General features: G+C 57.1%; 4 protein-coding genes across 7 annotated transcripts; 2 read left to right on the forward strand and 2 right to left on the reverse strand.

Annotated features, from left to right (window-relative positions):
- The first annotated feature begins 13,786 nt into the window (after nucleotides 1–13,786).
- Nucleotides 13,787–32,960, forward strand: CASQ1 (calsequestrin 1). The gene is made up of 11 exons (XM_090056397.1): nucleotides 13,787–14,360; nucleotides 20,463–20,547; nucleotides 21,282–21,382; nucleotides 22,216–22,327; nucleotides 24,659–24,732; nucleotides 25,032–25,162; nucleotides 27,748–27,793; nucleotides 30,021–30,075; nucleotides 30,489–30,589; nucleotides 31,188–31,262; nucleotides 32,073–32,960. Exons 1-11 carry the CDS (start codon nucleotides 14,118–14,120, stop codon nucleotides 32,214–32,216), a joined length of 1,167 nt encoding a protein of 388 aa, XP_089912523.1. The 5' UTR covers nucleotides 13,787–14,117; the 3' UTR covers nucleotides 32,217–32,960.
- Nucleotides 32,961–35,197: 2,237 nt separating this feature from the next.
- PEA15 (proliferation and apoptosis adaptor protein 15) lies at nucleotides 35,198–58,074 on the forward strand. 2 transcript variants are annotated; one of them, XM_090056447.1, is made up of 5 exons: nucleotides 35,198–35,336; nucleotides 49,837–49,982; nucleotides 51,847–52,020; nucleotides 53,735–53,890; nucleotides 54,879–58,074. In XM_090056447.1, the coding sequence occupies exons 3-5, from the start codon at nucleotides 51,849–51,851 to the stop codon at nucleotides 54,941–54,943; spliced, it is 393 nt and encodes a 130-aa protein (XP_089912573.1). In that variant the 5' UTR covers nucleotides 35,198–35,336; nucleotides 49,837–49,982; nucleotides 51,847–51,848; the 3' UTR covers nucleotides 54,944–58,074. The 2 variants fall into 2 exon arrangements, with proteins under 2 accessions (XP_089912573.1, XP_089912571.1); XM_090056445.1 differs by lacking the exon at nucleotides 49,837–49,982 and having other exon boundaries at nucleotides 35,240–35,336.
- Nucleotides 58,075–61,300: 3,226 nt separating this feature from the next.
- DCAF8 (DDB1 and CUL4 associated factor 8) lies at nucleotides 61,301–103,022 on the reverse strand. 2 transcript variants are annotated; one of them, XM_090056385.1, is made up of 14 exons: nucleotides 99,496–103,022; nucleotides 98,432–98,506; nucleotides 84,577–84,648; nucleotides 82,066–82,736; nucleotides 81,270–81,410; nucleotides 79,520–79,614; nucleotides 77,670–77,780; nucleotides 76,080–76,152; nucleotides 75,227–75,284; nucleotides 74,566–74,673; nucleotides 73,761–73,891; nucleotides 64,047–64,166; nucleotides 63,049–63,165; nucleotides 61,301–62,471 (listed from the first exon to the last, which is right to left on the reverse strand). In XM_090056385.1, exons 3-14 carry the CDS (start codon nucleotides 84,623–84,625, stop codon nucleotides 62,358–62,360), a joined length of 1,788 nt encoding a protein of 595 aa, XP_089912511.1. In that variant the 5' UTR covers nucleotides 84,626–84,648; nucleotides 98,432–98,506; nucleotides 99,496–103,022; the 3' UTR covers nucleotides 61,301–62,357. The 2 variants fall into 2 exon arrangements, with proteins under 2 accessions (XP_089912511.1, XP_089912510.1); XM_090056384.1 differs by lacking the exon at nucleotides 99,496–103,022 and adding an exon at nucleotides 98,847–99,040.
- A 152-nt stretch (nucleotides 103,023–103,174) lies between these two features.
- On the reverse strand, nucleotides 103,175–117,117 carry PEX19 (peroxisomal biogenesis factor 19). 2 transcript variants are annotated; one of them, XM_090056427.1, is made up of 8 exons: nucleotides 116,992–117,117; nucleotides 115,463–115,569; nucleotides 114,333–114,477; nucleotides 107,519–107,604; nucleotides 107,011–107,172; nucleotides 106,743–106,919; nucleotides 106,413–106,457; nucleotides 103,175–104,433 (listed from the first exon to the last, which is right to left on the reverse strand). In XM_090056427.1, exons 1-8 carry the CDS (start codon nucleotides 117,035–117,037, stop codon nucleotides 104,350–104,352), a joined length of 852 nt encoding a protein of 283 aa, XP_089912553.1. In that variant the 5' UTR covers nucleotides 117,038–117,117; the 3' UTR covers nucleotides 103,175–104,349. The 2 variants fall into 2 exon arrangements, with proteins under 2 accessions (XP_089912553.1, XP_089912552.1); XM_090056426.1 differs by having other exon boundaries at nucleotides 114,333–114,498.
- Nucleotides 117,118–138,450: the final 21,333 nt, after the last annotated feature.

Consider the following 138,450-nt stretch of genomic DNA (forward strand, 5'->3'; position numbering starts at 1 on the left):
TGACCAACCCCCTTCCTAGAGCACGCCCACAAGCCTGGGGTAACTGCTGCCACCACCCAGGGTCTGGTCATTGCTTGGGGCTGTGGCCCCTGGGCTGTACAAGCCCTGTAGACCTTGAGGGTGCTTAACCCACTGCAAGATCTTGGGGTGCTTTCCTTTGACCTGAAGCACAGAAAGTAGCTTCCCTTAGTCAGCCGAGCCAAGGGCATAAAAAGGCGTGCCCCGTCCCTCTCAAGCCTGTACCCCAAAGCTGATTATAACAGATAGCTTTATTGGGTGGAGAGGGAAGGCTTGGGGAGGGGTACGAGTCCGAGAAGCCTCAGAAGAAAATCCCAGAGCAAACAGAAATGGCTTGCTAGCCTTCTGACAAGCGACTGAAACGCTAGATTGTAAATGCCCCACGACATTTCATGTACGTTGCTCACAGTTCTGTCCGGGGCTGACTGAGCCGGCTCTACAGGCCGCACGGCTTGCTGGCTGTGTCCCCAAAGCATGGCTTCCCCCACCTTCCAGGAAGAAGAGACCTTATATATCCCTGACATGACCTCATCACTAAGTTCCCACTACGAACCAGTATCCTCAGACCACGGCTGATGCCGGCTGGTCAGTGTGAAAAACGTCACCCACCTCAGGTGAGGTTTTAGGGTTACGCAGGACACCGGGGACAGCGAGCTCCCACCTCCCTCAGGGACGTCTCCAGCCAAGGTCACAGCTCGGTGGTAACCGAAACGGCTGCCTGATTGCAGCAGTGGGGCAAACTGGGGAGGGGGCTCCTTCCCAGTCTTGAGTGGCCCGATGGTGGGGTGGACTGTGTGCTATGGGGCAAGTCCCAGTGCCCCCAACCCCAGGGCCATGTGCCAGCCCTGCCAGCAAGGGGGACGTAGCGTGCCCAGCCCCCTCACACACAGGAAGGGCAGGGGTGGGTCTGCTGGGCAGGGGGCAGCGAGGAGGGGGCTGGGAGGAAGCAGAGACCTGGAGGAGCATGGGATCAAGGGGTAGACTTTGGGGCATGGACCTTTTTAAAAAAAAATTTTTTAAAGAAATGTTTTGTGTCCCAAGCCAAATCAGCCAAATCCCTGAGTCAGTCCAGAACCGAAAGTGGCCCTACAACCGGCAAACGTCCTCCACCCCCACCCAGGGCTTCAGACGTTTCCAAATCCTTGGGTAGGCATCCTACATGTGGGCACAAACCTGGAGGCTTTGGGCTTGGATGCCCCCAAGTTTCTCCCGCCCTCAGCCATACGGCCATAGAAGCAACCTAGGGAGGAGCCTCCCATTTCCATAAAATGGGCTTTAAGCCCCAACACCTCAGCGGGTACTAAACCACGCCAGAAGAACAATTTTCCCCGGGAATGCTTAAGAACGGCCTTCCTGGACACAGTTACATGGCTTGTACACCTGCCAGGTAAGTATTTGGGGCATGGACCTGCAGAAGACTCATGGAGCCATCACCAGCATCTTGCCTGCTGGGCCAATCCAGCACCTGCCCAGTGGTGTGTACCCCACCCCGGGCATGGGGTGCCCACCGGCAGCCACAGGGAGAGGAGTCTCAGCCCGCATGGGCAGCAGCCAGAAGAGTCCAGCTCAGGGTCAGCAAAAGGGGCTGGAGCCCGGGGGTGGGCTGGGGCGCAGCGGGCCAGGGCCCTGGCATTTCACACCCATCAAAATAACGGCAGCTGCCTGGCCCCAGCCACCCACTATAAATAGCACGGGTCACAGCTTGCCTTAAAGATGGAGGCTTCCCCCTGCAGGCGGCTCGTGGCTGGCCCATGCCACCTGTGCACAGGCAGCACCTCTGGGGGCACCTGGAGCCCCCTTCCCACCTGCCCTGCTGGCCTCTGAGTCACCTGGGCAAGATTAGGCCCCTTCACTCTTCACACCCCTGCTGGCCACAGCACTGTCCAGCTCCTCTCAAGCATCACAGACCTCCACCATGCTGGGCACGCTCCATCACTGCTACAATGCAGCTACTTCTGGGGTGGAGCACCTCCGCCATGCCACACAAAGCAGGGCAGGAAGCAGCTGTCCCTGTGGTCCAGGGTTGGAGATACTGCTTTGTTCTGAGATCAGCGCCACACACGGGGATAAATCAGGTAAGAGCTGGGATGCATGAACATGGGGCTATCACAAGAGGCGATGCTGCTGCTGCAGGGGACAGGCTGAGCTGGCCCCTGGGAAGGGGCTTTGCAGCCACCATCCACACTGGCTGCTTGGAACGGGCCAGTGCGGCTGGAGCCAGGATCTGCTCTTGCCAAAGGATCAGGAGCAGGGCTGCCCCATGCCACCCGGGATCTGAGAGCACAGACAGCAGGGCCTTGCTTTGGGGAACGTCCCGCCAGCCAGCTGTGAGGGGCCAGGGGCCAAGTCTCCTGCCTCGTGCAGAAGAAGAGGGGTCACAGCCCTTGGTCTCTGTGGGGCATTCAGGGGGAGCTCTGGGGTCCTGCCAGAGGGCAGCAGCCCACCGTAGCCACCCAGCCCCTGCACCCTGTGCAGCCCGAGCCTCAGCTGTGCGCCCCAAGTGATGCATCACCTCTCACCAGGAGGCAATCATGGCCCCTTTCTCCAGCCCTGAGCCCTGTATGACTGACTGCACTTCCAGGGTGCCCCTCATGATGGTCTCTGGGAGTCTCCCCGGAAGTGAACAGAAGACCCCTGTGACTGCAAGCTCCTTTCGTATCCAAGTCCCCCAGCTTGGTGCCCCCAGCCCTTGTGGCTCAGAGCAGATGTGTCTCTTCCCAGAGGCCCCTGTCCAGCGCGCGTTCGGCTGCCCCCCGTGAGGCTCCGTCGGAGCCCGGTGCACTCCCAGGCATGACATGACGGCAGGCTTCAGGCTCAGCCATATCAGATGCCAAACTCACCTGGGAATCTGTGGACATGAGGCAGTGAGGGATTTGCAAGGATCTCAGGTGCCTGTTGCACCAGCAGGTGCCTAAACCCCTTTGGAAGCTCAGCCCGGGGTTACTGGGGGAGCAGGACCCACAGCATAGAGCCCTTTGTCACCCTGGCACCCCCACCCAGTGTGGCCACTGACTCTGAAGGCTCAGGGCACTACCTCTGTGCCGTGGCCAGTCCTGCTCCCAGTGCCTGGCCTCAGCTGCCATGTGGGTTTGCAATGAGAGCAGTGCCATGTCCCCTGCACTGGGCCTGGAAAAAGCCAAGGGGTAATTCTCTGCTGCTGGAAAACTGATGGGCCGGAGAGCATCTGCACATCCTGGGGCATGGTGAGGAACGGAGGGAAACATGGGGAATCCTGGGGCCCTGAGTCTCTGCATCTCTGAGCAAGAAGGGCTGCAGATGGTGCCCAATTGCTGGCCCCCACCAACTGAGGGGCAGAGGCACCAGGGCAGCGTGGCTGTTTAGGACAGGAAGTGAAGCAGAGTGCACGTCCTGAACTGCCCATGGATCAAGAGACAGCGACTGGCATCGTCCCAGGCAGCGAGTACCTCATGCCACGGGGCAAGGGACTGAAAGACTGGAGCTGTGACTCTGGAAGCCCTCCGGGGTGCCTGCTCAGCACCCCAGGGACCTCAACTCCTCCAGCTCCCCGCCGTACTCCCCAACACCCATACAGCAGCACAGTACATGGGGCAGACGCAGGGAGCAAAGCATCCCCTATGGGTCCCTGCCCTTCGCCATGCTGCCCCCCAACCAGCTGCGCCACTGGCTCCCCCTCTTGCAGCAGAGCACCCCAAGGTGCCAAGGTGGGGAATGGGATCCCCCCTCGACCCTGGGCTGGGGGGAAGCTCTCCAGGCCTGCAGCCAGCCAGTGGCCCCAAGCCCGGGACACGGCAGTGGGCTTAGAGCTGCTGTAAAGGGCTGGAGCCTTCGATGGTGCTGGATTCAGGCAGAGGCAGCCACCAGGCAGAGCGGGGGGAGCATAGCTGGCTGGAGCCACCTGCCCTGCGGGAGGAGGTGGGGGAGAGTGCAAGGGCGTTGCGGGGCTGCCAGGACCCGTGGATTCACCCCATGCCCCAGCCCAGGGCATTACACCGGTCCTGCCCTGCAGCGCATGTGTGTGTGGTCAGAGCGACCGCAGAATAACCAGCTGTCCTGGGGGCAAGCCGCTCTCCCTAGTGGTTATTGCAGGGGCTAGAAGCCAGGATGCCTGGGTTGCATCCCTGGCTCAGGGCGGGGCTGATGTCTAGTGGTTAGAGCAGGACAACTGGGCTCTATCCCTGGATCTGGGAGGAGCACCGTGGTTAGAATAAGGGGGCCTGGGAGCCAGGACGCCTGGGTTCAAGTTCCCAGCTCCCAGGGGGCCAGCAGTCTGAGGCCAGCTGGGGGAGCGAATTCTCCTCGGCTGGGGAGAGTGACGCAGCCCTGAGCCTGCGCCCGGGCCTGTGCTATCTGGGGCACCAGGACCGGCTCCATCCCCCGCGCTGACAGGCAGCATTCCCGGGGCGGGTGCAGCCATGGGAGCTGCTGAGTCTGCAAACCCAAAATAGAGGGGGGGGGGAGGGAAGGAGGTGGAGGAAGAGGAGGAGGCCAGAGGCAGGCAGGAGGCAAGAGGCCTCCCAAGGAGCCAGAGCTCCTAAGTGCTACTCAGGTTTCGCTCCAAGGTTTCAATATCCAGCACAGTTTAAAAATAAGGAGCCCCAGACTCAGGGTCATTCGAAACCAGGACCGGCACCAGGGGACAGGGCAGGGCGGGTGTCCAGGATGGGAAGAGGTGAAAGGGGCCTGCCCCCAGGGCTGGACAGAGCCTGGGCTCGGACATAGCCAGGGCCCCGAGCCCCCATACCTCACATCCCATCCCACTGCCTCCCCCGTCTCCCCTAGGCACCCCTATCAACCTGCCGTTAACGTCACGTGTGTATTCGGTGCCCTCACTGTGGCTCCCATGTGCTCTGGACAGCTTTCAGGACAAGCCATGTCCTTGCCAGGTGCCACAAGTGACATGCTGAAGTCACACATGTTGCAACAGCATGTGAGCAAGAGCCACATGTGATGCTCATGGGAGCCACACACATCCCCGCCACGATAAGCTGACTCGGAGGATGTCACGGCTGCAGGTGTCACACTACAGCCACATTTCCCATGAGGCACGGCAATGGCAAGAGCAGGGGTGGGCAATTATTTTGGGTGGAGGGCCGCCTACTGAGTTCTGGCAAGCCATGGAGGGCCGCATGACAGGCAGCCAGGGGCAGATAAATATTGATTTTCTAAATTTTTTAGGAGCCCCGCGGGCCGCACAGAATGGCCTGGTGGGCTGCATCTGGCCCACGGGCCACATTTGGCCCGCCTCTAGGCAAGAGGGTTACCTGTGCCAGGTGACCCACAGGGGAGCTACACATGAATCCTCATGATGCACACCAGGGCCCAGCCGTCACTCAGGGCCCAGGTCACATCCCATAAGGTGGCCACAAAGCACTTGTAAGCAGCGCTGACATGTCGGCCTCATCACGGCTGAGAGTCTCATACCATTAGAGCCCCCTCCCTTCCTTTCTGGCTCCCAGTTCCTCCTCCTCCAACCTGATAGACCCCACTCCCCTTCTGCAGCCAAGACTAGACCCAGGTGTCCCCACTCCCCATCCTGTGCCCTAATACCCAGCCTCAGTGAGCCATGGCATGCCCTGATCCAGGTGGCAAAGCACCCAGCAAACCCAGAGCCTGGAGGGGCCAGAGTGACGATAGGAAGGGCCTGGGTCACCACATGGCCTTGGGTGAAAGGGCAGAGACTGGGGGTCCCAGCACCTGTGCCTTGTGAACCAGTGACAAGGGGGAGAACGTGGCCCTCGGGGAGCGGCCATGGGGCATAGATGCTACAGCCGGGACACCCCGCACTCCCTGGCTCATCCTGGGGTAGAGCCGCCGCAGGAAGACAGACCTTGTCCACATGGGGACACTTGTAAATTGGAACAACTCTCGGAAGTGACTTAAACCATGTTCACCTCCCGTGAAGGCACTTGTACTTCAAGTCCAAGTGACCTCCCTTCTGTTTATTTCCCTCTCTTCCAAAGTGAATGAAGGGCTGTCAAAGTAAGGCCACTTAATTGCTCAATATGAGTGTCTACACAAGAGACTAATGCGGTTCAGCTAATCCACTTTAAACTCCCACCTTTAATTCAGGTTACCTTCCCTATCTCTCTGCATGGACAAGCCCAAAGATGTGCATGGAGCCCAGGTGTTAGGGTGGTAGAGCGAAGTGTTAGGATGGAGGGAGGGAGGCAGGGAGGGAGGCAGGGAGGGACAGGTAGGTGGAGGGATGAAAGGGTGGTTCCTGCAGCTGGCTGGAGAGAACATGCCCCCAGTACATGGCCAGCGGCTGACGCCCCATCATGACACCCCCCAGATGGCCACAGAGGAGCCCAATAGGGGGTGTCTGGGAGCCAGTCCCACCTCCCAGTAGCGGATCAGCTCACGGGAAAAGAGCAGGGCCCTGATCCTGGCTATTGGGATTCTCTAGTCTAACGTGACATAGGCAGGGGCACAGCCAGGCGTCCTCACAGTGCTTGCTACAGGCCTCTCCATGCCAACCAGCTGGGCTCAGCTCAGGGGCAGGCTCTGGTGCTGCTTGCCAGCTAAGGACATGGCCCTGGGGTCAGTGCCAGGGCTGAGACTGGAAACTCCTCTTTGCAGGGCCCTTGGGTGCTTGCAGTGCGGGGTTTGTTCCAGTTCCTGGAAGTTTAGGAGGAAGGGAAAGGCTGGGCCACCTCACGGGCTGGCGGCCTGGCTAGCTGCCATGGAGCCTGGCGGCCCGTGTTCAGCTTGCCCCACGGCCACTGCCACGCAGGACAGGTGGGCTGGTGGGAAGCCTGGTAGCAGCCGCCTCGCAATGAGCATCCCCCAAAAGGCGTGACAGCCTCTGCTGGCAGCTGGTTCTCGCTCTAGCTGTCCCATGCAGCCCCAGCTGGGAGCCCTGCACTCGCCTCTGTTGGGCTCTGCATGCACTCCCCCAGCGAGGATGGGCGAAGGAGCCCCCACCCTTGGAGCTGCCCACGTGTCACTACCTTGCAGGAGGTGGTGGAGTGGGATCAGCCCCATCCAGCACCACGAGAGGTGACAGGCCTTGGTCCCACCACCGGGGAGGCTAGACCTGGGGACTGAACCCGGGCATCCGGGTTGGCAGCCCGTTCTCCCACCTCACTCCGGCTACTAGACCTTGCAAGAGAAGCCCCAGGAGTCCTGACACCCAATCGCTCCCCAGCCACTGGCTCCCACTCCCTCCCTAGAGCTGGAAAAAGAAGCCAGGAGCCCTGCCACCTAGTGCCTGTTGTAACCACTGGCCCCTACTGCCATCCACATGACATGACGGGGTGGGTGCTGCCCATGCCGGGGGCAGGCTGGTGGCTGCCTGGGTCTTGTGTGCCCCACGGCTGCGCATTTGACTCTGCAGGAGTCACTCCCTGGCTGGCCCAGGAGCCAGACAGCCCCGCATCTCACATAGCGGGACGGGGGCAGCCCCCACTTCTTGCATTAGGCCTATGATTTATAGGGCTCCTTGGTTCTCAGCCTCTCGGGTTGCTCCGGCTGTGGCGCTGCTGCAGCTGCTGTGGTGGGGACAGAGGTGCTGGGTGTGATGCATGCCTGGCCGACATGCCAGGGCCCTGCCCAGCCTGCTCCTGCCTGCCTTGCAGCAACACAGGCCCCGATTTGCGGGTGGGAGGGCAACCGCTTTCACTCTGGACCCAGCCCAAGCCCGTGCATCTGCCAGGGGGGGCCAGGGAGGAGACAGGGCCAGGGAGGCTTCCCCTGGGAGAGTGTAACCAAAGCCCTGCGTAGCCCCATGACAAAAAGCAGCCACTTCTGGGGTGAAACACACCCTTGCACAAGAGAGGAAGAGACTACCAAGCTCACTGCAGAGGCTGTGGATCAGGCTGATCTAGGTAGTTTACAAGGTGCAAATCTACCCTGCCTTCTGCCTGACTTCAGACTAACATGGCAAATGCCCTCTCATTTTTATTCTGGCCACCTTTGAGAAGATACATGCCAGGCTGGTGCAGCCTGAGCCTTGCAGGGCCCTTCATTAATCTGCCTCTGCCCTCATAGCCACAACAGTCTTCCTAATCTCCAGCCTCACTTCCCCTCGCTGCTATTTCGGGCCGTGGCTCCTTGTCCCCTGTGGTCACTGAGAAGTCTATTTCCATCCTCTTGATGGTTCTCTTTCAGGGATTTGAAGATGGCGAACAAAGTCCCGAGGCAGGGTTGTTTTTTGGGGGCTGGGGGTGTCTTTTTTCGGACCAACCATAGAGTTGGGAGAGATGCTACACAAGCATTTGGGCACAGAGCTGTCCAATAAAAGCTACCACATCCCCATGCTCCTTGTGTCTCCCTTGACTCAACGTGGCTTCAGCGGGGCTCCAGTCCTGATACCAAATCTCTGCAGGCTTCTCTTCTCCAGGCTAAATATTCCCAGTACTTTGCCGTGTCTGTCCTGTTTGGCAGCCTCAAAGCAGCATCGTTACTCTCCGCTGGACCCTCTCTCATCTGCCCATGCCTTTCCTGAAGGACAGGGACCAGACCGGGATGCAGGGCTCCCTGGGGAGGTCTCCTCAATGCTGAACAGAGTGGGGCTGGCAGAGCAGGCTCCCACCCCTGTGGCGGTTTGGGGGTCACAATCAGGGACACATCGGGGACCCTCCCATACATGGCCTGAGCCCCAGCCCTGCCCCATGTTTGGCTGCCCTGATCTATGACCTCAACACCCAAGCTGGATATCAAAGTCCTGGTACAAAGCCAATGCAGCCGTCATCCCCCAACCTGCACTGATCCCCCCTCCCTTTGCCTTCCCCGAAGCTGCCTTGAAAGGGTCTGTCTGCAGGCCCTGAATTCCCAGCGCTGGAGACTGGACTCCTGCGCCCATCAACCAGAGGACGGCACAGGTAGCAAAACCTGCCCTGACCCAGAGCGGCCTCGGCGGGGCTGAGCCAGCAGTTAGGACACGTGGCCCACTCAGCCCTGCCCTCTCCACCCTCAAGGACTCTGAGACCCTTGGAAAGGCCTCAGCCCTACTGAGCTCAGGCCATTCGCCCATCAGAGGGCAAGGATGCCGGGGGCCGGACCCAGGCATCCTGAGACCTCATCCATGACTAATCCTTCTGCGCCGCTATGCCAGTCCCCTCGCACCCCCACTCCGGCCCAGTTGGATTCAGGTCACCGGTGCTGCCTCTGACCCCGATCAGGTTTTTTTGTCAGCAGCTCCAGCTGCTATATGACATGATGGAAGACGCATGTGTCAAAATATTCCAGCCCTCCCGTGCCAGCACCTCCCGCCAGCTCGCCCGGCGTCCTTCCTGCCAGCCGTGCAGAGCGCCTCCCAGCAGCTGGGGCCGAGCAGAGGGTCTGCTGCGCCCCTCCAGGACAAACTGTCTGTAGTGAAGAGAAGGGTGTGGGCCCTGCAGCCCTACCTGGGATGCTCACGCAGGTGCCCGAGGCGGTTTGATTGCATTTGCCATGTCAAGTCTGGAGATCAGTGGCCAGACCCACTGGGGAGGAGCCCTGCTCTGGGCACAGGACCATCTTGGAAGCTAGCAGATTAACTCATGAGCACTGTTTTGGTTTGGTTTTTTTTTTTAAATATATTTCATATTCCAGGTCAAATTAGCCAAATCAGTTCCAAATCATATCAGTTAAGCAGAGCTCAATTATTCCAAAAACTATATTGATTGAACAGGTAAAAACTTAGTTGTTCCAAACACCACGTATGACAGCCAGCATCCTCCATCCCAGACCTATCACCCTGGGACTTCAGGCACTCCCAAATCCATTGGCAGGCATCTTACTTGCAGGCCCAAGCCCAGTGGTCTTGGGGTTTGGATGTCCCCAGGTACTATAGGCAATCATCCTCCACCCCAGACTCTTTAGTCCAGGACTTCAGATACTCCCCTTGATCTTAGCCAAAAGGCCGAGAAGCGCATGAGCACTGTTAGCCAAGGGTGCAGCCACTGACTGCAGTAGGGCAGGGCCAAATTCTAACTCCATGACTTGGTGTCAGGCTGGAGTCACCCCAGATATACCATGGACAGCAGTGGGCCTGGAAAATGCAGTAGATGTGACCCCAGCCCCACCTGCCCACTGCTCCATTCACCATCTCCGCTCCACCCCACTGCAGCCCCCCTCCCCAAGCAGTTGGCACTTTGGGTATGGGGCTGCTTTCCCCCCACCCCGCTGCAGGCTCAGGGTTGGCTGCAACTTTTGGATCGGATGAGGAACATTCCTGGAGTCAAATTAGAGCCTGAAATTGCTGACGACCGTCCCTTGAACAGTGCAGCTGCCTGACAAACACGCTGTGCTGGCTGGGGGTTAGCAGTGCTGCTTATTCTCTACAAAGATGACAACTTGTGAATGTGACACCCAAGGATCAATGGTGCAGAGACCAGTTCCCCCTCCCCATCCCCACCCTGCATGCTGCTCTCTGGGAAGGGACCTGTGCTGTGCTGGGGGCTGAGCCCCTGCTGAAGGGCCATGCGGGGACACATCCACATCACCTACGAGGGTGAGGTGCATCATCATATATAAAACACTTATTTTTTTCTGGTTGAAAAGAAACTAGAAGCTGCACTAATATGCCAGGGGCCAGGAGCTGGATTATTCAGTTTAGGTTTGAAGCAAAAATTAATAAAAGTTTATTGGAATGAGTTTGAAGCAGTCCGCAGGGCTGTGAAATGGGAACTTCATGCTCAGGAGCAGCAAACTGCATACGAGTCAACTGTGTGCCCTTGTTGTCAAGAAGGCTACCAGCATCCTGGGCTGCATTAGCAGGAGTGTTGCCGGAAGATCGAGGGCAGTGATTCTTCCCCTCTGTTTGGCACTGGTGAGGCCACATCTGGAGTCCTGTGTCCAGTTTTGGGTTCCCCACTAGAGAAAGGATGTGGACAAGTTGGAGAGAGTCCAGTGGAGAGCAATGAAAATGGTTCGGGGGCTGGAGCACATGACTTGTGAGGAGAGGCTGAGGGAGCTGGGCTTATTTAGTCTGCAGAAGAGAAGACCCAGGGGGATTTGATAGTAGCCTTCAGCTCCCTGCAGGGTGGTTGCAAAGAAGATGGAGCTGGGCTGGTCTCAGCGGTGACAGATGACAGGACAAGGAGCAATGGGCTCCAGTTGCAGCAAGGGAAGTTTAGGTTGGATATTAGGAAAAACTTTCTCATCAGGAGGGTGGTGAAGCACTGGAACAGGTTACCCAGACAGGTGGTGGAGTCTCCATCCCTGGAGGTGTTTAAGGTCTGGTTTGACAGTCTTGGCTGGGATGATGTAGTTGGGGCTGGTCCTGCTTTGAGCAGAGGCTTGGACTAGATGTGACCTCCTGAGGTCCCTTCCACATTCCTTGTCTATGATTTTATGAAGCAGACAGCAGCCCGGCAAAGCAAAGCCTGGCTTGACTGGTGGAACATGGAAAGCTTTAAAAAGAAGAGTGGGTTGTTTAGCCCTGTGGAGTGAAGAGTTTAGCAGGGAGCAGGTGGATGAAAATGAGTCAAGTGACCCCTCAGCACTGCTGGACTAGAGCTGCCAGGCAGTTGACTTTAACTTTTTGGTAGAGCAGGAATCAAAGTGCACCCCTTTGGATCCCCCCGGGGTGAAGCTATTCTATGATCCCCATCTCACACATGCCCAAACTGCTGATTTGTGTTCAAAGCCCAGCTCACGTGAATGCCAGCTCGGCTTTTCTGTGCAGCCCAGGTCCCAGGGGCTCTGCAGGGCTCTGATTGCAAAGTTCGGCCCAGCATTGCACAGGCTGGGGTAGAAGCCAGTCCTTCAGGATGCCACTGACCTGAGATATCCTCACTCTTGCAAGCCCTTGCCTCATCCATCTTCTGACTTCTGAGTGAGGCATGATAATGGCCCTGCCTTCATCCCTACCTGGCCACTCAAGCCTGGTTGTACCAGCCTCTCCCCACAAACCTCTTAGTGCTCGTGTAAACTGGTTAAGTTGGCAGCTGCTGAAGGATCTCAGTTTGCACATGCTTAGCAGAGACTTGGTAGAGCTCAGCTTTCTGCACAGCCCATCCTCTCTGGCGTACTTGGGACCTGCCAGCTCCCCCTGCCCACCAGGTCTCCACCATGAATGAGCGTGCTCCATCCCAGGGTGCTGGGTCTGAGCTAGACTTTCCCTATGGCAATTGCTGCCCCTGGATCTTGGGAGCTGAGAGCAGGGACACGGCCTCTCCTGGTCTCTGTGCTCCTTCTGCTGCCACGAAGGAGGGAGGAACCAGGATGTGAGACAGGAACAGGCCATAAAGATTTGCAGCTACAACACCCTGAGCATGTCCCAAGGTCTTGGAGCCGCCCCAGTCTTCAGCTGTCAGCAAATATCTGTGCAGCCCACTGGTAAAGTGTGGGGCAGGAGCCATGTGGGCAGGCAGGGGAGGAAGTACTTCATCCCCCTCCTCTTGTTCCAGCCTCCCTGTCCCTGATGGAGGATAACAGCCTACCACTGCTAGCTGTTGCTCTGCTCTGAGCGGTGGATTGAAAGCCCCCATCCTTACTGAGTCCCTGTATCAGGCTCTGTACAGACCGGACTTCAGCTTTTTCAGGTGCTTTTGGAAAAAGGAAGAAATGACACCTTGGGACCCCCAGGTCTCCATGGAAATCCTGAGAACACGGCAAAACCAAGCGGTTGCCAGCGCTGGGCAGCCGATGGCTTGTTAGTCTTGAAAGAAACCTCTTGTGATGCTGAACCCAATCTCAAGATCTCGTGGTTGCCGAGGCCTGACAGCTGGTGGCATTGGAGGCACCCAGAGATGGGCAAGGGCCACCTGCTGCCTGAGGTTTGTCCGGCCCACAGGGAATGGGCACCACAAGGAGAGGAGTTTGCAGCCAGGAGGCCGATGGTTTCTGGGAGCCGACAGGCAGCAGAAAACACCAACCTGGTCTTGCCCCCATGCCAATCCTGTGCCTGTGCTTTCAGGACTGCTGGGCAGGCTTAGGTCTTTCCAGATAAGCCAGCTTTTCCCCTGTGCCAAATGGCATCTATGCCAGCGTTAGAAGGACAGCCTGGACCATGCAGCCAGCGCTGGGGGAGGCCAACCTCGTCACATCCTGCCCACCTGGCCCCGAGGAGCTGAGCCGCGCGGGCGGGCGGCCGTCAGGAGCTCCCCACCTGAGCGCCGCCTGTACAGTAACTCCATGGGCACGGCTGGAAAGACCTTGTGCTCCTGAATGGGCAGGATGCCGTCCCGGCACTGCTTGCGATTGGCACCGAGGGCACGATGTCTCCGGTGTCTCTGCTGCTGCTGGCCAGCAGCAGGTTACAGTGGCCGCACGTGGCCCGGTGCGAGGGGGCCAAGCAGGCACCGGCAACAAGGAACTGGGACAGCTGGGCTTGACCCCCACCTCCCCCTGCCCCCAGGCAGCGCCAGCACCCCACGATCCTCAGCCTGGCCACGCAGCACTTTCCTCCCTCTCTCTAATTACCCCCCGCCCCCGCCAACCCGGCTTCATTTACCTCCGACTCATCTCATCTTATTTTTAGCATCCCTCCTTCCCCAGTGCCCCCCTCCTTGTACCCGCCCGTATCTTGTCTCCCTTCTTCCTTAATATGGTGATCGAGATGCCGTCAAGTCGGACCGGCCCAGGCGCGGGGGGATGGGAGGAAGAAGAAGAGAAAGGGAGTGAGAGAATGGAAGAGGGAGAAACCCAATCCCCCAATGTGGGAATCTTTCCCCCCTGCATCAAGGAGGGCCTGACGGGGGGTCGGCCAGGAGGGGTGGGGTAGCCACTGGCTGGCATGGAGGCATGAGGCCGGAGCCTGTATATAAGGCTATACATCTGCCATATACATATATAGTCAGGGAGTGTGGGGGTGGGTGTGGGAAGGGGGTGCCAAATTTCTCAGGATAAGACAGGCCTCCGCCCCCCGCAGCCCTCCCCTCCCCGAGGCTCTTTTATGGTCTGCCTCACACTTTTCCTCTTCGCTTTGGAGGCTTCGCGCCCCTTGAAGCAGTCAGCACCGCCCCAGGGCTGCCCCCTCGGCCACTGCCTGCGCCAGCCAAGTGCCCAGTGCAACCCGGGTCCGTGGCCCCCGGCCCCCCACTGCCATAAAGAGCACCGGACAGCGGGCAGGAAGGGGCAAGTGAGCCAGACAGAGGCACAGGAGGGGTCTGTTTCCCCCTGTGGGCCAGGCAGGAGGTGAGCCTTCGCTCGGCATCCCCAGTTCGGCGTCGGACCTGCTGCGGCTCAGGATGCAGTGGCTCGGGCTGGCGCTGGCAGCGCTGTTGCTGGCCGTGGGCAGCCCCGGGGCGTGGGGCGAGGAGGGCCTGGATTTCCCCGAGTACGACGGTGTGGATCGGGTCATCGATGTCAACGCCAAGAACTACAAGGCGGTGCTGAAGAAGTACGAGATCCTGGCTCTGCTCTACCATGATCCTGTGGGGGACGACAAGGCATCACAGAGACAGTTTGAGATGGAGGAGCTCATCCTGGAGGTAAGGGCGGAGGGTTGGGGCGGGCAGGAAAGAGGAGGAAGGGCTGGTGCTTTCTAAGCCCTCAGCTCCCTGAAATGTGCCTAGCCCTTCTGATCCACAGCAGCCCCCAGGAGCCTGCTCTGGGGGCCCCAGTCCTTCCCTGGCCCATTACATAGCACCCGTGGGGTGTTTTCTGTTGATGGGCCTCCCTGCCTGCCACGGAGATGCAGCTGCATCTGGGGTGGAGCATGGCTGCTGGAAAGAGGGGAGGGGAGTCCAGCTGCGGGCAGCGGGTCTGGAGTTCAAGCTGCCTGAAAAATGGGACGTGATCAGGGAGCATTTGGGGTCAGAGATGTGGGGAGGGGAGATGCACACACATGCACACACATGGCAGGCTGTGTGCACGTTACCTACTTACCGACATGTCGCGTGCCGAGGCCTGGGGAGAGTGACACCTGCCAATCACCAGAGCTTGTAACGAAGGCAGCTGTGAGTGGGCCTGTGACGAGGTCCCCGTCATGGTGCGAGATTCACATGCCCACAGTGGCCTCTTGTGGGAGCATAGCCTCACATCCCTCTGCGGCCCCTCTATACAGTTCCTCCGCCCTGGGTTTCTGCCGCTGGACACGTGTCCTCCCAGGGGCAGAGGTGTGAGAACAAACCTGCTGCTTACTTCCCCTCCAACTCGCCTGATGCAGCCAGGGCGAGGGGCATGGGGAGGGACCCCCACTAGGAACCATCCCTGGTTCTGGGCTAAGTGCTCAGCGTGGTGCAGGCAAGATGAGGTCCCTGGGACAGCCAGGAAGCACCAGCATTGGAGAGCCTGATGGTACCTCCATCCAGCACTGAGAGCTGCTCCTGCATGGCTCTCGTGACACCAGACTACAGGGTCATTGCAGTGTTGTTATGGTCTCCCTACAACATCATTCCTCTGTTGCTACAGCTTTACTACGCTGTCGTGGCAGTGTTACAGCAGTGCTGGGGTGCAGCATCCTAGTCAGGTGCATGGGGCACCGGGAGCTCCTTGCATTCACTGAAGCCGCTGGAAGTGGCCAGGGCAGTACCAGGAGGCGATGCTTTCACAGGGCACTTGGGTTTTGCTGGCCGCAGCTTCTGTGCTGCCGCAAGCTGTGGGCACCTCGCCGGGTCTGTGGAGCAGTCCCAGGAGAAGGGTCTAAATTTGCCGCCTCCATAATTGGAATGGGCAGTGCGGTGCGTGGGAGCACACACCCTCTTCCTCTAGCCTGGCGGCAAGCAGCCAGGGGACAGGCAGGACGCTTGGCCCCATCCCCCCGGCCAGCTGCCAACCCTGGAGCTGAATCAGCAGCGCCCAAGGGGGCAGCGCTGGCTGCGATCCAGTGTGCGGTTCTGCGCTTCGTCCGGTGTCGGCTGGGGTGATGGGCAAGGGCGGGGGGTGGGACAGCCCCACCCAGGTGGGCACGGGCCAGTGGGGCACTAGGCTGCAGGGGAGGCACCAACTATATGATGATCCTGGGGGAAGGCAACCTTGGCAACCCCCTGGGTGCCAGGCAGGATCAGGGGAGCAGGCTTCTCCCCACTCCAGTGCTGGGAATCTCTCATACCCAGGCATGCCAGGACCTCAAGTCCCGGTTTCTTTACAGCGTGGCCAATGTATGGGCAGCTTCAGTGAAGAGGTGTAGAAGGGTTCAGTGCTCGGACAGACGGACTCATTAAGGGAGAGCCACAGGACGGGTGTTTTGGCTTGGCTGGATGTTCAGTCCCAATGCTCCTGGAGGTTGGCATAGCCTGGCCCTGTAGGGCTGAGCCCGAGCCCGAGCCCAAGCCCAAGCCTGGCATTATCGCGCTCCTGCCTGCTAAGGGGTTGGAGTGCAACCCCCCCGTCTCCAGCCCTCACTTCTGCCTAGCCCTGTTCAGGGAGCTCAGGCCAGTCCCTGTGGCTCAGCCCCACGGCAGAGGTCCCGGGAGGGTGGAAAGGTGCCGTGTGGAGCTGGTAGGCAGTGTGACATGGGCTGGATGTGCCTCAGTTCATCTCCAAATTGCTCTCCCAGGCTGGGAGGAGGGTGCTCGGGGTGAGGAGCACACATCTGGGCACGTGAAGCCAGTCCCCGATGAGCTGGATGGGGCTCACCTTGCCCTGCTGCCCTTGGCCTGGTCTCCTGGAGCCCTTTAGTGGGGGAGCTGTCTCACAGCCTCTCCGGGCCCCCCCTGGTCCGCTGGGGTCTGCAGACGCCACCGCCATCCAGTGGCGAGCTCGCGACAGAGGGGCCCCGAGTCAGGGCGAAGTCACGGGCAGGGAAGGCGGAGGTGCTGCTGCTCTCCCATTTCTGCAGGGACATAGAAAACCCGACAGCCCCGGGCTGTCAATCCAGCACCTTTCATCAGCTCCGGCGCCTGCATAGCTTTGCCTCCACCACGCCGGGTATTTATATCCCTGAACTTACCCCAGGGCTAATTATATCCTGCTCTTTAGCTGCGGGAGTCAGTGCTGCTAACGCTGTACAGCACATCTGGCTGGCCGGCCCCCCAGGTTTGCAGCAGGTGCTGGAGCCCTTGGCTTCCTCCGCAGCTGGGAGAGCCGGAGCGGGCAGGGGGCAGGGGCTGTGTGTGTCACGGGCTCGTGCTGGGGCTAGGACATGTCATAAGGAGACATGTTTGGAGGCATCGAAATGGGGGTGAGCTTCTGCTGAGGTGTCGTGGCATCAGGCTCTGCTTTGAGGCTGGCAAGCATCTGATGCTGCGGTCCCAGCTCCAGCCAGTCCCCAGGCAGCAATATTGTGCCAGGAGCACACTCTGGGCCCCTTCAGGCCTGCCTGCCCCATCGGGCCTCTGCGGAAAATTAATTTCCTGTGGCAACAAGCAACTGCAAAGGGTCTTGTGGGCAATGTGACCCAGGGCTGGGGGCACAGCTGGTTCAGTGTGTGGGAAAGGGCTGGTCCAAAGGAGCCGTCCCCCAGAAAGTGGGGACCCTGGTGCAGTTTGTGCAGATGCATGGAGGGGTCTCTGTGCTAGGATGGCTGTGGCAGGAGGGGAAGCCTGAGCTGGGAGGACAGGTAGCCTTTCCCAGGGCAGATTGGCTCCATCCTGCACAGCCACCCCGGGAATGAAGCTGACCTGGGGCCCGTTCTGCTGGCCTGGCTGGCTCTGTGGTGCTCACCCTCCTGGACAAACATGACCGTAGCTATGAAGGAGCACCAAGGAGGCCCAAATTCTGGGCAGACCAGTGGGCTTGAGTGCTCTGGTGCCCCTGAGGCCGCCCAACACCTCCTGCTGCTGGCAGAGATCGTCGCTGTGCAGTGCGTCCAGCCTGCAATGGGATGCCAGAGATGCTGGGGGTGGGGGCACCTGGCCAGGCTGGTCACCCTTGGCTTCACTCAGCTGCCCCAAGGTCAAAGCTTGGTGGTGGTGGTGGAGGTGGTGGGCACAGGGGCAGGCTGAGGCAGTGGGAAAGGGCAGACCGTTGCTGTTGGTTTCGGGAGGGCTGGCAATGCCAACAGCATGAGTGCAATGGGTACCAACGGCAAGGGCTTCTGGCTGTCCTGCCTGCAGCTGGTCACACATGTGATGCCAGGGCCCCTGCACAGGGGGCCGAGAGCCCCTGCCTGATGTGACAGGAGCAACCTCAAACCCTGGCTCTGACTTCTTCCCCACCACCCCAGCCCAGCTCAGGCTGGCCCCATTGGGAGGCTGCCCTCTGCTCCCACCTCACGCTGTCACCCCTCAGACAGAAGCCCTGCTGGCCCCGGGGCAGAGCCGCGGGCACTCTTGCAGCACAGGCCAAACCCAAAGCCTGCTGCGGTCAGCAGGACGCTGCCAGCTCCACGGCCTTTGTCCAGCTGCAAAGTGACGGGGAGGCATACAAAATGCCTTTGTGTAAATGCTGCCGGAGCCCTTGCCCACGGAGCGGGTTGGGCTGAATGCATGGCCCTTCCCTCTGGAGAGCCCCATGGGCCTGGCCACTGGCCCCATCCACTATGTTGTCCCTGGCACACCGGGCGCCAGCAGGGCACGGGGAACAGGCACGGCACAGGTGACATTCACACATTGCACGCATCACATCACACATTGCACGAGTTTCCCCACCACAGCTGCTTCCGCTTCCAAGCCCGGGTGGGAGGCAGATTGGGGGGACGAGCCTTGTCCCAATCTGAGCCACCCTTGTTTCCAAAACCTCTGTAACTGCAGGACTTGGAGCTGAGGGGAACGTTTGCTTTGTGCATGCATGTGTGTGTCAGGGGGTCTTACGTCTGCCTGAGGGTGAGCGAGTGTGCAAGCGGAGATTCTTCTGTGTCCGTGAATGCGTGAGACTGCCAGATGTTCATGTGTGGGCATGAGCTGTGTGTCGTGTCTGTGTCGGCTGTGTTTCTGTGCGTGTATGTGATGCGTCTCTATGTGTTTCTGAATGAAAGGGTGCATCACGTACTGCTGCATTTCTAGGTATGCAAGTGTGTTGTGTGTGTTGTGTCTCTGTATTCATTGTGTCCGTGTACATGAGTGTGCGTTTTGCCGGCGTGTTGTTTTGTGTAAGGACATTGTGTGTTTTGGCACAGGTGTTGTGTGTGCCTGTGTCATGGTTTTTTGTGCATATGCTTTGTGTTTCTGTATGCACGTTATGCATGCAGCGTCTTGTGCAATGCGTGTGCGAGTGCCATGTGCATGTGTGTGTGGGTGCCTGTGTGTTGGCTGTGCACTGAGAACAAGTTAGTCCCCACTCCGTGCCCAGGGCAGATCCAGTTTCCTTTGTGCCCCCGTGCTGCGATGCACTGTACTGTACGGCGCTCTCCCCTGCCCCGCTGCCTCGCCCGGCGTGATACTGTCACTGGCGCTGGCAGCTTGGGCTCCGCCACCCTGATTGACAGGCAGGGTGTTTCAGCTGCTGGCTGGCAGTGCCTGAGGCCAGGCTGGCAGCAGTGGGATGGCGTCTTTGACCCCTCCGCCTGCCGCCGGACGTCTGTGGGGCAGGGTGCCAGCTAGTCACTGCCCCGGCATAGCCGGGAGGCACTCTCCTCTGGTCACTGTAGACCCCGCTGCCCTTAGCAGCAGCAGTCCCATCCACTTCCAGTCCCCCTGTCAGCATATCTGGACACAGCCTGATGGCATGCTGATACCTTCCTCCCCAGAGGTGGCTGCATTACACTGAGAGCGGTGTGCTACAGGCCTTGCGAGTTTGCCTCCCCCTAGAAGCGAAACCAGGTTAGCGATGGCAGCTTTGCCTTGTGCCCTGCGAGCACCCCGTGACTGTGACTCATGAGCCTGGTGCAGTTCTGGGCAGGCCCCAGCTCAGAGCCTGGGCTGGTGCTTGGTGGTTTGCAGTCGGGGGAAGATCAGCGAGCTGAGGGTCTGTCTCCCCATGAAGGTTTGGGGGGCTCTGAGGCTCAGCCTTGGGATTTCTAGGCCAGAGTTTTGGGCTCTGGGGGTAGGTTGCTGCGGTGGTGTGAAGAGGCTGGGACCAGGCAGTTACTGGAGGTGCAGGGGTCCCAGCAACACAAGACTGGCAGGGACGTCGTGGGCCAGCGAGTCCAGGCTGCTGTTGACCCAAGGATGGCTCTGGGCCTGGGCGGCGGTGACGGTTCTGGCCTGGGCTCTGGACCTGGCTCTCTGTGATGCCCCGGGGGCCTGAGGAGCAGTTCGGGGTGGGGGGTGCCCAAGAGGGCTCTGATGGGTCAGAGAGATGGTTGTGGGCAGGGGGCACTGGCGCCGGCGCTGCGGCTGAGCTGTCGGTGAAGGCTCGGCTGGTTCTGGGTGACTCGGACACTGTTTGAGCCAGGGCTGTACTTGTGGCATGACCCCCAGGGCGGTGCGGGCATCTGGGTGAGGTCTGCCCCCTCCCCTGAGTCTGGCATAGGACCCCCCAGGGAGTTGTCCTGTCAGCAAAGGGGAGGCTGGGGACAGCTTTCCCTGGACCTGAGGGCGGCACCCCCCAGCTCTCTTTGACCTTGCTAGGAGCTGCCTGGTCAGAAATGACCTCCTCCCTATCTGTCCTCTGGGCAGAGAAAATTTAACACAGCCCCCATCCCAGTGCCAGCCCCTGCCCCTCTGGGACCTGCCCCTGCCCCACAGGGACCCACTCCCCACCCAGCCCCTCTCTCAAGCTCTTTCCTGTCTCTCCTCTCTCTCGTCCTCCCCCTCGGCTCTTCCTCCCAGTTAGCAGCCCAAGTCCTGGAGGACAAAGGCATTGGGTTTGGCCTGGTGGACTCGGAGAAGGATGCAGCTGTGGCCAAGAAGCTGGGTAAGCACCAAGCCGGGCTCCTCGGTGCCGCCCCGAGCCCTGGGAGGGACCCATGGGCCCTGGGGTCAGTGTGGGAGTCCAGCCCTGCCAGCAGATAGGGTCAGCTTGTGAGTCCCCTGCCTCCGCCTGGCAGCAGTAGGAGGCTGTTGTGCATCCCGTGCACTGTCCTGTGGGCAGGGCGCCTGCCGGCCTGCCTGGGGTCTCGGAGGGGCTGGTCCTGCCCCAGACGTGAGCTGGCTCTGAAGGGCTGAGCTGCGGCACTGCCGGGGCCCAGACAGAGCAGGAGCTGCCTCTGCCCCCGGTTCCACCCTGACAGCGCGGGCACGGAGCCAGCCTCTCCCGGGATTGCCTCGGCACCAGGCAAAGGGTCCAGCCCAGGGCAGCCCCATGGCCTGCTCCAGAGTCACACGTGCCCACAGGCTGAGCCCAAGGGAGGAGATGGAGCTGGATGGCGCTCGGCTGAGCCCCCAGCAGAGGGCGTGGGGAGCCCGTGCCAGGCATGGAGACTGCCCCCCGACGCCCAGCATCCCTTGCCCCGCTCGGGTTGTACCCCCTCGGTCCCCAAGCCGCACACTCTGGCATCACGGACCCCGTCTCCCCAGCTCCCCAGAAGCACAGGAGCCCCCTGCTCCCTTTGGGGCCAGAACCAGAGCCCCCAAACCCCCAGACCTGGACCCCCCCGAGACCTCATCCCGCTGGATGCTGCTCTCACCGTTGCACCTCGCTCCTGGCAGGGTTGACAGAGGAGGATAGCGTGTACGTGTTCAAGGAGGATGAGATAATCGAGTATGATGGGGAGCTGTCCGCTGACACCCTGGTCGAGTTTCTTCTGGATGTGAGTACTGGCCCTACCTGGTGCTCTGGGTGGGTGGCTGCCTGCCCCCCAGATGCACCCCCAAGCTCTGGGCCCTGGCCCCCCACCATGGGGACAGCCCAGCCCCTTCCCACAGGGCAGGGGGAAATACATGGTGGGCTAGAACCCAGGAGTTGTGACCCCAAGGCCCCTGCTCTAGCCACTGGACTGCACTCTTCTCCCAGAGCTGGTCCTGCACCCTCTGCTCCAGCTGATGGATCCTGCAGCACAGCAGACGGGATCCAGAAGTCCTGGCTCCCATGCCAAGGCCTTGCCCTGACCCCCTCAAGCCTGCCCTGGGTGGCAGGTGAACCCAGGCTGGCTGTACCCTGCCCCGAGGTGGAGCCCTTGGGGTATCCCCATGATCAGGTCCGTGGGGACAAGCTGGCATGTGCCATGAGGCTGCCATGGCAGGAGCAGGGACATGCAGGAGGGATGTGGGAGAGACCAGTGGTGGTCCCAGAGCCCTCCTGCTCCCTACGCCTATGCCCAACCCTTTTCCTCTGGTCTCTCCTGCCCCATCTCTCCCCAGTAGCCCTGCTCCCCTCTCATGCGCTGGCCAGGCACTGCGGGGGAAAACATGGAGCCCTGTCCTCCTGCACCCTACATCTCACAGCTGGGCACCAAGAGGGGAGGCCCACTTGAGTGGAGGTGCCAGGCCTGAGACTGCAGCCTTGCTCCCTGCACCAGGCAGTCTTGCCCCCTCCTGTGCAGCTCATATGCTGTGAGGGTATTAGCTGCCTGCCCCCAGATGGGGGTACAGAGGGGTCTGTGGCTCCAGGCTGAGCCACCACCCCATGCCCTCCCTGCCCCAGGTGCTGGAGGACCCGGTGGAGTTCATCGAGGGAGACCACGAGCTCCAGGCCTTCGAGAACATCGATGAGGAGCCCAAGCTCATCGGCTACTTCAAGAGCGAGGACTCAGAGCGTAAGTGCCCCCCCGCCCCCAGCCCAGCCTGGCCTCCAGTGTCTGTCCTGTGCCTTCAGGGCTGGGAGCTTCCTCCCAGCAGTGTTGGGCAGCTACAGGGGGCTGGGTCAAAGCATAGGGATGTGTGAACACACAGTGAAGCCCCCAGATGCCTGCCCCCAGTAAACCCTGGGGAAGGGGCTCCTTTTCTCTCTGCCCTTCTTCCTGCAGTGGGGAGCTAGGGCGAAGGCCTGGCCCATGCCTGTGCGCACTGCAGGGGCTGTGCTGGGGGAGGCTCTGTCCCTTGGATGCCAAACCATCGCTGAGGCCCAGCCTGTTCGCAGCCCTGGCTGGAGCTGAAGGAGGAAGAGCTGAAGTGCCCCTGGGGTCCGGGCCACACCAGCTCACATGATTGCACACGCTGGCCACCCCACAGCCCTTGCCGGCTCTGCTTCCTGAGCCCCTGGTTCTGTGTGGGTGTTATGCAGCTCTCATGCCCACCCCAAAGGTGGCTGCATTTCAGTGCTGGGTGAGTGCTTGCTGGTCTCAGTTGCTGCCCTGCCCACCCCCAGCAAAAATCCATCCCTCTGCATCGGCTCCTCGTCCATAGCCCCCCAGGCCGCGCCAGCAGACCTGACCCCGCCTCATCGAACCACCGGCCTGGCTGGGGCTGCAAGCACATCCTCCAGCTGCCATTTCCCATCCAACTGCATCAGGAGCTAACAAGACCGAACAGCCCAGCAGCCTCTCTCTAGCCCTGATTATGGCCTCCCGCCTCACCCGCATTAAGGGAGCTTAACTTGTCGGTGCCGAAGCCATCAGCGCTCCATTCACCCGGCACCGCACCCCAGCTATTGTGGCAGGAGCATTGCTGGGCACTGTTTCCTCCCGGCTCAGCGGGCTATGCTGTATCCCCTGGCGAAGCTGGAATCTGCCTGCGTCCTGCACATTCAGGATTATCTCTCTCCAGACGGCCCCCCGCCACCCCTAGCGCACAGACACAGGTGGCTTTGGCATTCTCCGACTCTGCACTGAAATGCAGCCTCCTCTGGGGTGGGCTCTGACAGCTGCTTACTGTCAGAGGTTTCCCCTCTCAGGCCTGTCCCCCGTGGTCCTGCTGTCATTCCCATAAGGATCTATAGGATCTGTAGAAACACGGCAGCCCACTCAAAGCAGAAGGGAGCAGCTCAGGGTGGCAAATGCACATTTACCTGCGGGGCACCCTGCTGCTGGGTCCAAGGTGCGTGGGCCCCTGGGAAGGAGACATGTGTCCCAAGGATGAAGCTGCTATCCCCAACCCTACTTGAGAAAGAGGGTCCCGTTGGGTGGGATTGGGCTGTTTGCAGCTGTGCCATGCAGTCTCCAGTGCCACCCAAGGGTCCCTGCCCTGTCTGAGCCACAGTTCCCACTGGGGTTGGCCCTGCATGGGCAGGGAGCTGAAAGTACCCTCAGCTGCACCCTGGACTGACCCCAGTCTGGCTGCCTTTGCCCTCACTCCCCCAGGCAGTGCCACCAGCAGTGCTGCAAGGGTGGAGGAACAGGGTGAGCTAGCAGCAGCCCCCCAGGAGCCTCTGGGACAGGCAGTGCCAGGGCTGGGTCACTGCCGCTGAGTCCTGCCAGGGGCTGAGCCCCCAGCACACTGGGGTGTCTGGCTGGTGCCTGGATGCTGTGTTTCCCACCCCAGGATGCAGGCAGCTCTGACTGGGGGCCAGGAGGGTGCTCCCAAGGCGAGTATAGGGCCAGCAGAGCCGTGTCTCAGGGGTGAGGCGTGGTGGGCAAGGCCCTGGAGAGCAGAGCTCTGTCCAGAGCAAGGACGTCACAGGGCCATGCTGGGATGACATGGGGCTGGGGACTCCAGGCGCTCACAGACCAGCCGGCAGCCCAGAGCCAGGCCCACCCGGGAAGGGGAGGACGAGGGCCCAGGGTCCAGGATGCTGGAGCCACCTGTGCACTGGGAAAAGAAAGGGCAGCAGGAGCCCTGGGAGCAGGGCGCCGGACTCCTGGGTTCCCAGCAGAGCGTGCCCACAGCGGGGGCTCTCCACCTGCGTCCCCACCTACATGCCCAGGGAAGGAGCAGCCTTTCTTGCCCCTCAGTTTCCCCGTGGGTTATGTGCAAGTCCGCTGTAGGGCACACTGCTGTGACACCTCAGTGGCTTGCGGGGGGCAGTGCAGGTCCTGGCGTCGCCCTGAGAGGGCTGGGGGGCTGCACATTGGGGTCCCCCGCCATGGGAGGGAGCGGCTAGCCTGGCCGCGGGGTACAAGCCTACTACAGCCGCTGCCCCTGAGTCCAGGGGCGCTGTGCTCTGCCCAGGCCTGGCTGTGCTGGCTGTGACCCTGCTCCATCTCTTCCAGACTTCAAAGCCTTTGAGGATGCAGCGGAGGAGTTTCACCCCTACATCCCCTTCTTTGCAACCTTTGACAGCAAGGTACTGGCGGGACTGGGGTTGAGAGCTGCACTAGGGGCAGGGGCCTGGGTGGGGGGCACTGGCCCCTGCTCTGCTCCTTGCTGGCTCCATTGGCGATGCCTGGTTCTCTCCTGGTGGCACCAGCATTCATGGGAGTGCATGAAGCAACCTAAAGCAACTCCTGCTGGGGGGTCGTGGGAAGCAGCGCTGTGCCCCCCACTCCCCGGCTGGCTTCAGGATTGAGCCCATGCTTCCCTACAGTCGGGACTGTGGCGATAGGGATGGCCAGACCGGTGACCCCCCCCCCCCCCCCACCACAGGTGGCCAAGAAGCTGACGCTGAAGCTGAACGAGATCGATTTCTATGAGCCCTTCATGGAGGAGCCCATCACCATCCCTGACAAGCCCAACAGCGAGGAGGAAATTGTGAAGTTCGTCGAGGAGCACAAGAGGTAGGGGGGCTGCCGGCAGGGGCTGTGTGGGCCCTGGACGCCTGGCTTCAGCATTGATCCCCAAGGCAGAGCTCTGACTGTCCAGTGTGAGCAGTGGCTGGGGAGGCCCCAGATGCTCAAGAGGGTGTGTGGGCAAAGCTGGCATCCCACGACGCCAGGCCCGTGCACACTGCCCCCGTTCATCCTTCCGTGCCTCAGTTTCCACCCCCCTCCCCATAATATTCCCACCCATATGTCAGGGGTGGGGTCATTCATGACTGGCAGGTGCTCCATGCTGTGCGGGTGAGAGGGAAGCTACGGCCAGATGGCAAAGCAGCCAGAGCCCCTGCTCCACATCTGGGCTGCGGTGCTGCAGGGAGGGCAGGGGCTGTAGCGTACCCCCGCTGAATAGGAGCATTGCTGCAGCCTCCAGGCTGCATTCACTGGGGGGGGGCATGCAAGCCATAGGAAGCAAGTGTCTGGCTGGGCTGGGCCTGGAGCAAGCGTCCCCAGGACAAGCCAGTCCAACTGGAGAGCCTGCACTGGAGGGAAGGTCCTGCGAGGAGCAGGGAAGGGCTGAGGAAATGGCAGGAACTGAGGCCGAGGCAGGGGTCAGGCTTTGAATCCCTGGAGGGCGGCTATGCAGGGTCCCTGGAGACAGACTCTTGGCTGCGGCCACAGAGGACAAGGCACGGAGCAGTGCCCTGGAGCGGCTGGTGGGGGCAGCAGCCACGTCACTGGGTCACTGGGTAGTTAGAGCAGCGATTCACAGCCGGGAGAAGTGAGACCCTCTTCAGGGTGCCATGGGCATGGGGTGATATTAGGGGTGCGCCTGGTTCATGAGATAAACCCAGAGGTTGCCCTCTAACCCGGGGCGCCTGCCCTCTCCCTGCCGGGGCCGGCTGAGCTCTTTGCACCACGAGAACGTCGCGGGGTGTTGATCATAACCGTGTCGGTCGGCAGACAAGGGTCTCTGGGCAGATCTGATATCTGTTATTAGACCAACTAAAGTAGCTGAATGGCTCTAGTATTTGCCCATAGCCAAGCCACGAGTGACTGTGAAGTTTCCCGGGGGGCTGGCGGCGTTGGGCTGAGCTGGGCCCTGAGCTGCCGGGGCCCGTCCGGAGGATTCCCGCTGGCCCCGCGGGGCGAGCCAGCTGTCACCCGGGCGGCCGCGGGAGCTGGCGCGCGCTCCCGGCTCCCCATTGGTCGCCCATGTCTACGGCTGGGATAAACTTTTGCCCAGCCTGACAACAGCTCTGTTTCTATGGCAGCCGCAGAGCGAGGATATTCTCCTGCTGCCATAGAAACGTGACATCCGGTCGGTCGACCCAGCCTTGGCCCCGGTGGGGCTCAGCTCCTGGTTGTCTTGCAGCACGAGTCGCCACCACCCAGTCGCTCTCCCTGCCGCGCCATGTGGAGTTGCCCTGCATGGGGTGGGGGCCGGGGCATGAATCTGCAGTGAGAAACAGCCGTGGGTCAGTGCTGCTGTGAAGTGGCCGCGATGCGCCACCCCAGAGGTGGCTGCATGTCCGTGCGGGGTGAGGGCTCCCTGCGTGCACTTGCTGGGGGACTGTTAAGTAGTTGTGAGGTTTCACCCCAGAGGTGGCTGCATTACATTGGGCTCCTTCCTATTGACATGGAGCCCAACCCCCCTGAGAGTCCCAGGCACGAAGCTGTAACCCCCAGGTAGCTTGGATGCGAGTAGCTGAGCCGCGTGCTGCCAGGGGAAGACAGGCTGGTCCCACTGCTCAGGCCGATGGAGCTGGGCGGGGGTGGCAGAAGTCCCGTGAGTTTGCTGGGGCTCAGCCCAGGCCATAGGGTGAACAGCTCAGCGAGGAGCATCGCATGTTGAAGGCTTTGTGGGGAGCTGCTGACATGGTCTGGGAGCTCAGGCTTCAGGCTGGAGCATGGTGCCCTGTTCCCCCCTCTGCCACTGAGCTGCCACATGCCCTTGGCCCTGTCCCTTGCTGCTCCCCAACCTCTACCCTGGGGGCCCGAGCACCTCTCCCTCCCTGCTGTGGGCCCCTTGTCCAATGCCAGGCTCTATTAGGCACCACTGATTAAGGACTCCAGTTGCCATGGCAGCTGCTCTTTCTTCCCTGAGACGCCTTGTGCCTCCGTGCTGTCGCGGCTCTGGCGCCCCGGCCTCCCTCCCCCTCCCCGTGCCCTATTTCCACGCTGGGATGTGGCATCACACCTGCACAGCCCAGTGCACTGTGACCCCCGTGGCACTGCTGCCAACCCCTGCACAGGGCGACAGAACCCAGGAGTCCTGATCCCCAGCCCCGCTTGCTACCTACTATGCCTTGCTCCCAGCCAGGAGTCCTGCCTCGTCCTCCCCTCCCGTCACCGTGACACTGCATCAATGGCTCCAGAGAGAGCACAGGCATCCCCACTCCCTTCCTCTGCTCTGACCATTACAGCCTGCTCCTCTCCCAGCCAAAACACAGCCCCGGAGTCCTGCCCTCTGGCCCTTGCTCAGAGCCTGGTCTCAGGCAGGGCCAGACCTGACTGCTCAGGGCACACCAGGGGGGTGTGGGTCATGGCAGGACCCATGCCATCTGCCCCACGGCCGCTCTCATCGCTCTCATCCTGTCTTGCAGGTCAACACTGAGGAAGCTGCAGCCGGACAGCATGTACGAGACCTGGGTGAGTGCGGAGCTGGGCCTGGATCAGCCCAGCTAGCCTAGGCATAGCCATCACCATGGGGCCCAGGACATCTCCCACGTCCCCCAGCACCATCCTGCTACTACCAGTTGCCAAAGCCAGAAAGGACCGGCCGTAGTGAAGGCAGGAGGCTGTGCCCACAGTGGGAGGGAGTCAGACCAAGCCAGCCTGCTCGGCCTCCCAGATCCCTGGGGCATGATTTAGAGCCAGATAGTGGAACTCAGGACTGCCTGGCCCCTGACGTGCAGGGCCCTGCACTCAGGGCCTGGCCTATGAGCGGGTGCAGGCACATGGCACGTTCACACAGGAGCCACTTACTCTGCAGTAAATTTACTCTGGAGTAAGGAACAGATGTGTGACAGTCACGGGCTGCCTGCAGTAGGCGCTGTGGCAGCCCCAGGCCACGGTGAGGAGCTGGCATGCTCCAAACTGAGTTACTTACACAGAGGGAACTTGGCAGCCGTAGTGGGTGCAGACACACACCCCAGGGCAACTGTCTCAGTTGCTGCCCTTCTCCCCCAGAGCTTCCTTTGCCTGTGGGGTAACTCCAAAATACCCTAAAATCAGGCCATGGAGTGTCAGTCTCAGGAGCTTTTCCCTCTCACCTGTGCAGGAATCTCTGTGACAACCTAGGGGAGTCTCCCTGGGGTCTCCCATGGCACTGGGCCACATGTACCTCTTTCAAACACTCACCCTGGCTCCTGTCAGCCAGGGAGGATCCGGCCGGGCAGGTCCAAGGTCTTCATTTGTTCTCAGGTGTCGCCTTGAAGGGTTTTACCAACCCGGAGCATGTGAAGGTGGCTCCCTGGAGCTGCTTTTTTATTTCAGTGAAAACGCTTTCCCCATTTGGGTTCCCTTGCTCTGCAAGGAAAAGGCGATGTGTGCGAGTGCCAGGGAAGAAGGACATGACATTGAGTAAATGCTGGCTGGCATGTGAAATGGGCTAGAAGTGAAGGTGCCCAGCAAGGGAGGGCATAAATGGGAGGTTGCATCTGCTTGTATTTTTAATGTCATCAGTAGGGGAAAGGGAGTCCGTCTTAGTGCAGAGTGCCCTGGCCGCCTTGTTTCATTTCCAGCTAAAATGTGGCACCAAACTTTGCACTTGGATAAACAGCATCCCACGTGCCCAGAGCCAGCATGGGACAGAAGCCAGCACTGGGCCCCCCGTTAGCGCCCTGCCGGCAGCCCCTGCCGGTGGCGTAGGACCCTGTCTGATGTTCCCAGCCTGAGGGCTGCGACCTTTTGCACCCACAGAAAAACCCAAGCTCCCAAAACTGAAAGCACAGGCCCCATGTTTGAGCCCAGCAATGCCCCACGGGGTGTTTGACTTCCAACTGAAACTATATCATCTCCTTCCCCGTTTTAAAATTGCAAAGGCAGGGATCATTGTTTCAGGATATTTCTCTCCGCTGCTGCTGGGTTTTTGAGCTACGAGATGGTAGCTGTAGGCTTCTTGCATGTGACAGCATCTGGTAATGAGCACTGCTCTTAAAATACGACCGGTCTTGTTCCTTTCTGAGCTACGTGCTTCTCTGGGTGTGTGGGTGTCTTGTGTGTGCATCGCTGAGGACGGGTCTGGCGTTACGGGCGTGTGTGTCTGTGTGATCTAGCCAGCATGCACGTTTGTGCACATGCAATTGTGGGGAGCCTCATACACTGTGCACACGGCATGTGGATGTGGGGTATGAGCACACACAGGGTGTGCCTGTGTGACGGGTTTGCCCGTCCACGGCTGCATCCCTAGTGTATTGCTTCATTTCTCTGCCTTCCTGTGGAAGCTGTTCCCATATTCATGTGCATTTCTGCATGCCTCGCACACGTGCGCATGCAGAGAAAGGCGTGCATCCTCAGGGGTGCACGTGTGCTGGGCATGAAGTGTGTTACCTGCCATGGCAGAGCGGGTCTGTGAAGACACATCTCTGGACACGTGTGTGTGTCAGGGTGTGAATGGATCTCCAGGGGCTGTGAACACCCATGTGTTTCTACAGGGGCTGTGTGGATCCATGTGCATGTTCTCATCCCCTGTAGAGGAGAGTGCATGAGGGTGCCCGGGGGCTCATGCCTGCACGTGGGTAGCGAACAGGCATGTGAGCATTTCCTACCCCCCACCTCCACCTTCCTTCGCACAGGTCCCGTCGGTGCCACCCTGACCCCTGCCCACAGTGGGTGCAGGGCTGACCCGCCAACCACTCTGCTCTTCTCTCCCCAGGAGGATGACCTGGACGGGATCCACATCGTGGCCTTTGCAGAGGAGGATGACCCTGGTAAGAGCAGCCAGGAGCTGCCGTGTTGCGGGGCTGGGAGCAGTGTGTCCTCCAGGGGCCAGGGGGCTGGGCCAAGACCCAGGCACAGGCATAGCTGGCTGGTGCAGGGGCAGAGAAGGGGGCTCAGGGGAGGGAGTGGCAGGGGCTGGTACCCCTGAGTGGCTCCAGTGCCAGGATGGGGCAGGCCCAGTTCACCGCAGGGTGGCCACAGCTCCTCCCACCCACTGCTCCCTGCCTCTGAGCGGGGCACCTGCTACGGGGCCAGGTACTTGGGAGGGATCTCCGGTCACATTGTGGGGGCAGAGGCGGCCTGGGCCAGGTGCTCGCCCAGCAGTGGGGCAGGGGCCTGCAGGGTTGGAAAGGGGGTGCTCCCAGTGCCTCTGCTGGCCTCACCAGCCTGCTCCCCAATGCAGATGGCTATGAGTTCCTGGAGATCCTGAAGGAAGTGGCCAGAGAGAACACGGACAACCCCGACCTGAGCATCATCTGGGTGGACCCTGAGGACTTCCCACTGGTGAGTGGGGCCCGTGCCCCGAGCCAGGACCCTGGTGACCAGCCACAGGCTAAACCACCCCCCCCCCGCCTTTCCATGGGGCCTGTGTGCCCTGCGCAAACCACCCCCCACAACCGCCTGCAGGCCTCTGAGGAAGTGCAGGGGCAGACAGTGGGCAGCCGGGGGTATGTGGGGCTAGACAGAGGCATGGTTGGGTGGGTGGGGGGAGAAGGGGGCAGGTGGAGGAGCCTGTCCGGGGCAGGTAGATCCCATGCACCCTGTGAGAAAGCCCAGTGCACTGCACCAGGTGCAAGGAGCCCGTCATTGCTGGGAGGGCAGCAGATGCCTGTGGATAGAGCAGGGTCCCCCGCCATACCCCACCCCACGGGGGTAGGGAGGGCTTAGCTGGGGGTGCCTGTGAGCACCCAGCCTGCTCCCAAGCTCCCTCAGCTACCCTGGCAGGCGGCACAGGGCCTGTGCGGGGGTCTCTGCTCCTTCAACTGCTGGTGCCAACCTGCTGAGCTGTGTATCGGAGACCCTCCAGTGCTGTCCCTGGCAGCCCCATGACCCTGAGCAGCGATGCGGGCAGCACTAATGGGCTCTTGCTCTCCCCCCCCAGCTCATCCCCTACTGGGAAAAGACCTTTGGGATTGACCTGAATCAGCCCCAGATCGGCGTGGTCAACGTCACCGACGTGAGTGCCCCAGCCACCGCCCCTGCCCCAGCTGCAGCTCGGTGTTGGCCTCCCTGGGGGTTCCTGCCACTCTCCACTGCTGCCCGCTGGCAGGAGGTGTTGAGACAGCCCCTGGACACGGGGGGTGGGCACATGGCTGCTCTGGGCCCTGGCGCAGACACGTTCTATGCCCCGGAATAGCTATAATAGCTATAATAGCGCCAGAGGGCAGCGGCTCCTTGCTGCAGGGGTAACTGCTCCAGTGCACCAGCTGCACCCCAGAAGCAGGGACCACGTATGTTTGCTTCACGCCACTCAGACCCTGACCTTTGACTCCAGATGGGCCACGTGTCTGCTCCTGGAAGCGGGTGTGGGGCTGCCCTGGGCTTTACACGCATGCTGGAGTGCAGACTGGGAACACGCTTCCAACACACTTTGGTGCCAGGCGTGATGCGCGGCCAGCCGGAGCGCCCTGTATCTGAACCATCCTGCCACAGGCTCCCTGGCCTCTCCCAGCTGCCTCTGCCCCCTGTGCTGATCTCTGTGCCCCGGGCCTGGTGCTGGCTGCCCCCTCCCCATGGATTGGCAAGGCCCCTGCCCTGCCTGGACCCATCGCAGGGTCAGTGGCTCTGCAGGCCAGGCAGCTGGTTCCCAGCCTCACCCCACATGGGACCAGGGGAGCTCTGTCCCTGGGCTAGTGATGGGACTGGCTCCGTGGCTCGTTCTGCAGCTAAGACCTGCCCTCTCATGACCTTCTGGGAGTAGCCATGCCAGATCCACCAGCCCCCTGTGCCCTCCCCACCTTACCCCTGTGCCCCTCCCCTCACACAGGCTGACAGCATCTGGATGGAGATGGAGGACGAGGACGACCTGCCCTCGGCAGACGAGCTGGAGGACTGGATCGAGGATGTGCTGGAGGGCGAGATCAACACAGAGGATGACGACGACGACGATGACGACGATGATGACGACTAGATGTCGTCACCTCCCTGTTGGGTCTCACCCGGGGCCACACTCTGCCCGGGCCCACCCAGGGCACCCACGGGGTCTCAGGGGTGGGGTGACGGCAGTGTGTGGCCACGGCCACGTGGCCAGACTCTAGCCATGGCACATTTTTGTATGGATCCTATTTAAGCCGTCGGCCCCCCAGGAACCACATGCTGCCTCCGACAGGTGCGGCTTCCTTGTGGGGAGGACCCCCCCAACGCAGCCTGTGCCCCCATCCCCTCCTCCTTCCCAACTCACAAGGCACGAAACAGGGCTTAGCTGAGCTTTATCTTGGCCTCACTGCCCTGACACCCCTCCTCGAACAGCCGGGGGGAGTCAGGTCATGGCACAGCCCTGACCCCACCAACCCTCAAACTAGAGGGAAATCCTCATCCTCTCTCAGCTCTATAGGGCTTGTGACACATGACTGAGTGGCTCCTGTTGCCACCAGCTGAGGCAACAGTGTCCCATGCACTCAGAGCCAGCTCATGCCAATGTGGGACAGAAGCCGGCCCTGAGCCCCCCTTCGTGCCCTGCCGGCAGCGTGAGCCCTGCAGCCTGCGGGAAGCAGAGCAGGGCCCTGCTGCGGGCAAACCCCGGCTAGAGCCTGTCCCCTTCCCCCCCCACCCCCCCACCCCGGGGAGCAACCAATGTGCAATTTGTATATTTATAACCAACTTTGTACAGAGCAACATTGCAAACAGCAAGGCAATAAAACCTGGCGGTACAGCGCCCGGCTGGTGAGAGCTGTGTCGGGCCAGACCCACGGGAGGGGAACACGGAGCAGGTTTCCACGTCTCATCAGAGCTCCTGTGGACTCCAACAGGGCCGGGTTTTGGGGCCCTGGGACTCTTCCCTTCTCCTGGTCCTGGTTTGCAGCTGAACTGAATGGACCATGCTTGTTGGGCTTTGTTTTGCGGGGTTCACACCATCTCAGTGCTTCCTGCTACAGGGCGCCCCCAGCCCCATCCCCGGACCTGCTCATGGAGGAGCTGTGAAGACAAGGTCTGCTGGGATAGGGGGCTGCATTTGGGAGCTAGTGCACAGACTGCTTTCGGGGGGGGAAGGGGGGGCAGAGGAGTTGCAGCCCACAGTGCTGGGGGTGGGGGAGCAGGGGCAGTTCTCTGTGTGCATGGAGGGGCAGTTGGCTGCCAGCTGGGGGCAGCTGCAGAGACCCTGAGGCACATGCTGTAGCTGGGAGGATGTCAGGGGATCACGATGGGCCCTCTGCACTGGGGCACTGAAGCCTGGTGGGGTCCCAGCCTGCAGGGCCCTTTCCCTGGGCTGCAGCATGGCAGGTCCCTGGGGTGCTGCGGGCTCTGTGCAGGGCATTGCTCACCCCAGTGCCCCGTGGCAGGGCACTCGACTGCACAGAGCAGACATGGCAGGGCCAGGGGTAGGGGAGCCCAGCTCCCGCCACGTAGCAGTAGGGGCTGCCCGGGGGCCATGAAGTGGGTGCCACGGTGCTGGACCCACTACTCCTGGATGTCCCCTGGTTTCATGGGGATGGAGGCAGGAGCCCGGTGCTCTGGTCTTGCCCAATCCTGGGTAGTTTCTTTCCGCTACAGTAAAATCCCCCAGAGGTTTCAGCTGGCAATGAGATTCTCTTTTCACTTCCTGCCCAAGAGAAACAGAAAGAGACCTCAGTGCCCCGATCACCCACTGGTGTAAGGGGGAGCTAGCAGGCCAGCCTGCTCCCTCCTTGCCCTGGATGGAGCATCTGGGAGCCCCCCCAGTACCCCTACCCCACTGCCACCTCGGGGGGGGAGGCTGGGGCCGTGTATCACAAGCGGCTGGAGCTGCCAGCCCCGAGCAAAGCGGTGGTGGCGGCCATCCAAACAGCTGCAGCTCTGGGTTCGCATCGGCCAGCTGCAGCCGCACGCATGGGAATGGATCTGGCCTCCCCGGGGCAGTGGCCGGCAGGCCTGGGTGCTCCCCCCTCCACGTGAGGCCCAGCACCCTGCCCAACGTGGACCTGGCTGCCAGGCTGAGGGCACCTGCCAGCCCGGATCTCTGGCCCCGGGGAAGTGAAAGCCCCGTCCTCGCCTGCTTCCCCCTTTCAGTCTCGCTTTTGCGTGGCACAAAGGACGAGGGAGCTGTGGGGGGTGGGAGTGCGGCAGCAGTGGGGGGCTCGGGGGAAAGGCCGCTGGGTCCAGGCCCCGCTCTTCAAGGCTGCTTATGCACCGCAGCTGCCAGCCTCCCTGGAGCTGACTCTGCAATACTGGGTGGCGGGCACGTGCCAGCCTGCAAAGCACGCAGTCCTGCCACCCATTGCTGCCGGGCGGCGAGGACAATGTGGGGGGCTACACTAGTGCAGCAGTGAAGCTGAAGCGGACGGCGTGGCTTGGAGCAGCCCCTCTGGGACCCGGGCGGGTGTGGGGGGCCCTGCTGCACGTGTCCTGCGGGGCAGGTGGCTCTGGCCTGCTCAGCACGGGGGCCGGCGAGACCGAGGCAGACGCCTTGGCCTGGTTTGGTCTGGAGCAGAGGAGCAGGGCCCGAGCCTGACCCCTGGCCCCCTTTGCCTGGGCACCGGCTGGCTGTTCAGGCCCCACCCAGCAGGGACGGAGATGCCAGGGGCAGGGGCAGCGCCCCGCCTCCACCCAGCCAGGAAACGCGCACATGCACACACACACGCATTCCCATGCACACACGCACATCTGCCCATGCACACACGTGTGCACATGCATACACGCAAGCACACCCTAATGGCCACACATGCACATGCACATGTACGCCCACACATCTATGTACATCCACGCAGGCACAAAAGCACACACGTGCACACCCACACCCGCACGCACACGCGCACACATACATGAACATCCACGCAGGCACAAATGCACACACGCACGCCCACACAGGTGCACTCACGTAGGCCCACGCGCACACACTTGCACGCGCCCACGAATGCCCACACGCGCTCGCACTCCGCACAAGCACCCGGCGGCAGGCACGCACCCCGACACGCGCACACGCGCGCGCGCACACCCGGGCGGCCCCGCGCGGCCGGAGCACAAAGGCGCCCGGTGACGTCAGCGCCCCGCCCGCCCCGCGCAGGAGCAGCCGCCGCCCCGCGCAGACCGCGAGCCGCGCCGCAGCCGCCGGGCGGTGAGTGCCGGGCCGGGCCGGGCCGGGGCCGGGGCCGGGGCCGGGGTCGGGGTCGCGGTCGCGGTCGCGGGCGGGAGCAGCCGGGCGCGGGGCGGCTCAGGGCAGCTCCCGCCCGCGCCCGCCCGGGGGTGCGGGATGCACCGGGCACGGGCAGGCCCGCAGCCGCTGCCCCCGGCGCCGGCAGCGGACGGGCCCGGGTCCGCCCTGCCCCGCGGCGCTGGCAGCCGGGCGTGGCCGGCGGGGCTGCCCGGGCAGGGGTGCGGGGCGGCGGCGAGCGCTCCCCGCACCCTGCTTTGCGTGCCCGGGTCCCGCTCTCCCGCGCCCAGGCGGGGGGCACCGGGCTGGCGCCCGCGGGGCGGCTCCGTGCGGGGCGCTGGCGCCTCGAGGCGGCCGGGGCCGGGGACCGGCTGGCTGGAGGCTGCGGGGCCGGCCCGGTGGAGCTGCTCCGGACTTGATGCGTGTCCTGGGAGCTGTCCCGCCCCGCGGGGCCGTGCTGGAGGGCGTCCTTCAGCTCGGCCCCAGCCCTTGCCCCCGCGCCGGGGTGTCCGGGGCAGCTCCCCTGGGCCTTGGGGGTCTCCCGATGGGGTCCCCGGCTGGGCCCCTGGCCGTGGGCTGGGCCTGCCCTCCGTCCCCTGCTGTGAGGAGGTCCCCGTTTGCCCTCCGTGCACCCCGCTCGTGTCACGGGTCGGGGTCGGGGCTGGGGCTGCTCCTCCCTTTGTTTCGGGACCGGCCTCTTGAAGGCTTCGTGGCCTGGGCCCCTTCCGCGTGGCCCCGTGCCCCGGCGATGCCAGGGCTGGACGTGCGGCTGGCAGGGCTGGCTTCCCCGCCCCGAGGTCTAGCTCCAGCGCCAGCCCTGGAGCCTGCTCCATCCGCGCCGGGAGCAGCAGGCTGACTTGGGCGGCGGGGCTGGGGCGTCTGGCGGGGGCTGGGGGCTCAGGGCAAGGCCTCGTGATGCCGGCGGCTGGCGGGGCAGAGGGGGGCTGGGAGCGGAGCTGCCCGTCCTGTAATCTGCGCGCGGCTAGACAATCACGGTTAAACAATCACGGCGGAAATTGCCAGCTGTGCTCGTCGCCGCTCCTTCGCACGCCGCCGTGGCGCTGGTCCCCTCCTCCCACGGGGCCGCCTTGTCTGCCCCCCTTGCCAGCCTCCCCAGCTGGCACAGGGTCTGCAATCAGGCACACGCGTGTGCCCAAGCAGCCGCCCCTCCCGACCCATTGCCCCGCTAGGCCAGCTCTGTGCTGTGGCAGCTTGTGGCCCCTGGATGGCAACGCTTGGGGCACTCGTGCCAGGCGCTGCATGGAGAAAGCAGAGACCGTCAGGGCCAGCCAGATGAGGCAGGCAGAGGCTGGGAGGGGGAAACTGAGGCATGGGGTGGCCGCGTCCCCCCGCAGGCCAGGGGCAGAGCCAGGGGGCGCAGGCAGGCAGGGGCCCATTCTGGTGCCGGTGAGGCTGCAGTGGGGGGGATTTGGGGGCCCTGCCAGGCTCCCTGCCCCCTCAGCTGTATTTGCATACATGGGAACTTAACCCTTTCCCATCCTAAACAGAGCCTGCCCACAGGGCTGGATCCCCGGAGCCCGTCATGTTCCCAGCCCGCACACTCACGCGCTCGCAGTCATTTTGCAGCCGCCCCTTGTGTGACACTGGGTGCACACTTCCCCCCAGGCTCAACATGGCTCTCAATTGTGATGCACACCCCAGCATCCTGCCACACAGGGCACGCTCCGTGTGTGCATGCAGTGTGCACTCACCGTCCGCGTGGATGCACGTGCAGGCTCAACGCGCACTTTCACATGTGTGCGCCCACGCTCAAATGAACATGCATGGATGTTCCCATGTGAACACACATAGTCCCCCTACCACAGGTGCCTGGCAGCGATGCTCCCTGGAAGGGTTGAGGGCCCCACAGTAGACGCCCCATGGTACCCGTCTTACCTCTACCCAGCCGGAGGGGCATCGCTGCCAGGCAGCTGAGGCAGGGGGGCTATGCATGTTCACGTGGGAATGCACATGAAAGTTATCCCCCCGCTTCCCCAGGGAGATGAGGCCTCCCCTGTGCCCAGCGTTGCTGCCCCTAGGCTGGGCCATACCTGCCCTGCGAGGAGCTTCCCAGCACTGGAGGAGGCAGCTGCTGTCTCTGCCTTTTCCCTGCAGTCCTTCATCCAGCCAATCCTTGCTGCAGCCCCGGAGCCGCGGCTTGGTACCGCGTCACCCCCGCAGAGACGGCGCGCTGTGATCCTGCCACCCCCAGTCTCTAATTATCTCTCCCAGACGCAGTGCCCAGGTGCCCACACCAGCCACATCCAGGCCCGGTGAGGCCTCTAATTACAGCCATATTCGCCCCAGCCCCAGGCAGGGCAGGGAGTGGCATTGAAACTGCTGCGAGTGGCGTTGGGTCACAGGAGGGAAACTAAGGCACGGGGAGAAAGTGATTGTGCAAGTGAGCTGGGAACAGAGCCCAGGAGTCCTGCCTGGCTCCCCACTTCCAGAGCTGGCAGTAGGGACCCCGGCAGTCCTGGCTCCTGGTCCCTCTTGCCCTAAAACAGTGTCCTCTTGTTCCGGAGTTGGGAAGAGAACCCAAGGGTCCTTGCCGTCCCCGCCAGCCCTTCTCCTCTAACCGCTAGGCCTCCCTCCTCTCTGTGCTGGGAATTGAACCTAGAAGTCCTGAGTCCCCACCCTTTCTGCTCCAGCCATTACTCTGCTCCCTCCCCCTCCATGCACAGACCGGGCTGGGACACAGGTGGCCCCCGGGTGGTGGTGGTGGGGGGGCATATCTCTGCCAGGGATGATGTGAACCCTTCCCCCCCTTATGTCCCAGCCTTGTCCCTGAGCTGTGGGGGGTCCCCAGGGCCTTTGCCTGGGACCCCCCAGCTCAAGTAGGGTGGGGTGTGGACACGCTTCAGTCTCAGTGAGGGAAGTAGGCGTGAGTGGTTAGAGCCGGTGGGATGGGAGGCACGTCATGTCTGGTGGCCTGAGCAGGCAGCCTGGGGGCGAGCTGCACCATGACTCAGTTTCCCCGCCTGTCCCACGTGGGTAACGATGCCCCCAGACTTGGGGCTGGGTCAGGCTGACTGTGGGGGTGGCAGGGAAAATGTCTGATGGACGCAACCGGTGGGCAGCTGCACCCCGCTGCCTTCTCCTGCAGGGACTCAGAGCCGCTCCTCTGTGTGTCGTAGGCCCTGTTGTGCCAAAAGCCGATAGTGATTCCCTGTCATGGGGGCAAGGGGGGTGCTTGCGCCGTGTCCCTCTCCCCCAGCACCGCGTGGGCGCCATCGTCCTCCCGAGACACAGGGGCCGACCTGGGAGCCCCCCGGTCCCCGGCACCAGTTGCAGCTCCGGGCCAGGGCTACATGCCCCCCTTCCCCCAGCCTGTGCCCAGGTGTTGGTGCTGTGGCCGCCGGCCGCTGCGCATTGTCCCAGGCTGCGGGTGCGAGGGGGAGGCACAAAAGGCCCATTGTCCGGGCCTGCCCAGTGCCCCCCTCCGCTCTCGCCTTTTGTTTGTGTCCCTGAGCCGGGCAGTGGCGCGGCCGGACGTTCCAGTCCGTTCCCGGGGGTGGGCGGGGGGGCCAGGCCCCAGGACCCACGAGTCGGATCACGCGTGGTGCGTGTGCCGGGCAGCCGCGGGGGGCCTGGGGCTGAGAAGGGGGCGCTGAGGCCGGGAGTGAAGGAGGCAGAGCGGGAAGTGGGGAGGGAGCCGGCCCCTCGGCCATGTCTGCCTCGATATTGTTTCCATCTGTCTGGAGGAAATCTGAACCTGCCAAGCGGCTCCAGCAGACCTGCCAGGCCCCCCCACCCCGCGGCCAGAAGGGGCCAGGCCCCACCAACGCTCCCAGCACCAGCATCGCCCAGCAAGGGAGATACAGGGGCCCAAATTCCTGGCTTCGCCGTGGGTGTGGAGCATCTCCCCAGGATAGAGCTGCCTATGGGGCAGAGGGGAAGGGAATGGGACTGGGGGCAGTGAGAGTGCCTGGGACAGCATCAGGGGTCTCCTGGCCTCGGGACAGCTGCAGCCCAGCTCTGAACCCTGGGTCTGGGGCACCAATGGGGACCACGGCCTCTGGAGACCCCAGTGCGACTCGGAGGGCAGCTGTGAGGCTCGGGCGCTGGGTGCTGCGCAGACCTGCCAGGCCAGCCACAGCCCCGCCAGCCCTGTGACGCCAGGGGAGCAGGCGTCAGCCCCCCGCGCGGGTGGGGATGGGACGTTGCAGAACAGACACCGCGGCTGCAGCCTGGGGTATTGCCACGCTCCACAGAGCATCCTCCCCGTGGGGCCGCGTGGGCCGTGGTGTGGTGCTCCCGGCACGGGGCTGGCACCTGGGACCTGGCTGGCCTGTCCTGAGCTCCGGTGGCTCTCTGCTTTCTGGAGCCATCCAAGAGGATAGCGCGTGGGTGGAGCAGCCCCAAGGCTGCTGTGGCTGGTCCTTGGGCAGGGCAGGCCTTTGTGCTCCTGCAGCCAGGGACTGTGGGGCTGTTTGGTGGCAGGGTCGGGAGGAGGGGTGGACGGGAATTGGCCCATGCTTGTGGGGGAAGCAAGGGCCCAGAGAGGCGACGGGACTTTCCTGAGGCTACATCAGACTCAGCTGTGCGCTCTGCTTGGGCCAAGCCGTGGCCCCACTTCCCCTCCACCTCCGATGCGCTGAACTCCGGGCTTTCACTTCCCTCTCGTCCCCCCCATGCCCAGCACTTCCCCCTCGCCCCCTCCCTGCCCAGGCTGGCGTTTCCCGCAAGCCTTCGCCAGCATGAAGCAGGCCGTGCAGAGCAGTGGTTCGTGGGCTCCTGGGTTCTGCTGCCAGCTCTGCCCCGTCTGCCTATGTGACCTTGGCGGAGGTGCTGCCCCACCTAATTTATTGCAGAAAATGGGGTGGAAAATGGTGTGTGGCAGTGCTGAGCTGCACCTGGCGCTCACAGGGGGTCAGGGCTGGGTTAGGGGGCTGCAAGCTGGCATGGAGCCTGGGGGCGGGGGATGCTCTGTGCCAGGCTGCGAGGAAACCCCTGTGGGGGCATTCCCAGTTCCCCCATCTCCTTCCCAGTGTGCACAGCGCCGCTGGCACCTGCCACACCACTGTCAGTGCTGGGATGTGGGGATAGGAAGGCCCCGTTTCTGTGCCTGCGTGGGACCTGGGCCTGCCCAGTCTGGTGCCCCTGGGGTGGCACAGACAGGCCTGACACAGTGTCTGACCATGGGACTCGGCGCCGAGCCCGGCTGTCACGGGAATGGGCGAGGCAATGACGTCTGCGCCCCGGAGGCTCATGAAGGCCCCCGTGCTGACAGGCGTGAACGGAGCCATCCCTGGGGCCGGCTTCTGCCCCGGCCCCTGTGGCGCACTCAGCATGGGACCAGTTGAGTGCCCGGCTCCGAGATGGCCCCCAAAGCGGCATGGGGGCAGCTGGGCTCCGACCCCAGTGGCCCTGGCTGCATGGATGGCCCCGCGCCCCTCGCACACCTGCGGCCGGCAGGGGAGCGGACAAAGCCCGGAAGGCGCGTGGGGGGCAGGAAGGAAAGGAGCGAGCGGCGGGCGCTGCCCGTGACTCTTCCTCTGCCCGGCTGTGCTTCCTGCATCCCGGTTCACATCTCTTTTCCCCCCCGCCTCTGGGTCTCACCCCTCCCCTCCTTTGCCTGCTGCTGGATTTAGGGCAGTGCCTCGGTGGGAGACCCAAGAGCCAGGGGATTAGTGCAGCTGCTGCCCGCTAAGCCGATTGGTATTGGGGCTGGGGGGGCGAGATCCACCGGCCCCAGAGGTGGCTCCATCTGGCCTGGGCAGGGCTGAGCCTGAAGCGTCGTGGCCCCGTGTCTCGGTGGGCAGCTCGGGGGCCCGGCTGAGGGCTCTGCCCCCCTCCCCTCCAGCGGTGCCAGGTTGGTCCCGGGAAGGTTCACGTAGTTTCAGACCCGCCTTGGCTGCAGCCTCCCCCCAGTGTCCAGGCCCAGTCGCACTGACTGGCCCGCTCCACCCCACCCAGCACAGAGGCCTTTGCTGTGAGCAGGGGTGCGGGCAGAGCCGGGCGTGCGGGCACCTGTGCCTTAGCACGCTCCCGCTGTGAAGGGCACCCTGGCTGAGCCATAGCCAGCCTGCCTCGCACGCTCGGTCGTCTTCCACTGCAGCCCTCCGGGGGTTAAACGCCTTCCCACCCAGGCTGCTGGATGGAAGTGGAGGTCACAAGTCAAAGGTCGCTTGTCTGCCAACACCAGGTCACTCATTAATGTGCTGACAGGTCATTAACCCTGGACTCCCAGGTCCCTTCCCCGGGCCAGGCTGGTGCAAAGCAGAGGATGAGGGCTAGGGTGATGGCATTGCTTTGAGGCTCTGCCTGGCCCTTGGTGCTTGGTGCTGCACATGCCCTTGCACCAGGGGCTCACGGCTGCCCCTGGCAATGATCCGGGTCCCCAGACTGCACTGTTTGCAAGCACGGGCTGGGTGGGCACTTGGGGCCCTGTGGTCTCATGGTGCCCCTGAGTTGTGCAGGGATGCGTCTGTGCCAGGAGACAACCCTGGGCAGAATAGACCTGACAGGTGCTGGATCTGGCCCCTGTGCCCTATAGAGGGGTCCAGGCAGGGACGTCTTGCAACCAGAGTTCAGGAAGCTACAGAGGAACACGGCAGGCTTCGGAGAGGGGGGCAGTCAGGTAGCACCACTGCATGGGAGAGTAGGATTACGTACCCCCACCCCATTGCTGCCTCCTGTGGGAGCACTGGGACTCCCCCTCCTCTCCCAGCTCCCCCACACCGCATGCATGAGGGCGGGGAGCCTACCCCAGGCATTTCCAGCATGGCCAAGCCATGGCCAGGGCAGGGGCTCTGGCAGGCAGCCCCCCAGCTCTGCTTCTATTCAGGAGCCAGCGCGCTCGTGCATCCCAGTGCCTCGGGAGGGTTCGGGGGCTGCCGTGTCTACCTGCTCTGGCCATGCCTGGCACAGGCCCCGTGACCCGCATTAGGGAAGCACCAGGTGCTTCCTGCAACCTCAGCTGTGCGAGTTTGTGCCCCTCTGGTGTGGCATGCACGGGCACGTGTGCTTGTGTGTGTGCACGCGTGCTCTACCGGGGGTATATCCCAGGCTTCTGGGCTTTGCTGGTTGCCGCATGGGGCTGGGAAATTTTTTTTTTCCTTTCCTGTTGCTACCTGTGTCGAGGTTTGTTTTTTTTACACCTCCCTCCTTGGATGCTGGCTGCAGCCCAGCTGGGGATGGGGACCGGGCTGTGCCAATGCGCCTGCTGGGATTTAAAGGCAAAGGGTCCTGGCCCGAGGGTCTTGCCGGACGCTGCATTGGGGTCAGGGAAGAATTTCCCCAGAAATTCATATTAGGGTCAGATTGGTACGGACTGAGGGTGGCGGGGGGGGGTCTCCCTCTGTAGTGGGGCACAGGCTCAGCTTGGGATCTCTGGAGAGTATTTTAATACCCAGGATGTTGGCCGTGGCCCCCTGCTTTCCCTACGGCAGGTCCAGGTGTGATGTCAGAGGCTTTGCTAAGAGGTTGGGCAATGGATGCCAGGGGTTGGACTAGACAGGACCTCCAGAGCTCCCTCCCAGCCCCGCTCTTCTGCGTGTGCACGTGTGTCTGTGCATGTGGACACGCACACAGGCCCGTGCTCTCTGCGGCCCCCTCCCCCTCGTCCCTCCCGGCGACAGGAGAAGGCGTGGATCCGAGCTCTTCCACGAGATGGGGCAGCGAGGGTTAAGGACTGCGCGCTCAGCTGTTGCCATGGTGATTTCTTTGCGCCTAGAAACCCAAGCACTGATGCCTCCGTCCCCTCGGGCCCCCCAGTCCCGGGCTCAGCCCCTTTCACGTTGCATCTGGGGCAGGAACGCTGATGCGCTCTGTCACTGCCGCCGAGTGCCCAGGGCTCTGTGGGGCAGGGGCAGGCTGGTTCCCGCCACCCCGTGTGGCTCCGGGGCCATCCCGCCACCCCCCCCAAGGCTGCCTCTGGGCCTTGCTGCTTTACGGGGTCCCTGGGCCAGCTGCGTCCCAGGATCCCACCGCTCTTCCCGGCTGAGAGCAGGAAACTGAGTCACCAGGGGGAAAGTGACTGGCCTGAGATCACACCCCGGCAGCCGTGGGCTGGGAACCCAGGCATCCAGGCTGCCCCGACATCTAGCACCAGCACCGTGCTCCTCCAGCCAGAGACGGGGGTCCCAGCTCCACACAGGCCCAGTTATGGCCACGAGCCAGGGCAGGGCCTGAATGGGGAGTGTCTGTCTGTCCTTCTCATCAGCCCGGCCTTCGCCTGCCGGGTGCTGGGAAAGTGCTGGTGGCTGGAGGAGGACAATGGGCATCTCCAGGCAGCCCCCAGCTGGAGCCGGAGCTGTCACTTTGTGAATGGGGCTCCTGATCACACCCCTTCATGCATATTCACGAGGCGCTTTGCATGCAGAGCATGAATGGAGGCGACAGGGGAGTTGTTCTCATCCCACCAGGGTCCCTCCTTGGGGCCAGACGGGGCTGCCCTGGCCCTTGGCTGAGCCTCTGCCCCCAGCTTGGGTTCTGTCCTCCACCGCCTTCCCTGTACTCAGCATGGAGGGCACCTCCCTGCGGTGCAAGTTGCAACCCCAGGTCCATCTGTGCCCAGGTCTGTCTGTGCCCAGCAGCCTGGGTGACGCTCTCCCTGGATGCTGCAGCTCCCCACTGGGCCCCCCCGTACCTCTGGAGCCCTGTTCCTCAGCAGTCAGGAGCAGGTGCCATGCAGGTATCCTAGCGGGGCGTGGAAAGCAGCCCCCTGCCCCCGGGGAGACAGAGCGGGGACAATACTCTGCTTCTCTAAACTCCTAGCAGGAAGCCAAACAGCAGCGGGGCGGAGAAGCTGAGAGGCAGCAGGAAGCCAATTGCTTCGTTCTAAGAGAGCTCCTTGTTCAGGGTTGGAAGAAAGCTGCTCCGTCCTGTCGGCCCCTGGCACCGGCACCTCCTTGCATTTTCTGGCCCCAAAGCAATTCTGACTTAGCTGCTTGGGGCAGCAGCGGTGTCTTATGTCTGCACACCCATGCACGGAGCTGAGCACAGCTGTGCACGCCCGTGCACGGAGCCGACTGAGGGGCCCGGTCCTCACCAAGGTGCTTCTGGGATGCAGGGAGTGCACGGAGAGATCAGTGCTCGATCGGGCTGTGGCCCATGCCGCATATCCGGCAACGCCTCCCCGCACGCGCACACTCCAGCCTGCTGCAGGTGTTGGAGAGGGGAACTGTTGTTTGCCAAATTTTTCCACCTTTTTTTCTTTTTCCCTGGTGGGGTTTCGAAAGCATAACGATGCATCGGGCTGGGAGTTTATCCCGGGACGGTCTGAGCCATGATTCTGTATTGCACACATCCCCTCACTCTGAATGAATAGACCCACTCCGCTGCGTTAGTCACCAGCCTGATGAGTAGCTGTGAGAGAACGTGGCCCTCCAGCCAGGGGAGGGAGCGCCTGGTAGCAATTAGCTCTCCGCGGGTTCGTTGTTGTATATCCAGGCTGTTTATCGCCAGCCTTGCTGACCCGTCTTCCCTGGGGGAACAGGAGTCTTAATTCGCTAATGTGTCTTCAGAGCTTTGGGGCTCTTCAAGGGAGCCAGGGACTCATAGAGCATTAATTGTTAACCCACAGACGATGGATAGAGATGGATGGGAGCTCCCAGTCCCGTGGGGCAGAGCAGGGGTGCAGCCTTGGCAGATGAGGAGACTGAGTCATGGGGCAGGGATGTGGGCGTGTGAGCCAGGCGGGCACAGGGTTTCTGGTTCTAGCCCTGCAGAACCAGGCAGAGTTGCTCGGGTTCAGCCGCAATGCATCGTTGGACCCAGATGGAGAGATCTGGTTCATGACCCGCGGATGTTAAGTTGGGTTCTCATTGGCTGGAATCGGCTGGTGTCTTTTAGATGACATCACAACAGCTCATGCTGGCTTTTCCCAGAGGTTTCTCCCCCTCCCTCCCCCCTTTTCCTTTCCCCTCTCCCGCTTTTTCCAGCCACAGCTGCTCCTCCAGCTCCACCCAGATCCATTGATCGCCTCCAGCAGCTGGATGATGTGTTTGCCATAAAGCTTTGACCCAGCAGAAGACCGGGGTCCCAGTTGCCCCTGCCCCCCCCCCTCCCCTCGAGTGCTTAGGGCACAGCTCTGCTTTGGAGCTGGCAGGAGAACCCAGGTGTCCTGACCCTGGCCTGGGGCTTTATAAGCTAAGGCTGGAGGAGCTTCTCAGCAAGGGCAGGGAGACAACAGTCTGCAACTGGCTCATCCTGGTTCTGGGTTTCTCCTGCCCACCCCAAAGTGGGTGGGGGAGGGGACAAGAAGCAGGGACCCTCATATTTTGGTGTGACCGCCCATGCTGTGGTTCACCAGGGCAGAATGGCTTCATAGAGGAATTATAGGTAATGTGTGATAATGTGGCTGGGCTGGCTAACGCGGGTTCTAGAGCGCTGCGGTGATGCGGCCGGGCTGAGGCGGGTTCTAGAGCACTGCGGTGATGCGGCCGGGCTAAAGGGATCTAGAGCGCTGCAGCGACTGGCTGGCGTGGGTGCTAGATCTGCGTTGTGATGAGGCGGGGGCAGGTCTAGTGCAGCGTGTTCATGTGGCCGGGTGGCGAACGCGGGTTCTAGAGTAGCCTGTGGGCTCAGTCCAGCTGGCAGCGCGGTCACCAGGGCTCAGCCCGAGCCTGGGCTGGTGTGTGGCCTGCACTGTGGCCTCACTCTGCTCTATCAGCTCAGCCCTGGGGGATCCTGGGATGCCCAGGGCACCTCTGGGCAGCGCCAGATGCTTTCCCCATTGCATGCTCAGGACCTCAGAGCCCCATCCCCCATCCCCACCTTAGGCCCAGGCCCCATAGGTTTGATCCCTGCATGATTGTCTGGACCTCGGCAGTCACCCCAGGTCTCCTGGCCTTGCCCTTGGGCCGTGTCCTTCACTGAGCTCCTGCAGCCTCTTCCTCCTACCCGCAGCCAGCTCTTTCCCCAGCCCTGAAATGCAGCCACCTCTGGGGTGGAAAGGGGCAGCCGGCTGACATCTAGCTCGGGGGCTGCCCGGAAGCAACCAATCCCACAGGGCTGTGGAGACTAGACCCCAGGTGTCCTGACACCCAGGCCCTTTTGCTCCAGCTACTAGACCCCACTTCCCTCCCTCCCCCCCGTGCGAGGAACAGAGTCCAAGAGTCCGGGCGCCCTGCCCCCTCCTGCTCTCACCTGCTCGATTGCACCTGCCGATGCGGGACCCTGGCATGCCCACGGTATCATCCACATCCAGGGCCCGCCTGGCAGCTGGGTTCATTGCCTCATGCCACCCAGCGCGCCTGGGAAACGGGCAGGGGGCCAGACTGGGCCGTTTGCTGTCCCCAAGGGGGACAAAAGGGAGAGAAAGGGGGAAAGCGGAGAGGGACAGAGAAGAAAAGCGGACGGGAGAGCGTGGGGGAGGGGGGGTGCGAAGTGAAAGGGGCGGATGGTGGGGGGGGGTGCCCTGCAAGGGGGAGAGTGAGAAAGCTGGGCAGAGAAAGGAGCAGACGCCCCCCCAAACACAGGCGCTCGAGGCGCGGACGCTGCCCGGCATACTGAGTGCGCGGACCCGCCTGCAACAGCAGTGGGGAAAGGAGCCCGGGCGACCGGGCCGGGAGCCCAGCCACTGACTCATTGTTTCAGGAAGACGGGCCAGCTGGGAAACCTCTCCCCTCCAGGCCGCGCCGCGGGCGCTTCCGCCGCGCGGGGAATCACAAGCAGGCCTGGGAAAGAGGGCAGCCGGCGCCGGGGGGCGGCGCAGCGAGGCCGGGGCCAGGACCGCACGTGCGCGCACATGTGCCCGCGCCCCACCCCGATGCCGCTGGGGCAGGGAGACCCTGGGCTGGACCAGCAGCGGGCGGGTGCAGGGGTCCCAGCCCCGCGTCCTGCCTCCCAGCTGGGACTTTCCCAGCCTGGCTCCGGCTCTCCCACGCACGAGGCAGCCGGGCAGGGCGATGGCACGTCCCCGGGGGCAGGCGAGGGGCTGGCGGGACGTCGGGAGCCCCACATGGCTGGGGTGGGGTGGGGTGACAGACGGACACGTGCTGGGTGCGGACAGATGGAGGGGCTGCTCCCCGCAAATGCGCACCTGCCAGGCCGCGATGAAGCCGTGCCCGGCTGGCGCTGCCAGGGCCCGTGTACGGGGATGTGGAGGGGGGAGCTCCCCTGCCGCAGGGAAAAGGATGAAGAAAACAAGAAATGAAGGAAATAGTGGTTGCCACGGCGACCGCCTTTGCCGTCATGGTGGAGGGCAGTGGTTTCCAAGGCAACCAAGAGGAAGCAAGAGATGGCTGAGGGAAAGGGAGTTTGGGCTGGCGCAGGGGCGGGTGTGGGGACAAGCATGACCCTGGCCCTGACCCCGCACGGCCAGCCCCGGCCTCAGCCCGGGGGGTCCCAATGGCCCCTCGGGCGGCGCACGGCTCTGTACACGTGTGTGCACTGGGGGCAGGACGTGGGGCACTGAGGTGTGCCGTGCCACCTGTGCCCTGAGCCTCGGGGCGGGGGTTCACCTGTCCTGGCCCAGTGCTATTCAGTAACGATCTGGATGCTGGCGCAGGCAGCACGAAACGGGGCAGGGCCGCAAACATGTCAGAAGGATTCAACAGATGAGACGGCTGGGCTGGAGCTAACGGGGGAAGTTCAGTGCTGATAAATGCAAGGGGCTGCACTTGGGGAAGGGGGAAAACCCCACATCCCAGCTGGGGGACCCTTGGCTGGGCAGCAGCTGTATGGAGAAGGGCCCAGGAGTCTCGGTAGATCGCGGACCGTGCGAGTCCGCGGTGCCGTGCAGCCGCGCGGAAGGCAGGTGCGGTTTTGGGGTGCATCATAAGTGCAAGACGCGGGCGGTGATCTTGCCTCTGCTCAGCATCTGGATACTGCGTGCGGCTCTGGGCTCTGCATTTTGCAACGGACGTGGAGAAGTCAGAGACGGGCAAGAGTGATGAACAAGGGCTTGGAAAGCAAGTCCTAGGAAGAGGGGCTGAAGGAGCTGGGCACGTTACACAGGGGGTCGCAAAGAGGATGGAGCTGGGCTGGTCTCAGTGGTGGCAGATGACAGGCAAGGAGCAATGGGGTCCAGTTGCAGCAAGGGAAGTTGAGGTTGGATATTAGGAAAAACTTCCTCACGAGGAGGGTAGTAAACCACTGGAGCAGGTTACCCAGAGACGTCGTGGGGGCTCCATCACCTCCTTGGAGGTATTTAAGAACCAGGCAGACAAAAGCCTTGGCGGGTTGATGTAGTTGGGGCTGGTCCTGCTGTGATCAGGGGGTTGGACTAGATGTGACCTCCTGAGATCCCTTCCAGGCCTCTTTTTCTTGGATTTCTGTGATTCTGTATTCAGCCTGTGGGAAAGGGACTTAAGAGAGGACATGACAACAGCGTTCAAATAAAATACCCGAAGGGCTGCCATTACAGGAGAGAAAAAGCACCTGTTTGTCTCTTCCTGGAGAGAGGAGGAGGTGGACCAGTGGCCTGAAGTTGCAGCAGAGTAGGTTTAAATGAAATCAGGAAAATCTCTTCCCTCTTAGAACAGGAGGCAGTGGACTAGGCTCCAGGGAAGGGGTGGACTCTTCATTGCTGGAGGTGTTCGCTGCTGCTGTGCATGTCAGGGCTTTTTTCCACCTCCCTCAGGGGCACGGGGTGTTGGCTCCAGCCCACGCTGGGATTGGGACTGGGGTTTTGCTCTTGCTGGGACTTAAAACCAGGGGTCCTGGCTGGAGGGTCTTGCCTCTCTGCTCAGGGTCAGACCAACACCAGATTTGGGGTCAGGAAGGGATTTAGAGGGGGGTGTGACCTCTGCTTGGGGTCTCTCCAGCACATTATAAAGCTGTTACAGCAGCAGGACAAGTCAGATGAGCACTTGTCTGGGCTGGTTTGGACGGGGACCATCCTGCCTCAAGCAGGGCTGGACTAGACGGGACCTCCGGACTAGACAGGACCTTCTACACAGGCCATCCCCCCTCTTCTCCTGCCAGCCCCGTGGCTGCAGGGTGCTTCCCAACGGCCGTGCTTCAGGAGCCGAGGGGGTCAGCCCATGGTGCGAGAGGCTGGACAGAGCCCATCCAGCATGCTCCTCCCTGCACGTGTGTGCATGCGGGTACGTCTGTGAGCACAAGTGTGCACTGGAGCGTGGCCTGATTGCACAGGCTTTGGACTTCAGCGCTCTGCTCCCTGCGTCTCCTGCCTCTGTCAGAGCGGATGAGTGTCACATACATCACAGTGCAGCATCCAGGCAGCCCCAGCCTGCTCCTTCCCCAGCCCCACAGCTTGTGTGTGTGTGCGTGTGCATCTGCGTGTGTTTGAATTGTGGAGTGGTGCAAGTGTGACCGAGTTTATCGCATGCATCACCGGGGGTGCTGGGGAGCGGCTGTGTGCAGCGGGGGTGCCTGGTTGCGGAGAGGAGTGGGCTTGAGTCTGGCCATGTTGGATGGAGGGTGTGCATCCCGCGTGGCGCTGTGCGCCCGGGCAGGGGGAGTGGGGTTGGGATCTGCGTGCCAGGGTGGCATGGAGGCTGTGTTGCCTGTGGGCCCTTGAGTGCAGCCCCCCGTTTCTCCCCGCTCGCAGGGGACGTGTCAGCAAGCGGTTTGTCTGTTGGAGGACGGGGGCGGCACCATCACATTCAGGTCAGCGCCGTGGGAGCGCACCCTCATCTGCCGAGCGTCGTCTGGGAAGCCCATCGCCTCCCCGGTCCCTGGATAATTCACCGCCGGGTACGAGCAGAATTAACGGGGTTGGCGGCTCTGCGCGAGAGGGGGAAGGGGGCAGGGGGAGTCTCCCTCCACCACTTTGTTCTCTTGGAAAATTAAGGCCCCCGGTTGCCGGCTTGTGTGCACAGCTCGTTTGGGCCCCTGGCCCCGCTCCCTCCCCACCACCCTGCCCAGGCCTCTGGGCTTTGCCCTTGGCTCCAGGACAGTGGAGCTGCTGTCCCCCCGCTGGGGTATGATCCCCTGCGGGGTCTGCGCAGGCTGCGCCAGGAATTCGGAGACAATGGCGGGGTCTTGGGTGAGTCCAGTGGGAGCAGAAGTGAGGACGTGGGTTTGGGGAGGTGGAAACTGGCAGCCTTGGGAGATCCAGCAGCTGCAGAACTTGCCGCTTTGGGACACAGTCCACTTCCCGGCTTGGGCAGGGGCAACCGACTGCAGCAAGCTGATCTCCTACTGCCCCGTGGATTGCACACTCTCACCGCCACCTCTCTGACAAGCCCCAGCCTCAGCCGCACAGACAAGCATGAGCCAGCGGCATCCTTGCATCGCACACCCCCGTGCAAGCCCCTGCCCTGAGCCTGCAGCTCACGCGCCTGCGCCCTGTGATGCTGTTCCCTGGGGCCTGCTGCGTGGGGCAGGTCACAGCCCCGGGGTCTGCGGGCATGCGCCCAGCGGGGCACGGCCTGCGCTGAGTTAACCACAGCACTCCTCCCTCTCCCCCACCATGTACCCCGAGGCCAGAGCTTTCAGTCAGGCCCTTGAACCTCGTGGAGCAGCTGAGCAGAGCTGGCAGGGCTGCCAGGCTGCAGCCATCGGCTTGGAGATCTCCGGGGCCCGGGGGGGCCTGCTGCCCAAAGGAGGGGGTTGCCCCCCAAGGGCTCTTGTGCCCCTAGAGCCTGGCTGTCAGCCAGGCACAGATGCTGTGCTTCAGTGAGGGCTCCCCTGGCTGGTGTCCTCACGTGCTGCACCCTCCACAGTCGCACGGGGAACCGCATGGCGCCCAGAGCCACCTCGGCTACTGGTCCCGAGCTCTGGGAGTCCTGGCGCTGGGCACTGCCTGGACAGCACCTGCGTGCCTATCTGCCCTGTAAGCAGAGCCATGCAGCACATGGGCCACAGATGCCAGTTCCCAGCTCTGCCACTGGTTTGCTAGGTAGCCTTGGGCGACTGCCTTTCCCTGCCATGTGGCTTAGTTTCCCCGTGGGCACAGTGGTGCCGACGCAGTGTGCGCCCAGATCTCGGTGGCAAACAGCCAGGTCAGAGGCAGGGCTGGGCAGGGAACTCGGGCATCCTGGCCTTGTTTGGGGCCTGAGCCACAAACCTACACTAATGCACTCTGCCCTGGGAGGTCCACCTGGCCTCGGGCACGTATCTGTGCCGCCTTGAGCCCAGCCTGGGACGGCTGCATGCTTGGTATCATCCTTGGTGCCAGCTCACTGCATGACCAAGAGCTTGAGACCCAGCAGCCTGATGCGACCATCTGCGTTCAGTGAATGAGGCAGGCCTGGGCTCCAGGACACCTGGGTTTCGTGTCCAGCCTTGTCCTGGCCTGGGGCCTGCTGGGGGCAGGCAGGACGGGGCCCCAGCCATCTGGGCTCTGCGCCTGGCTGTGCGCCCTTGGGCCAGGCAGCTCCCTGCCCACCTGTGTCTGCCTCTGCTGTTCACTGTGTTCAGGGCAAGGCCTGTCTCTCCCAAGGTGTCTGTGCAGCACCTGGCATGCGGCGACTCTGCTGACAGGTCTCAGTGCGCTGTTGCAGAGCCCTGGGAGCAAGGCTGAGGCCCCGCAGACTCATTGCACCATGGGGGCCAGTGGAGGGGGTGGGGGCACGGGACCCGTGAGTGACCCGCCCGGTGCCATGTGCCCCCGCAGAGATGGCCGAGTACTGCAGTCTGCTGGAGGAGCTGGCGGAGAACATCACACGCGAGGACCTGGACCAGCTGAAGTCGGCCTGCAAGGAGGACATCCCCAGTGAGAAGAGCGAGGAGATCGCCACCAGCAAGGACTGGTTCAGTTTCCTGGAGAAGCACAACAAGCTGGACAAGGGTGAGCACGTGGGACGTGGCCCTGCCCCCCGCCCCTGTCCCTTCAACCGGGCACCAAGGACTGCCCCTGCAGCTGCTGCATGAAGATCTGGGTCTGCGGGTGGGATCCACCCTCCACACCAGCAGCTGGCGAGGCCTCTGGGGTTCCCTCCTTGCCAGCTTGTTGTGGTACTTGGCAGGCAGCCCCTACAAACCAATGTATGCTGCCCGTGGCTGTGACCAGGGTGCTGAGAGCAGGGGGCCAGGCAGAGACCTGGGATGGTCCATGTGCCCGGCCCTTGCAAAGCCACATGGTGCATGTGCATGCACACATACATATATCCACATGCACACATGCACATGCACACACACTCTCCCATAAAACCCAGTAAGCAAGAGATATCCACCATGTGCAAATGAGATGCCCTCCCTTTGTCCAATGAGAGCACAAGGGGGGTACAGCCTTGGCGTGAGCACACACACATCCCACTGTGCCTGAGAAGGACACAACAGGTCACAGACCTGGGGAACACACTCATTCCTGCACGCAGCCTGCCACAGACACAGGCCGGGGGGAGGTGGGCACACAGTGGTCTGCCTGAGCAGCACCCAGGGGCCTGGAAACCTGGTGGGCCCCACAACAGTGCTCTGGTAGATGGGGCCCTGCTGGGTCAGGCCCCTGGTGGGGAGGGGGTGTGTGGGGAGCACCCCCTAAGACTGCTGAGCAGATGCATGGCCCCCCCAGTCCAGTGGAGCCTGGTGCATGTTGGGACAGTGGCATGGGGCAGCACTGACATGTAGAGGGATTTGCCCCCTCCCTGTAGGCTCTGCTAAGCAGGGCTGCCCTGGGGCTGTAGTGCTGGGGACTCTCCACGGCCTCCCCCTCCCCAGAGCAAAGCCACCGGGGCCTCGGGGTAGCAGCTGTGCAGTCAGTGCTGCCTCCCTGTGGGGGAGAAAGGCAACTGCCCCTCTTGCGTCCACACTTTCCCCAGCACCCACACCCCCCAGACAGCACCTAGGTTTAGGTTGGATATTAGGAAGAACTACTTCACGGTAAGAGTGGCCAGAGCCTGGAATAGGCTTCTCAGAGAGGGGGTGCTCTCACCTTCCCTGGACATCTTCAAGAGGAGACTGGACAGGCACCTGGCTGTGGTTTTATGACCCCTCCACCCCCAGTGCTCCTTCCTGCCCATGGCAGGGGGTCGGACTCGATGAGCTGTCTAGGTCCCTCCCAACTCATTGATTCTGTGATTCACCTACCCACCAGGTATGACACCCAGACAGCACCCACAACCCCCTGTCAGTACCTACACTCCCCAGCTGGCACCCCCACCCAGCCGGCACCTACATCCAGCTGGCACTTGCATCCAGACAGCACCCACACCCAGATGGCACCTACTTCCTCCAGCTGGCACCCACTCCCAGACAGCACCCACACCCAGATGGCACCTACACCCCCAAGCTGGCACCCATATCCCCAGTTGGCACCCACACCCAGCTGGCACCCGCATCAGCCTGCGCCATGGTGCCTGCTACCAGCACATGCACATGCAGCAGTGCATCTCCCTTCCCCGTGCACTCGCACACTCTTACCCACCCCATCCTAGCGCTGTCCCCTCCTCTCCTCCCTACCCACCCTGAACTCTGTTTTTCACACACCTACATGCTCCCACGCAGGGCCTCATGCCCAGCACACCCGAGGGCCTTCCCCAACTCATGCCCGCTGTTTCCCTCAGACAACCTGTCGTACATCGAGCACATCTTTGAGATCTCCCGGCGCCCAGACCTGCTCACCATGGTGGTGGAGTACCGCACCCAGGTGCTGAAGATCTCCGAGGAGGACGAGGTGGACACTAAGCTGACCCGCATCCCCAGCGCCAAGAAGTACAAAGGTCTGGCTGGGGCTTACCACCCCTCTGGGCTATGCATGCCAGGGTGACCTGTGCCCAGGGGATATTCCCTGCTGTGGGGGTGGGAAGGCCCAGAGGCCAGGGGGATGGGCACTTCCCAACAGTCACGTGTGGGGGTGGCAGGGTGCCTTGGATGCACGAAGAAGCATGTTGGCAGGAGGAGAGAGGTTTCAGGGGCATGTGTGCATGGGGCCACGTGGAAGGGATGTCTGCAAGAGGCCTGGTTGTGTGTCAGACCCATGTGCTGATGGTGGCAGGGGTGTCAGCGTGGGCACGTGTGTACAGGAGAGAAGTACACGCAGGGCATATGGATGACTGTGCAAGGAGGGGAGGGTGCAGACGTGAAGGGGAGGTAGGGGGAGGCGTGTACCTGTGTGTGAAGAGCTGGTGTAGGAGGAGGCTGGCATAGCTGGTGTGTGTGTGTGAGGGGCAGGGGTGGCTGGGAGGTGTCTGCAGGGGTGGGGGGGAGCAGTGTGCGATCAAGGTGTGTGAGCCAAGCTAAGTGGGTGTGACCAGTGTGTGTGTGTCAGGGGAGGTGGCATGGGAGGTCTGAGGGAGGGAGGGAACCAGCGTGTGTGCATGCACATGTGAGGGGGAGGCAGTGAGGGGTCCTGCGGCGGGTGGGTTTGCAGCATCTCTAGCCCCCTGTCCTCTGGGGCTGACCCCGTCTTGGAGCTGCTGCTCAGGCTGGCACGGGGCCCTGGGACCGGCCTGGCGAGGGGCTCTGCCGGCACCCAGCACGAGAGCCGCTCCTGGTGCCCTGCGGCCCCAGGCCGGGCACGGCCCCCTGACACCCCTACCCACTGCAGGCGCTGGGCCCCGGGGTGGGCAGCACTGAGGCCCAGAGGCTCCTCCTGCCTTTGCCCTCTGCAGGGGCCTCGGCAGCCCCCACCTGTCACCCAGGGCTGGGGGGGTTGGGGTAGAAGTGGGCCCTGTCCTGGTCCTGCTCACCACTCCCCTCTCTCCACAGACATCATCCGGCAGCCCTCGGAAGAGGAGATCATCAAATTGGCCCCCCCGCCCAAGAAAGCCTGAGAGGGGAGGTGGAAGGGGCAGGGGGGAGTCCAGGTCACGTTGCCACCCCCAGCCCCCTCTGCCACCATCACCCCCCCAGCGGCCCTGCCCCTGCCACCCTGCCCCCCTGCCGCATGGCCGGATGGGACGGGGTGCAGGGGGGCCCACCTTGGTCACTAACACCGTCTTAACACCCAACACCTGGCCCAGGGGGAGCAGGGGGGGTCTGGGTCCGCTCTGGGGCTGGCTCTGGGGAGGGGGGGTCCCTACCTCTTTCAGCAGAAGTCTGCGCCTGCCCCTGCCCCTGCACCCCACGGGGCGGGACCCGAAGCGAATGTCCCCGAGACAAGAGCCCAGTGGGCAAGAGAGAGGGACAGGGCACGTCGGGAGGGAGAGAGGAGGATGGGGGAGCGTGGCTGGGGGAGGGGGGGATGAGGCTAAAGAGTGGGGGGGCTGCTCCCTACCCAGGCCAGCACCCCTAGCCGGCACGCTGCCCCTGGGCACACGAGGGCTTGCACCATCCCACTTGCACACCCCTCCCGTACCCGTGAACACATGTGTTCATGCCCTGGCACATGTGAGTGGATTTGCACAAGGCGGGACGCCGCCGCGCACCCCCCCACACTGCACAGTGGCGCATGCACCCCCAGGAGCACTTGCACTCGCACAGCCAGGCCCTTGCACGCAGGCACGAGCAGCCCCCGTGGGTCAGGAGGGGCTGGGAGGCAGGGGCTGGGTGGGGGAAGGGGCTGGAGCACCCTCTGCTGGCTCCCTGCATGGCACCAGAGCTGGTCTGGGTGCTGGGCACAGCCCGGCGGGGGGCTGTGGAGGGTGTGGGGCAGAGGCTCAGGCACCGGGCGAGCCGCACAGGGCGGCAGGGTGGAGCGGAGGGAGCAGGAGCTAAGGCAGCGCGTGGGCTCTTGGCAGTGGGTGTTCGGTTCGGGTCCCCGTGTCCCCTCCCCGGCTGTGCCTGGATCCCCTCCCGTCACTGGCCAGGAGGAGCCTGGGCACAGCTCTTGGTGTTATGGCGGGGACCCCTCCAGGCCAGTGCCTCCAGCCCAGCTCTCACAGGCCCTGGGCTGTGTGCACTCGGTCCGGGAGGGAGGCTGGCGGCACCAGGGCAAAGGCACTGGATCTTTCATCGGCCCCACCTGAATCCCACCGCTGCCCCCCAGTCTGCTCTGCCTGGCTCTCAGCTGCAGCCAGCGGGCACTGGGCTGCTGGCCTTGATCAGGAAGGTTGCTGGGCTGGGGGCTGTGGCAGCCTGCGCCACATGCCCTTGTTGCCATCAAGGCCTGGCTGTGGCAGGGCAGGTCCTGGTGGCCTGAGCCCCCCAGGCCATCCCCTGCCTGCAGGGTTGGGCAGGAGAACCGGGCCTCTGCAGCAGCATTGGAGGAGGCTGGGGCGCGTGCTCACACCTGGTTGGCACACTGCCAGTCGTGGGGGCAGCCAGGCAGGAGGTGGAGGGACCTGGGGCACTGCCCGGGCAGCGGGGGCGGCTCATGGGGCTGTGGCAGGGGCTGGAGTTGGGGGCATCTCTACCCTCTGGTTTCATGGCCAGGTTTGGATGGGGTCCACTGGACCTGTGGGGCAGTAGGAGCTTGCACTCAACCCCTGCCCACGTCTTGGTGACCCCAGCCTGGCCCCAGGGGCTTGGCCCAGGTCATCGAGCCTTTGCTGTAAAGCACAAACCGGATCCACAAGGCTTGAGCTGGGGCTGCCCCATGGCTGGGCAAGTGCCAGGACCCATGGGGGAGCCTGCGTCCCTTGGACCCGTGCACAGCTTAAGTATAAGGGGCCCATTGCCCCGCTGGGCACCCCCAGGCTGGCATCTTGGCCAGGGGAACCCAGTGCCTGGCCACTGATGTGCCCCGGGGCAGACACTGGAACAGCCCTGCTCCCGGTCTGCCCAGGCTGGAGGGAGGGCTCGGCTCTACCCCCTCCGCACAGCAAGGCCAAGCCGTGCTCTGGGCCCTGGGTCTCAGCACAGCGTAGGATTGGCCCCGAGGTCCTAGAGGGGCGTGTGTTGGGGGTAGTTGGGGTGACAGGCCAGGAACAGGCGTGGTTCTTGGTAACAGCTTCACTAACACGGGGATGGGGGGTGGGGGGTAGGGCTAGCGAGGGCATTCCCAGCCTCCGACTGAAGAGATTGATGTTAATATATTTTATTTAATAAAAGCTCAGATTGCAGCGTGCATCGTGTCTGTAGCCAGCGCTCGTGTCCCCGGTGCCCCCGTCCTGCCCCTCGGCGGGGCGCCACCTCCTTGGCCTGTGGCCCTGCTCCGGTCCCAGCGTCCAGCCCGGTGGCTGCAGGGCCGAGTTGCCCCTGTCCCCGGCGTGCGCTGGCCAGGCCAGGCCAGGCGGGGACATGGGGCACCTTCTGCTTTGCGTGACCTCTTGTTTCCGACCTCTCTCCGTGTGAAACGACTGTTCAGAAACTCCTTCCCTGCTCCGGCGGGGGAGACCCCAGCCCACGGGGCGGGGCAGGGGGAGAGCACTGGCAGAAAGCAGCTGGTCTGGAGGTGGGGAGCCCCCTGCCCCTCCCATGGGCACAGACTGGGCGCTAAGAAGCAGCAGGTTTGAATCCCACCGCTGCCACCAAGCTCCAGCCACGTCCGCTCTGTGCTCATTGCAGGGTCACAGAGAAGGGGTGAGTCTAGACGTGCAGCCTGGACCCTCTGGCCTGCTGGAGGTTGCGGGGGGTTCACTGCCCAGTGGACACTGCCAGTACCGACCCCAAAATGAGTGGCAGCAGAGCTGGGCAGTGGCTGTCCCTGCCCCAACCCCAGAACATCCAGCTGTGCCCAGAGTCCGGTGCTGCCCTACCCAGCTGTGACTGTTGCTCCCCTGGGTGCGGGTCTGGGTACTCCCAGTGGTCAGAGCTGGACTGTATCTGGCCTGCCAAACAGACCGGCCCTGATGCTCTCAGTGGCACCAGCCTGGGACGACCCTTGGGGGATCTCAGCTCATGTCCCCACCCTGCAGATCAGGTTGGATGTGGGGACAGGAGGCCTGGAGAATCAGGGTGGGATATGCCCGACTGCCTTGCTTTCTGCCAGCTCCCCCTTCCCCGCTCCCCTTCCACCCCCTAACGCTCAGACCGCGCTAACTGTGTGTACATATATATTATAAATATATGTATATTAAATATACTCCGAGTGAGTGGTTCCTTCGTGCCGTTCAGTGTTAACTTATTTTTGCCAAGCAAACAACAACAGGGAAAGAAATACAAATGGACACAAGACCCCTCTTACACCAGGATGGGTGATGGGGGGGGGGGGAAGGCAGGGGGGCACGTTCCTTTTCTGCTCGCGCCCCGTGCTTGGATGGCAGGTGGACTCCGATGCCCCCACCCTGCAGGGCACCCCCTGCCTTAACCACACCTGCGGCTCTCCAAGGCATCCCGGCTGCGCAGACCTGCCTTGACCCAGCAGCCACCAACCTCCAGCCTGCCCTGGAGCAGAGCTCGCCTCCCAGCTTGGCGCCCTCCGGCTCCCCTGAACCGAGGGTGGGTGCAGGCTTTGCAAGGGCCAGGCTCCGCCATGCTGACGCCAAGGGGCAGGCCTGGGCCCCAGGACAGGAGTGAGTGCTCATTGGCCTAGCAAGGTGAATGCAATGCGTGGGGGACTGCCATGGCCTTGGGCCTTTCTGTTTCCCACCCGCCTCCCACTGTACAAGCAGTCGTTGTGCTCCGAGTAAATAAAGTTGATCGCTGGTGTGGACCCACGCGTGGCTCCGTATGTCCGCGCCACCCTGGGCTGGGGGCTGTTCATCTCACATGGGTTTGGGGCTAGGGTGACCCCCCCCATCCCTCTCCCTGGGCTGGGGCAGGGGGTGGATGTTGATCTAAGCCTCTTATGCAAGGCTGATGCCTGGCAGCAGCGAAGAAGCAGGCTCCTAGGGCCAAGCTGCTGCCCAGGACCTGGCAGCTTGTGCCTTCATGGAGCCTGGGGCACTCGCAGGGCAGCAGGATGGGGTCCCTTTGTGCCCCAGCTCCTGTGCCTGTGAGTGCCCTTTCCTATCCAGGCAGCAAGGACCCCCCTATTTGCCCACTGAAGGTGCAAGGGGGATTGCCTTGGGGAGGGCATGGGGGCCTGGGCCTGCGGCTGAGCAGCTACGCACCAGCTCCTGCACCATCCTGATGGGCCTACCCACTCCTGGCCACGCACGAAGCTAGCTCAGCCCTGCCCCCGGGCAAGGCAGGGCTGCCTTCCAGCCAGTGCTCTGGGCACCCCACGGTGTGCCAGGCCCTTGGGCTGGGCAGGACAGTGTGGCTGCTGGGGATGGTACACACACAGCCCCAGGGGAGGTGTCAGGAGGGATAAAACAGCCACTGAAGCAGAACGGGCTGGGGCGCCGGTGGCCAGGGACAAGGCTAAACTGCTTGAGGGAAGTATAGGGCACCAGCAGCCCGTAGCTCAGCCCATGCCAGGGCCTTGCCCAGGCAGGGGGTGCAAGCGTTGTCCAGCACATGTGCTGCATGGCTCCCCAGAGTTCATAGTTGAAATGTATGGCAAGAGCAGTGGGTGCCAGGCCTAGCCCAGCCATGGCCACCTCCTTGGTGGCTTGAGGCTGCAGTGATGCACGTGCTGCTGCCAGCCAGGGTTATTGGAGGTGACCCAGGACTGGGGCAGGAAAGGGATGACAGTGGCAACAGCAATAGCTACAAGGCAGGGTGGGGAGGGGCTGGAAAGGGGCAGGGGGCTCCATCCCTGGGGACCACCTGGCTGCTTCAGCCCTCCCTGCTGCCCCAGTTATCAGCCAGGCAGAGCACAGCCTGTGGGGATGCTCGATTTAGCCTTTTCTGCCTGTTTCAGGAAAGAAGACTGTCAAGAGATGTTGCCAATTCCAGTTGGGAGGGATGTTCCCCCTCCTCTGTGCTCTACGGCATCCTTACAGCAGGTGCACACCCAGCCTCCAAGCGCGGCTCCTGCCCCAGAGATCCAGCACATGGCCAGGGAGCAGGGCCACGACCTCCCGGCCCAGCCCATCCTGGCTGAACTGGGGGGCTGGGTGGGGTGGTGGAGCAGGGAGGAATGAGTGGGAGATGCCCCCTGCTCTGCCAAGGAACTGCTAGGAGCAGTGCAGGCTGAGGCGGGAGGACAGAGCTCCTGCCTAGGTCCACGCTGGGGAAGGCCATGGGTGGTGGCAGAGGCCATAGCACCTGGTGTGGTAAGATCCTCCCACCCCTGCTACCGTTTCCTTCTGCCCACCTTCACCCAGGCTGGATCCTCAGGGCAAGTCTAGTCCTGTGAGCAAAGCATCTGGAGCTAGTGCAGCTGGGACCAGGAAGGAACAGAGGCCCCTGCCCAGCAGCTTGATGCCCCATGATGCCATGCGACACTTGAGCAGGGGAGTGGGCTGAGCCCCAGCTCTCAGGCCCGGTTCCCAAGCCCTACAGCCAAGCAGGAGGTATGACAGGTCTTGCTCCTAGTCCCAGCCACAGCTGCAGCCACTGCCAGCACCCAGCCCCCACACTCTAAGCATCTGCCCCTGCAAGCCCGAGCCAGGGAGCCAAGCTGGCCACACTGCCCTGCTCCTCATATGCCAGACATGGGGCACAGCACAAGCACCCCCATTGTGCACAAGGCCAAGGGCTAGGACCAGGCCTCACGGTCCCTGGGAAGCGCCAGGAGCTGGCGGAGAAATGCAGAGAGGGTTGTGTAAACATGGACTGGATCTCCCCTAATCTCTCCACACAGACAGTCATAACCCTCAAGGTCATGATGTTACTTCCTCCCCAGCTGTGGAGCCCTGGTCACCCCATCAGACCTCCTGCTCTGAAAGCCTCAAGCTCATTTCCCAACACAACCCCTTCCACAGAAAAGCCTGGGGGCTGCAGTATTATCCTCCCTATTTCTTAGTGTTTTACTGTTAGTTTGCCCAGCTTAGGCATCAATGCAAGCACAAGCTGCTGCTTTCCCTCCAATCCAAAGGCACCTTGGGAAGCACTGGGTGTGCCCAGCACCATCAGGGGAGGGGGAGGGGGATCAGTCTTCACTGACCCATCAAGCCTGCTGGCCACATGGTCACATCAGTAGGAACCAGGTCCCCCATACTCTAACCCAGTGCCCTAACGTAGTTGGGACTACAAAGGCAAAAGGGAGTCTGGCACATGAGTCCCAAGTCCCCTCTGGGCCCCAGGGGCAGAGGGAGGGAACATGCCTGCAGCAGCTCCAAAATCAAAAAGGAGAAGGCTCAGCACTGCTGTAGCTGTCATGGCAAAGAGCAGGGGGTAGCTCTGAAGAGAGCGTGGCCCAGCTCATGCCACCTCCCATCCCTTTTCAGTGCCAATCTTCTGCTCAATCGCTGTCAGCACTCAGAGTTTGCCGACCCCCACTACACAGAGACGCTGGGACCACAGGGCAGGGACCGGTGTGTGTCTCAATTATTTTTATTGCATTTATATATAATATATATTTAAACCTTTACAATAATTTTAACTTGATAACATCCAAGTTCAATTTGGTTTGCGGTTGTTTTTTTTTCTCTCTTTTTAATACATATATAAAATTAGGCCTCTACACCAGCGCTGGGAAAGTTCGGCCGCATCTCCCAAAACAGATTTTTCCAAAAAGTAACAGAAAAATTAAAGACTTTCCTTTGTTTTCCCCTCCACGGAGACTGAGGCAGAGACCCAGCCTTGGGAGCTTAAGCTGAGAACTGCTGCCCCAGGCCTCCACCAGCCCCCAGACAGCAAGGGCAGGGACCTGCTTGCTAATTAGCTTTGTTTTGATAGGGATCCAGGGGGAGCTGGAGGAGGAGTCAAACCAAGTGCAAATTACTGATATGTACAAACTAGGCAAGAGTCTCTGCCAGCGCCAGGGGAGGAAGTGGTCACAGAGCAGCCCCGCAGCACGGTGGATGGGGTGCTCGCCAGGCGGGACACAGGCAGAGGGAAGCCCCGCACGGAGATGCAGGCCCAAGACGCTCTCATCTAGGGGGGCAGAAAAAACACACAAACCAAGAGCACGCAGTGGTGCCCCTCCACGCACACACGTGCTGCAGCCGCTACCTGGGCTCCCACCGGTGGCTCAAGGAGAAAAAGAAAAGAACAAATCAACTCAGCACAGGCTCAACCGAAGCTGGGGCAAGAGGCATGTGTGGCAGGCAAGCGCACTCTCCTCGGGGGGAAATCTTCTAGTACAAAAATAAACACAGCCCCCTCCCCACCAGCCCCCCCAGGCACACGCAGCCAGCGGAGGGGGGCCAGGGGCTGGCGCTCACCGGCAGTGCTGGGGTCTTGTGCCACCCTCCCACTTGCTCCTTGGCATGAGGGCAGCCAAAGTGCAATGTTGTGGAGCTAAGCCCGGGGCAGGGCCATGAGGACAGGGGGGGACTTTTATGTTTCAAGAAAAAGCTGGAAGTGTTAGTAGGGATTGCTCCTCGTCTCCTCCCCCTGCCCCAGCCTCGCAGGGGCTGCACACCCACGGCCTCACGAGGGCATGCACTGCACCCGGTCCGGGCCCTCCTCGTCATTGTCCGAGCTGTCAGAGGAGCTGGGAGACTCGTCCGAGTCGCCATCAGTGGCACCAGGTTCTCTTCGGCGCTGCCAAGAAGAAGCGCTGCATTAGTGGCTGTGCCACCCCGCCCCCCCGAGCTTCCAGTGCTCCACCAAGCGCCAGCCCTGCTGAGTCAGCTGGCAGACACGCTTGCCAGCACAGGCTGGCATGAAGAGAGACGGAGGGGAAGGGAGCGAGGGGGTGGCTGCAGTGGGGGAGGGGGGTGTCACCAGAGAAGCTGCTCCAGGTGACTGGAGCTGCAAGGGAGATGTGGTTCCTGCCGAGGCAGAAATCAGCTGCCACCTGAGGATTAGAAGCTATAAGCTCTGGGGCCCAGCTCTGCACTCATGATCCTAGAGGAACCACTATGCCCAGGAGAGTTCAGAACCAGGTGCCCGCTCCAAAGCAGACAGACTGGGGAAGGGCAGCAGGGTCCAGGCAGCTGTGCCAACACTAGCCTTGCCTGCCCTCAAGATGCTGCACTGCAAAGCAGCTGGAAATGAGCAGGATGCAGGCAAGGGGCTGCAACGCTGTGTGGATATTCAGACCCACCCCTCCCCACCCTCTTGCTGCTCAAGGGTGTATGAAAAAGCAGAGGTGGGGGGGCAAGGCATGGGCACCTACCCGGTGATGGCGTCTCTGTCTAAGGTGGTGCATCAGGAACCACAGCATGTGGCTGTCAAACAGGTCAGTGTGGTGCAGGCTGTCCTCATCCCGCTCCCGCTTGTTCTTCTTGATCACCTGAAGGCAGTAGCATTGCAGGGTGGGGGGGTGAAGAGGGAAGGCGTCAGTGGGGACTGCAGAGACACAGCTGCCAGGTGCTGCACAGCGCTTCCCAGAGCATGTAGGAGCCAGACATGCCCCTGGGAAAGCCAGGCAATGAGGGGGCCATTAGGTTCCAGTCAGCTAGCGTCACCAGGAGGTCCTGACCCCAGGGGTAGACAGAACATGCCCAAGGGCCCCCTCAGAGCCTGGAGGGCAGGGCAGCAGCAAGGTACTACCTGGAAACTCTGCCTGCGGAGCCCTCTGCTCCCCCACCCATGAGAAAGGTCATGGCACAGCTGAGAGAAGCTCTAGGCCTGCAGGTCCTGATCCTGGGACAACACTAGCTTGTCCGATGTCCCACCCCTCACCCCAAGCCCGGCAGAGAAGCAGCCACTGCCGAGAAAGAAGACACAAGTGGAACTACAAGTGAAATGGAGAAGCAGGCAGGAGACTTGGGGAAGCAGAAGCAGCGGCCAAGCCAGTGCGTGGCTGGGGCATACCCACCTGCCCACCATCCAGTGGGAATGATAGGAATTGCTGGCAGGTTGTCATCAGGCTGTCTCTCATGGGACAGGCTGAGCCCACAGCACCCCCCCCCCCCCCCCAAGCTCATGGGTCGTAGAGAGCAGCCACCCAGTGGATGAGAAGCATGGCAGGGTGGTCGGGGAGGGCCGAGGCACTGAGAGGTCAGGGCAACTTCTCCTTGCTCCCCACTGTGCTGGGCACTATGAAGCAGTCAGCGCTGCAGTTTCCCAAGAGGCCCCAGAGAGGTGGGGTCTAGACGGTCACAGGCCAGTAGAGGTGACAGATGCAAGGACCCAGCCCTAAGCAGCCACCCAAGCCAGCCTGGCCCTCACCTCTTTCAGCCCGCTGAGCTCTGTGGGATTCTCTGCTGTGGGCGCCCAGATCTTGACATCATGATCCAGCCCGCTGGTGGCCAAGATGGGAAGGTGAGGATGTGGCTCCAGACAGTTCACCTGCAAGGGAATGGAACAGGCTGTTAGGTGTTGAGCAGCTGTCTGCTGGGGAGACCACCAGACACACCCCAGCCCTGCTCTGCCCCAGATCCAAGGGCCAGCGTACAAACATGATTATTACAGGACAACCTGCCTCTGGCTCTAGGTGCTGCTACAGACCGGACCATTAGGCAGTGGAGCCAGTAACAGCCTGTTTACACTGAGCCAACTGCTACTCTGGGATGAATCTAAGGATGCAGATACACAAACACTTACTCTGCAGTAACATAACCCAGGGTAAAAAAAAAAATCACCCCAGAAGAGACCCATTCTGCACCCAGCTATGTAAGAAACACCTTGGAGATCTTGGTGTAACTGCCTCCATCTTGTCTGCATCTTCCATTATTTAAAGGTTGGACCAAACTTTGGGTTACTTTGTGGAACAGGGTGGTACAAGCAGATCCTGTGGTTTTGCTGATGTAAACAAGGAAGCACTGATTTAAGTGTATCATTATAGCCACACAAACCAAGCAATTGAAAACAATTACCATAAGAACTAACACTCACTGTAAAAAGCTGAAACCAAAGGCCTTCCTAGTTAAAACAGCTGTTAAGTATGTCATAAATTCTTCACTTCGCTGGGGAAGGGGGTGGTCTTCAAGATGAAGATGAGCCTGCAGTGTGATGCTGTGGCTAGTAAAGCGACCAAAAAGCAGGCTTGCATCCATAGATGCTTCTCAAGCAAATCCCAGGACGTCATTTTCCCCTTGTACTTGGCCTTGGTGAGACCACAGCTGGAGTCCTGCGTTTTGGGCTCCACAATTCAAAAAGGATGTGAAGAAGCTTGAGAGCGTCCAGAGAAGAGCCACATGCATGATCAGAGGTCAGGAAAGCAGACCTTACGACAACAGGCTGAGAGCCATGGGGCTCTTGAGCCTGCGCTTTTCCAGGTGATCTGATGGCCACCTATAAGTATATCGGGGGTGACCACCAGTATCTGGGTGAACTTTTGTTTAGCAGAGCGCCCCAAGGGATGAGGCGGCCTAACAGTCATAAACTACTACAAGACCATTTCAGGCTGGACATAAGGAAGAATTTCTTTACTGTCCGAGCCCCCAAGGTCTGGAACAGCCTGCCATCGGAGGTGGTTCAAGCACCTACATTGAACACCTTCAAGAGCAAACTGGATGCTTATCTTGCTGGGATCCTATGGCCCCAGCTGACTTTTTGCCCTTTGCATGGGGGGCTGGACTCTGTGATCTTCTGAGGTCCCTTCCAGCCCTAATGTCTATGCAATCAACCCCTTTCATTAACAGACCCAGTTTCTCTCAACAGCCACTGCAGCCAAGAGCCGTGAATTCACATTTCCAGGCAGTGGACCCACTCTCTCCAGGGTCCCGACAGAACCAACACAGACTTTTACTTGGCAAGTGTTACCTCCCATAAGCTAAGTTAAAGCCAAACAGTTTGGCGCACTCTCAAACAGAATCAAAGAAAAATGAGGGTTGGAAGGGACCTCAGGAGGTCACATCAGGACCAGCCCCAACTAGATCATCACAGCCACTGCTGTTTACCTGGTCTTAAACACCTCCAAGGATGGAGACTCCACCCCTCTCTGGGGACCTGTTCTAGTGCTATAAAAACTATCCTTCTCATGACAAAGTTTTTCCCCCAAGATCTAGCCTCAGCTCCTCTTGCTGCAACTGAAGCCTATTGCTCCTTGTTGTGTCATCTGTCACCACCGAGAACAGTCCAGCTCCATCCTCTTTGCAACCACACCGCAGGGAGTTGAAGGCTGCTATTACATCCCCCTTAGCCTTGCCTTCTGCAGAGTAAAGCAGCCCAGGCAGGTCCCTCAGCCCACGTCACATTCCCCAGCCCCTGAACCATTTTTGTTGCCCTGAATTGGTCCAATTCATCCTATTGTGCTCAGGCAGCAGGCAGTCAAGTAACCAAACTGCCCTCTCAGCGAGTTGAGTGCAGCAACCAAGAGGGACATGCCCCCAGCTCCCGGTGGCCTGCCAGACTGCTGACGGGCTGGCTGCAACAGTTCCACAGGCCACATGCTTGATGCCCCCGGTCTAAACTAAGTGAGCTGGGAATCGCCAGAAAAAATGGTCCACCTCTCAGATGCGCGGCTTCAACACTGAATAGAGAGCACGGCCCAATGTCACCAGAAGGCGAGTACAGCCTCTGTGGGAGGTTTGGAGAGCGAGTGTCCTGCTCCCCTCAGGTGAAAGACAATCCTGGAGCACTGCTGACCAGACAGCTCCTTCTTGCCCAGAGCCAAGTCATGCTTCTAGCTGCTTCAAAGCGACCAAGGCAAACAAGGGAGCCAGGCAAGGCCTGCTTGCCAAGGATCTGCTTCACCAAGGGCTTTGTGAGCCTTCGAGACCCACTAGATACCCACTTCCTTAACGCAAACCTGGAGCCACAGGCTGCACTACTGCCGCAACCCACATTCCAGCCTGGCCTCATGGCCGACGCCGAGCCTCAGCCATGGTGCTGCCGCCAGTGCTTTCCAAGCAAGTGAAACCCGCCTCTTGCCACTTGCTCTGCCAGGGCTGGCTGACCTCCCCCCACCCCCAGCTCTCCAGGCTTTAGCAAGCTATTAATGACCAGGAAAAATCAGAAACAGAGCCCTAGATGTCCACTACAAAGGATGAAACCTGGAGTGCACCGCACAGTGAGGCATCCTACTGAAAGCCCTAAGCTCAGGTTTCTGTGCAACAAGACACCTGGTACGTCCTGTTTTTTGTGGTCCTGCAACGGCAGCACTAATAAGACTTCCAATAACAGACCCGACAGCAACAGTCAGATAGCTTTGTCTGCGACCCAGCTCTTTTGATCCAGCTTCAGCATGAAATCAATGGACAAGACAGCCCAACACAAACACTGCCCTGATTTGATGAGCGCTTCCTACGTGAGGGGGCACAGGTCAACTCACAGCTAAATGCTTTCCACCAAGGGACAGTATTCAGAGCAGAGCAGCAGAAACTTCAACTCTAAGGACACCACAGAGAAGGAGCCACACAGTATGCTGCCACCGGTCATCCCACGCTGGCCTCCCACCATCTCCACCTGCCGCAGTTCTCCTGGATAGCCCAGAACTAAAGTTTTGTGCTGCTTCCAGCATCTTGTAGGCTTTGTGCGAGACTGAGGAGCTGAAAGTGGCCTGGCTCTTGCAAGACCACATGAGAAGACATTAGGCCCTTCAGAGAGTCAGGGGTTGTGACGTGCATTCATCTGAAAGACTTCCAGGGGCCAAAGCTTGCAGCTTTTTCTATGAGTTCAGGCCTCATGCTCCTTCCCAGCACCCATGGGCAGCAGTGGGGAACCGTGCGCAAGGAAATGAAGTACTCCCAAGATGCTTGGGGAGTGCTGCTCCCTCACTGCATGCTGACTGACTGGGTTTGGACATACTGCTCTCCTGAAAAAGGATCAAGCCGATATGAAGGTGGTAGCTGTGCTGCGCTAGGCCAGCTGCACTCTAAGGAACTAGGCTGTATCCCTCCCAGTCACTGTTACATTGTTCTGTTATTCCCGTGGGCTGAACACAGACATTCAGATCACCCCATGGATCAGTAAGCCACTCTGATCAGGGCCTGACATAGTGGCCCACATGTGCCTGCAAGCTGCATCCCACTGCAGCCAAAAGCAGTCCAATACCTCCCCTGGAACATTACCATGTGCTACTGCACCTGCCAAGCAGGTGGCCAAACCCCTAGCTGGGCTGCAAGGACCAGTATCATGGCAGCTGTACCAACGACTCTGGCTGCTTAGCCCCAGGATCAACCCAAGAACAAAATGAAGGGCTGCAGGGCGAGGCAGGCAGTGTAGCCAGCTGCCACCGGTGCTGACTGGGCTGTTTCCAGCTCTGACTTCCATTGTGATCCTGGACAACATGAACTCCAAGAGCAAAACCCCAAGATACAGGGATGAGACACACTGTCCCCCTGCAAAGCCTCCCCAGTCTGCTCAACCCATCTGCCCTCCCAACCCCAAAGTCAGCTGTTCGTTAGTGCCTGCTAGTGCCCCGCCAGGATAGTTATCACACAGTGTGCTCCAAGATCTGTCTTTGTACACTTCTGTTCCTGGGGGAGGCAAGATTAGCCCAGTGGTGTAATTGCTCAGCATGAAACCTCGCTGTGAGTGACAGGCCAGCCCCACAAGCAGCAGCAAATATGCATTTCTGGGTTCCGGGGGGAAATCCACAACAGTAAGAGCCCAGGCTCCAGCAGATGCACACCCAGATCCCCGTGAATGGGAAATGCAGGATGCTGATGAGATGACCTTGCAGCCAGCACCAGAATTGAACTTCTGCATGCAGCAGCCCACAGGGTGAATGGGCTGGTCCTGGGCTCATGGACAGCTCATGTCCATAGAGCACAGGTGCCAGGAAGCTCCCAGCACAGTGCACGTCAGCTGGGCTGGAGATCACAAGTCCCCTGGAACAGCACAGCTGGAGGAAGCCACTGGCTGGCACTGCAAAGCTGGCTGGGAAGGGACAGGACGGTGCATCCCCATGAGCCAGGGGGAACAGGTTGGGTTCGCTGGGATGAAGCCAAAGGAAAGGGCAGCAATGTCATTAAACAGCAGCCTGCAGAGGCACCAACTACCTTATAAAGGGCATGAATGCAGCACCAATGCTTGTGAGGCTGGGGTTAAGGCTCTTCCTAGAGAAGGGAAGCAGTTGCACAGGGGTCTTAGCAGGCATCATCTGTACAGGTGTCACCCCCTTCAGTACCAAACCTTCAACTCTCCTATGAAATATGAACTTTAATTTCTACCCAGGAGAACTTTCACAATCTTTTCTCCTATGCCTGATAAAGGGCATTTGTGCTCAAAAGCTTGCAATTAAAGATTTTTTTTGCAAAAGCATAGTTGGTCTAATAAAAGATATCACCTCTATCCATAAGTTCTGACTGCTTGAGAAAGGAAGGGATATTCATGCAGTACTGTTTTGGGGAGCAGCTGCAGGAAGCCTGTCACTCAGCATACCAGTCCCTGCACAGACCGAACCAAAGCAGCCCCATTACACAGCGCCCCCACTATGGCTGGGTGACAGGGATCGGGAGTGTGGCCTGCAAATGTCAGTGCACAAACAGCCAAGGAAGATGAACTGAGAAGGAGCAGCACAACATGCTTTTTGCTGGGACAAGCCACTGAGAAAGCGGGTCTCCTCAGGTGCCCCATCCCCATCATCTGCCTCATCTAGTAGCCTGGCCTCTCTCATCACCCTGCAGCAGTTCTCAGCCCTCTCTATGCCATACAGAAAGCATGCTGTACAGGAAATCAAAGGGGTTTTGGGAACAGAACAGAGCACAAAGCCAAGCTCCTACCACCAATGCTGTCACAGTCCCTGCTAAGGGGCAGGCAGACCAAGCTGATGCAGCCCAGGGCTCAGCACCTGGAAGGGACTGATCTGGTCTCCTCCTTCCTGCCAGGTGTCCACACATGAGCATTCATGGAAGGCAGTTTCAGATCTTCTAGCAACTCCCTGTGCAACCACAGGCAAAACCCTGTGCCTCTCTAGCCTCAGTAACTCACCTTCAGATCAGGCAGCAAGTCAGCTGCCACCTGCAGCAAGCATAAGGAGCCCTTGCTTAGGAGGGCCAACGGCTCTACAAAGCGGCTGCACTTGGGTCTCTCAGCACCTGCCAGGCAGCAGGGATATTCACCTTGTGTCCCTGAGCCGTTGCTCCGTCAGCCAAGGGAGAAGCCGCAAGAGGCCCTTGGTGATTTACACCTCGGAGCAACCTCCTCTGCCAAGGTTCAATGCAAGGGGCTCACAGCCTCATGTACATGCCAGGCTCCACCTGGGCAGGTGCTCAGCATGACACCTGCCACAAGAGGAGCATGCGCTACAGCCAAGGGGAAAACTACTCTTTCAAACAGCGGCTGGTGCAGGTGTAGGAGGCAGAAGAGTTTCTGATTCAAGTGAAACAGACCTTGGATATGGCAGGAGCACTGAGCCAAAGTGCCAACAGCTGATGCAGCCTCTGGGGCCACACTAGGGGTCCTGAGTGCAGGGGAAGCAGCACGATGTGAGTGGAGGTACTCCAGGAAAGGAATTCTGGGGCCCCTTCAAAAGCACAAGACCCGTGTGGTCTGCTGGGCCCTGCTGGTGCACGCTTCTAGAGTCAAGTACAGGCCAGTACTGCTGGATTGAAAGCTGCAGAAAGTGGCATGGAGGCATTGCCTACCCCTCACTGCTGAGCTTGGCACTTGCTGTTATTTCTACTCAAGAGATGAACCCCTGCATGTAAATTGGGGGGGGGGGAGGGAAACAAGGACGGTGAGCACTCCTGTCTGCCTGAGAAGGGACCCGAAGCTCCATCTCTTGGGACTTTTGCACTGGGGAGGAACATCCCACTCACCAGGCTGCCAGGTGGGACCTACTCTGTGGCTAGGACATTCACGAAGCATGGCCACCCAGGTTGTGTTCCAATACCTGCTCTCAAACCAATATTTCAGGACTTTTCCACGCTCTGTCCTACTAGACCACCTTTTCCTACCTTGGCTCCAAGTCAGAACAAGGACATGCCAAGAAACTTGTTTTCTTGGCTGTAACTGAAACGGAGCCCGGTGGCACACACAATCACAGCAATTGGCTTGGGAACAGGCACTTGTTCCCCACCGAGTGGGACAGTGGGAACAGGTAGGAGGCTGTTTATTACAGCATGGCACAGGGGAGAGTTTACAGCTGATGGGGATGCTGGGATTTCACCATGGGGAAGGTGGCAGATGCCAGCTTTTTTTTTTTTTTTTTTTTTTGGTGCAGCTCCCATAACCCACTGAGGTACTATGGATGAGGAAAGCTGCCTTCAGAGCAAATCCTTGGCTGGCCACCTCAGAAAACAGCCTCCCTTCATAGTCACAGCCTTTAGCCACAGGCAGGCGAGCAGGGTGGACACTTTAGGAAGGTCTCTTATTCCCTTTGGACAAGATTGTGAAGTTGCTCTCACTGTCATTACCTTGGCTACAGTACTTCATTACTTTTCAGAGGCTTGACTTTCCCTCACTGACGCCAACTCAGTGCCCAAGGTAAGTGGCTGTTCCCTAAGGAGACAATATTCAGGGCCCAAGGGGTGACCATCCCAACAAGAAGCAAGGGGGGCAGGAATACCCGAAAGCCCCCCTGGCTCACCAAGGGCGCCCAGGAATGCCCAATTACCAAAAAGGTGGCGTACACCCAGTAGAAGTGGGGTGCTATCTCCAAAGAGGAGTATACCTCTGTAGGGGGGCTGTCAGGAAAGCTAAGGCGAACACAGAGCTAGGACTAGCGTCCAAGAACAAAGTCCTTTTTCAAATGTATAGGGAGGATGACAAAGGAAATGTGGGGCCCCTGCAAGATTCTCTGGGCAATCTGGTGGTTGCGCCACAGGAAAAAGCAGACCTCTTTAACCAATACTTCACCTCTGTTTTTTTGGGCAGGGACCGGAAACTTCCCCGCCGTGATGCAAGACGGACTCAAGGAGAATGCCTCCAGATCTCAGGATGGGGAGGACCGGGTTAGAGAGCTTCTGGAGGGGCTGGACGTGTTCTAATCAGCAGGTCCAGATGCTCTCCACCCCAGGGTGTTGAGGGAGCTAGCAGGGGTTATTGCAGGGCCTTTGGCATGGCTTTATGAGCACTCGTGGTGCTCAGGCCAGGTGCCAGATGGTTGGAAGATAGCCAACGTGGTCCCCATCTTTAAAAAAGGGAGAAGGGAGGACCCAGGCAACTATAGATCCGTCAGTCTTACCTCAATCCTAGGAAAACTCTTTGAGAAGATCATTAAGGAGCACATCTGCAATGGGCCAGCTTCAGGGATGATGCTCAAGGGCAACCAGCACAGTTTCATTAGGGGCAGGTCGTGTCAGACCAACCTGATTGCCTTTTATGATCAGGTCACAAAAGCATTGGATGCAGGTGTTGCCGTGGATGTAGTCTTTCTGGACTTTAGCAAGGCCTTTGACACCGTCACCCACCCCATCCTCATTAAAAAACTAGGCGACTGTGGCATTGATGCCTACACAGTCAGATGGATTGCAGATTGGCTGAAGGGTTGCACTCGGAGGGTGGCGGTGGACCGGTCATATTCGATCTGGGGGGAAGTGGGCAGCGGAGTCCCCCAGGGCTCGGTCCTTGGACCCGCGCTGTTCAATTTCTTTACCAGTGATTTGGACGATGGGGTGAAAAGCATCCTGTGTAAATTTGCTGATGGATACCAAAATTTGGGGTGAGGTGAGCACGCTAGTAGGGAGGGAAAGACTGCAACAAGACCTGGATAGGTTACAGGGGTGGGCTAACAAAAACAGGATGGGTTTCAATACTGACAAGTGCAGGGTGCTGCACTTGGGCAGTAGTAACCAGCAGCACACTTACAGAATGGGAAACTCCCTTCTTGAGAGCACAGAGGCAGAAAGGGATCTTGGAGTCATTACTGACTCCAGGATGAACATGGGCTGACAAAGCGGGGTCACAGTTGGCAGGGCTAACGGCACCTTGTCGTGCATCCACAGGTGTATCCTCAAGTAGGGCCAAGGAGGTGATCCTCCCCCTCTACACAACAGTGGTCAGGCCACAGTGGGGTACTGTGTCCAGTTCTGTGCCCCCCACTTCAGGAGAGATGTTGACAACATTGAGAGGGTCCAGAGGGGGGCCACCCGCACGATCTGGGGACAACAGGGCAGACCCTACAATGAGAGACTGTGGGACCTGAACCTGTTCAGCCGTCACAAGTGAAGGCTGAGGGGGGACCTGGTGACCATCTATAAATTCACTAGGGGGGGCCAGAAGGGTTTGGGAGAGACCTTGTTTCCCCTAGTGCCCAGTGCCCCCCCGGCATAACAAGGAATGACGGCCATAAGTTGTTGGAGAGGAGGTTTAAATTAGACATCCGTAAGAACTACTTCACTGTCAGGGCAGCTAGGATCTGGAACCAACTTCCAAGGGAAGTGGTGCTGGCTCCTACCCTGGGGGTCTTTAAGAAGAGGCTTGATGCCTATCTGGCTGGACTCATTTGAGCCCAGCTTTTCTTCTGCACAGGCAGGGTGTCGGACTTGGAAGATCTACAAGGTCCCTTCGACCTGACTTCTTTAAACTCATATCCTTCAGCTTGACTAGACCAGCTGCACTTTCTGCATCTCCTGCACTAGCCCTGCTTGTGGAGGAGAAAACCAGGCAGCCTCCCTCAAATCACCTTTACCAAAGGAACAAACTCACCTCCTACTTCCCAGGCTGGGACCAGATAGGGCAGGAAACAAGGCAACAACCAGGAATGCAAAGACGCTGTTCTGCTCCCAGTGCTCTCAGACTCACTGTGTAAGCTCAAGTCACTGCCCCAGTGGGCCTCGTTCCCTGCCAGGACTGGGGAACAGCTATTTCCATAAATACCTCAAACAGCTTTATATGTGCAACCAAACACTTGCATTGGGTACTTGTGACAACAACTCAAGTCGGTGACAGAATTGGAAAAAACCAGGTCTCACTCCTAGACAAGTAGCTAACAAACAGCATCCCCAGTGCCCTGGCTTCCTACTCTATTAGCCTCCCTACCGCTCAGCTGAAGGATCTGTCCAGGAGGCTGCTGTGCTGGTAGCCTGGGGGACTTGCTCAAGCCACACTCACCACTCCTCCTTTATCGCCCTCCATGAACTGGACAATCTGGCAGGATGACTTCTCCCACAGGAAGATGTGCCCGCAGTCGCTGCCACTCACCACGAACTCACTCTTTGGACCATAGAAGTTCACACCTTTCACTGAAAGCAGATAGAGGGTTTCAGGCGCACAGACCAAAGACATCAAGAGCCCAGGGAATTCTCCCTCCAACATATACTTGCTGCCAGCAAGGAAATAAACAGGTTTCCAAGGTTACTGACAAGGATCCGTTCAATTGCCCAGTACCCAGGGACTCCTCCCTGTGAGCATGGCCAGAAGGCAGAGCTTAACTTCTCATAACAGAGGGACTAGAGGAGACAGTGACAGGGTACGCCTATTCCTGCCTTGCTCCAGAGCTGTGGATGCCCAACCCAAACCTGCGATGCTTGCCCTGTCACCTGCATTAGCTGCTTGATAAGCAAGTAACTCTCCCCTGATCCACCAATGCCTCTCAAGTCTAAACTGCATTCCCCACCAAGCTGCTGTGGAGTCCAGGGGGTGAATTTAGTCATCACAGAACAGCTTAGGCAAAGACATCTGGCTGTGTGTCAGAGGTGATCTCTGTCTCCATAGAAAGCAGAGCAGGGGTAAGAGCAGTGCCATCTGCATCACCGGCAGGGGTCAGCCCCAACCTGGGAAAGATGGCTTTCAGGGACAGCAGTATCAGAGACCCAAAGCACATCTCTAACTCATTTTCACTTGATTCCATCCCTGGGCCTGGGCCTGACACTATACAGGCCACAGGATGCTCAACACACTGTTCCAGCATCATTACCTGTGGCATTATTGCGATGCCCCTTGTATCTCTTGATATACTCTGCTCCATCACTGTGAGAAGAGTTGAAGAGATAAATGTCCTCATCGTTGTAGCTGGCCAAGAGCTCTGCCATAATGCAAGAGATTAGGGGTGGGAGAAAGTTAGAATCAACACTTAGCACCAACATGACCTGCCGTAAAGGGCAAAGCAACCATATACCCCAGCACACCTAGCAGGAACTCCAAGCCCAGAGCCAGGCTGGCACAGGGATACACGAGCTCATATCCCACATTGTGTTCACATAGCATCTCCAAGCCCTTTGCAGTAGGCAAGCCAGCGTCATTCCCACACTGTGCCCAGGGATGCTGATGTATAGGTACTGAGTGACTCATGTAAGATAAGCATGATCTGTGACTCATCTGCAAACAGAACCCAGATCCCAGGAGTTGCTGTTCCCAGATGTCTGGCTGTGCATTCCTGGCTTTCATATCCGTTTCCCCACCTCCCTGACACTCAAATCTGAAGACTGCTTTGTGCCTTTGGAGCACTCGGGCTGCTTTGATGACCAAAAAGGCCAGATAGGAAGACCTGAATTCAAAGAGCTCATCCCTGCTCAGTACTTTAGCTACAAGTGAACTCGTGACAAGCGACGACCCTAAAGGCAGAGAAACAAACATACCAGATCCATCATGGCTGTACACAAGACAGGTGATGTTTGCTTTGGACTCGCTGTTTACCTGGAGGAAGAAGAACCACACAGACAGCTTTGACCACAATTGTGCCGAGAGCCACAGAGCCATTTTATTCTGAAATGGGCTTCAAAGTAGAGCATACAAATCCATGGTTCTCTTTAGAACCAGCTGGCCAGTGAGTACAAGACTTTGCACACGGTTAGAACGTCACAGCTGCTCCATTCTTTGTCTACCTTACACCACCTGTCCTTGATCCGTCAAAGAGGGAGGCACCAAGGATGCCCAGTGCCACAAGTTAGTTTAAACATCTGCTCTGAAGCGAGTCAGAGCTAAAATGACCCTAACTCAAACTCTGGGGGTGCGCTCTGGGCCTTGCTGACTAGTTGGGGCAGAGAACATGCCAGCCTGACTAATGGGACCTGGACATGTCCTACCACCTCCATCAGGGGTTGCATTCCCCTTTCAATCTTGCTGACAACAGAAGGGTTTACAAGCATCTCTCCTGTAGGATGAAACATGATCCCCCAACAGCTGCACCCTGCCTACAGGTCTGTACATCCTGCGATGTAACCCCCTACCTCCAGCTATTAAGCCACCTTGGAAACGATCATACAAGCCATCTTAATTGCTTTGCAACAACACTGCTGCATACACACACACGCCCACACATCACCTGACAAATCCATAAAGAGATGCTGAGGAACAGCACACACCATCTAGTGACCCACCCCCAATACAAGCTTCCCCACACTGCAACACCAGCGCATGCAGCGTAGGCTGCAGACTGCACTGACTCAGAAACAACTCACGCTCATTATCTGGGGTAAAAGAGCTGCCTACCAGGTGTTGCGGGCAGAACTTCTTCAGCACGCCATTGTTTTCATTCTCATCTATTTTCCGCTGATCGTAGATCCTAGACGAGAGCAAGAAAGCTGGTGAGAACATCGCAGAATACGTTCATACACAAATTCAAAGCTTTTCAACCCCATGACTTTCCAAGTGCCCTCAATCCACACTAATGTACCCGTGACCCCTCTCCGGCTATTCAGCGAGTCCCTTTCAAAATACGGCAAGGCACCTGTGTAAGGTCATAGTCCACCCAGATCCCAAGCAACTATAGGGAGCTGCAGAGTCACTGGAACTGGGACTCAGCCACAAGACTGCAAATGCCGGTGCCCCAGCTCATTCATAAACCAGAGGGTCCTTCAAGTCGGAGAGTGACCAAGGCACCTCACACGACGGGAGACGCACACCTCCAGCAGTCATATGGTGGGACGCCACCATCTGAGCTTGTCTGTGCACTGCTTGTGAATGCTGGCTGCAACTCTGCTTGGCATACAAGGCCTGCCCACCTTCCCCATTGCCTGCACCTCCCTGTTGGTTGGATATTCCAAGGGGTGAAGAATATGGGGCTACTAGTCACATGGAAAAGCCTGGTGACTGTCAAGTCTTTCAAGTCTGTACCCTGGGGGGAAGGAACATCTGTTGGGGGACTGGTGACAGGACAAGGGGAGCAGGAGGTTAGAAGAGACTCTTAGCCACTAAAGATAAGCAGAAGGAAGCCTATATAGCAAGCAGAGGGTAAAAGGAGACTCAGTGCCTCAGAAGAGAAGCCATGTGCAGAGAGAAGGATCTTGGACTCGGACACTGGCCTACTCCTGAATAAATCCTTAGAACAGCCAGGCAAGGAAGCACGTAGAGGCATTTATTTCTTGGGCAGTTGTACCAGTGGCAGGCTTTGTGAGACTCATAAGGCAATGTTATGTGCATAAACTACAGTGCAGCCTTGGTGAAGCAGACTGTCAACCAGAGTGCCCACTTGGCTCCTGGGGAGCACGAGGTGCTGGTTCAGGTCACAGCTCTAGGCAGCTGACGTGGAGGGTTTCAGCTCTGAGAAGCGGGGGGTGAGGGGCTCTAAACATGAACTGTTCCAATATGAGGTCTCAATGTTTTTATCTGCTGTTTGACAGCAGAAAGGAAGAGAATTCAGAAGCACCAGACAAGGGAGAAACAGACTTTCACATTAAAGCAAGGAACCACAATGCAAATCTCAAGAAAATCATTCCAGATGGGAGCAGCTGCATAGAGAAACAGCTCTTATATTGGAAAATGAAGCCAAAGGGCAGAGCTAGAGAGCAGAAAAAACCCACAGGCAGTGGGCGAGGCCTGACTATGCATTTGGAAATGCTCTCCTCCACAGGAGAGACCAATCCTTTTTGACTCCTACTAATCCAACTTGGCCTCGGTGCAGCCCCATGGCAGAAATGACTTCTTCTATGCGTTAAGCAGTGTGCATCAGTGTATTGGGCAACACAAAGGAAAGAATTCCTGGAGTCCTCACAGCTGCTGTCTTCTCCAGGGCCCCAGCTGGAGAGTCCAACCTGCTCAACTCACTCCTGCCCTTCTCAGCATCTTCTGGGAGACGCTCACCTGACAAACTGATCTCTGCCTCCTACAGCAAACTGGTGCGTGTTTGCAGGATTCACGTAGATGGTGTAGAGACCTACTTTCTTATCCTTCTCCTTTGTCACCACCAGTTTCCTTCAAACAAGAAAAGGAGAAAAGGAGAAAGAGTCATGCTTTAATTCAAAACAGTGCCCAGATGGAAAGTGTGTGCATGGCTCTCAGCTCACTCGATCTTACTCACTCTGAAGAAAAACAAATTATTTCTGCTTCCAAATTGAAGCAAGCACATGTCATATCTACGAGTCAACAAACGGCGCCGCATGAAGTCATCTGCTAGCTTTTTTCTTCCAAACAAAATTTAGCAGCATGTCCTTGAAAGGTTTTACTGTATGTGCCAGTCTGATGCATCCAAACAATTAGTAATAACCTAGTACCCTGCAGGATGCATACCACACTTTCAATTGACTTGTTTATTTTAGCTAGAAAGAAGAAAATAGCAGCAGTATTGGGGGGGGGGGTACCCAAACAGTTCTCAATATTTAGGTTCTGTACAAGTTCATATGAACACAAATGGTTTCATGGAAGCTTTTGTGAGATGACCATTCCAATCTTACCATTAGATCCAATAGCAGCAAGAAGCTACTACAGGAATGGTGAGGAAAACAAGAATAACCAAGGCTAGGTTGGTTTTACTGGCCAGATCAAGTTCTGCATTACTTCAGTTGTAGACAAACAAAAGGCACTGAAATGGTTCTATGATCAGTGTGATTGTTTTGACAGTCTCCCTTTAATCTTTAAAACCATCTGCTTCATAACAAGGCAAAATGGTAGGCAGATATGTGTGTATACCCAAAACAAAAGATTCAATAAGAGAAGCTTTGATGCTGTCAGCTTTCAAGCTCTTCACTTTAAAATAGGATCATCTTCAAAAAGATTCCACTGCATTGGAAAAGTACCATGTTCCCCGAGCTGGAAGTCTGCTTTGGAACCTGACAGTATATTTATTTTGGAAGGCTGTCAAAGCCGACAGCTCGACATGCAATGAGGTTGAGATCCTGTACACAACACGCAGCTGCTAGCTAATTATTATTTTTCAATTAACTGCAGTAGTGTTCCAATAACAAGAGGCTTGCTCAGGCTAAAAGCTTCTAGCTATTGTAAGTGCAAGGAGCTCAAAGTGCTGTAATTAATTAGACACATTGCTAAACAGAACCAGAGCAGGTACTTGGGTACTTTGCACCTGTTGAAGTCTCAGTCAGTGATCACAATGGCATGCTTTGAAGGAGGACTGGAGACATGCATCTGGCTTTGTGCACACACACTTCAGGGCTGGCCGAGAGCCTGGAACAGCAGCCTCCACACAGAGGTAAGGATGCTGGGGTGTGAATGTGAACACCTGCAGGCTATCATGTGCATGCTAGAAGGACCTGCTCTGGGCAGCAAAAGGAGAGCTTAAGCTGCTGGACCACCCCGGGAAGACTGCCAAACACAGCAGGCCAAGAGATGCCCAACTTGTTATGCAGGTCCCCAGACACCTGCCGATGGCGAAGGCAATGGAGTGGATGGGAGGCAGCAGCACCAGTACCTTGCGCTCTAGTGAGGCTTCATGAGCCATTCACTGATTTAGTCATGAAAAGATGCAACTGCAAAGCAAACTTCTCTACCAGCTGGCAGATAAGTCCATCTCTCAGTCAGGTGAATAGCATTGCAGCTCTGCAGACAGCCAGAGCATGCCCAGGAAAGCTTGAAAATGACCAAAAACCAAGTCTGGCAAACCACACCAGAACGCCCAGGTCCTCAGGACCTAGAAGGAGCCTGAAGGTCATCAATTCCCTGATAAAAATTGACAGAAGGCAGCAAGAAGTGATACTTACGAGGCAGGTCGGTCTTGTCTCAGGTCAATGGTGAAGACCACGGCATCTTCACCAGCTGAGAGGAAAGTGCATGGGGAATCCGGTTCTAGGGCCAGCTGCAAGACAAACACTGTCATTAATTTCTTTCTTTCTTACTCAGGCTGATTTGATCTCTTCCTTTGTATCCTCCACCTCTGAGCTCTCCTGATAGGAAGTCTCCAATGTTTGGCAGATACCCTTAAGATTTTTAACTTGCAAGTGACCCTGCCATGTGCAGCACTCAGCTCAAGGATCTGAATTCCCTATAGGGCCAGAGGGAAGCCTTAAACGAGAGGGCTTTGGGGCCCTGGATGTACGGCACAGCAATTGGAGACTTAGCTAAGTTGCTAGAGCAGTTAGCCTACACTCCTTGTGAAAGAAGTACTGGGAGGGCCAGGGAAGGCCATTAGTTCTCATTTTAAGCCTCATCTCAAACAGGGTGGCAAGCCAAGAGGGGCAGGATTTAGGCACAGGACAGCTGCTACACTTGGGCTCTGGCTCCTACAAACTGCTGGGCAGGTTTATTCCTGACCTGACACTTAGATGGCCACAGTACAATGCATGGAGGAGAGCAGGGTTTATAGCACTACCTCTAGAGGCTGTACCACTTGGAGGCACAAGTACAAATAGAAGCAGAGAGAGGCAGAACTAGCAGGGCCCTTTGGACATCACCTAGTGCAGCCCCCTGCTTGAAGCAGGAGCAGATGTGGTCCCTGTGGTAAAAAGTCACAACCCAAGATTAGACATCTCAGTCACCTGCTTGCACCACTGGGGTTTACAGGCCCATCAGCTTCACAACCAGTCAGAGAGGAGGAGGGTACAAAAGCAGCAGCTCAGAGCCCTTGGATCTGCCAGCATGTCCTCCTCTTGCCCACAGGAGGGAGACACTGACGGCTGGACAGAAACCCAGGGCTGTGCTGCAGGGAGCAGCCAAAGGCAGGATTGCCTGCTATGTTGAGGCCATGCCCTAGCAAGCAGGGACCTCCTTCTGGTGAGCTGGAGCTGTCCCAATGGACAGATGTAGGGGAGCGCATGCTGGGATGCTCAGTTTTCATGGGCTACAGGCCACGCATAAGAGCTACAAGAGCTGCAAAAATCTGGCCCTTGTGGCAGCTCCCACCAGCCTTATACCCTTCTCCCTCCCCCCCCGAACTAGAGTGACCACAGGGGTCACAACAAGCTTCAAAAAACCCCTGAATGAGCAGGTACCATGCACTGGGCAGGAGGGCAGAAACCCAGTTTGGATGGGCAGCAGGGGTCAAAAGCCTCCATGACTCCCTACATGTCCAGAGTCTGCTCCAACATCACAGCAAAGCTAAGTCCTGGCCAACTCTACGCAAGAGCCACCAAGAGAGGTGCCGAGAGGACAGGGAAGGCACAAATCAATTCTCCCCGTGACCTTTAGCCAGACCCAGGCTCCTCTGGGCCTGGACAAATAGAAATGAACCTTGCCACCCTTTGAGACCTCTCCTTGGCAGGCCTTTCCCTTGGCAGTGGCTTGGAAGGGCCAGGCTGGTTTGAGGGACCCGACTAAATTAGAGGAGCACATCAACCATGAGGAAGCACCTTGCCCTTTCAGGTGAGAGGGACAGACATGGGATCTTTTACAGAGCCTGAAACAGGAACGGCATGTAGGCACTGGCTGATTAGTTGCTGAAGAAAAGGGGTTACAAGCTGTTCTAAGAGGCAGCATGGTTGTCACAGGATGCCCAGGTGCCGGCAGGGTACTCACCTTATGTGAGGCTCCCTTGTGCTGTGCCACACGCTTGGTGTTCCTGCAGCACTGGGTGGCAGACAGCTCAGCGACACGGACTTGGCCATCACGAGCACACATGGCTAGAGTTGAGTCACCGCTATTGGGGAGGAACTTCGCCTGGAGGAGAGCATGTAGGAGAGGCTGCAGTCAGAGCAGGCACAGGAGCACATCCTCCTCCTTACATGGGGTAGGGATTCCTCTCCATTCCCGCCCTCAGCCCCAGTATGCAGCAGGACAAAGCCTGTAAGGGCAAGGCCACCACAGAACACAGGGCTGATGGTAATAGGAACCTGCAGCACCTGAGGCAGCTCTGAGCAGAAGCAGCTCCCAACTGGGAAGAAAGCCCCTGTCAGACTAGCGCCTCCATCTAGCCCCCAGGTTCTGCAAGAGGTAAAGCAATCCCACTCATTAATGACAGCTGCTGACTCACCAGAGGCTCTGAGACAGCTCTGAGTGCTGCATATTTCAGCCTCTTCCCCTATGCAGCAGCCTGGGGAATGGCAGCTCCAGGCTTTGCAGACACAAAGCAAAGGGCGCCCCACGTGGGAGTGGAGCCAGCATCACCCCCTGGGCAAGTGGAGGTGTGGCAACATATCCAGAGCATCACAGCAAGATGTCAGGAGGGCTGGACACTGAGCCAGAGTCCTGGCACCCCAGTACCTGCTCCAGCCAACAGGCAGACCTACATGCTCCTAATGTTACATCAGTTCCTATACTGGACTGGAAGGAGCACCCTCCCATCAAGTCCCCTGTCCCACCCTGGCCTTCTCACCTGGAAGACGTTGCTCTTGTGGCCACTCTCAAACTCCAGCACTGGCTGCCTCCTAAACCAGTCCCACACCACCACTTTGAGGTCATCGCTGCCACTGGCCAGCCACGTGCCACACTGGTTAAAGTGCAGGGTGTTGACGCAGCCAGCGTGTCCCTCCAGCCCATGTTGGAGCTGAAAGCGCTGCACGAAGATGCTGGCCCCACAGGCATCATGGACAAAACGTAAGCTGGAGCCCAGCTCCCTCTCCCGGAGGGCATGAACTGCCTGCCAGCGGGGCTGGGGCAGCGCGGTCGTCTCCGAGGACACCCAGTCCTCTAGGGCTCGCTCGTCATCTGAGGAGTCTTGGTCATGGTTGGCACGTTTGCGCTGGGCACGCCGGCGGGACCGCTGCTCCTCCTCATCATCCTCCTCCTCGTCCGAGTGGGACCGGTCATGGGTGCGATTCTCCTCATTGATTGAGTAGTGGCCCGTGTCATCCATGCTGTCTGAGTCTTTGTCTTCCCCTGAGCTTTCTGTGTCTGTGTCCCGGCTCTCTGTGCTGGTGCGGTTGGGCCCTACATCATCCCCAGTGAGGCTCAGGCTGAGGTCGGAGGCCTCCACTTCAATGCCTGAGGAGGTCTCACGCCCCTCCTCAGCTCCAGACATCTCCTCTGGACTGCTGGACAAGCTTCCTACATAGCACAGGCAACAAGCAGTTCTTAGGTCAATAGCTTCTCATATCTAGTTTGGGAAGATGACAGGGCAGGGTGGCCCTTAAAGATGCACTGGTTCAGAGAGGCATAAGCTTTTGTAGGCTGACTTCACACTAAAAAGCCTCCCTACCTGCATCTACAGCTCAAGCATCCCTGGGCACCCAACAGAACACCACCACTTCCAGGGTGAAGCCCAGTGCATCCAAAGGGGAATCAAGTCTGGCCAAAGCACTGCTTTTACCAAGTCCTACAGCACTTTCAGCTTGGGCACAAAGGCTACATCCTGGGTTGGAAAGTCTGGTACAGAAACCCAGCCTAGACTCACTGGCTGCCTGGAATTCCATGGACTACCTTAAAGGCAAAACTTCAGCCCCCCTGGGGTTTAATTCAAGGAAGCCTGATGTTCAGATCACTTCTGCATCCCCTTGGGACACTGCTTGCTTAAACATCAAGTTCCATGCAATTACTTTGGCCGACAAGATTCTTTGGGTGAATCTGATATCTTTTATTAGACCAACTTAAATAGTTGGAAAAAAATTAAGCAAGCTTTCAGGTTCAAAAACCTTTCATCAGGCTGAGGAAGTTTCAGCAGTTGGTGTGTACTGAAAATTGTTTTTCCCAACTACTTAAGTTGGTCTAATAAAAGATATCAGATTCACCCAAAAAACCTTGTCTGCCTATGTTCTTAGACCAACACGGCTACAACCTATACCCCATGCAATTACTTCACCTGTTACCTTTTTAACTGCAGCGGCATGGGAAGCGCTTGTGACCACAACTGTCTTTTCCTTTCCACAAAATCAAGCCTCTCACTTCCCAAATCCTTCTCCTGATGGAGACTAATTAACCCTTTCTTTAGCTGCTTCTGGCACTTATTAACAGAAGCATGAATTTTGCTGTAAACCAGGGTCCTGATCCAGAGCCTCTTTTCAGACAAGATCCCTACTCCCACACATAGGAGGGCTCTAAGGAACCACCTTGCCCTCCAGTCAGCAGTTATCTTGGCCATGTAACAGGGGATCTCTCTGCTCCCCTGAACTTGGGGACATTTCTCCCTTTTGGTCCAGCCCTGGTTTTTCAGGGCTCGTCCGTGCCTCTTCTTCCTCCTGAGGGCACCCTAGCCATCATCTCTAACTGGCTATGGGTTAAGACACCAAGGGACTTTTGGAGAGAACAGCAGAAGCACACCATCAGGAATGGAGGACCAAATTCTGGTTTCCCTGAAGTCAAAAGAACATCATGGTTGACTTTACTGGGACAAGCACCAGCGCTGATGCTATCTGGCACAATAAACATCTGTTCTGAAGCAAGGGGAGTGCACAGCACAACCCAGACAAGGGACAGGCCACAGGGTCACCAAGAGACAGAGATGGGATGCTGGATTCCCCCTTATCCACACCCCATTCCTGAACTGCTTAGAGCTGTATTAGGGACAGGTGAACAATTCACTGATTTATCAGGCAAACAGGGTCCCATTGACGAAGATGTGCATGTATTTGTATGTGAAGTCATTCAACAGCATCTTGCCTGAGGACTGCTTGAGAACCTTCAATCTGTGAGCAAGCACTTGGTGGGCAGTCTTGCCATTTGACAAGGTGTTTCTTGGTACTGGGTCCAAGATTTGAGACTACGCTTTTGTACAGAGCAAACCCCTTCATCTGGGCATAACGCTCCTACCTGACTGATCCAGAGGACTGTCAACAGGCTCAGAGAAAGCATTAAGGCACCTCTGATCTCTTGCTCTTCACTGAGCTCTAGGCAGGGCGTGGTCTTTGCTTAAGACAACTCAAAAAGAGGGCTCATATCCCCCTCTCCTTACCATTAGCTAGGTCTGTCTTTCCATCCATGCTACTCCCCTTATCCGACATCTTCTTTTCTTCTAATGTTCACCCTGAGCCCAAGAGATTAAAAATAAAACGAAGGTTGGTAAAATTGGAAAGATTTGCTTTAAGACTCACGGAAATGCAGTGCTCTGCCCTCGAGCTGGTAAAGAAGCACATTCAGTGTGCTCACATTATCCAGGCTGAGTCAGGAAGGTCAGGGCTTGCTAATAAGGTTTGATCTAGCAAGGGCCGTGCGTTCCTAGAAACAACCCACTATGCCTTGACCCAGCGTACTTGGAAGTAGTTAAGTGATGCTGCTTTTGTGTCACTTATCACAAGACAGGTACTCTCAAGTGCATTGTAAAAAAATACCAGTCTCCTAGCTAACCAAGGCTTACAGCAAGCCTTTGGTTAGTAGATACTTAGCAACAAGATCGCTTCACTTACCAGAATCCTTGAGCTACCTACTATCCCGATAGCATTCCCTACAATAAAGGCCCCCCAACTTGAGCGCATCTTCCCCCCAGAGGAATATGCATTGATCTACGAGCTTGAGAGGCAAGAGATCTTTGTCAATACCTCCGAGAAGGAAGATGCAGTTGCTGAATGACGAAATGTCACGGCCCTGCTGTCCGCTGTATGCACGATGGGAAATTCACAGGATGCAATGGGACTGCTCACAGCAACGTGCGACCAAAATGCAGAGGCCGTCACCCTGATGGCAGCTTGCCACAAACCGTTTGCAACAGCACCCATTTAAGCTTCATTTGGCAAATGGTGCCTACAGCAGCCTAATGCCCTCTGCTGGGTTACCGGCTTGTAACACAATCGACTTTTGTTACCAGCCAAAGTCACCGGCCCAGGCAGTTTCCTCATGGCAGTTTGAGGGCAGCTCATCCCCTCCTCTCCTGCCCCGCCATTCCTGCACTGGGAGAATACTTCGAGACCTCACCAACTTATGGATGAACAGGTACATTGTTGCTGGACCTCCAATTCCATTGCCTCTATTTCCACACCTGCCCCACTAATCCCTCTGAACCTGCTGCCAACTCTCCTGAGCCCAGGGCCTCCATCTCCACCTTTCATTCAGATCCTCCCATCCAGCTCACGCTGCTCTGTTATGCCCCAAAGGGCAAGGAGTTGCTACTACTCCTGCTATACCAAGAGACAACTGCCCCGAAGGGGGCAGCTTCACACCCACTTCTAGAAATAAAGACTTCAACAGTTAAGATCTGAAAGACAGTAGACGAAGGAAGCCTGTGCACACAGCCAGCCCTGGACATGGATCCTGCTTGCAACTCAGTGACTAAGCAGCCATTCAAGAGGGTGTCTTAACCTTTTAAACACCCTCACACATACCAACTCACTCCCAACCTCACCACACCGTCGAGGGAGCATTTATACATCACAAGGGACAGGGCACGCTTACTGAAATCCAAACCACTTTGGAAGTCGTTTCCTCTCACTGGTCTGGAGCCCAAGCCTTACTCTCCAGGGTCCACTTATTCCTCTCTCTCTTGGAGCAAGGGAGCTCCAGCACAGAGAGCTGTGCTGCAAGGCTCAAAGCTGCCCCCCGGTTTGCAGTGGAACAAGCTGCATTTCTGTTGTTTCGTATAGAGGCACGAAAAAGAGTCAAATGTGAGGAATCCAGCATCCTTAGCAGCTGGATTACCCCACAAAACCACTGTAACCAAGGAGGGGTTGGATATCATTTTTTCAAGCACGCTCTGCAGCTTCTCTAAAATCCCATTCATCCCCCAGGAGAGTTACCAGGGTAGGAGAGTATGCTGCTGCTCTCTGCTAGGAGCAAGACTGTTTCTTCCCCTTTCTGAACATGACATTTTCACTTCCTGGCCCCAGCCAAGAGTTTTGTCATCAACTCTAGGAAGGAAAAGCAATTTCAGGCATTGGCAACAGAAGTGCAGCCTGGCACCTAGCGCTTTTGCCACAGAGGAGACATCACAGCTTGGAAACTGCCAGGGGCAAAGCAGCTGTTCCACATTGATCTTTCCATGTGGAAGCTACAAGCAAAAGCCGGTTTTCTGAACTCACTGCAGAGCTGTCTAACAATTCCTTTTCTTACTCCCATCACATGGATCTGGGCCACAGGGACCCCTCCTCCCACTGGCTTTTAGCAACATTAACTTTTTTTAAAACAGTAACATTGATCCCCTCTCCTCACTTTGTACTGCTTGGAAAAGGTCATTTCTCTTTACTGACTGGCCCCTTCCAGCGCAGCTAATGGAGCCCTGGGCACTTTGCCGCTATGTCCATCAGCGCCAATGATTTCTGAGGACAGGCCAAGGGAACCGGGCTTCTTCAGTCTGGAGAAGAGAAGGCTGATAGGAGCCTCCAACAATCTGACGAGGATGGAGCCAGACTGCTCGCAGCGGCAGATGACAGAACAAGGAGCAATGGGCTCCAGTTGCAGCAAGGGAAGTTGAGGTTAGATATTAGGAGAAACTCTCACCAGGAGGATAGCAAAGCACTGGAACAGAGAGGTGGTAAACTCTCCATCCTTGGAGGTATTTAAGACTCGGCTTGAGGGCTGGACTTGATGATCCTCTGGGGTCCCTTCCAGCCCAAATGTCTATGAAATGTCTATGAAATCTTGGCTGGGATGATGGAGGCGTTTCAAGGTCCAGTTCAAAAACCACTGGGTGGGATGATATAGTTGGGGCTGATCCTGCTTTGAGTAGGGGGTTGGACTAGATGTAATCTCATGAGGTCCCTACCAACCCTAATTCTCTATGATTAAGGATGCCTACACACAGCACTACAGCACGTGGCAAGCTGCTCCGGGCAATGGTTCAAAAGGGCTGGCGGAAACACGCAGATAAGTCGTCAGCCTGAACTCGTTCCTACCTGTGCACTCGGGCACAGTCTACAGTGTGACTAGGCACAGGGGAAGCCTAACCAGAGATCCCCTTCAGCAGGGTTAAGAATTAAGCCCTGGCAGGTGTCATCTTGGGTACACCAAATCAGTCGCATTCAAAAATTTGGGCCTGGAGTGCCAGCCCATTTCCCTGGGGGGGGGAAAAAAAAAAAAAAAAAAAAAAAAAATCACACTGTTCCTACTCAGGACAGAGGAAGGAGGAACACCTTTAAAAAGATAGGTCAGTGACTGGCAGGGACAGGTGCAGGACACTCCTACTTTCCATGTTTTTTAAAAGCTTTCCAAGTTCTCGATCTCCAGTAGCCACCTGATAGTCTCAAGTCCCTTCCATCCCCTAATTTTCTATGAGTTCTGGCCACGTGGTACATCCGAGATATTATTAAAACCACTTCAGCTATGACAACTGCATGCTTGAGTATGAACAGCATTAACATGTAGTCTCTCCAATCAGCCAGCTGGAAAGCCAGTTAATAACTTCTCTATAATTCCACTAAGCGATTACACTTACAAAACCTGGCACTTAGTTACTTCACCCTCAATGCATATAATCGAATCTGGAGTTAGAAAAAAAAGAGAGACAACAAGACTAAAATATACAGGTATGGGCTGAGCTGCTAACATGCTAGCTTTACAATCACATGCCCGTCCCAAAATGAATCAGATAAGTTATTAACGCCATTTCAGGGTAATGTTTTCATCAAAGTACAGAACAAAAAAACCCACTTTAAGAGGAAAGCAATCCATTACTAGGTAATTAGTCTGAGTCTTACCCACCCACTCCAGAGGATTATAACCTAGCTATGAAATAAGGAAGCTAATTGGAACTCAGCTGTCTTGCAAGGCACTTTAGATGAGGAGAGATTGCTCCCTTTTGCCTCTCTATTACTTGCTTCCTCTAGCAGGATTAAATCAGACACTAAAGAGAAAAACACATTGTAGACATTAGCCATCTTTTCTGTTCAGGTAGTTTAGGGAGTTCAAAGCATTCATGGCAAGGGCTCCATAAGCCAATTTGTATTTAAGATAGGGAGAGAGAGCTCGGCCTACAGAAAGCCTTATCCAATATTGCCAGTTGCAGTAATCTGATTCATACAAGGTTAAAAAAGTTTAACTTGGCAATGAGATTAAGTTGTGCTTAAGATGAACCCCTGGGGGCACAGACTGGGTGCACTGGGTTGAGTACACTATCAGCACATAATGGCAATAATGGAGATTAAACAACAGCAATTGGAGATCAAGTGGGAAAGCAAGCTGGGACTTTTGCGCAGGGGCAAAATCCTGCAGTCCCAGCAAGAGGTGACTCACTACCTCCACCTGTTTTACCAGGGTATGATACACACGTCCGCCTCTTCTGCATCCAAGTCGGTACCAGCTGACCAGCAAAGCCCCTTCCAACTTGAATCCTCACTGCCCAAGTCACATTTCTCTCTGTGCTGTTGTATTAGGTGATGTAAGCCAATTCAAGCAGGGGGCCACATGGTATGGCAGTCCAAATAGACGGAATTTGATATTAAGACATTTTCCCCCCAACTGGTCTGTCAGACCCAAAGCTTGCTGGACTTTTTGGATATAGTCAAAGTCTCCGAGGATGACTTTTGCCTTTGGCTGCAAAGTGTCAATATGTTTGAGCAAGATGGATAGACATCTCCTCGGTCAGGTTACTGATGAGATGTACTTGTATTCATAAGATGCAGATCAAAGTCCTGTGCCTGCAGCATTTCACAAGTGCTTGGGGTGTTGCTCAGAGAAGATATGACAATAGGGGTGCTGCTTCCCTTCTCTTTATGCACTGGTCTGTGTCAGAGGGCTGGGGGAGTCACCCCAGAGCCTCCACTAGAACAAGGCAACTTGCTGCCAGTTTTCTCTCACTGCTCCATCGTACACACTGCAGTAAGGTCCATGCCAAATCTTTCCATATTCCCCACAATGGAGCTGTGCAAATCACTTCCAAGGGGTGACACACTGATGGACATAAATCACCGTCTACTTCACCCATGTGATGCGGTTCCAGTAAAGCCTTCCCCCTAGTTGTTTTACATGCCTGCCTGTGAAGGCCAAGAGAGACCTCAAGCCCCACTTTACAGATGGTGAATAGAAAGCTGGCTGGATCATCAGGTCCAGAGGGTGGTCATCAATGGCTCAATGTCTAGCTGGCAATTGGAGTGCCCCAGGGGTCAGTCCTGGGGCCAGTTTTGTTCAAATTTCTTCATCAACAACCTGGAAGATGGCACAGAGCACACCCTCAGCAAATTCGCAAATGACATCAAGCTGGGGGGAGTAGTAGATTCACTTTGAATCCTAGCCCTACCTCCCAGTGTCTTAGACAAATCAGAGGACTGGACCAAAAGAAATCTCATAAGCTTCAATAAGGACAAGTGCAAAAGTCCTGCACTTAGGCAGGAACAATCCCATGCACCCATACAGACTGGGGACTGATAGGCTAAGCAGTAGCTCTGCAGAAAAGGACCTGGGGGTTACAGTGCAGAATAAGCTGAAAAGAAGTCAACAGGGTGCCCTTGCTGCCAAGAAAGTTAACAGCACCCTGGGGTGCATTAGTAAGAGCACTGCCAGCCAATCGAAGAAAATGATTCTTCCCCTCTATTCTGCACTGATGCGGCCACATCTGGAGTCCTGTGTCCAGTTTTGGGCCCCCACTACAAAGGATGTGGACAAGTTGGAGAGAGTCCAGTGGAGGGCAAGAAAAAATCATTTAGGGGCTGGGACATATGACTTGGGAGGAGAGGCTGAGAAAACAGACTATTTAGTCTGGAGAAGAAAAAACTGACAGGGGATTTAATAGCAGCCTTCAACTCCCTGCAGGGGGGTTGCAAAGAAGATGGAGCTGGACTGATCTTAGTGGGAGCAGATGACAGAACAAGGAGCAGTGGGCTCCAGTTGCAGCAAGGGAAGCTGAGGTTAGATCTTAGGAAAAACTCGCAGAAGGGGGACAGTAAACCACTGGAACAGATTACCCAGAGAGGTGGTGGAATCTCCATCCTTGGAGGTGCTTGAGACCAGGCTAGACAAAGCCTTGGCTGGGAAGGTCCTGCTTTAAAGGGTTGGGCTAGATGTGACCTCCTGAGGTCCCATCCAACCCTCTTTTTATAGGATTCTAAGCAGGAGAAACAAATGACAGGGAGACAAATGGATCCCATGTAACGCCAGAAGAAAGCTAGCCAGCCAGCAGACTCACTCATGGAACAAGAGAAGCAATGTTTCCAGGGTGCAGAATGGATTACTGGCCAGGGACAGAGAAAGATGAAAGACCAGTAAACTGAGAAAATGGGGAGGGGGCTTATTGTAGGCTGCTCTAAGACAGCAGATCTTTGAAGCCACTCAAGGCTGGGTTCTCAGAAGCAGACCTGGTGGAGATGGGCTAGCAGCAAGTAACGGCCAAGAGTGCAAAGTCAGCAGTTTGCCACAGTGGCTCTTGCTACCATATGCTGCAAGTGGTTTTTATGACTAAATACTTGATAGGCTCCATGAGTGCAGTTGGGTAACAACCTATACCGCAAGCCACAACAGCACTAGCTGTGCCTGGCCCTTTCAAGAGACAACAGGCAGTCTTACGTACACTGCAAGGGACTTGTCCACAGCCATGTGATCAGTGCAGCAGGCCTGATACACCAGCCAAGAGCCCCAAATATTAGTCATGTGTTTCACTACTAGAGACCTGGGTCCATGAGGGCAGCAGGTTGAGAGAAAACCACTTATATGGAACTGGAAAAAGTTCTGGACATGTTTCAGCAACAATAAGGATCTCAGGATGCAAAGGGACTCTGAGACTCCTGGTCAAGTGAAGCCCAGCTGGAGTAAGGGTCAGAACCAGAATGCAAGGCAGGAAAAGGTAGGAACCAAAAGACCAGGTGAGGATGAACCAGAAGCTGTACTGTTTGTTTGTTTGTTTTTGTTTTTTTACAGTGTGTAGATAATGTGAGGAACTCACTGCCATGAGAGGCTGGAGAGCACAGAGTACAGCTAGGTTCTCAAAAAGGATTAGATACATTCCTGGAGTACAGGTACATCAAGAGCTACTGAATAGAACAGCTTGGGATGTGTCCTCTGCCAGCCCTAAGCCAGTGGTGGTTGATGGCAGGGAGAAAACGACAGGGGATGGATCACTAGACCGGTGTCATTCATGCACTATCCCCTCAAGGTGTCTACTACTTGCCACCATTGAAGGAGAATGCTGGGCTAGAGGCACCGTGGCTCTGACCCTGTACAGCACCGCTTGTGGCGTTAAGTCTATAGGAGCAAGAGCAAAAGCTGAATGCAGCAGTGCGAAGGCCATGGAAGAAGGCAGTCAAGGACTGGGCTCTCCCAGAGGGGAGGGAAGAGGTTGTGAACACAACAAGTGTGAAAGAGGAGCAGTTCAGTCAAAAAACCAAGAAGGGCAATATTTTAACCTAGCTCATTTTCACTTAGCTCATTGCCAGAGACTTCTGGGTAGCTAAATCAGTTACATGGCTAAAGCAAGCTTCAAGAGGGCAAGGCAATGACACTGGTATCCTGTATCAGAGAGCCTCTTTGCTCCCCCAAAACAGCACCACTGTGCAGCACAAACCAGAATAGCCACGCTTGCCACACAAACCAAAGCTGTCACTGGTATAACCTGTTCCAGAGGGGCAAATCTCGCTAGACCAGTGAAGTGCAGCTACAGGTTAAGCCTGAGCATTTTGCCAATGGAGAAACTGGGATAGAACACTGTGCACATGGGCACAGCTTGATGCACCATCTCCCAAGCCAGTACAATGCAGCCTCCTTTCAGGCTACCGTACTGAGACACTGCACAAGTGGTAGGCAAGAAAATGAACTGCACTCAGCTGAAACTTCAGTGACAAGGTACGGTTGTGGAACCAATACGCAAGTCATAAGAGCAGGGCTGGAAGGGCCCTTGGGAGGTCATACCTGCTCCAAGCACTGCTTAAGGCAGTATTGTCCCCACCTAACCAAAATCTCCAGCAAGGGTTTGTCTAATCTTCTCTTGAAAGAACCCTCTTGCAAGTCCAACTCACTGCAGGCAAGACAGAGGGATGAGAGCCCTGTCAGCAACCTGCCACTGGAGGACAGGAAGGAGTTAGTTAAGATGCCACAGCAGAGTCCCACGAGAAAGGCCTCAGCAATTACATTAGCCATAAGTCTGGGGCAACAACCTGGCTACAGTCAAATAGGCGATGGGATCTTTGCCGACTGAGTCATCAGCTCAGTGCTACAGATCGCTGGAAGGTTGGCAACAGCTCCTCATGCTTCAAAGTTCTCCGTCAGCTTGAGGCAGAGGCCAGCTGCTCCAGCTCCACTCCAAGGAACACTTTAGTTTTCAGTGCTTAAAGCAGAAGGAACTGGAGTTTAGGTTATGAAACACTGTTTCCCAACCCCCTGGATTAGATAAGAAGGGTTAAAATGCCCTAAGGCTGAAGCCCCCAGCAACCTTCTCCCAGAAATGCTGGGGCTGGTCTCAATGGAAGCCCTGGCCCTATGTTGCCACGGCCCTACCACTGGAAACTGGCACAGCAACGTGGGTAGGGGCTGCTAGGAAGTGGAGTTTGGCCAATGGCCGGATCCACCATTTTGCCCACCCTTCCTCTAGAGAGCTCCCCACCAGGCAAGAGCTCGGTATACTGCAGCCCATATCTCCCTACTGTCCAGGGTGCCAAGGCACTGCCAGCCCCTTTGTAGCATAGTCAAGTTGATGAACCCAGAAGTCTTGCCAAACAGGGGAAGGAGAGACAGAACCACATTTGGAGTTATCTGCTCCAAAAAATGCTTCCAGCTTTCAAACAGGCACCATGAAGATGCGAGACGAACAGCAGTAGGTGATGCTGCGGGTCTAGAGCCATAAGGTCTCCTAACAAACTCAGGGCATGCAGACAGGCAAGGCATACCCAAAGGCCTTGGCAGGAAGCAGCGAAGTGCACCATGGTATAAACAAGAGTTGCCCTCCCTCCAGCAGTGAACTACTTGATGAAGGAGAGCAGAGCCTTTCACTGCCCTCCCCTCCAACCAAATGCGTGCCACTGGCACCAAACAGCTTTCTGGAGGCCTCCATTGGGGGAGACTGGATTAACCAGCCACTTGTGACCTCACTCCTGCATTGATGGAACCACCCCACTCCCCTCCTGGGAAAGACCTCCAGACGAGCCAGTGAGCAGACAGTCTGCCCAGGGGCAGGGCACAGGAATATGAGCTGAGAAGCATTTCTATTTCCAGCTCTGCTGCAGACTCAAGAGGACCTCAGGCCAGCACTGCCCCGCTCCACGCCTTGACTTCCCAGTCAAATGGGGACGATGCCTATTTCAGAGGAAAGTGGAGGCACAATCACTTCCAGGTCTGCTGCTGGGAGGGAAGAGGTGAGATTTAAGGTAGCACGGGGGATTTAGTGCATACCCCACTAGCCAGAACCAAAGCAGGACCGCCAACATTCCCAGGCAGCCAGGAACAAGGGCAACTTTTTTTAGAACAGCTCTAAGCCCCCCGCATGCTAGGCACCTTCCAGCAAACAACATTCCCATCTCCCAGAAGATTACATGCAAACTGGCATGAGTTCCACTGTTTTATCACACACTTGTACATTGTAGATTCAGACATCTAGTGGTACCAATTAGCAGAGACCTGTTGCTAGTCCCATCCCCTTCTCAAGTGCACCCTTGGGGGCAGAACGCTTGGCTAAACTTTGCTGTACACAACCCAGAGTTTAACAACATAGTGCAGACTGCCGTGGGTTCTGGATGCAGGACGTGTGTTTACAGCTGGTTCATTACTGAACTGCTGGTTAGTCTAATATTGACATAGATATGTGCACCTGCTAATGGACTGCCCCTGCCAGAGCACACAGCAGCCAGGCCATGCTTAGACTGAGCAGCACAAAGCCAAAGGGTGCAAGAGTGGGGCAGCAGCATGAGAGACACCAGGCTCTCTTCCAGTGGGCTTACCTAGTCTCACCCTGATTTCAGGCTGTTCCAGGACATAGGCTCTTCGTACAGAAAGCTCTGCTGCAGACACAGCCCCACTTACCGGTTTCTCCTGGACTGCTTGTACACATGGCTGTGCACTTAGCCTTACTTAAGTGGCTCTTCTCCCAAGTACAGAAGGAAAGAAAACTCACTCATGTGCTGCAACTGGGGAGCATTGTTTCACTCTGTGGAAAGCAGGCAGCCAGCAGAGGTCTGCCTCCCAAACGTCATGGTGTTGTAGAGAGTGCAATAGCACTGTGCTTGTACATGAGATGCAAAGTTTGGGCCCTGAACCCTGTCACTGAGGCCACATGTAGCTCTGCCATTACAGCTTCCCTACCTACCAGCATTCACTTCCCCTTTGAGCCAAGCAGCACAGCTGGGAAAGGACTGCCAGGCAGGCCTCAGTTCTCAAACCCTTTCAGCTGCCCTCAGTACTATCTTAACAAAATGCCTGGGGAGCAGGAAGGGAAGGGGGACAGGGACTAAATTAGCTCCACTCAGACATGCTCCTGTTGCCATCATGACTGCAGCAAAGTAATCCCCGAGGGTGCTGGGGACCCAGACTGTGCTTGCGTGGGAGAAGCAGAGCAAAACAGAGCATCAAGTGCAGCTGCCCCAGCAGGCTGGAAGGGCACCTAGAAGCTAGGAAAATCCTGCCAGCATCAGTAACACAGGGTCTAATTGACTAAAAGACTTTCTGCTCTGGGAACTGAGGGCCTTATGAGGAGGGATGGATACTGCTATAATGCAGGAGATGGGGAAACACAGGCACAAGAGGGAAGGGACGTGCCTAACCCTTTGGTTTGTGGCAGAATGCAGAGTAGTACCAACAGCTGCTAATTGCCAGCTCACTATCCTGTTCATCTGCCACGCTGCTTCAGACCCATTCAGCAAGCTCCAGGGGACTGCTCCAAGTCTAACCAACACTCCCCAGAAAGGAGCCATGCAGGGACAAGTAAAGAATCTACATAAACTGGCAAGGCAAACAAAACCCTGGCTTGCATTTACCAGTGCATCTCAAGCAAGACCCAGGAAGTCATCCTCCCACTTTACTCAGCCCTGGTGAGGCCACAGTTGGAATACTTCATCCAGTCCTGGGCTCCGCACTTTAGAAAGGATACGGTGAAGCTTGAGAAAGGGTCCAGAGGAGAGTCACACACATGATTAGAGGACTAGAGAACAGGCCTATTAAGAGAAACTAAGAGCTATGGGACTCTTCAGCCTGGAGAAGTGAATGCTCAGGGGGGATTTTGTGGCTCCCTACAAGTACATCAGAGGCGTGCATCAGGAGCTGGGAGAACGTCTGTTCACCAGGGCACCCCAAGGGAAGACAAGGTCTAACTGTCACAAACTTCAAGAAGACTGTTTTAGGTTGGACATAAGAAAAAAATTCTTTATCATCTGTGTCCTCAGAGCCTGGAATAGACTCCCCCCAGAAGTGGTATAAGCACCTACTCCGGACACTGTCAAGAAACACTTGGATGCCTATCTTGCTGGGATCATTTGACCCCAGTCGACTTCCTGCCCCTTGGACAGGGGGCTGAACGCGATAATCTTGCAAGGTCTCTTCCAGCTCTAATATCTCTGCAACCTACATGAAGTGTCTGAAGAGCCTTGCAGTAAGTCCTTGCACTGAGGAGCTCCGTGTCTCAGTTCACAATAGAATGGGGGATTCTGAGCACTGTCACAGCATAGACAGCGTCTTGCCTGGCCACAACGCACTCGCTTTGGTTCAGCACCTGCTAGATTAAAGTAACTGGAGACTGATGTGAAATCACACCCACATAGTAGTAAGGGGAGCCCACCTCCTCCAGTGGCACCAGTTAAGTAAATGCCCATGTCACACCAACATTTTGGCCAATCCAGTTCTGACTGGGAACAGCCATTCCCATCTGCTGGCTCCAACTCATTCACAATAGGAACATTTCAAATTATTAACACCACTAGGACTACAAGGCCCAGGCCTGAGAAGAGAATCACAGGGATACAGTGTCCACTCACACAGAGCAGAGCAGAGCAGAGCAGAGCAGAGCAGAGCAGAGCAGAGCAGAGTTGGGTACCTATATATAGACAGTCCACTAGCATCTAGATAATACTGCTACCATGCAACTCTAGCTGGTGCAGGTCTAATCCAGATGTTGCCCATCTGCAGCAGTACAGGCTCTAGCAAGGGAGCAAAGCCAGTGTTGGGAGAAGGCCACTGGACAGAGACTCTGATTCTACTCCCAGCTACACCCCTGGTTTGTCAGGAGACCTAGAGCAAGTCGTTTCATCACCCTGTGCCTCAGTTTCCCTGCAAGAAAGGGGTGGACTATTACATCCTGTGCAAGCGGCTTTGAAACCTGCCAGCGAAGACCCCAGCTGAGCCCAGCATGCATTAGAAAGCTCTATTCCACACAGAGGGCAAGGAAGCCACCTCAGCCCTGCAAAGCTGCATCAATTAGCAGATTCCCCAATGAAGCATACACCAGGTAAGCAGAGATACAGGCTGTTCTCTTCCAGCCGTAGCCTCTTGAGTAGCATATATATCAGCTCCCAGTCTCCTTTGGGAGCACTAGAACCAGATCTTAGCCCTTTGCTCAAACACCTTATTGGCATGTGGGGGAGGGAAGGGAAAACAGCACAGACCCAGTCAGTCAAGGTGCACAGAAATAAAGCACCATGTGGGATCAGACCACTTTGATGCCTGAACAATGCCCTGTTCTTCAAGCACCCTAAAGCACTGCTTCTCACAGCTCACCCAAGGCACTCCATTCAGGCTCTAACAGGACAAACTACACAAGTGCTGCCCATGACACACGTGCCAGGAGGATCTCTCCTGCTCTGGCAACACAACCCACTTACAAGCTTTTACTTTAACATTTGTTCCAGCCTGGGTGGAGGGATCAGATGCTCCATTCTGAAGGCAGAGAGAGGAGGTCAGGGCTCTGCCTGAGATCACACCACCAGGTAACACGATGACAGGCAACCACATTAAAATACACCAGAAAGACTCACTTGAATTATTTGCGTGCTTCATGGCTTCACTGCCCATAGGAATGCAGGGCTTTATACTGACGCAGTTATGGCAGTTCAACCCCCGTAACACCGGCAGTTACAGCAGGAACAAGAAGCCTCCAGTAACCCCGTTACTCTTCGTCTTGTTGAGGAACAGCCAAACCAGGAGGCATCCCCCACTAGACCCATATCAACCCCTACATGGATGCAGCTGGACAAACTGGGTTAGAAGGCTGCTTTCTTAACCAAAGAGGCGTGCTCTTCAAAGCAGACAAGACCCCAGTTAACTAGTCATTTGGGAAAGAGGTATGGGCATCATTTGGGATGCTCCAACGCGTGGTGCTGTCACCTAACCCTGAAATACAGAGGCACCAAATACAGGAAAGCAAGTATGAGAAAGACAGCAGGATGCATCAGGCAGACAGAAGGGACATCCTGTCCCAGAGAGGCTGAAGGGCAAGGGCTGGGACGTATGTGCAAGGCGAACAGTGCTACAGAGACAGATCAGGTGCTAGCCCTTCCCTGCCTGGCAGAAACAGAAAGGAGCCAGTTACGCTGAAAACAGCAACATGTGCTGTTTGCCTATGGCGAGCTCCACAACCGGAGCGCGGAGCTCACTGTCACGAGCAGTGTTCACAGGTTAAAGGAGAGGATTAACAATGCGCTGTTAAACAAGGCCTCCTCTTACCACGTACAATACACAGCCTCCTCCTCGAGTGACTGAACCAACCATCAATCGCTGGGAGACATGGCACAACCAGCCTGCGGGACATTCGCGACCGCCTGTCACAGCATCCATGGCCCGGACTTTTCTCCAGCAGGCAAAGGCTGCCAGCTGCCCAGGCCACGGCTGCGAGGAAGGACGTTTTGTACAGTCTTAGCCACTCGGGCCCGCTTCAACTCCTAAACAAGACTGAGTGCACCCCCCACCCCTGCTGGAAGCAGCAATGTTGATAACCTGCCAGCAACCTCATATGACAGCGATCGTGACGATGCTCTACTCACCCGTCAGACGAGCTCCAGGAAAGAAACGCTCGCCTGCCCCGCGTAGCCCTGGACCCTGTGGTGCCGCTTCCAGACCTGCGGACAGACCGAGAGGGGAAACAAGTTTATCGTGATGCCATTACCGCCATGTGACCCCCCAAAACACGGGGGGACACGATGCCTGCAGTGCCCCAGATGCTCCTTTTCTTGGCAGAGGAGCAGCTGCCTACACCGGGATTAGCCCGGGTGGTAATCATGCTCAGTATATCGGTACAAACCCTGCTCTCCCCCCACCCCCGGGCGGGGGCGAGAGCGGGCCCAGGGGCGCGGGCTGGGCAAGGCCCCGACGCAGGCCCGGCCCGGCCCGATCCGAGAGATGGGGCGAGGCCCAGGCGAGGAGGGGGCAGCGGGACCGGGGTGGGGCTGGCAGACGTACCCCGACAGGGGCCCGCTCAGGCCCAGATCCCGCTGCCCCGGGCCGCTCCGCCGCCGGCCCCGGGCCCAGCCGCCGCCGCCATCTTACTGCGCCGCCGCCGCGGGGGGAGGGGGCGCGCTTTACGGCAGCCGCGGTTTCATGACACCCCCAGCGCATGCGCCGCAGCCACTGGGAGTGGCGCTTTACGGCAGCCGCGGCTTCGCGACAGTTGCCCCGCGCGTGCGCGCTGCGCTCCCTGCTAAGCCTGAGCCTGGTACCTGCCACACGTGACAGTGGTCGCAACTGTTGCGCCATAAAGCTAACGTTCCCGGAAAGTGGAAAAAGAGTTAACCCGCTAGGAGGGTGGCAGCTGGGAATGGGGACCAGCTCTGTCTCTCATGTCTCCCTGGGAAGCCCAGGGCTGGGATCCTGGGGAGATGTGAAAACAGCCATTGAGGGGCTCAGCACCCCAGTTTGTCTGGCCTAGTCCCCGATGTCATGCCGGCTGCCCCATCTGTCCAGCCAGGCTCTGGGGCCGTTTTCCTGCCCCTTGTACAGGGGCAGTGTCCACTGGGTCCTTGGACTTGTCTGAGGGTCCCCATTTGGCTCCCTGTTACAGACCTGTGACCTCGCTCCCTCCCCTTTCTTTTTGTCCACAGAAATCAGTTACCATGTTCTTTGTGGCCTCTCTCCTTAAGGGGGAGTTACAGTTTCCTTGGTGGGCTTTGGCCTCCCTTCAGCAGAGCAAAGGCCTGCGTTGCACAGCAGACACTGAAAGGGAGAGAAGTGGGTCGGACTAGGGTTTTCTCTGCTGCTCCTCTCCTGCAGACAGCCTCCAGCATTTATGGTTTAGACCTGGATTCTCACCCTCCCGTGTAAGACCTTTGCCAAGTCACCTTACCCCCCCCACCCTCAGCCTCAGTTTCCCCACCTGTGAATCCTGACCTCTGTAACATGTGGGTCCGCTGATAGAAAACAAGAGGCAAGAGCCAGGCATACTCACAAACACTTCCCTTTGCCTTTGGGTTGGATCCAGTCCCTTGTTTTACTCCAGCATCCCCTGTTCCTGCAGCTGTGCTCTCAGATGTGCTGTGCCAGAGAGGACCCAGCTGCAGCCACGACCCTGGGAAGGCCGTGCCCAAGGGACCCTTCCCTGCAGCTGCTGCCTGAGGCCTCCTCCTCCTTCCCAGTCCTGGCCTGAGAACTGGGACTCATAGACTCATCTAAGGCAGGGGCAGGCAATTATTTTGGGCAAAGGGCTGCTTGCTGAGTTTTGGCAAGCCATCGAGGGCCACATGACAGGCACCCCAGGGCTGACAAATATTAATTTTTTAAATTTTTTAGGGGCCCCACGGGCCAGATAGAATGGCCTGATGGGCTGTATTTTGCCCACCCCGATCTAGGGTCTATGCCTGGTGTTGTGTCAGGGCTGATGGTAGTTTTACAAAGAGGTTAGATGATGGATTTGTCTGTGAGGGTTTGGAGAGGGATGATGAGTCATCTCCAGAGTCGTCATTGATGCCAAGATGAACGTGGGCCGGCAGTGTGGGGAGGCAGTCAGGAAGGCCAACCGCACCTTGTCATGCATCCACAGATGTATCTCAAGCAGGTGATCCTCCCCCTCTAAGCGGCACTGGTCAGGCCGCAGCTGGAGTACTGCATCCAGTTCTGGGCACCGCACTTCAGGAGGGATGTGGACAACATGGAGAGGGTCCAGAGGAGGCCACTCACATGATAAGGGGACAGCAGGGCAGGCCCTATGAGGGGAGGCTATGGGACCTGAACCTGTTCAGCCTCCACAAGAGAAGGCTGAGGGGGGATCTAGTGGCCTATAACAAACTAATCAAAGGGGACCAGCAGGCATTGGGGAAGTCCCTGTTCCCCCAAGCACTGCCAGGAGTGACTAGAAATAAATGTCACAAGCTGGCAGAGGGTAGGTTTAGGTTAGATATCAGGAGGTGCTACTTCACGGTCAGGGCAGCTAGGACCTGGAACCAACTTCCAAGAGAAGTGGTGCTGGCTCCTACCCTGCGGGTCTTTAAGAGGAGGTTAGGTGTACACCTTGCTGGGGAAGTTTGACCCCAGTACTCTTTCCTGCCATGACTGGGGGTCGGACTTGATGATCTGCTCAGGTCCCTTCCGACCTGACCAACTATGAAACTATGAGAGGGTTGGCCTAGATGATCGCTGGAGGTCCCTTCCAGCCCCACTTCTCTAGTATTGTATAAACTCTGCCCCTCAGTGAGGGGCTGAGCTCCCACGTGCTTTAGGAGTGGGCTGCAGCATGCAGGGGAGAACAGTCCTCATGCCCTGAAAGCAGAAGTTGAGCCTGGGATAATGGTCAGCAATCAACCAGCCCCTGCTCCTGATAGCATGAGGTAGTTGCTGCCAACTTGCACCTCCTGAAAGAGCTGTGATCAGCAAAGGCTGGGCTGTATTGAATGGCAAGGCCACCTCAGCGTATTGGGTCATCTGCCACCAGCCTGGTTCCCCCGGCTTCGGTGGACTCACTGTTGCTGAGGAACTACTTGGCTTTGAGGCATCAGAGAGACTCCGGCACCCACTGAAAGCCTTCACAGCCAATGCTAGATGGGTGTTAGTTCAGTGCCGAGCTGGCTTTGAAGTCAGGACTTTTGCCTCTTGTGGTGTTTAGCAGGTAACAAAGAGCTGCTTCCAAAGGTGAAAAGCTAGCAAGACCAGTGGATCTGAGCCACATCATAGCTGGAGCCAGGACCGGGACACGGATGGGTGCTTGGACACTTGGCTTTGGGTTGCTGCTTACACCAGGGATAAAGCAAAGGACCCAGAAAAGAGTGGGCAGTGCTGAAAGCAGGAGGCCCAGCTCTTGGAGAGGATCCAAGCAGCACAGTGGTGGTAACTCCCACAGCACCATCTCCTCCAGTTGCTCATCTGCAGGCAGGCAGTGCCAGCCACCAAGCCCTGGCTCCTATACAGTGCTATTGGCTGGCATGCGTAGGAGCCACAGTCCCTTGCTATTCCCTTCATGGTCCCAGGAGCATGCTGAAGAGGCAAGAGGCCAGTTCCCATCTCTAATTACAGACCAGAAACCACACTGAATAAAGGACTGTTTGTTTGATGAGAACAGTCGACCCTGGGGCAGGCAGCAGTATGTAGCTCAACAACTTGCTGTGGAGGGGCAGGGGCAAGGAAGGAGACTATTACCACCTGCAGGGCAGTCAGGGCTGGGCTTTGGGGAGGGAGGGAGTTGTGAAAGCCCGTGCTCTGCATCTCAAACCAGGGCAGCTTGCAGGATGTGCTCCAGGCAGTGCTTCAGCATGGCAGGGCCCAGCAGAAGAGAATGAGGCACTTCTGGAAATCTAAGCTTGGGGCTCAGGGGCACTCAGTGCCACTAGGTACCACAAAAGACCCAGCCAGACTGAGCGGACATGCGCATGGCACCCCTCCAGCAGCTGCCCCTGCCTTGCACAGGGATCCAGCAATACGGTTGCTGGGTGGCTCAGCCCCGTGTACTGCCCAAGGAAGTAGGATATTACCGTGTCCTGAGGGCAGAGAGGTGAAGGGCCAGAGCAACTCCAGCCCCCATTCACATTAGCAACAGAGGGTGACTTGGGATCTCCAAGGAGGGCTGGGCCAGCCAGGACTCCCCAGCTCTGTCCAGTGTAGGAGCCCCAAGCACAATGCAGCCACTAGAGCCCAGTGGTAACACAGCCTGGCCCCCCCAAGCCCAGCTTGATTGGAGGGAAAACACAAGCCACCCCTTCCGCAGGAGAGCCTGGCTAGGGCAGCTGGCACTGCCAGACCTCACCAGCTGAGTGTGGTCTGCACCTGGGGAAGCTGTGGACTACAGGCCAGGCATGTCCCAGGGTGTATAGCAGCTGCACAGGGCTGATGCCTGGGACACCACAAGGGACTGTGAATGGCCACTACCTAGAAACTCCTGCCCTGGAGTCTGGACTCAGGACCTGTGGTGGTCAAAGATTACACCCCACTGTGCATAGAGAAGGAGCATCCTTAGCCTCTCCTGGTGCGGCTCCATGAGGGCTATCACAGCCCACCATCTCCAGCAGCCTGGGCAGTGCCAGCCACATGGGGCAAGCAACCCGTGAGGAGTTTTGGAAGATTCTCCCCATCAAGAGCATCCAGGGCAGCCGCAACCCCCGCTGCGTGCCACTTTCCTGTTACCATACAGCTGGAGGTGTCCCCACACAGGGAAGCAGAGCCCAGCGGCCAGAGCCCATGGTACTGCCCTGACCAAGGATGAACCCGGAGGGGGGAGTGGAGCTGTGTGGCTGTCACAGTGCCCAGAGGACAGGTCTCCCCCATCAGGGTCCCCTCCCTGAGCCCATAGAGGGAGACAGGAACAGAGCCAGGGAGATTGCCGCCACCTTTATTTGGGTCATTCAGGTAACCCATCGTGTACAGCCAGGTCCTGCCAGCAGAGGTGGGGAAGTCCCATCAGAGCTGACACCTGGACACTGGCCAGCAGCAGCCCCAGGAACATTCCTGCCCCAGGGGCAATCCTGATGTAGCCTCTGTGCCTCTCCACAGGGGGCAGCATGCTAGGAGGAACAACATCCCCCCTGTACAGAACGGACAGCAGCTGAAACCAAAGTCAGCAAGGCCACGGGCAAGCAAGACAGAGCCTCTCCCCTGGGAGACCTCCCTCTGTGCCCAGATTCCAGAGGTCCTGGTCAAGCAGGTGCTGCACAAACCACCATGATCGGGGTCTCCCAGGGCAGTGACTGCTGGTGTCAGGTACAGGAAGTCTGAGGGGTGAGGCAGATACCAGCTGCTCCTGGGGGCTGGGACTGGCATTGCTTTAGCAAAGGCAGCAGCTGGTGGACTAAAGAATACACTCAGCTGCTTCAAATGGAGATGGAGGCCCTGGCTGCTGCTGATGTAGGCCAAGCTAAGGAAATGCCAGCCCTGCACAGACTGCAGCAAGCTGCAACTCCTCTCCCCCTTTCAAGGGAGTTGATTAACCCATTCCCTCCCTGTCCTCAAGGGGAGGTGCCCCTGTGTGGCTGACCACTAGAGCCTGTTGGCAGGCAGGGCAGGATGGGAGCCTGATGGCTCAGTTGTACCAAACAGATAGCAAGGTTCCCCCAGCCCTGCCCATCTGGGGGTCTGTGCAGCAGGAAGAGGTTTAAATCAGAAGTGCCTGGGCCAAGGAAGACGGTTGTTCCTTGCAGCCAAGAGTGGATTTCACAGCACAATCAATCAAATGCAGCCCCGTGCTTCCTAAGATGCTCCCTACAGCAGGGGTTGCTCCACAAGACCCCAGCACCCATGGGGTTCAGCAGGAAGAGTGAGAGCACCAGTCTGGGGCACCTCCAGGACAGAGGGCCCAGACCAGGGCAGTACTCCAGACAACCCTGCCAGGCATCAGTCCGTTAGTCCTGGCCTCTCTGGAGGCCTCTGATTACGTCCCCCTAGCGGGGCTGTGATTATAGGTTAATGAGCTCTAGACACCGCAGCCAGGGCAGGGCCTGTGCCCTTGCTAGCACCTGTCCCCCCTCGCCATGGCTGCGGGGGAGTGGGGTCACATGATCCGACACTGTTCACCTCCAGCGCTGGCTGCGTCTGGCAGGTTCAGCCCCTCAAGGTCGAAGTTCAGGCCTGGGGGCTGCGGAGAAAGAGCAGGATTAGGAGGCGGAACAGCGAGGCCTAGCCACAGCACGTCCAGACTTCACAACAAGACTGGGGCCTCTCAAGGCCAACTTGGGCAAGACGAGAAAACTCAAGAGTCCCAGCTCACCTGCCAAGGCTCTGGCTGATTCCTCCATCAGAGAGAAGGTCTCCCTGGAGCACAGGAAGCTGCAGGGCTCCAGGAAAGAGGCCCTCCCCACCCAGCCTGCTCCTAGAAACTCCCTGGACAGCCCCCGAGGCTAATAGAGCAATGCACTAATCCTGAACCAGGAGCTTACTGGGTTCCTGGGAGAGCTCCCAGGCTGGTCTCTGCTGTGACCGGCCACAGGGAGGAGTAAGGTGCATCCCATCCTGCAAGCTGGCTTACACTGATCCTGACTCTGTCCAGCCACAACTAGCTTGCCATTTCCTCCTGTTAGCGACAGGCCGTGCAGCCAGAGGCATGGCACCAGGGCACTTTCTAGGGAGCTGGGGTAAGAATCAGGCCCTAACAGCAAGTCCCGCTCCCAAATCTTCTCCCAAGCAGACCCCACAGCACTACCTGAGACTGGGGTCAAGCCAGGTCACCGACAAGAGCCTGACAAGGGGAGGGAGTGATAGGTTGGGGCCCAGGTATCTCAGAACCATCCCATCCTCTCGAACACACCTGACCAGGTCATGGAGAAGGAGGGGGAGGGGGCAGCCTTCTCCCTTAGAAATCCCATTGCCCAAGATGAACCAGACTGTGGAGCACTCAGGACCAAAAAGGGCAATTCTGCCAGCAGAGGGCAGTGACATGCTGGCAAAGGAGGCATCATCCCTGCATGGGCAGGGCAGGGGGAGAGGTGCCAAGGGCTGTCTGCAGTCCCAGAGCACGTGGGAGCTCCCCCTGGCCCAGCTGTGTACAGGACTCCAGGGGAAGGGCCAGGCAGCAGACAGGTCTGAGTCCTGCACTCCTAAGACTAGATTAAACCAGCCAGCAGCAGAGGGCAAAGGTCTGCAAAAGCAGCTCAGCTCCAAGCCCTGATTCAGGAGAGGGAAAAGGTTGAGACCAGCCTGGGCTGATGCCAGTCTCAAGGTGGGCAGCTCTCTCTTGCAGTCCCGGCCTCCCAAATGCCATGGCTATCTGCCCAGCCTTAAGCCCTGCAAGCTGCGTTCCTCAGAGTGCACTCTCTTCCCCACATTTCATGCTGACAATGGGGGAAAAAGCAAAACAAGTCTTGGCAGGAAGACATCAGCACCCACCCCAATGCAGGGCCTGGAACCTCATAGCTGAAGAAGAAAGCCCTGCTGGCTCTACAGCCTACCTCGCTCAGCCTGGGGCTGTGCAGCGACCGGGATTCTCCCTGTGCCAGAGCCCAGCAGTGAAGTGGTGAGCAGAGAACCCCCCAGCACAGGTGCCCTTGCAGCCAGAGGATGTGGGTGGGCTGGGGGGCCATCTCAGGATCCTGACCTGGCCTGTGAGCAAGTTCTGGCTCAAGGGCAATTTCTTGATGGTTACCTGGAAGCGCCAGTGTGGGATACTCCTATGCCCAGTTGACCCTATCTGATGCGGATGGGGTTGTGTCAGTGCTCCCCAGTTCAATGACTTTTCTCATCATGATGGGCCAGAGGAAGGCAGCACTTCTGGGTTTGCTCAGGAAGAGCTCTCCTTTTCCAGTCTGCTGCCCTGGTTTCTTGCCAGTGCTGCCTTCCCTCCCCACTGCCACCAGGAACAGGCTGTCTGGACCACAGCAGGAGATGACCCATCCAGGACCTACCAGGAGGGGCAGCCCACAGGCAGAGCAGCGCTACCTCCCCAGCCTCCGAGCACCCCACAGCCAGGAAGTGCGAGGCTGCACGGCTGCTCCTAGACTCCAGGATGTGGAGAGGAGAATGGCGAGTCCGTGGTCCAGCCAGCTAGCCTGACTCCCTCTCAGCTGCCCAGGGGGTGGAAGCCCAGCACCAAGGCCCCTACAAAATGTCCTGCACACTCACCGACTCCCCTGCCAGCTCCTTCGGAGGGTGCCCCAGGTCCTGCAGCTGGAAGAGAGACAGGCAGTATCAGAGTGCAGCTCTGAGCAGCATCTAGGACATATGTGCTGGGGGGTGGAGGGGGGAGGAAGAGGGGGCACAGACAGCCTCTCACTAGGCACCTAGATCCCAATGCAGTCCGACATGGCCCAAGATAGTCACAGCTTGTGGCTCTGCCACCAGGTTGTAGCCAGGCCCAGCCCCCAGAGGACAGGGATTCAAGAGCCAACAATGCTGAGAGAGGGGCTACATCTCTCTGGTTGCTGCTTTCCAGGGCGAGGCCTAACTTCTCACCTGCTGCATGAGTTCCAAGACAATCTCAAAGCGAGCCTTCTGCTCGGCGTCACCATCCGTTGGCTGCTCGGCCTCAAACTGCTGGCAGATTTTCCCCATGATGCTGTGCTGCTCCTGGTACTTCTCATACTGCTCTTCAGGCAGGGAGTCACGATGGCTGTGCAGCCACTCGGGGTACTAGAGGGCAAAGGAGATGGAGATGTGGAGACTGAGGTGGAGGGGTAAGAAATGGACAGGGGTTGCACCGCCACCAGCACCCACCACTTACTTTCTCTGTGATTTCTTTGAGGGAGGGGTAGAGCACGTCCTTGGAGAGTAGGTTCTGCATGATGCTCTGCATGATGGGCAGGATGTTCCCCTCGCCCTCGCCCTCCTCCATGCCCAGGCTTTCCATGGCTTTTGCCAGCTCCTCCTCGGATACACTGGGGTTCTGTGGGGGAGCAGGGCCCAGAGTGAAGCCTGTGCAGCCCTGCCGCCATGGCACAGCATTTGCCAGTTGCTGACCCACAGGCAAGCACGCAGGGAGCGTCAGTGGCACCAAGAAGTGAGAACACCCCCTGCTGAGCCGGCACTCGCTCCCCCATAGGACATGACATGAGCCATGTGGTTTGGCTCCTAGTGAACAACAGGTCTGCTATTTCAGGAGCAGGAAACATCACTCCTGCATGTGCCCGGCATGTTTCTAGGCTGCCCTCCTTTAGGAGAGGCCAGCCCGTGGCCACCCATCATCACCCCAATCCCAGGACACTTGGAACAAGCCCCTGCCGAACCCTCACCTGTAGGTCATTGGCGTTCTTGGCCAAGCCACTGAGCGTCTCTTTCAGACAGGAGGTGAACTCTTGCTGGGATGCAGCATCACTTCCTGGGGACAGCAGGAAGATGCTTGGTTAGGTAGTTATCAAATAACCAGGTTCGTGGGGGCTCAGCGCTCTCAGCTCTTCCACATTGGAGGGGAAGATTTACAAATGCACTAGAGCTGGAGCTGGGGGATGCAAACACTGGCTGCCTTGGTATCCACTGTGCTTAGCTTCCCCACTGCTCATCTCCACACTCTGCAAAGCAGCGGACAGACTGACCTAGGAGGGACAGACCCTGGGGGCCCAGTGCTTTCCAGTCCTGGTTTGACGTCCTATCCAGGAGCCCCGGCACCCTGATGACCTTGCATGACATCAGAAATCTGCTGATAACCAGGAATGGAGACAGAACTCCACGCCATGTCTGCAAGGCACCCGGCATCTGATCTTCTTACCCAGCCTAAGCAGCACTGGGAGAGCCCACCCCAACCTGTTAGGAAGGCAAGGAACAGCCTGGTGTTTTCCCCATCATGTCCATAGCAAGAGGTTGCCCTGAGCCAACAGATTTGCAAAGAGCTTTCACAGATTCTTTCTAGAGGAAGGTCCCATAGCAGGGCACAGTCCATAGGGTACAGCAAGGTGGGGCAAGGCAGGACCATGTACCCCACAGGTTTCCATCCCTTGCTAGGCCTCACACACCCACAATGGTTCTGTAGTTGCAGTGTCTCCAAATGGAGAACACCAAGACAGATCAGCTGCCCTGGCTAGCTAAAGGGTGCTACAGAGCTCAAACCTAGACCTGTGCACTCCCTGCAGAGTTCAGAGGCCTGTAGTGAAAAGCTGGCAGCTCCTACCACTGCCTCCAATCAGATAAATGGAAGCGGATTAAATGGAGCTTTCCACGGGGAAGGGACCAAATCAGCAATCACTGCACATGCCTGCACCCAAGCCCCACAGCACTCTGCATCTCAAGGGAGCTCTGTTCTGTGCTAGACAAGATCTTCACAGTCACAAGGTGTAAATGTAAGTCAAGGGAGTCAGTACCCTCCCCACCACATCCTAAGCTCTGCTGCTGCACTTAGCTCCCTGCTATCTACAACTTGTATTTGGGACCAGCCTGATGGGGGCATGTTGTTCTTCACAACCACAATTCTCACCTCTCCACCATCCCTCCAAACCCCTGGGGCCTGAAGGCAGCTGCAGAAACTTTACAGATCCCTGACCACTTTCAGAACCACAGTGAGTGCTTCATGCACTCCCCCCACAGACTACAGTAGGCCTTAGGCTATTTAATGATAGGATAGAATAGAATTGCTTGTATTTGCCTGGCTGTAGTTTAAACAAAGGAAGTGTCACAAGACAGGAGTCATCTTAGAAAGCTTAGGAAAGATGGACTGAAAAAACTAGGGTAAAGGTTGCAAAGGTACTTCAGTGGTTTGATGACAGATGATGGTAATCTTAGATAAGGTAACACTTATAAAGTGAGTAAGAATAGGCAGATAACTATTAACTAGAGTAGCACCTATTAGAAGCGCTTCTATATTTTTATACCTTATTAACCGCTTTAATATTTTAACCAAGCAACAGGACATAAAAACTGTGTCCACTTTGGGATTCTTCCTCTTCAGTCCTGAACTATGGTTCTTGCTGAACTTCCCACTTGTAGATGGACCTGGTTAGTAGGCCTGTGCGAGTCAGCAGCGATCCGATCCAGCTTTGTATCCGGCCACTTCGGATGCCAGTGATCCAATCTGGAGCTCCGGACTGGGTTTCCGCCTCGATCCGTCCAAAGCGGCTCCGAAGTTTCAGAGCTGCCTTGGAGATCCGGCCATAGGGTATAATGGGGAATCAATGAAATATCTATAACTTTGCTGTTTTTTGTCTGATTTGGATGATGCTTGCATGGGTGGTAACCCCTGCTGAGAGCGTGAAGTCTGCTAAGTTTCACAAAGATTGGTGCATGGGTTTCAGGGGAACTGTATCCCAAATTCTTGAAATCAAAACTCATGTCACATGTAAGTGTTACACCACAGGGGGGTGAAAACTGCAGGGGTGGTGGGTCCTGGTGAAGCCACAAAGGCTGACAAGTTTTAAGAAGATTGGTGTAGGGGGTTTGGGGGGAACTGCCCCTCAAGCTGCAGACAGGCAAAACTCGTGCCATGGGTGACACTGTGTGAGTTAAGGTGCAGCAAGGTGACAGCTGCAGGCCTGCCAGCCCCTGCTGCAGCCACGAAGCCTGCCAGCTGTTGAGGAGATCAGTGTAGGGGGCTTCTGGGGCCCTGTACCCCTAGCTGCTGACAGGCAAAACTTGTGACATGGGTGCTTGTGCAACTGACTCTCTTTGTCTTGGGGCAGTTGATTGTCTGTATTATTTCCTCTTCTTAGTCTCTACCATAAATTAACACCTACAAAAGCAATTAACTGCCTACATTAGCTAGGTCCTGTGTATTGAGCTGGTCTCTGAGTGAATCATGATTGACTGGTAACTGGTAACACAGTAGCTTAGCAGCCAGGCCTGCAGTAGTGTCTCCCATGCCCCAAGACAGAGACAGTCAGTTGCACAAGCACCCATGTCACAAGTTTTGCCTGTCAGCAGCTAGGGGTGCAGGGCCCCAGAACCCCCCTGCACCAATCTCCGACAGCTGGCAGGCTTCGTGGCCGCAGCAGGGGCTGGCAGGCCTGCACCTGTCACCCTGCTGCGTCTTAACACACACTGTCTCACCCATGGCACGAGTTTTGCCTGTCCACAGGTTGAGGTGTAGTTCCCCACAAACCCCTGCACTGATCTTGAAACTTGGCAGGCTTCATGCTCTCAGCAGAGATTACAATCCCTGCAAAATTCATTTGAATCAGACAAACACCAACACAGTTATAGATATTTTATTGTTCCCCCCATTATACCCTAAGGCCGGATCTCCGAAGCGGCTCCGAAGCTTTTCTGAAGCACTTCGGAAAGCCTAACGAAGCCAGTGCTTCGATCTGGACATGATGCTTCGGACACCAAAGCGCCTGAAGCTTCTCTGGATCTGAAGCCCTGTCCGAAGCCTCGTACAGCCCTACTGGTTAGTGCTATTTAGCAATTTAGTTTTTTGAAACCTGGGTAAGAAAGTCCTTGCTCTTATCCACTGGACACCTGTTAAAGGCTTTTTAAGATTCTGACATTTTAAGATGAAGTTGCTTTCGAATACCAGTAAGATGGTTATGCCTTTAGATAAATGTGCACTTTAGAAGTTTTGATCATTTAAGCAATGTTTAGTCATTTATATCTTTTCTGTATTTCAGTTCTGAATTTGCTGTTAAGATGTAGATACTCTTATGCTGTGAGTATTTAATTGTTGTGGGACAGGCTCCTCAAACATTTCTTGGTCCTCAGAATCCATCCGCGGGTCAGTACTGCCCCTGCCAAGGGAACAGCCTGTTCTAGTTCCAGTTTGTGCACAGGAGACGATATGCTGGGACCAACCCAGTAATTCACAGCCAAAGCCTGATCAATCCGACCTCTCTCTGTGTCCAGGGAGCACAGCCAGCATAGCAAGTTGCTCAGGGCCCCAGACAGGCACCTCAGCCGCAGCAGCTGACAACCTAGAGCTGGAACAGCTGCACTTGCTGTTTTGCTCAGGCCACTGGGTTAAGTGGGACAAAGATAGTCCATGCCCCGCCCCCCCCCCCAAGGATCTGCTTGCACAGTGCCCTTACCACCAGAGGAACTGAGGTCCAAGGAAACAAGCTTTCCAGGGTTAAATATTAACAGACCAAAGAGAAACCAGAGCTGTCCCAGAGCAGACAGACAGCACAGCCCCAGCCCAGGCCCAGCAAGAACAGGGCCTTAAAACCAGCATTCAGGCTGATGAGTTGGGAAGTAACGGGTAACTGCCAGTCTGGCAGGACAAGCTCCAGCCTGCTGTTCAGCTGGAATCCCTGTTCCCGGCACTGCCCGAATCTGCCTCAGCACCCTGTACCATACCACCTTAAAGCTACCACTTGGCCCAAAGGACATGCCAGTCTGGCTCAGAGGTTGGGTCCACCAACCCCACAGGGTCTACAATGGCTCAGAAAGCCTTCTATGCAGCTGGTGGGGATCACAAGGTGGCTGGGTCACCATGTGGCTCTGTGGCAGGGAATCAGCCATACACCAGGACCCTTACACAACACCCCAGCCAGGAGCAACCAGGGTCATTAAACTTTGACAGCTCCTATTCAAATCAGCAACAGCTGGGGACACAATGGCCACATTCTGGATAAACAAGGCCTCTAAATTCTGATGGGAGCTGTGGACTGGACACTAGAAAAGCCTCATACAGGACAGACAGCAGCTATTAGTAGCCCAGGGCTCGGTCTGCACCACAGCAGCGCAGCACAGAGCTCCGAGCACGTGCACAGCCAGGTGCCCACTGGCAGACAGACACTCCTTCACCTTCCATCACCCATCACAGCTGCTGACTTCCCTGGGATGCAATGTGAGGAGTGCTGCAGCTGCTGAGCTACCGCCCCTATTTCTGAGGGGAGGGAAAGCTAGTGGTGTAGCCCCTGCAGAACAAGGGAAGCTTGAGCAGAGGCGGACCCAGCCCAGCAGCCTGGGGAGCACGTTCCCTTCCCAAGCTGCATGATGCCAAGATGCAAGTTGTGACCAGTTATAAACTGCCAGTGCAGCAGATCTGGGGACTGAAATCCCAGCAGAATGAATGCAGCAACATTGTGATGATGTGAGAGAAACAGGCTGGGCTAGAAGAGGATTAGGCTGCTGGAATTCAGCTTCCCCAAACTTACTGAACAAGGCATGGGAGGGCAGCAGAAAGGGGCTGATCAGGAAGTCAAGACTCAACTTCTGCTCACAGATGGCTTTGGGGCCTCAGGAAAGTTGCTGCCCCACCTGTACTTCGGTTTCCCCCACAGCTAAATAGATCCTCACCAACTCCCTTTGTAAAAGCCTTGCACACAGGCCCCACTAGAGAAGTGTGGTTTGTTACAAGGCTGCCCATTGGGCACAGCCATTATTTCCAGTCCTAGGACAGGCGTTATCAGGTTCAACTCCCTTCAAAACTCCCATATTTTGCCCCCCATACCACATTATTTTGTCCGCTAAGCAAGCCTCTTCCAGGACAAGTACACTGCCAGATGGTCCAGCAAAAAACATCTGCTGACTCCCCTGAGGATTCGGTTTCCTTTGCACTGCAATACAGGCGACCCCTGCTTAACGCTGTTTTGCTTAGCGCTATTTCGCTATAACGCTTGTTTTACATTGATGCCTGAGTTTCGCTTGGTGCTGAGTGAGTGTCATTATACTCGTGGTTGCCATCTTGGTTTGGCAAAAACTTTTGGTTTCACTTAACACTATTTTGCTTAACGCTCGTTTGTTCAGGAACCAATTAAGAGCACTGAGTGGAGGTTGCCTGTATTGGCAAGGCCAAGACAATGCGTGTTCAAAGAGAACGACAAAAAGGAGCCGGGGATAGCTTCAGGGGAATTTAAGCTCTGAGATCCTGAAGGCCACTCAGAAGAGATTGCCTGAAGGTGCTGACAATGGGCTGAATTCTGCACTAACTACACAAGACAACAGGCCTGAGCAGGCTGGAGATGAACAGGGCTCACAGACAGGAAATTCAACCCCCTGGCAGCACCAGCACCTCTCACTTGCGACCTCAGCCCCAGAAACCAGGGCCCAGTCAAGAGAGTAAATGTCCGTTTTAAGAAACAGACTTGTCTGTCACAGGATTTTTGCTACCTGTAGCTGCTGCAGGAGCTGGCAGTACTGCCACATCAGCTGGAGCCTTCTACCAGTCTAGCTACACTCATCCTGCCTTGGGTGGATGCTGTTGTACTATTAAAACAGTTGCTTTAGAGCAGAGAAGCATGTATTTCTTCCCAAGTTCACACAGACAGATGACATACTGGTATAGATGCTGTTAGCTACATACAATGCCAACCCAGATTTTTTGTTAGATCTGGGCACGAGGAAGTATGATTCATTATCAGCCTAAGTGTGCTGCCAAAAGCTAGTCGTATAGCTACAGTTACCCCAGCAAGACTGTGCTTTCACCTGTGGTGGGGGCAGGCTGGAATAAGCAGCATGGACACAACTGATGGGGTGACGGGGATGAGCCGAGTTCATACCGAAGGGCTTGGCTGGAGTACTGCAGAACCTATCACTATACAAGCGTAGGAGTTTTGCTAGGACTACTGGCCCTCTAGTATCACAGCCCCAACTAGCCTCTGCTCATTTAGGGTCAGGATCGCCCAGTGCTTGTGATTTCAGGGTTTCTTGCACCTCTTGAGGCAGCTGTTCCTGGATACAGAGGCCAAGCTAAATGCCTTCCAGTCTGATCACCCGTAAGCAAGGTCCCTTATGACTCACAGAGTGAAATATTAGTTGACGATGCTTCTGTGCGTCAGCCTACCTCTGCAGCAGCAGCCTGTGAGGTCAAGAACTGGAGGAACTGTGAAAGCTGAATGTCCCTCTTACCTTCCTGTTCAGTGCTGAGGCATGTACTGTTCCAGCACAAGCAGCCTATACAGCCCCTGCCTCTGCTGGGCAATCAACACACCAGGAAGACATATTATATTTTCCTGGGGGGTCTGCGTGGGGAATCTCCCTGTCCCACAAGCAGGGGTGGCTCCCTTCAGAGCCCCAAGAGGAAGTCACAGATACAGAAGCACCAAGACAGAATATTCCCCTGTAGCCAGAGCCTGGGGCAGAAACCAAAGTCCTGACTCCCAAGCCCTGCTCTAAACAAAAGGAAGTTGCCTCCCTCCAATAACTCGTTGGTTCCATGCAGAGAGGAATGATGCCCCTACTCACCCACTCTGCCCGCTGCCTCCGAAAGCTTCTGAAACTGCTCCACAAGGTGCGGTTCTTCTTCAGCCAGCTCCTTCATGGCCTTTTCAAATTCAGCCGTGGCCTGTGATGCCAGCTCACTGTCAAACAAGTCCTGGAAGAACTTTTCCTGGGAGGCAAACAGAGAGTCCTGGAGGAGAAGCACAATCATGTGGGATTGTGGGAACTCCAGGCCCTACTCAGACAAGACTTCCCATAAAGACAGGCAAGCAAACACAGCTGCCCCCGGGGAAACCAGCAAGAGTCCAACATCCGATTCCACTGCTGATTCAACCACCTGGGGATCACCTGGGAACAGGCTCTTGCAATAATTCCCATTACAGCCTCAGAGACAGGCACCTGGGCAAGAACAAACTAGACAGATCAACACTCCAAGTCTTCATAAAAACCATCCCACAGGTACAGAACATTCTGGGAACAGCAAATGTCAAGCCCAGCCACGTCAGCTGGCTTACACGGGCACACTTTCAGTCATAAGAGACCAGGCTGCAGAACAGGCATGTGGCTAGCATCTTTATCCCGATTGGACAAACAGGGAGGCTGCCTGCCTGTGGTCGCAAATAATCTGTAGCAGAGCCAAAACAGAAGCCAGGACTTCTGACGGCCAGATCTCGCTCCAGGAATTTGAGCTCAGTCCAGACCCTGCCACAGCTGGATCCTAATGCATTTACCACATATTTCTGGGGACACTTGTTGGCCCACCGTGTTTGGAAGTCATGGCCTTTACCCCAAGCACCTGCCAATTACTGAGCTTGACTGGACAGGGGCAGCTGATACTGGACTCATCTTTCAACATGTGCCCCAGCAAATCTGAGGTGTAAACGCAAGAGACAAAGGCATCCACCGCCTGCTTCTGAGGCTGGCAATAAGACCAGTCAACTGCAATGACATGAGGTTGAAGAGAGGCGGCTACTGAGCTAGTGAAGTGCCTGGCTCCATGACCAGACCATCCCACCCACCCATGTCCCTGCACAACTGGGTGGGGGAAAATGCTACGTGTTTCCAGTTCAACAACTCTGCCCAAGCCTAAGACAAGGGAAACATTTCCCCATACCCTTCCAGCCCATACAGCCACGGGTGGTCACTGCTCTTACTTTGGCAGCATCGCTAGGAGACTTCTCAGCACTGCTGGCATCTCCTGCTCCGGCAGTTGCTGTGGGTGGTGGGGCTGGCTTGGTCTTGTCAAAGTCATCAAGAGCACCTTCAGGACAAAAGCAGACAGAGCTCAGATGAAGAGCTAAGACCCCACAGGTCCCAGACAAGGAGGAGATAAGGGAAGTCAGACCAACGCCACCAAGGACACAACACCAGGGCAGTCCTGAGCAGCATGACATGGAGAAAACCAGCCAAGATGTTTGCAGTGCACTACATGTCTTTGGATGTCACATATAGAGCCATACTCTGCACCAGCGCCCAGCCAGTCCCTCGCACTGCTCTCCAAGCTAAGGGGATTCAGAACTGCTGTGGATGAGATGCAGCTTCAGCTGGGGACAGAGGGATGCGAGCACACCGTCACCAACCTATGGGTGACATAACTGCTCCTTCAGTCACACCAGCTGCATTTGAGCTGACCTGTCCAGTCGTAACTGCAGCCATCCCTGCCCAACGCGCTGATGCAACGATCCTGAGCGAGGGGCAGTGAAAGGATTCAACTGGCTCCAAGCGAATGCGACACAGCATTTGTGAGAGGATGCCAAGCCCCTGACCTCCGCAGGGACCGTCCTGTGCTCTGAAATCTCACTCTTACTTTTAAATCAAGCTCTTCAGGCTCAGGCTGGCACCCTTGAAGAGGCTGTTGCAGAGGCCGGGACCCAGGCGGCTCAGTATCCCAACAGCCAAGGCAGGAGGAGCCGGCATGGGCAGATGGCAGCTCCACTCCCTTCCCCTCCCCTCCCCTCCCCTCCCCAAGCACTTGGGCCCCTGTCGCTTTGCTCGGGGGTGCTGGGGACCTCTGGGTTCAAATGCTGCTGGCAGTTAGCACCTTAAAGCCAGGTGCTGCTGCAGCACCTGGAAACGCCAACTGCCGCACGGACAGGACGGGCTCGTCTTCCGGATGCTGGCGCCTGCCCTAGACCTCCGAGAGGCGTGTCGCACACCCGACGCAGTTCTGCGTACGCCAGCCCAGCACACGGCCAACCAGGGCAGCACTGCCGTGGTATCCGCTCACCGCATCCAGCTATGCCACCGCTCCCGAGAGGCGTCATCGTGGAACCGGTGTCACACGCACACACATGCCACTTGCACCTCCGCAAAAATCTGTGTTTTTTAACCCATGGCACTTGCACATGCCAAGAAGGGAACATCTCTGATGTCGTGACAACGTCAGAGGCTGGTTTCTCTCCCATATTGCAACAAAACAGACACACACCAACTGCCTGGAGAAGGCAGGGGTTGAATAGCAGGTTTCAACGCCCTGCGGGGGGGGGGGGGGGGCGCAAAGAGGATGGAGCCGGAGGGGAAACAACACAACCCTCTTCCTCGCGGGGCGGGAAGCCATGCGCGGGGGGGGCACAAAGGCCCGGCTCGGGGGAGGAGGCCCCTTCCCGCCCGGCTCCCGCACCCGGTGCGCCCCCGCATGTGAACAAGGAGGTTCCCGCAGCCCTGAGCCCCGGCCCGGCCTTACTGTCCAGCAGCTCGTCCAGCTCCCGGTCCGGCCCCGCCGCCGCCATCTTGCCGCTGCCTCCCCCGGCTGGGCGGAGCTACCGCCGGCCCCGCCCCCGCCTCGTTCTCAGCGCTGCCGGCTTCCGGCCCACGTGTTGGCAGGATGCAGCCCCGCGTGCGGAGCAGGTGAGCCCGGCCGTGGGCGCCCCCTGGCGGAGCGGTGGTCTCGTCTCGACTGACCCCCTCCAGGGCATCCAGTTCTCCGCAGTCTGCGGCCTCGATCTTGCACTTCGCTTCTTGCCGCGGCCCGTCCCGTCGGCTGGACTGGACCCAGCGCTGCTCCCACCCCCTGCTCTCCCACCTGAGCCTTTCTTCCAAGTCATGTTCCCTAGGCCTCTCATCATCTTAGCTGCTCGCTGCTGGACTCTCCACACCTGTCTCGACACGCGTTCCCCAGAGCTTGAAACGAGGCCCCTACTATTATTCAACACAGTCAGTCCTCCGCGTACAACGTTTCGCAGCTGCAGCGTTTATAAGCGGACGCCCTGTTTCAACTTTCTGACCTCAGTTTTGACTTTACGGCGCTTGGTCCGACGCGACGCCACGCCGGCAAACAAGTTCGCTGCGTCGCCCATCTCCCTGGAGATCGTCTGCCCGAGCTGCCTTGACGCCTTCTTTAAGAAAGCAGGCGAGACTCCAGAAAACCTGCAGCCAGGACTCCTGAGGACACTCCAGCCAAGAGCCCTTCAAAAAGTCCAGCAAAGTCACCTCAAAGAAGTCCTTCCAAATCAGTATGAATCCTTTTTACGATATAAATGCACTAATGCAGCTATATTACTCATCTATAATTGATCGAGTGCAAAATTCTGGGGTATTTTTGGTGAAAAAAGGGTATCGGGCCTTGGTTCAGGAACCAATCCCCCATTTATAACATTGTTTCTTATGAGAAAATTGGTTCCGAGTTACAACGTTTTGACTTAACACACGGTTTTCAGGAACCGATTGTGTTGTAAGTGTGAGGACTGCCTGTACTACTATTCAGTGCTGAATAGAGCAAAAGAATCACTTTCCTTGATTTGCAGCAACACCGCCCAGGTGCTGCTGGCTTCTTCTGCAGCAAGAACACGCTGCTGCCTCATATTGAGCTTATGGTCAGCTAAGCCCCCGGGTCCTTGTCTGCAGTCCCTGTGGCCTGGCCAGTCTGTATTGGTGCATGAGACTGTTCTGTCCCAAGTTCAGGATTTATTGAATCGTGTTTCATCAACTTTGGACAATTTCTCCAGTTTATCAAGGCTATTCTGGATCCTAATCTTGCCCTCCAGGGTATCAGATTTGTTAAGTGTGCTTTCAGTCCTGTAATCATTAATAAAGATACCGATTAGGACAGATCCCTGGGGAACCCCACTTGATACCTCCTCCTAGACATTGAGCTGCTGGGGTGTTTGTACATGTCACATTTTTTGCCCTTTCTTGCACTGCAGTGGCACGACTGTTTGCACAAGGGGGTTTTCTGGATGATTTAAAAGTCTTTCTGGTGTGTTAAACTAAAATTCCTTGGAAGTTGTTTAGTTTGGCTCACCGCGACTGACAGGGTCACATCCGTGGCTTCGTTGCAGGGCACTCAGTGACATGTAATGATCCCCTTTTCCCACCAGATGGCATTGTGATTATTTTGCAGTTCGCCTCTGTGCCCACCAAATGTGGGTCCCAATTGCTGCTGCCCTGTTTCAATAAATGGGTGTAAGGTGTTTCCCTGAATGCCAGGTGTAGCACAGCAGATGCAGCGGTCCACCCAGCCCAGCATACGTCAGTGTTCGTTATCCTGTATGGGTACCCGTAGAGGGACACCCTGCCGCTCATGATCCCACCATGCCCTGGCCAGGGTGACAAAGGTGCTGTCACCCAATTACCTGCCCATGCCCTTGCCCCTACTGAACGCAGCCTGTAGCTGATGGTGTGTGTGTGTGTGTGTGTGTGTGTGTGTGTTGGCTGCCTGCTCCCACAGCTGCGGGGCAGGGCACAGGGTGGGGGGGCCTGGGGTGGGACAGGGGGGCAGTGTGTCCTGCTGTCCTGTGTTACCAGCCAGGGATGGAGCCCACAGCTGTGGGACACGGCCCGGGGTGGGAGGCCCTGGGCCAGGGGGGCAGTGGAGGACTGTCATGCGCTCCTGCAGCACTGGCTGGGGAGGACGGGCACAGCTGCAGGGCAGGGCATGGGGTGGTGGGGAAGGCCCAGGCCCCCAAGGAATCTTAATCCACTTCTGCCTCCCATGCCCCACAAAGTGCCGTGCTGTTTCTGCTTGGGGATTCCCTGGGTTTTCAAGTACTGGTTAAACAACCTTCCCTGCTGTTTCAGACAAATTGCAAGTGAGGTTAGATAGCAGACTCAAAAGAAAAGGAGGCAGGTAATTCTCTTTTACATAATTAACCTTTAATGATTGATTCACCCTAACTTAAATAAACAACAACCCAACCGTTACAGAATTTCCAAGGTAAATAATGTGCAAGAAGCAGTAAGCAATCCTCAGCGTAGTAAACCCATGGGCCTAAATGACACAGTTACATTTGGAGAACACCGAGCAGAGAGGGACCCCAATGCCATCGGGGCAGAGAGCAAAGGGAGGCAGCACTTAAAATATGCTCTACTTCAGCAGTCTGCAGACTGACAGATTGAGTACTAGCAATTCAAAAGGATACAGCCTTAAGTACCACCAGCAATTTTTTCATACACATAGGTAGCAGGCTATGTATTAAAACAACATCAAAACCTTTAGTAATCATAAAACATTGTTTTACCAGTGACAGTAGCCTATAAAACAATTGTAAATTGGAAAAAAGATGGTGTAAACCAGGGGTAGGCAACATTTTTGGCCGGAGTGCTGAAAAAAACTGCAATGTATATGCTGTAAGGTGCCGGAAAAACAAACCCGGGGCGGGTTTGTTAATATAGTTAATAATCATAAATGTGTCTGCTTTTTTTTTTTTTTTTTACAATAAATAGCAGGTTTTCTAAAAATTCTAAACCTGGTGACAATAAATAAAACCTCATGTGCTACCTTTGTTCTTGTGTCTTCTTTTTTGCTAAGCACATTGCGATGAGACAGAAGGAAGAGAGATGGGGGGGGAGAGGAGAGAGGAGAGAGAAAGAGAAGAGAGAGAGGGAGGTGTAACCCGGGTGGTACTCCAAGAGGTACCCCCTCTCCAATTGAAGGGATCAAAGCAGGTGTACAAGCGCTGTGGGAGGTGTAGGGACTCTCCTCCCCTATAGAGCAGAGCCAGACCACCAGTGGGGACTTAACCATATACCTTTTAATACTGGGTACGTAACAGGCATAAATCAGAGGGTATAGTGGACACTACAATGCCCCAAGGGGGCAGGATTCAACAAAGGTCAGACACTTACAATCACTGACAAAACAGGGTTAACAAAATATAAAACACAAACAGCAGAACAAACAATACGGGTTGGTGAAATACAAAGAGGCACAAAATGCAAAATGTTAAATGACAAGGGGCCATTCGGGACATGGGGCGGGGGGCGAGTCTTTGGGGCCAGATTGGTGCGGAAAGGGAATCCCAAGTCCTCCAATCATCTTTTGCCCTTTCAAAACCCTTGGGCCAGGTCACTGCCAGCCAGCCCGTCACATCAGGAAGAGAGAGACGGAGAAAAAAAGGAGGGAGGGAGAGAGGCATGGGGAGAGCAAGTGTTGGGTGGGGACGGGGAGGCACTGCAGGCAGGCTGGCCTGGCCGGCCCTTGGGAAGGCTGCAGCCAGCCAAGAGCAGGGGCCAGGAGGAGCAGGGGCTGCCCTGGGGCTCCACCGACTCAGGCTGCAGCGTGGGTCTCAGCGGCACCAGAGGTGGGGCCCAGCCCAGGCCGGGCAGCTCCACGGGGATGGGGCGCAGCCACCCTGCCCACAAGGGAACACCGCCTGGCCAGGGCAGGCTCCCAGCTTGGCCTCTGTGCATGCCAGAGCCCTGGGGCCACAGCAGAGACTCCCTGGCTCCGGGAATAGCCACCGCAGACAGCTCAGAGCCGAGCCGGCTGGGAGCCTGCGGCGCAGCGGCCCCCGCCCAGCACCTGCCCTGGCCCCAGCCCCTTGAGGGGTCTTGCGGGTGGACAAGGCTGGGGCTCGGGCAGCTGTTCCCGGGTGCTCCTGTGGCCAGGCCTTTGCAGCAGGGATGGCTCTGCCCCACTCGCACTGGGCCCAATGTGCAGGGAGGCCAAGCCCAGAGCTGAAAACCCCCTCGAGCCTGGCGGCATCCCCTCACAGAGCTGCCCGAGCCCAGCCAGGCCCCACCTTGGGTGTCACTCAGCACCCCCACCCGCCCGTCATGGTCTGAGCCCGCAGAGCTCAGTGTCATGTCCTGAGCCCGTTTTTATCTGCCCAGGATGATGTGGGCCTTGCCACGGGCATTGGGGAGACTCCCGCCACTGTGTGCACCCCAGGTTAGGCACGGAGGCTACCTGCCCCCCCGATTTATATGTGGGGTGGGGGCAGCTGCTGCTGCATGCTGGGCTCTGCACGTGGGGAGCCGCACACAGCACCACGTGTCTTCTGCAGCTGGGCAGCCAGCGCACGGAAGGCAAGCGCGATCCTCCTTGATCGTTCAGGAAATGGTCTAGTGTCTTGTAGCCGTAGGTGGTGCTCTGTCCCTTCAGCCAACCCCATGTCTCATTCGTGGAGCAAGAAGACCTTGGGCATAGCACTAAGTTTCTGCTGTAACTTCGGGGGCACCAGTGAGTCTCCAAAATAAAACCAGGTGGGGTCCAACTCTCCCCCTTCACTGGGACAGTGGCAGCAGGACCTCCTAATACCCCTCACTCCTGACCTGCAGTCCCCTGCCCCACAAGTCCTGCTGCCCCCGAAGAACCCCTCCACTCCCTTCCCCCACCCGGCTGCAGACCCCATGGGGAAGCACACCCACTCACACATACACACACACACACACACACACACATATCTCTCTGTCTCTCAGCATGCATGGGCACACACACGCTTTCTCTCTCTCAGCTGCCTGCAGCTGCATGTGGTGCCCTGCCTCCAATCACCTTCCCCCACTGTCCCCAGCAACTCCTCTGCTGGGGCAGAGGTAAAGCAAAATCTTGGACATTTGCTAATATTTTAAAAAACCACCCAGATGGGGGCACCCTAAAAGAGGACATGTCCAGCAAAGCCTGGACGTATGGTAAACCTACACAAACATTTATTTACAATCTCTACATCCAAGAATACAAACAGTCTAGGCTGGGGGGAGGCCACACACGACCCCCTGGAAGTCCCCTGGCGCAGGCTGGGCAGTGTGCAAAGACCCTCAGTCCTTGGGGCCTGGCTTCATCAAGCCCGGGCGCTCCACACCTAGGCAGTATTTCTCGGGTGGGCCGGTGGCTCTGGAAACAGGAAAAAAACTAGTAAGAGCCTAGACCGCTGCCAAGGAGCAGGTCATGGTATGGGGCCACCTGCCCAGCTGGAAGGACTCTGCCGTGGCTTCGCTCCCATGGGGGGCAGAAGGGAGGCTCAGAGCAGGTGGCAGGATGGGCAGCTTGGGGCAGCACCCAGTAAGGTGAGCTGCCTCCCGCCTGTCCAACCAGCTCCCACCACTGGCTTGGCCAGTCCTGCTGCAGCCGTCCTGCCCTTAGCCCAGGGCCTGGGCCCCCTGCCCTGATCCCTCTCTAGCCAGCAAGTCTCAGGGGCTCAGCTTGCCCCAGGACATGGCAAAGGGGCAGGGAAGGGATGAGTTGTGCCACATGCTGGTGGGCAGTGCCCAGAGACTAGCACCCCTCCAAGCACCCACGGTCCAGCCCCCGCATGGCCCCATCCTCACCGGAGCTCCTCTATCCTCTGCCTCTTGAGCTGGGCAATGTGGTCAGCATGCCGCTGCCTCTCTTTCTGTAGATGCTTCATGTCCTTGAAGGAGACAACCCGCTCACACGCCAGCTTCTCCTGATACTTCTGCATCTGGCGCCGAATGTCCTTGGCATCCACATGCTGGGCTGCCCACTTCTCCTGCTGCCTCTGCTTCTTCAGTGCCTGCTCCCTGGGGGAGACACCAGTGCTGGTGATAGGGGCCAGCCCAGCCCCATGCACAGGCAGTGCCTGTCCTCTCCACAGCAGGCTGGAGAAGCCATGACCTTCCTGCCAGGGGCTGGCCCACCCCACTCCCGCAGACATGGGGTCCTACGTCTACCCGAGCCAGGCCGTCTCCACCGCAGCTCATGCCCCCCAAGCTGAGCCAGAGCTGCAGAGGGCAAGCCTGATGTGCCCTAGCCTGGCTCCCCCGCAGGCACGCTCTCCAGGGCCTGCAACCCCGCTGTCATCCCGGGGCCAGGCCACGCCTCGCGCTACCTGAGGATCTGCCGGAAAGAGCTGCAGTTCTGCTGTGCTTGTATGGCCAAGGCACGCCTGCGGTCCATCTGCTCCAGGCGGCTCTGCTTTAGCACAGCTTCTATCTCTCTGTACCTCCACTCCTTCTCCTTGGCCTCTTGATGCTGCTTGACCCGGAGAGCATCCTGCCAGGAGGGAAGCATTGATTGCACTGCCCGGGCAGCAAGAAGCCAGGCTGAGATACTGCTCCTGCTGCCCCAGGGAGCCAGCCCAACCCTCGGGCTGCCTTCGCCTGGCTCCTCTCCTTGCTGTATAGAGCCAACTGGGCTCTCCTACTCCTGCTCCACTTGTGGTGCTGGCTGCTATGGCAAAGCTGGAAGGACCCAGGTAAGCTGTGGAGCCTTGCCTGCCTGCTTTGGAGATCTAACGTCCTCTTACCTGAGGCCCCAGGCTGCTGCACACCCATCTGCGTCCTGCTCAGCCCCAGGGCTCCGGCTGGGGTTCAGTCTGCCCTGCCGCAGTCCCAGGTAGAAGCATCCCACAATATGCCCCACAGGTGCGTGGGTGTGAGGCCCTCCCGCTCTCCTGGGTCCCAGGTGGCCAGAAGGCCACGGAGAGAGCTAGGGTAGGAGCTGCCGCATGCATTACCTTCTCAGCCTGGTGCTTCTGGGCCCTCTCCTGCAGGGCTATCAGACGGGCCATCTTCAGCTCCTTTTTGTGATGGGTCTTCTGCTGCATTTCAAGCTCTGCTTCTTGCACCTGCCACAGCACAACCTCAGCTCTGTGAGCCACAGGGCCACCCTAAGCCACTGAACTCTTCCCCCCGCCCATGCACTAGCAGACATTGGCAAAGCTGTCACAGTGTCACACATATATGTGTGTGTGCACACATGTGCTGGGTCACTTAAGTGTGTGTAGCATTCTCGCGTGTGCCCAGCGACACACAACCATGTGCAACATTAACATGCATGTGCAGTGTTCACACAGTGGCGGACACACAGAGCATTCACACGTGGGGTGTGCTGCTCATACCCATCAGCACACGGGGCTCTCTAGTGCTCTCCTCTAGGCCGAGAGTGGGTCGTTCCAGCCACCACTCGGGCTCCCACAGGCCCCTGCACCACACTATTTTCTGCTTTTGATCTTTCACAGTGCTTTGTGCAAATGTTCTGTGCAATGAACTTCTGGATGCACTTACCAGCTTGAGGATGGCACTAGTCACCTTTGAAGCCCCAGCTCCAGTTCAGCTCCATGTCAAGGAGCTGGTTCATGTGGAATCAGCACACGGGAGACAGTCTCCTACCCCTAAAGCCTTGATTCCCTAGCCTCTAACCTGTACCGAACACTGGTCTCCTTCCAGCTCCGATGACCAGCTCTTGCAGGATATATTCATTTAGCTGCTGTGTGCATCTGACTGGGTTCAATGCCAGCCAAACAGGCTGGTACTAGTCCAGACGCATAGAAAATTGGCTACTTGGACTGACCCCATGGACTCCCCTTCTGGTGGGTCTAACCCACACTTCAGTTCTGTCTGCTCCAGTGGGAGGTCAGGGCAGTGCAAAAGGGTTGGATCACCTGCCCCGAGTGAAGATTGTGAGTCAGAGGGTCCTTGGAAAGAGGGGAGTGGAAGTCTGGCTTTTGGAAAAGCCAAGCATTCAGCAGGGATGGACTGCCACACATGCTGGACCCTGCAGACCTGAAGATAGCCCTTTCCAGTAACAGTCCTTTCCTGGCCTTGATCTTTCGGGTGGACCCTGCACTGACTGAACACCCACCAGCCTGCAGGCGCTCGAGCTGTTGATGGATGCAAAAAGCCCCGTTCATCCTCCAGGCAGGTTTGAGGCTTCAGTGCCCAAATCTCAGGACAGCCCTTGAGCAGCCCCAGTGCACTCAGCCCTGTGGCACAGAACAAGCGCTGGGGACCAGCACTGAGTGTGATGCTGAGACTGAGCATCTCTGCAGTCTGGGGGGACATGGAGGCTGGGAGCAGGCACAGGGCATGGCCCTGCCAACCCCTCACAGCCACTCACCTGGTTCTTGTCCCTGGGGACCAGGCCTCCCCCCACACTGCCCTCTTCTTGCTGGCAGCGCGGCGGCATGTTCTGGAGTGGGACCCGGACCCGGACCAGTCTCCGGTTCGGGCTGGGCTGGCCAGGAGGCGGCCGTGGAACCAGCTGCCCCCAAGGTCTTCCTGCTTCGCGCAGCTGACAGAGATGGAGGAGGAGGAGAGATACTCAGCAGAAGCCCCCCTGCGACACCTTTCCCCAGCACTCAGCTGCCAGGCTCCTGTCCCCATCCGTTGGCCTGGCCTTAGCAGCAGCATCCCTGGTCCCAGGAGAGCTCAGGTCAGCCTGTGCCCGGGCACCACAGGAGGACTCTGGTTTTTCACACCCCATCCCCTACTGCAATTATGGAGCTCAGGAGGCCTTGTGCCTGCTGGGGTTTCTACCCTGGAGGCACTGATGGCAGCTCAGACAGCCCAGAGAGGCTCAGCAGGGTCACCCTCTTGGCTTCACCCTGCCCCTGGCCCTGGCTGATCAGCCTGAAAAGCTCTGCCATGGGAATGGGGCCAGAGGCCTGGCCCTCCTGCTCCTATTGCCCAGCAGCATCTAGACCTGGGAGGGGGGTGTAATTATTTTAACTGGAGGGCCGCTTAATGTGTTATGGTGAGCTGTCAAGGGCCACAAGGTTAGCTCCACCCCCTGATGAGTCCCCGTCCCAGGTCACCTCTGGGGACCACAAGTCCCACCCCCTCACCCCTGACCTTTGCCACTGGATGTCCATCCCCTTCTTCCAGAGCTCCTCCTTTTGGAAGGGGGGGTGCTTCCACCTTGAAACCAAAAAAAAGAAGAAACAAATCGTATGCTAAATAAATCAAACATCTACCATAACTAACTTTAATTGTATTTAAAACATATTTTTGTCCTGATTTATGTGTGTTTGAGTCGTGTATCTAGAGGCAATTGCATCATAGCTGAAAATACTGGAGGTGCACCGAAATATCGGTGCCATACCAGATCACCACCAATAAAAAGAAAATTAACGTTATTGGCAATTGGAGTTTTTTTGGCTGGTGTAGCCAATCATGTACCGATAAATGCAACAAGCCTTCTGGCCGGGGCTCCTGGACTCAGCATGCATGCGCACAACCACAGCATGCACGTGGCCAGGAGTGCAGCCCCGCAGGGTGGAGAGCCGTGCCCTGCAGGTATATCTGTGGAGGCGAAGAGGTGGAGGGGAGGGAAGGGGCATGGGGGGGTGCAGTTCAAGGCTCCCACAGTGAGGGAGGGAGAGGGGCTGGGGCTGGGGGCACTGCCCAACCAGGTTGGTGAATGGGACTGCAGTGCCCTGGAGGCTCACGTAGAGGGTGCAGGGGGGGTGTGGGGAGGGGAGGGGTGGAGCTCCCCACCACTGCACTCACCCCTGGGAGAAGTATGTGCTCCCCTGGATCTGTGCATGGGGCAAGGATGGATTCAGGCTTCCTGCTGGGGGCCCAGAGCTCTCTGGGGCAGTGGGAGGTAAGGGCTGGTGTTGGGGGCTGGGGGGCAGTGCGAGGTGGGGGTTGGCATGGGCGGCTGGGGAGACTGCAGGGTGGAGGATGGCATGCGGGGCTGGGGATGCAAAAAGCCCTGTTCATCCCCCAGGCAGGCTGGAGGTTCCAGTGCCCAAATCTCAGGACAGACCTCGAGCAGCCCCAGTGCACTCAGTCCTTTGGCACAGAACAAGCGCTGGGGACCAGCACAGTGTGCTGCTGGGGCTGAGCGTCTCTGCAGTCTGGGGGGACAGGGCAGCTGGGAGCAGCCACAGGGCATGACTGCCAGCCCCTCACAGCCACTCACCTGCCTCCTGCCCCCAGGCGCTGGGCCTGTGTCCACACTGTCCCTGATTTGCTGGTGGTCTGGTGGCTTTTCCTGGAGTGGGGCCCGCACCCAGGCCAGTCTCCGGTTGGGCTTGGGGCTGGGCCGGCCAGGAGGCGGCCGTGGAACCAGTTGCCCCCAAGATCCTCCCGCATTGTGCAGCTGGGAGAGATGGAGGAGAAGAGGTGCTCAGCAGAAGCCCCCCCACAACTCCTTCCCCCAGCACCCAGCCACCGGGCTTTCAACACCACCCCTTGGCTTGGCAATAGGCAGCGGCATCCCTGGTCCCAGGAGAGCTCAGGTCAGCCTGTGCCCAGGCCCCCCAGGAGGACTCCGGGTATTCACCCTGTCTCCTACTCCAATTGTGGAGCTCAGGAGGGGCCTCGTGCCCTAAGGGCACCAGTGGCAGCTGAGCCAGGCCAGAGGGGCTGACAGGGCTTTCCCCTTGGCTTCTCCCTGCTTCTGGTCTTGACTGATAAGCCTGAAATGCTCTGCAATGTGCATGGGACCCAGATCCAGGTGCCCTGAGGGGTCATGCTGGGCCTCCCCTGTGTGCTATATCTATATTCCTATCTATCGCATATCTCACTATTGCTGTCTATCTACTATGTTGCTACTAGGTCCGTCTACTAGAGCTGCAGTGGTGAGTCCCTTGGTTGAGCTGACATGACCAGAGCAAGCACCTGGCACCCAGTCTCTGTGGTGATGGGATGACACAGTTGTGACATCACAGAGCTACCTGTGACTGTACATGGAGTTGGAGAGGGCCCCCCCCCCCCACTCTCCCAGGGCCTGCGGTGTCCAAACAAGATCTGATTCTGCCCCAAACCATTCAGGACCAGAGGGTCTTTCCCCTGCTTTCCAACTAGTCCAGCCCCAGCTCAGGGCAAGATCAGCCGTGTCTGACCCCTGCTAGTCAAGTTCAGGGAGGGCTGCAAGGTTAGCCTGACCCCTTGATGGGTGCCCTACCCCCTGGTCACCGTCTTGGGACCACAAGTCCCACCCTCTCACCCCTGACCTTTGCCACTGGATGTCCATCCCCTTGCTCCGCAAGTCCTCCTTTTGGAAGGTGGGTTGCTGGCATCTTGACACCAGAAAATAACAAACAAATCATATACTAAAGAAATAAAAAATCTACCATAACTTATTTTAATTGTTTTTAAAACATATATTTTTGTCCTGATTGATGTGTGTTTGAGTTGTGTATCTAGAGGCAATTGTATCATAGTTAAAATACTGGAAGTGCACCAAAATATTGGTACCATTTTGGATCACCACCGATAAAAAGAAAATTAACATGATTGGCAATTGGCTTTTTTTTGGTCGGTGTAGCCAATCATGTACCGATAAATACAACATGCCCTTTGGCCGGGGCTCCTGGACTCTGCATGCATGTGCACAACCACGGCATGCATGCAGCCAGGAGTGCAGACTGGCAGGGTGGAGAGCTGTGCTCTGTAGGTAAATCTGCAGAGGAGAAGAGGCAGAGGGAAGGGGAGGGGAGGGGAAGGAAGAGGTGTGAGGGGGTGCAGATCGAGGCCCCCACAGTGAGGGAGGGAGAGGGGCTGGGGTAGGGGTAGGTGCTGCGACTGGGGCCGCTAGGTGGTGAATGGGACTGCAGTGCCATGGCAACTCATCCAAAAGCTGCAGGGGGGTGTGGGGAAGGTGGGTGGCTCCTCACCTCTGCATGCACCCCTGGGAGAAGCATGTACCCCTCCCCCCCCGGATTTGTGCATGGGGAAGGGTCCAGGTGGGCTTCCTGCTGGGGGCCCGGAGCTCTCTGCCCTGCTGCCTTTCCCTTGGGAGTCCTGTTCCAGCCACTCGTCCCCTGACCCCAGCCAGGGATGGAGGGGTAGGGGAGGCAAAGGGGGCCACAGAAGGGGGTGAGAGGGGCTGAGGGGCAATAGGGGTGGGGGCTGGAGTGGGGGGCAGTGTGGTTTGGGCTGCAGGGAGGGCTGGGGCAGTGGAGGCGTGTCATGGTGGGGCTGGGGGCAGTGCAGGGTATGGGCTGGCATGGGAGGGGTTGGGGTGGGGGGCAGAGGGGTGCTGGGGATGCAGAAGGCCCAACTGATCCCAGCAGGCTAGAGTCTTCAGTGCCCAAATCTCAGGACAGCCCTCGAGCAGCCCCAGTGCACTCAGTCCTTTGGCACAGAACAAGTGCTAGAGACTGGCACCAACTGTTGGGACTGAGTGTCTCTGAAGTCTGGGGAAGAGGGTTGGTAGCATGGCTCTGCCACCCCCTCACAGCCACTCACCTGGCTCCTGCCCCCAGGCACTGGGCCTGGGCCCACACTATCCCTGACTTGCTGGCAGGCCGGCAGCTTGTCCAGGAGTGGCACCTGCACCTGGACCACTCTTCTGTTGGCCTTGGGGCAGCCAGGAGGAGGCTGCGGGACCAGCTGCCCCCACGATCCTCCAGCTTTATTCAGCTGGGAGAGCTGGAGGAGGACGAGAGATGCTCAGCAGTGACCCCTTCCCCACCCCCCCCAGCACCCAGCCGCCAGGCTCCCACCCCCACCGCTCAGCTTGGCAATGGGCAGCAGCATCTCTGGTCCCAGGAGACCTCTGCTCAGGCTGTGCTCAGGTGGAGCGGGAGGACTCTGGCAATTCGGAGCCCATCACCTACCATAATCGCGGGGCTGAGAAGGATTTTTGCCTTCTGGGGTTCCTGCGCTGAGGGCACCAATGGCAGCTGAGCCAGGCCAGAGGGCCGTTGCAGGGTCATTCTTTTGGCTTCTCCCTGCTCCCAGCCCTGGATGATCCTCCTGAATGGCTCTGCCATGGGCATGGGGCCCGGGGCCCAGGTGCCCTGAGCGGTAAGGCTAGGCCACCGCTGTGTACTATACCTATATTCCTGTCTATCTAATATCTTTCTTATTTCTATCTAATATCTCTATGTTCTTATCTATCTATTATCTATGATCTTCTTCTAAGTCTATCTACTATTAATGAACCGGTGAGTCTCTTGTTTGAGCTGAGACTGATTAGACAAGCACCCAGCGCTAGAATTTATTCTCTGTCCCGCCCCAATCCCTGTGGCGATGGATGACACAGGCATGACATCACAAAGCCACTTGTGACTGGTGCTGTACATGGAGTTGGCTAGGGACCCTGGGCCAGATCCTGCCCCGCCACTCGGCCTCTCCTGGGGCCTGCGGTGCCCAAGCAGGATCTGATTCTGCCCCAAACTGTTAAGGACCAAAGGGTCTTTCCCCTCCTTTTCAACTGGTCAAGCCCCAGCTCAGGGCAAGATCAGCCATATCTGACCCCTGCTAGGCATGCCCAGGGAGGGTCACAAGCTTAGCCCAACCCCTTGATGGTGCCCCGCCCCTGGTCACCATCTTGGGACCAGAAGTCCCACCCCTAACCCCTGATCTTTGCCACTAGAAGTCCCTCTCTTTGCCGCAAAAGTACTCCTTTTGGAAGGGAGGGTGCTGCCGTCTTGAAACCAGAAAAAAAGAAACCAAATCGTATGCTAAAGTGATCAAACATAACTTATTTTAATTGTATTAAATACATATTTTTTTTTCCTGATTTATGTGTGCTTGTATCATGTATCTAGAGGCAATTGCATCATAGCTCAAAATACTAGAGGTGCACCAAAATATTGATACCATGTTGGATCAGCACTGATAAAAGGAATATTAGAACTATTAGCTATTGGCTTTTTTTAGCTGGTGTAGCCAATAATGTAGTGATAAATACAACATGCCTTCTGGTTGGGACACCTGGATGCCATGTGCAGCTGGTCAGCATGGAGAGCTGCACTCTGCAGGCAAGTCTGTGGAGGGGAAGGGCCGGAGGGAAGGGAAGGGGGATGGGGTTGCAGATCGAGGCTTGCAAAATGAGGGAGGGAAAGGGTCTGGGACTGGGGGTTCTTCCCAGCCAAGGTGTTGAATGGGACCCCAGGGCCAGGGCAGCTTATCCTGGGAGTCCGGGGTGGGAGGGGGATGGCTCCCTGCCTCTGCACCAACCTCAGGAGGGGTATGGGGGCATGTTCCTCCCCAGATTTGTGCATGGGGCAAAGGCAGAGGTGGGCTGCCTTCTTTGGGCTTGGGGTCTCTGCCCTGCCGGCGTTCCCTTGGGAGCCCTGCTCAGTGTCATAGCAAGGAAGTTTGGTGCCCGGGGCACAATCAAAAAATGCCACCCCCAAACTTTAATAATTCCAAAAACAACAATTTTAATTGCATGCCAAATAGAAAAAATATTACATTTATTACCAGGTATACAAAAATTACAATTCAAAAACATACTTTCCCGGCTTTCAGTATTGCAAATTCATCTATGACATCATCATATTTTAATGAGTTGGTAATGTTATGTTCTGTTTGACAACATCGCTAAATTAGACTGTTTTTCTTGGCCCATGGACAATAGTAAGTAACTTTTCACTCATTTTAATTTGCTGAAGCTGTGCTCACACTATACCATGTTTACAAGGATAGTTAAAAAAAATCTCAAAGTGATTTCAATATTTGGATAAGCAGGTACAATATCCTACCTGTGAAGCATTTGCAGCACTTCCAGATGTTTTGCTTTATGAATGTTTTGAATTAATGAAACAGCTTCAAACTTTAGACTTCCTATTTTGCAAACAATTTCCACAGGATCTAGGTCTTTGCTATATTTCAGAGCACAGTTGGCTGCACATTTCTTTAATGCAGTAATATCCATTGTCAAAATGAAATGACCACTCAGAAACTCAGTCATCAGATATTACATTTAATTTCTCAAAGCACCCTGCGAGCTGAAATATTAATGTGTCTATAGCTCGATTTGATTCCATAATAAAAAATTGTTGCTTGGCTATCAAATGCCCTTCATCTTCAGCTATTTCTGATGACATCTTCTTCACTTTCCTTTTTCTAACTACTCTAAATTCAGGTTCTAAATCCATATTTTGGACAATTGTCTTAGATTCTTTCAGTATGTCACCAATTCTATTTTCTCTGATCCTAAGTAGAGAATCTCTGAGTTCTCTCACTAATTTCGAGGCAGCATCAACAGGCAATGTCTTAGATTGTAGGCTTATGTTGACTCACTCGATTAAACCAATAATCTTGACTCACAAACCTAAGTTGCAGACAAACTCATAGTCCATTTGTTTGATGAGACTTTCTGCAGTTGGAATAGTTTCTACATTTTTATGGTCTGTAGCAATAGCTTTTAAAACACATAACACATTGGGAAGTTGGTGATGGAGAGATTTGACAGCCTGTCTTTTGGCTGACTTTCTAGTATCACTGTTTAATTTTAATGTGGCTTTCAGTATGGTCATTGAAAAACTCCTCCTCTCTATCGATCCCCCGCCAAAAAATATGAAAAATCTTTGGATCATTCCAAAGAAAGTAATTATTTTGGGTGCTACACTTGTAGCATTAACCCCTACAAGATTTAGGGAATGAGTACAACATGGAACAAATTTTGCAACCTCATTTCTACCTAATAAACACGCTGGAATGCCATTATATTTACCAGCCATATTTGCTTTATTTTCATAACATTGCCCTCTGCAGTCCTTAAAATCTAAGTCATCTTTTAGGATTTTTTCTTCTATGTTGGTAGCTAACCCTAACTCCTTTTTGTTTTTTGGGTCAATAAAGTCAATAAAACTTTCTTAGATGCTGCACTATTCATCGATCTTTATATATTGAATTATCATGTCATCTGTTCCTTGCGTGATACATCTGGTGTACAGTCAAAACACAATGAGTAGTATTTAGATTTCTACACCTGAGAAATAATTTCTGCTCTTACTTTTGAACCCAGTAAATGTATCATTTCATTTTGAATATCGGGTGAAAATATGATATAGTTGTGAGCTCTTTCTTCATATTTTCAGTGTGGAAAACTCCATTCCAGCCCCCTTTTTGGATTGGTTGTTTTTTTTCTTTTTTTTTTTTCTTTCTCTCTCTCTCTGCCCATGTGTCTATCAACCTGGTTGCCTAGGGGATCCCTTAAGCAGGAGGGAATTCCCTCTTCCTGTGTCTAGGTCCTTTGTGTAGCCTCCCCGCCTTCTAGCTGGAGGGACGGTCCTAAGGCAGTGGTCACTCTCAAGGTGAGTGCCGATGTTTTTCAAACGGACTGGCCAGCGTCAGTTGTGCTCAGAAAATACCTGATTTCAGTTGGGTCCAAGTGATGAACTCAAAAAGGTTATTTAAAGGGTCCCTCTGTCTTAGATAGGGGAGACATTTTTTGGTCACTGAATCAAGTTATGGACCTCCGCAGTTCTCTGGATATAGACGTGAGTAAATTACCTGAAATTTAGCTAGGAATTTAGAATAAAGTGTTTTAGTTGTATATCAAAAGGTAACAAGCCTACACTGTTTTGCTCAAGGGTAGCTTGCTTTCTATATTCTGGTGTTTTATAGTCCTTTCTCATCCTATCCCACTTTGATCACTAAATCTATCTCACAGCGTGTGCTTAAGAGGGAAGAGATCAGTACTGTGTGCCTAAAAGGGAGGGGACCAGCCTTGTCAGCTCACTTTTCTAGTTTGGCTAAGATGGGCTTGGCTTTTTCCATTCCTCCTGTACAGGAGGCAGTTTGTGAATGCTTCAGCCTAAAAGAAGCATGCCAGAATCTCACGGTGGCTTAAGCACCCACAAGGTCTACAGGGTCTGTGTACCGCAGGTGGCACAGAGCCCTAACAAAGACCAGACCCTGGGTGGTGGCAGTGGTTAGCCCAGTCTTGCGGGTGTGCTCCAGGAAAGGGGTCGGCTGGATGTAGGTGCCCCAGGGTAGGCATTTGAAGCTTGGTTTTTGGGCGGGCACAGTGAAGTGAGTGGCTCAGTGCTGGAGCGCCCCCTATTGGCCCACTACATTCAATATGAGCAGCAATTTTATTGTTGTACTTACTGATCAGATTAACAACATTAAGAAACATCTCGGAATTTGAAGAACCAATTACATGAGATGAACCCGTTAACGCAAGATTATTATTTGTACAGAAGATAATAGCATCAACTACAACTTTCAGAACATGCCTCCATTTTTTATTTTCTTTCTAAATAGCCTTTTTGAGTTCATCATTAATTGTGCACCCTCCTTCTAAATCACTTCTCAAAGTCTTTCCAATTTATGCGTGTTCTATGGAATTTTCATGTTCAGAAATTCTAGGATTTAATTTTTTCCAGTTGCAGAATCCTTTTGCTAGATTTTCTATGACTAGGGTTATTTGAGTTTGTCTGGAAAAAGCCATGCAAGGGAAATAAAAGACAACTGCTTTAGTTTTGCTATACAGAAGCCATTTCCTTTCAACTATTTCTCCATTTGAAAGAATCTTGTTAAACCACTCCTTACTGAAGTGCCTCCCATCTTCTGACACTGACTGAGAATAATCGGCTTCGACGTCTTGTTCAGGACCACGTTCTACTATTGTAGAAATGAAATTATGTGCTTAAGGGTATTGCCACATTGCTGGATCACTGAAATGTATGGCTATATGAGGACAAGATACAACTGTTACTTCCATCTGTAGTTGTTAATAACACCAACGTTTCCCTCTTTGTCAGAATATTTAACACAAAAGTTCAATTCTGATCTTCATGGTTCTTGTTGCTCATTTGGTTCTACCACTATTGAGTCTTCTTGTTCACCTGGCTCTAACTCATTTGTTTCTATATTAGAACATGACAGAAGGCTCTTATCATTCTGTTTTTGATAGCCATTTTTCCCAGGACTTAGCAAGGTTCTTCTCATCTGCCTTTTTCTGCTTCACCTTCATCCTGTTACATGCTCCTGATTTCTTTGGTTCCATGGTTTATTGGGGTTCGCACTCACCATCAATATTACCACAAGTTAAACATAAAAATCAGGATCATAAGAGTATGTCATAAACATACTCCATTTGAGTGGGAACTCCATTTGAGAAGCAGCCTTTGAAATCAAGCCTTGTGAAGAGACATCAGGGGACCTTAACTGATCTGCGCCCATGCTTCCCTCTTGGAAAGGGGTGGTTTGGATTTCAGTTCCTTGGACACACGCTCCCTCACCTACACACATTGCCCCCAACCTCCTCCACCCCTTAGAAATTCAGTAAGTAACAAGCATATTCAAAATGTACTGAACAAACTCCCATTCTCTCCCTTCTTTCTGTGGCCACCTCTGACAACAAGACAAACCAGCCCTCCCACTAAAAAACTGAGGCTTATTCAGAAGTCACAAGTTTATTTTCTTAAATGCTGTAATATAGGGAAAGGGGGGAAGGCAGATTTATACACTTGCGGTGGGGGGGGAGGGTGTATCAGAAGAGAGGACAATTATAGAGATGAATGAGCATGCTCCAGGATGGCTTATTAATCTCTTGGAGCAGCCCCTACAGGACACTCATGGAGCCAAATGGCTTTGGCATTAGCAGGGAAGCCTCAGTATTCCCAATGAGAGATTACAACTTTCTGCTTTTCACCCAGCAGCCCATGGTGGGGTGTGCAGGGGTGTTGGGGGGGTATGGGTGGATGGGTGTGTGGTTTGTGGGGAGCTGTGGGTGGGTGAGAATGGGGGTTTGTGGGAATATGTGGATGTGTGTGTTAGTATAGTATTGTGGATATGGGAGCCATGTGGTACACAGCAGATAGCAGGAATGTGGGGAAAGCGGTGGCAGGGAGCCTGCACCACATCTCTTGGAAGTAGGTTCCAGATCCTAGCCGCTCTGACCGTGAAGTCACGCCTCCTGATATCTAGCCTAAATCTACTCTCTGCCAGCTTGTGACCGTTATTCCTGGTCACTCCTGGTAGTGCTCGGGGGAACAGGGACTCCCCCAATGACTAGTTTGTAACAGGCCACTAGATCCCCCCTCAGCCTTCTCTTGTGGCCACCATCTTCTTGTCACCACCATCTTCTCCTTGTCGCCGTGCTTGCAGCAGTGCTCACGGTGCCACTTGTGGGAGCTGCTGCTGCCATTGCAGTGATCCCGCCATGCCCAGCTGCTGTGCTCCACCTGCCCATGCGGCTGCCTCTGCTGGCCCCACACCCATTCCTGCAGCCACCACTCCTGCAGCCACCATTGCTGCTGTTCCTGGCTGCCATGGGTGCCTCAGCCTGCTGCAGGGACAGCACCAAGCACAAGCAGCAACGGTGCTTGGTCTCACGGCAGGGGCGCAGCAGCAGTGTGGGCAGCCTGGCTTTGTTGCCCAGTGGCAGCCACCCACCACCACAGCAGCAAGGCAGAGTGGCCCTTGCAGCACACCTTGGGGCTGCCAGTGTGGTTGTGGCAGCCACAGCAGGGGAGGAGGAGGTGGGCTCAGCTGTCACCACCTTCTCCTTGTCGCTGTGCTCATAGTGCCACTCACCTGGCTTCCACGTTTCACCTCCCCACATGACTGCTACTGTGGCAGGAGGCGGCTGCTGCCAAGCTGCCACTGCTGTGCCCCTGCTGCAAGCCTGAGTACTGCTTGCCACATGGCCTTTTGAATTTGGTGCCGACCCAGCAGCAGGTCGAGGTGCTCACAGTGGCCAGAACAGCAGTGATGGCAGCTGCAGAAGTGGCAGCTGCAAGAGTGGGTGCAGGGTCATCAGCAGCAGCTGCGCAGGGAGGTGGAGTGCAGCAGCTGGGAGCAGCAGGAGCACTGTGGCAGCAGCAGCCGCTCCTGCAAGTGGCACCATGAGCACCACTGCGAGACCACCACTTCCTCCTCCTCCACTACCGCTGCCAAGCTCTAAGGCTGCCACAACCACACCAGCAGCCCTGAGGGGTGCCACAATGGCTGCTCTGCTTCACGTGGCAGAAAGGAGCGGGAGGCCAAGGCACACTACAGCCAGCCCAAAGCCAAGCTGTTGGCCAGCTGCCCCTCTCCCTGCTGGCAGCCCAGCCCAGCTGCATAGACCCCTGCCCAGGTGCGCCTCCCCTGGAGCCTGAGGGGGCGCAGTGGGGGGTGGGGTGGCTGTTCCGGTCCCTGCTTAGGAAGACGGAGGCAAAGAAATCGTTAAATATGTTGGCTTTATCGTCTGTTGTGACGACCACATTTCCTAATGTGTCCTGCAGGGGCCCCACATTACCCGGAACCTTCTTTTTACCCGCTATGTATTTAAAGAAGGACTTCTTGTTGTCCTTAATCTGGGAAGCTAGTCCCAATTCCATCTCAGCCTTGGCCTCCCTGACTGCCCCCCTACATCCCTGAGCAACTGCAGTATAGTCCTCCCTGGTGACGTCCCCTCTTTTCCACTGGGTGTACACCTCCCTTTTAGCTAGGAGACATTCCTGGATACTTTTGGTGAGCCATGGGGGCTTGTGTGCCCTCCTGCTCCCTTTGACCCTTGTTGGGATTACCTCCCTTTGGGCTTGGAGGATCGTCTCCTTGAGGAGTGACCACTCTCCTTGGACACCTGGCTCCCCTCCCCTCTGGGACCTCAGTGCATCCCTGACTATTCTCCTTAGCTCAGTGAAGTTTGCCTTCCTGAAATCTAGGGTTGCTGCCTTGCTGCATGCCTTTGCCACCTTGCGCTGGATGGTGAATCCCAGCAGGCGATGATCACTGTCGCCCAGGTGGTCGAGCACCTGCAGCCCCAGCACCAGGTCATCACCCGTGACCAGCACTAGGTCCAACAAGGCGTCCCCCCCGGTGGGGCTGTGCATCTCCTGGGTTAGATGGAGGTCCTGCACTCTGGCCAAGAACCTACATGAGCGGTCAGACCTGGCTGACTGCTCTTCCCAGCAGATGTCCGGGAAGTTCAGGTCCCCCATGACTACCACATCCTTAGCCTTCACTACCCCCGTGAGCTGACCTAAGAATTTCCGGTCAAGCTCTTCCCCTTGGTTGGGAGGTCTGTAGTAGACCCCCACCGTTAAGTCTCTTCCCCCTCGACTGCCCTGTAATCTAACCCAAAGCACTTCAGAGTGCCCTTTCTCCGATTCTTTATTAATTGATGAGGATGTGTATTCCTCCTTAATGTAGAGTGCCACGCCCCCACCTTTCCTCCCTGTCCTGTCCCTCCTGTACAGCCTATAGCCCTTGACATTGACCGCCCAGTCGTGTGTTGAGTCCCCCACATTTCAGTGATTTAAATTACCCATGTATAAATACTTGGTGTGAACAGGGGGAATTTTAGAGGAGGCCCCTGCAAAGTCAACCTGCGGGCCAGCTTCCCCTTTCTGCATCTCCCCCAGCCAGCGTCAGTGAGTATCTGCATTGTGCTGGTACAGGGAGCTAGACAGGCATAGAGACAAGAGCTTATTCTTGTGCTTTGGGGTGCAATTAATAAAAGGTTGGGTTATAAACCTGTCTCTTGCTTCTTTATATGACTTAGCAGGTCAGGCATTAGGGTCACCCAAGTGAGAATGAAGGATCACTAGGAAATGTGGTT

Source organism: Crocodylus siamensis, chromosome 6, assembly GCF_052110815.1.
Source record: "Crocodylus siamensis isolate JL-2025a chromosome 6, ASM5211081v1, whole genome shotgun sequence".
Classification (NCBI taxonomy): domain Eukaryota; kingdom Metazoa; phylum Chordata; order Crocodylia; family Crocodylidae; genus Crocodylus; species Crocodylus siamensis.

Coding starts and splice junctions, on each gene's coding strand:
- CASQ1 (XM_090056397.1), top strand. CDS start 14,118: ATGCAGTGGCTCGGGCTGGCGCTGGCAGCGCTGTTGCTGGCCGTGGGC. Junction 14,361..20,462: donor TGGAGGAGCTCATCCTGGAG/GTAAGGGCGGAG, acceptor TCTTCCTCCCAG/TTAGCAGCCCAAGTCCTGGA. Junction 25,163..27,747: donor TTCGTCGAGGAGCACAAGAG/GTAGGGGGGCTG, acceptor CCTGTCTTGCAG/GTCAACACTGAGGAAGCTGC.
- PEA15 (XM_090056447.1), top strand. CDS start 51,849: ATGGCCGAGTACTGCAGTCTGCTGGAGGAGCTGGCGGAGAACATCACA. Junction 52,021..53,734: donor GCACAACAAGCTGGACAAGG/GTGAGCACGTGG, acceptor TGTTTCCCTCAG/ACAACCTGTCGTACATCGAG. Junction 53,891..54,878: donor CAGCGCCAAGAAGTACAAAG/GTCTGGCTGGGG, acceptor CTCTCTCCACAG/ACATCATCCGGCAGCCCTCG.
- PEX19 (XM_090056426.1), bottom strand. CDS start 117,037: ATGGCGGCGGCGGGGCCGGACCGGGAGCTGGACGAGCTGCTGGACA. Junction 115,570..116,991: donor GCTGGACGAGCTGCTGGACA/GTAAGGCCGGGC, acceptor TTTGTCCTGAAG/GTGCTCTTGATGACTTTGAC. Junction 104,434..106,412: donor AGGAGCTGGCAGGGGAGTCG/GTGAGTGTGCAG, acceptor CTTTCTCCGCAG/CCCCCAGGCCTGAACTTCGA.
- DCAF8 (XM_090056385.1), bottom strand. CDS start 84,625: ATGTCGGATAAGGGGAGTAGCATGGATGGAAAGACAGACCTAGCTAAT. Junction 81,411..82,065: donor ACAAGAGCAACGTCTTCCAG/GTGAGAAGGCCA, acceptor GCTCTCCTCCAG/GCGAAGTTCCTCCCCAATAG. Junction 75,285..76,079: donor AGTTCTGCCCGCAACACCTG/GTAGGCAGCTCT, acceptor TTCTTCCTCCAG/GTAAACAGCGAGTCCAAAGC.